This window comes from Scomber japonicus, chromosome 15 (assembly GCF_027409825.1).
Source record: "Scomber japonicus isolate fScoJap1 chromosome 15, fScoJap1.pri, whole genome shotgun sequence".
Lineage (NCBI taxonomy): Eukaryota > Metazoa > Chordata > Actinopteri > Scombriformes > Scombridae > Scomber > Scomber japonicus.
The window spans coordinates 13441559-13585737 of NC_070592.1; the positions used below are offsets into that span (position 1 = coordinate 13441559).

The following is a 144179-nucleotide window of genomic DNA, read 5'->3' on the forward strand; positions in this document are numbered from 1 at the left end:
TGAAAAAATGAAAAGCACAAAATTCGAAAACCGTGAACGTAAAAGAGAAGAAAAAAAATGTATTCCTATTCTTGCCCCCTCCTCTTTCCTCTCCCCACCGACACACTCCTCCTCTATCCCTCCCTCTTGGATATTTCCCCAGTCTCTCTCTCTCTCTCTCTCTCTCTCTCTCTCTCTCTCTCTCTCTCTCTCTCTCTCTCTCTCTCTCTCTCCCTCTCTCTCTCTTCTCTCTCCCTCTCTCTCTCTTCTCTCTGGCTCTCCTTTCTCTCCCCTCCCACCTCTTCACACACACATGCACACACCCCGGACTCCTTCCCACTCCTTCCCCTCACGCGCGCTTACTTTCACTGGAGACCGACCGCAACGAGCTCGGTTTTTGCCTTTCTTTTTCTTTCGCTGCCATTCTTTGCTTTTGGTTAGTCCCTCATGTACGGAGGCACCACCACACAGACGCTTCACCCCTACTATGCGTGGCGCCCCCGAAAAACGCAGGCCGTGGATTGTCCCTGCGTTAGACTGCATGCCACAAACCTCTTGTCCTTTCCTGTAAACATTTTTTTTTCCTACTCTCTGCAGTATTTTTTATTTTTTTTGTTTTTTTACAATTTGAACTCCTGTTAAGAAACCGTTTTTTTTTGGTTGTTTTTTAATCGGTATTCTGAAGTGGGAGCAGAGGGTGAAGAAAAAGGAAAAGAGTGTCCGATGAATGGACAGATGAAGGGGACAGAGGAAAAAAAGAATGAGGGGAAAATGGAGAGCATGGTCTGCGGGAGAAGGCGAGAAAGAGAGAGAGAGAGAAAGAGAGAGAGGTAGGAGAAAGAGTACCGGCACTGGCAAGAAAAAAACGGGAGGGGGAAGAGAGAAGAAGGGGGACCAGTAGGGGATAGACTTAGGAATGAGGGACGGCTGGATAGGAATTGGCAAAATCGCGGGAAAAAGGAGAAAAAACAAAACTCCAGAATCACAAGAAACTGGACTTCACTCACAACTCACGCTCACACTCTCTGGTCGCCTTTGAATTTTGTTTTTTGACATGATTTTTCATCACTTCTCGGGCCACCCCCTCTCTCATTCATCTGTGAGTATACTGTATGTACATGTCCTTTTTGCTTTTTCATACATGCATCCTTTATCCCTTTTTTTTCTTTTCTCCCCTCCACCCTCCCGCCTTGCCTTCATATCGCCCACTTGATTTTTCAACTCTCCTCTTTTTTTTTCTTGTTTGAAAAATGTGTTCCCTAGGTTGCTAATCCCCCCATCCTGTTCATCTATCCCATCTCGCGCTCCACCTCTCTCTCTCTCTCTCTCTCTCTCTCCCCTCTCTCTCTCTGTCTCTCTCTCTCTCTCTCTTTCTCTCTTTCCTCCTTCGGCTCCTCTTTATCATGGGTTATCTCTGTTCTCTTTGCCTCTCCTTGAAGGATTACCTCTGCTCACATTTAGATGAGGGCTTTAGAAAGGGATCACTGAGCGCACCCAGTTTTAGGGGGCCCATACATGGGAGGCTAGCACATGAAGGAGGCAGGGTGTGTGCATTTGTGTATGTGTGTGTGTCTGTATCTATCAGTATTAGTCATGTGTATCTCTGTGTGTGTGTGTGTGTATGTGTGTGTGTGTGTGTGTGTTAGTATGTTGGGGTGTGATTTAGAGTTAAGGGAGCCGGCAGTGGCGGCTGGTCACTCCTGCTTACGCATGCGTGGATTTGCACAATCACGTTTCATATTTAAGGAATGATTGTGCAACGTTTTTAGTTACAAAAACGCACAGAAATGATGAAACGGAGAGTTGTTAAAGGGAGGCGAAAACGAGAGAGGTGAAAATACTGTAAGTACTGCAGGGTTTCTTCTTCTCCTCCATTTTTTTTTTTTTTTTTTTTTTTTTACTCCTCCCATGCTTCGACCCCTTTTCTATCCCATCTTCCATTCGTTCATCCGGGTATCCCTAATCTATCTGTCGGTCCGCCCGTAAAGACAAAACCCCACAGTTCAAGATGTGCTTCGGTATCAACAAAAGATTCGGGTGGATTTTATTCATGGGCCTAAACTGAGTAACAAACTGGAGTCAGTTTCTACAAGTTTTCTCATTTGTATAACCTACGCATTTGGTCAAGATTACTTTTTTTTCTGATGGGGTGAAGTTACAGGTACTGTAAAGACGGAGGCTTTGGTACGAATGATTGCGTAAATATTGCATCCGTGATGTCGACATTTGTGGCTTATAAGAATGCGTTATTGTACTGTAAGTACAGTGGGAATAAAGCTGGGCAGCAGGCGCAGGCATAGGATACATAACACAAGTCTGCTATTGTCCATTTGCGGTCCATCCGCTGTAACGTCCATCGAATATACCTTTTTCTCCCGCCGTATCAGCCTCAGATATCTCCTGGCATCTCTTTCCTTTCCCCATTTTTTTTCTCCTTCCCCTGTGTTTTATATGTGCCTGCTCTGTTTTTTTTATTTACATATCCTCCTGTTATCTGTGCCCGCATTTTCTCTATCATTCGCCACAGTTGTTATCTGTATCCAAGATTGTTCACTGGTATCGTTTCGAGGAGAGTGCATATATGTGTGTTTTCCTCTGCTGTCGACAATTTTTATTGGTGTACGAGTGTGTGTTACTCGAAACGATAAGCCCTGAAACACCTCTTTGATTATGCGTGCTAGTTTCAGGTATCTGCCGGGTTTCAAATCTTTTTTTATCATCTGTTTATGAATGAAGAAAGGTTATTTAAGTTATAAGAGAACACGCTTGTCGAAAAAAGTTTTGATTATAAAGGGTGCAGCTCTAAAGACGTTTCTAAAAAATGCATAATGCTGGGGAAAAAAGCACCTAATTGTATAGCCAAGGCCGTTAGATAACAGTTGCTGGCCTAGTTTTCTAATAATGTGGAAATGTGTGCTGAATTAATTTACATTCAGTGATTTGTTAATACACAATGATATGACATTTATGGGCAGACAGCATCATTGCATTCTGTGATAAACCATGGGGGAGGACGCTTTTGTTTAGCGGCGTTGCGGGCTCGACCTTTCCGTGACCTCCACTGTAGCTCTCAAGAAGATGAAGGGAAAAGTCTTTGATCTCAACATTTTTTGTGGGAATTCGACGTCCGGGATTTTCAGCTAAAGACACAAGAAGGTTAAGGAGAGATAATACCCTCCCAACCCCCACCCCCACCCTTCCCAGAGAACTTGCTCTTATTTGTTTTCAAATTTGACTTTTACTTTACCAAACCAGCCTGGCACATTGGATTCCACTCCTGAGGGTATTTGATGGTAATGCCAGTGGAGTGGGACCCCCAGGTTATGAAATATTACTCAGACAGACCTGGTGTTATGTAATCTTACATAACTGAGGCGGCAGCTCAGCAGGCTCGTGATCAGGGGCTCTGGAGGAGAAGCTATATGGGTCTGCTTATGGTATGAACTCGCTGGCAGGGTCAACACACTCTTGAATACCTGGGCCTTAAAGGGGAAGAGGCCCTGGTTGCTTAAAGATACTGCAGTATCCACACATATGGACTTGAGTGTCTGACACCTAAAGTCTGAGGAAGTGGATCGTCACCTATAGCAGGAACAGTTTGCTGCAGGCTGTTTGTGTCTTGAGTAATTTTATGTACATTTCTGTGTGATCTGGCAAAGCTAATCTGATCCTGTTTAAACTACAGACTAACTCCTGTGTCTCCTAAATTAACTTCACTCATCTCTGATTCAATTCAAGCTAGAATCTAATTATTGGTTCACATCAGAAGTGCGCTCTCTTTTAAGATTAGCCTACCCAAAAAACGACTTGCATCGTCGCACAATATGTTACAAATATTCAACGTGATACAGTCCATTCCCATGATTCTGAACCAGCTCCGTTCTTTTGTGAATCTCGTGTGTTTCTCATTCATAATTGATTACATTCAACCGCAGCATACATTAATGGATCGAACAGACCTCAGGAATTCCCATGCAAGTTGCCATTGTTGTCTAGCAGGTTTGGGTTTTGTGCTGCTGAATTTGTGTTTCCCCAGCTGGAAACTGACAAACCGACCAGTGCCCAACAGTCCTGGTGTGAAATACGAACCGGACAATGAAAAGACTGAAAGAATCAGAAGTGCTGCATTTAAAGATTTAAAATGAAAAAATCCGAAAGTAACAATAGAAACAATTGTATATTCTTACGTATATCACCATAGCATCTTTCTTACTCATTTGATTAAAGTAAGCATAAGGTTGAATATACAGTGAAGAATAAGGCTGGATCCAGGCTAGCTTAACAGACAAAAGTCATGTTTTATAATGATAATCCAAATAACATAGTACATATTTTTCTGTTTTTCAGATTCAGCCTTTGAGACAACCACAGCTTTTTCTTTGAAGACGCGATTTTTATCAGGTAAGAATATATTTTCAGTACATTTATTTTATTTAAAAAAGATTCCACAATGAGCAGCGTATCCTATACTTTATTTTTGTCCCACAAGATTTAGCCTATGTATAGTTTTATGTGAAATCAAGTGCTTTACTGACCAGATTTTTTGGCTTAATGGCACTCAGCAGTCAGGAACACTTGGTCAGCCATTTTAGACTGTGGTCCGATCGAAAACGTCGATGCACCATCAGAATAATTGAATTACTCTTCCCTGAGTCATTCTGTCGTGATTAACCTCACAGATATGTGCTAACTGTGGGCCGTCGTGAAAGCAGCAAGCAGACAATCTCTCGTTTTGCTAGCACGCCTATTTGAGTCAGTTTGCTGTAACACTGTTGGCTGTGACTTATCTTAGTAAGCAACAAGTGGAAGGGTCATCTGTTGGTCACGTCCCGATTATCAGATGTTGTTGAAAAGTGAGAGAGTGTGGGTATAAAGAGCGGCCTGTGGTCTAGCCTTGAAGCTAGCTTTGGAGATGCCTCACATTACATTTTCGTCTTTGTGCTGATGTCACCCCCATGCCCCCAGTCCAGCAGCAGGAGAATAAGAGCTACATTCTGCCTCCGCGACACAATAGAGCCCTTCTTGCCCTGATATTCTCACAATGTGTTTTTGCAGGGCCCTGTGCACACACATTCTTCCCCTGGCGGCACAGACCGTCGATTCAGAGCCGGCCGAGCTGCGTACTTTCACCTGATATTTCAATTCTTGCAGAAGGTGTTTGCTCTGAGATTTGTAGCAGTTTGCTTCCATCGTCAAGGAGCATGTCGCAAATAAGCTGCGGGTAATTTATTCGATATCCAGATTGATTTGTAGCAGCCACTCAAAATTGGATATGTTAATGCTTTCTCTAGGAACTGCATAATATGAGCAGCGTATGACCGATAGTGTAGCGCGCTCAGTGACAGGGAAGCCATGTAAGCCCACTGCAGTACAGTATGGTGGTGTGGCATGGGTTAACGTCTGAGGACCGGTGGAATGTGTCCGGGTCGACGGGGAGAATTCCTCAGTCCTGCGCGACTAGGTCACTGCACTGACAAGAGTCTGCCACCTATTTTAGCATGCGCACTGACGCCCTGCGCCTCCGTCTCATTGCTCGCCTCTATCTCCCTCTAATGCTCTCTGCCTGTCTTTCTCTCTCTCTCTCTCTCTCTTACCCCTCTTTTTCTCTCGTCTAGCTCCAAGTCTGTCTTTCCTCCTCTCCTTCCTCTCTCTCTTCTCTCTCTCTCTTCTCTCTTCTCTCTTTCTCGTTTTCCACCATTTCATCTTTTGTTCTTTCTGCTCGCTCTTTGTCTCTCTCTGTCTCTCTCTTGTGTCTCTTTTAGTTAATCTGTCTGTCTGTCTTTCAGTCACGCTGTCTATTTTGCTGTCCTACTTTGCCTCGTGCTTTTCTCACTGTTCGTTCTGTCTTTTATTTGTCCCCATGCACTTTTTGTTCCTGTTTTTCTTCTTCAAATATTCATGCCTTAAGGTTTTTGTACTCCAAACGTCATTATTCTGTCATTGTCTGGTTTATCCGTTCTCCAACCCTTCACCCTCCTTTCTTTTTTTTCGTGTGTCAAGTCTGTCTTGCTCTTTTTCTGTGGCACATTGAGTTCACTGCTGCAGATGCTTTCAGGAGGACATGGCGGGCGGGAGTGCAGGGGAGTGAGACAAAAAGACATATACATTCTCAGTATTCTTGTGAATACGGCACTGGCAAGCTTGTTATTAATGCAGTGCAGTAGCATGCGTATGGTGCCTGGTGGTGCTGGTCATGTATGATTTATAAGGTGTGTTCCCACACGCAGGCATAGGGGCTTCAGACCAGCTATCTATATTCCTGAGTGAAGGACTTTGTAGAGTCTCACCTCTTCATTGGCTGACAGCAGGGGTGACAGACAGACCCCCAGGTACAGGAGTGTTTCCAATGATGGCAGATGTGGTGATTTGACACAGTCTGAAGCTGGTGCACATGTTCACTGAACAGAAGCACATTTCTCTCTTTTGAACAGATGTAGACGGCACGGTTTTATACCTCAAGACATTTGATCACTGTGTGAAGGGCGTTTTCTTTTTTTCTTTTACTGTTTTCAGACATTTTAAGAATAATCCATGATTAGGTGAATTGAAAAAGTAAACAACAAATTAATGGATAATGAACATAATCATTAGCTGTAGCTTTAATACACACACACACACACACACACACACACACACACACAGAGTCATCTTTAGCATACTTCTCTGTCATATATAGCGTACCAAACCATCTAAGCTATTCTTGCATGAAATATTGAATGTGCTGTCACGCCCATCTTGTAGTTTGTTTAAGCTGAAGCTACCCATCTGAATAATGAAGTGAAGAGTTTAATTCCATAAAATATGTATTCAACATTTCAGACATGTTGAGACACCGACTGTGACTGTAGGATTATGCGTCAACGATGTGTGAGATACTGACTTAACGATTTCAGATAACCAAAATTTCCACATTTGAGTCACTTGATTTTTGAATGAAGTTCCTCAAACACTATTTAATTTAGTTCTGGGAGTTTGTGCGTGTGTGTGTGTGTGTGTGTGTGTGCGTGCCTGCGTTGGCCTGGCCCGCCACCAACCACCTAAAGCCCTGGCAGTTTCAGACAGTGAAGGGAGGTGAGACGTGAGTAATAGCAGTGACTGATGATGTCACAGACAGCATCGCGCCGCTTCAGCTGCCCCCCTGACCCGGCTTTAGGATGGCGGCAGCAGTGCACAAGCACCCGTGGGTAACACACGCCAAAGCACATTAGAGGCACGGAGATGGAGAGAGGCGGGGATGGAACACACAGAACACAGCTCAGGGGGACGAAGAGAGAGAGAGAGAGAGAGACAGACAGAGAGACAGACAGAGAGGGGGGAGGTTGTCAGATTAAAAAAGAGAGAGAGGAAGAAAAGCTGAGAGACATGGTGATGTTGGCTTCTCCATGCTTTTTTTTTTTTAGCAGACTGTCTGGTTGGAGTTGATGTTCTACATCACTGCCTCAGGTATCTCTCACTGTCTCTCTCTCTCTCTCTCTCTCTCTCTCTCTCTCTCTCTCTCTCTCTCTCTCTCTCTCTCTCTCTCTCTCTCTCTCTCTCTCTCTCTCTCTCTTTCTCTCTCTCTCTCTCTATCTGTCCGCATCTCTCTCTTCAGCGCTCTCTGTGGGTTTACTTCCTCTGTCAGTGAAGCTAAAATGGAAAATGAAGGTGATTTAGAATTAGAGCAGAAACAATCAGTTGGTTATTTAATGAAACAAGCAAACATGTCAAACATTTGCTGATTTCAACTTTGCACATATGATGATCTCTTCTCTCTTTAGTTTTATAAAGTCGCTCGGATGAAGTTAGCAATTTAAAAATGTCAAGTTAGGTTTGTGATAAATAATCATTACTTATTTTATCTCTCTTCCCGTCATGTGTGCCTTTTATTACACATATAACACATTACACACATTTTTATCTGCAGCCTCCGTCTCAATCTCTGCCTCTCTCTTTATCTCCTTTGTATCCATGGTCACTGTCTCTCAACTTTACTCACTGTGCGAAAATTGTCAAAGGTGAAAATGATTTCGAGTGCAAGTTAAGCAAGAGTGAAATGAGCGACAGTGATGTGGTTGAAAGACTACCGAGCTCACTGCTCAGACATTATTTCCCATGCTGAAGTCTGATATATTGTCTCAGAAGGCAGCTGTCGTCGGCTGTAACTCCTCTCACCCAGTCCCTCCTGTGCTCCACTGGGTCCGTTGGGTGCTGCAAAGTATGCAATTTATGATGATTCATATAAAGTGGTTGTCCCAGTTATGTTGCACAGAGACACACTGAAAGACAAGACAATGTATGATCCACAGTCTGACTGGTAGAGAAATCATTGCTGCAATTATATGAACTGAGAGAAACTTCACACAGTCTAATACACTCATGGTTTAACTCTAAATCCACATTATATGACTTTAGAAAGTAACATATTAGAGCTGAAACCATTAGTTGATTATTTATTAGTAAAATAAAAATTTGAAAATGTGTCTGCAACTACTGATAATCCAGTAAAATGGCAAAAGATTCTCTGTCCCAGTGTGAATATTTTCAGTTTTTTTTCTTGCATAGACACCTTTATTTTACAGTAGAGAGACAGGAAATGATGGGAGAGAAAGGGGGGTGACCGAACTGGGGTCCACTGCGTATATGGCATGCACTCGAACCACTCGACCACCTGCGCGCCCATTTCTTTCATAACACATACTCTTGATTTGCAGAACATTTAAATGACCGTTTTCCTACATTTTAGAGACGGAAACGACAACAATCAACATCAACGATTGTAACTGTTACTTGCAGCTCTAGTTTAATTAATCACAGTTATATCTGTGACGATGATAATATTGAGTTGCATTATCAAAAATTAACAATATCAATTGAGCAACTTTGGCTCTTATTTGTTAGGATTCCCATTAGCTGTGCCCTAAAGTGCATTTAAAAGCATACTATAGCTTATTATACTGTAAAAGCTTAAATAAAACCCAATTACAATATAGTTTCCAAGGCCAAATATATGTTGGTGAATGTGGAATTTAACCCGATGCTTTCCAGATACTTGCAGCATGAAGCTAATATTAACTTTGATTAAAACCCGTTTCGTAGTATCCAAAGCCATGGATAAGCGTAGTCTGTTCAATTAAACAATATCCCTCACAGCATACAGTCTTTTCTCTAAGGCATCATAGATATGGCACTCAAAGCTAACTGAGGCATATATCATTGAAATCCATCTCAAGAGCTGAGGAACCTTGAGCTGGAAGCGAAGAGTGCCCGTTCACAAGCACTCGGCGCCCATGTGTTTGTTTTTGCGACTATCACTTCAAAGTCTCATTCAGTTCCGACTCCCAAAATGGCTCTTGATGCTTTGATCTCACAGCCGAGAGATGAGCAGATACACAAAGCTGAGCAATCCTGTTAGCAATTTCAAGGCGATACTCCGAGCAAAGAATGTCAATTTTTTTTTTTTTTTTTTTTTTTTTCACCATAGGCAGAAATCACTGCTCTGGTATGATACATCTCACCATTAAATAGACCTGATCTTGTTGAATTCAACTGAGATAATGACTGTGACTTATACAATAATGTAGCAAACACTCTAAACCTGCACAGTTTTTAGAAATAGCTCGATTTACTTACAGACAGTAAGACCAAGAGAATTACATCAATACTGCTCCAAATACTCAAAAATAGAAATGGGATACTTAATCAAATCTCAGTCTAGACTAAAATAAAATGGTTTGTCAATTTCAGATTGAGGACCTCACGTGCTGTTAGACATGAAGATTTATAGGCCAGAAGTCTACAAATCCACCCAAGAATTAGAGTTTTTTTATGAGCGCAGGCCAGAATTAACTTTGCCAAAGATTGTTCCATATTAGCGTAAATGATTTTGAACCTTGGTATTTTGTAAATCCTGCAGAAATCGAGCATTAGAAGTCAAACCCTCTGATCTGAATGTATTCGGTATTCACTAGTTTAGCTGTAAATGTCAAGCTCCAACTGGGAGTTTAAGTTAAAAGGTCAGAATTAAATCCTAGCTAGCCCAAGATTTCTAATCTTATCATGCTTGGGGAGAAGGAAAATGTGTTATTTAGCAGGGGAACGGGTGTAAAAGGGTCAAAGTTCACGTTGACTACAGCTGCCGTGTGCTGACAGTAGCAGATGTCGCCCCTGTGAGATGTGAGATCAAGGTTTGTCCATCTACAGTCGTGACCCCCTCTCACCCCAGTCATCACCAGATTAGTGTCTGACGAAAAGAAATGTGAAACACTCATAATGGTCATATTAAAATACTATAATAAGCCTTAAATAGTAATGATGGTTGTATTTATAACAATTATTGTCACATTTAGCTGCATGAAGCATGGAAAACTGTTGAGAGAATGCATTAAAAAAGATAAAAACTGAATTCTTTTATTTAGACAGCCCTTTGTCAGCACACATTTTAAAGGGGTATTTCTGAAAAAAAAAGAAAAAGAATAAACTCACTGAAATTAAAAACAGAGATGTGATGAATTTTACTGCTACCATCCACTAAAACAGAACCCCAGCATTGATGCAGGAATGTCTCCAGAGTATTGCTGCTCTCAAGTCTCTCTGTTTTCTCTCTTCCTCGCTTAACCATCCATTTTAACCATCAATGACCTCAAAGCGCTGAGGTTTTGGCTGTAGAAATGAGTGGTCTTTCCCAAGTGTACAGTTAGTCGCTGTGCTGCTGGTAACACATCACCCCTTCAACCCACCACTACCACCCATTCTCCACCTCCTCCTCCTCCTCTGTGGTGCATCACCCCACTCACTCGCTTTCAATCTCTCCTTCTCTTTCCTTCACTCCCTGGCTTAATATTGATCTGAATTCATTTGTTTCCTATTGATCTGCCACTCCACCCTCTGCCGCATTGAACAAACACAAGGACACACACCATGCGCACACAGACCTTGTGTACGCACTCGTACAGATGCAGCACATGCATGCACGCACACACACACACACACACACACCCTCTCTGGAAAAAAAGACTAAAACGGTCTATTCACAACCCTGTTATATGTTAATAGCGTTGAAGGTTAACACACACACACGCGTGCACACACACACACACACACACACAGCAGCCCTGCAGATACACATATCTGCAATCACACACTCTTCATCTGAGAGATTTCAAAGGCTGAAAACATAAAGGTTTGGAGAGGTCTCAGCTCAAGCATCAGTCAAGCTATACAAAGGAACCTGGATTCCATATTGATCCAACACCTCAGGAGTGAGAGGAAAACACAGGCAGTCTAGAGCTGGCAGCAGCAGGCGACACAATTACAGCTGCAGTTCATTTCTCGGGTTTGCTGAATTGTAAATATAACAACTGAGAGGAATTCTGTTAGGTGGCATTTGTTCAGAGAGGTACGTGAGCCAAGGCGTAATTTGTGGCACTAATTGTGCATTTCAGCAAGACGTCAGATTGAAATGATCAAATTAAGTCTTTCGAGTTTGATAAGCTTTCCAAAAACTGTGTCATAATAAATATTTAAGAATGTAAGAATGGGAATGTATCTAAAGGCATGATTTAAAAAAAAACATAACAGTCACACTTAAAGAGGAATTAAAAAGTAATTTATGAACATGAGCACTGAGTAAATTAAAAGGGTTAAGCTGTCATTATTCAATATTATTCTTCAAAACCAATGTATGTACAGAGGATTTAGATCTTTAAAAATGGGTAAAAAAATTTAACATTAATTTAAAAAACAGCCAAATAATTTCCTAAAACAGCTTTACACTGAAGTTCTTTGCAAATATTATGCAAACGAGTAAATAGTGCATTTGTTGGGGACTATTTTCAACCGTGGATAAGCATGTGCTGTTTATAGCAACAGGGTGGTGCATGTGCAATCGACTCAAAGTAAATGATAAATCTCATCATAATGAAGGAACATTATCACAGTGCAATGTTGTCTCACAGATGTGTTTTTAATTTTAATAGATATTGGATAACAATGAAACAGAAGATTAGGCTATGTTAAGATTTAGCTACAAAGGAAATATTTGTAAATAGGATAAATTCATAGGTGGTTTCGGTCTTTGTGCAGATTTTAAAAAATAGATAAAAGTTTTGAAAATCATCAGTCTATCCTTTAAGTTTCATTGTTTAATTCAAAGCCTGAAAAATGGGTCGCCATCTTTGGCAAGCTGTGACAGGTTCACTTGCTTTATTCTGTGGCCCCTCCAAATTTTTGGTTGGTGGCATCAAGTTGCCATGACACCAGACTGTTTGTCCTGCCCTCTGACCTCATTTCAGGACACGCTGTGCTCAGTCAGACTGCATCTCCAGCAGCGGCTTGAGTTCAAAGGGCTGGGGGGGAGAAGAAGTGAGGGGGAGAGGCTGTGTTTCCTCTTGGTAATATTAGATAAGATGCACCACAGGCTCTACTCACTTTCCCTAAGTGCATGCAGACAGGATCGCACAGACCCATATATCTATATAAATATAGATATATACGCATGATTATATATATGTATATACATACATACATATACATATATCACATGTAGGAATTAATGAGCACACACCAACACAAAGCTGCACATCTCTGTCTCTTCTGTCCTTTATTGTGCTGGAGTGTCATAACGATTGCATTTGTTTGGCTCACTGTTGTTTAATTTATGACGTTGGATTGTATATTCTAGCGTTATTAATGTATTATTCATAGCCATTGTCTTTAACTGTCTCTGCTGTACATGTATTTCTGTACCACCCTTCCATTCATGCTTTGTTGATGGCAGAGTATTCACTCTCACCATTATCTCCCACTTTGTTAATCCATTTCATACTCCTGGATGTTTTTTGCTAAAAATGGCAGCAATACTAGACCACACGAACAACTAGTCAGGACGAAAACCCAGATAAGGTTGTGTCTGGGTGGCTGACTTTATTTATTTACTTATTCCAACTTCATGGCTCAGTGTGTTTATTGATGTTTCCCTTCCTATCCGGTGGTATGCTAATAATCTGCATGATGCTCTGCTGATTTCAGGAACGCAATGGTCAACTAAAGAAGCTCCCCAAGTGAGAAGAGAAAGCCATGGGAAAAACCTCAAACTAGATTCCGGTTGTGAGGTAAATTCTTTGGCAACATCTGTTTCTTCCCATTTATACAAACAAAGACTCTTTGAATCTGACTGAAATGAAAGAGAGAAAGAGCAAACAGCTCAAGAGAGAGGAGACAGAGAAAGATCAGAGCTAGTGATGGAGAACGTCAGCTTCAAATAAACACAGAGAGAGTAACATTTCAATGTCTCTCAGCTTTTCTTTCTTCTCTCTCTGACAGTCTTTCTCCCTCATTTATTTTTACTCTCATCATTGAACACAAAGGCTTCTCCTATAATGCATATTGAAGCCAAATTGTTATATCGGCCCGAAACATACACAGACTACTTCCCATCTGTTAGCCATCACACAATCAAACCTATTAAAAGAAAACTCAATTTGAGAGCCACCATGTGTAGACAGGTGACAAATTAAAGGAATAAAGTGTCTTAGTGAGGTGTTGGGCCACCAGAACAGCTTCAGTGCATCTTGGCGTTGATTCTTCAAGTCTCTGAACTCTACTGGAGGGATAAACATCATTCTTTTCTCATGTGGTGTTTTTGATGATGGTGATGGAGACTGCTGGCTATCATGTCACCCCAAAATTTCCCATATTTGGGTTGAGATCTGGTGACTGTGGAGGCCATAGTTTATGATTCACATCATTTTCATACTCATCAAGCCATTCAGTGACCCATCCTGCTCTAATGGCTGAAAGAGTCCACTCCCATCAGGATAGAAATGTTTCATCATAGGATAAAGATGATCATTCAGAACAAATTTGGATAGATTCGTAGCAACTCTTCCCTCTGAGGCGACAAGTGGACCCAAACCATGCCAGCAAAATGCCCCTCACAGCATACACACCACCAGATCCCTTAACTGTAAGGGGTCAAGCGTTCAGACCTGTACCATTCTCTTGGTGAATGCCACACATACACTCACCCCCTTATCTAGAGTATGGTGAAGGATGACTCATCTGACCATATCACTTTTTTCCACATGTCTGTAGACAAGTGCTTATAGTTTTTGCCCCTGAACTCTTGAATGTGCTTCATCTGTGTAATGAGGGGTTTATGCACTGCAGCCCTACTATAATATCCCTCTCTATGTAATTGTCGACGAACTGTTCTTGCTGACACAGTCTGATCACGTCCTGCTTTGACATTCTCGATCACCTGAGGAAAAGTAGATCTTCTGTTTTTCCTTACATATCGCAGTAATGCACGACCATCATGGTCATCAGATGTGCGTTACGTACCACAATTACCGACCTTATTTACTGAAGTCTCCCTCATAGATCTAAATACAGATGTCACTTTAGTCACTGTTGCTATTGAAACAGCAGCCAGTTGAGCAGTCTTTGTGACTGAAGCTCCTGCCATCCAACAATCAACCCTCTTTCAAAGTCACTTAGATCTTTTCCTCTAGCCATCTTGATACAAAATCAGAATCAACTGGGCCTGCTGAGCATTTCTATACCTGCCACAGAGCATGATTGGATGTTAATTGCTTAATTGCATGCAGTGCATCTGTATGAAAGCATCTGAATTCATTATGTTTCTCCACTCATTTATTTAGGATATACCTTTAATTTGTCACCCGTCGTACATTATTCAGCATAATTGCAAAGGGGAACTCACCTAACTGCTTGTACATTCACACCACCAAAAATAAAAATTAGAGTATATTAGCCAAAATAAGCTGCCTCCCATCATTTATCACCCACAGAGTCAAACCAGCAAGAACAAAACAAATTCAAAATGGTTCTGATTATTTAAAATAATTACATATTGGGCCCATATTACAGCTTTCATTATGGAGAAAGAACATTAAATTGTTAGTGCTCTTTATTTTTTTTAAAGCTTAGACGTGCTGTGTGGATTGTATACACACATTTGTGAAAACGCACAAACACACACGCACACACTTGAACTTACCTATCGTGTTTTCTCTGCCTCTCCTACTCACACAAACACACAAACACACACATACTGGCCCACACAACCCAATAGCCATTGACAACAGTGCCCTAGCAACCATTGGGCAGCATGCCAAGCCACTGAGGTTGCCTGGTAGTGTGTTCCCATGGTAACGTTTTCTGCCATGGTAAATAAGGTACGGGCAGAGTGGAAAGGGGGGTTTGGGAGAAATTGCACTACAGAATCTCATTCTATCTTGAGAGAGCTAATAATTTATGGTTTGTGAGTAGCAGATACTTATCCCGGCCCTGCACTTAGTCGTTATCTGGCTGAAGAGAAGCATTAGCGTCACAGGTTTGAGTCCTCGCCATAAAGGGTCAGGGGGGACAAGGGGGAGGCACGTAGTCTCTGTCTTTCTCCACAGTCTCCAAACAGTCACATGACTCCTTTCTCATAGAAATATACTTGAGAAAGCAATGAAATAGTGAAATTTTGGTCAGCTTTTATGAGAATTTATTTATTAATTTATATGTTTAGTTGTTTGTTCATGCTTTTTTTTTAAATTTTATTATCATATAGCCATTAGCCCTAGTTTTTATTTCATTTGGATTTAAATTTAAGTGTTTTTGTAAGTATATTTATTACAAAACACAACACTTAAGCTCACTCAAACAGAGAGCGTGCCATTCTGTAAAATCAAGCAGTCCTTGGCCCTGAGTTTGAGAACCGCTGTCTGAGGCCGGCATTCCTGTTGAGCTGGCACTTGCCAGACGAATCATAGCTGCGGTTAACAGTTTATTTGCTGTCACTGGGCAGATTTCGCTACTCCATGCCCCTACATTGTTTGGGTGGTGCCGTAGTCTCTCTGCGTCACTTCTTAAAGAGGATGAGTGGTGGAGAAGTCACCTGAAATCTTTGTTTTATCCGTGGCAGCGTTTATCAAGAAAAACTGGTGCTTTAATTGACTTGTTGGGAGACATATGTTGTCTTGATTTCAGTCATCTTTCCTCATTTCTCTCCGCTTAGTCAATCGTTCAATTAGTTTCTTTGTTTCTTTGTTTGGTTTTGGTCACATTCTTGCTTCCCTCTGTCTGCCCACTGTTTATACAATAAGTGTATTTTATATGCATTTTTCAGCATTGAAGAACAGAATACTTATTGTTTAAGTGTCTGTCACAGATTTTCAACATCAACCAAAAGATAAAAGATCAAAACCATGAGAGTTCAATCACAATCATTAGGTGAAAATAAAAGATAATCTGAAACATTGCAGACGTTTTTTCTTTTACAATAATTCAAGCTTTCTAAATGTATTGTTCTATAACCAGATTTTTACTGTAATTACTAGAATATGTTTATTATAAATTATGCCCTTTAATTCTCAGTCATGAATGAAAATCTCTTAAAAAGAAGCATCAGCTTTGTAGAGATTTTGTACCTTTGTTGCATCAACCTCTGCCCCCAGTCTTCTGGAAAAAAACCCTAAAACTTATGAAGTAGATTTTCCCTCAAAATTAAAGAGTGTCATTATTTTCACAGTAATGACTGAGAGACAATATGTTATCTCTCAGTATTGTCTCAGCTGTTGTTGGGCAAGATTAACACACAACATTCATATGCGTGATAATCCACATCCCCAGAGTCTTTACTGGATGATAATGACTTAAATTAAATTAACAAATTAAATTAATGCAAAATTTAATTTGAGAATTTTACATAAATGCAGTATTGAAAGGACAATTTAAAAACTGGCTGTAATTAGCTTTTTGGGAAAATTAGCTTCTCTAATTGACTAGCAACAGAGCATTTATGGTTACTCTATAAAAATACAAATATTTAGGCATAAAAATGTAAGTATCAAAGTTTTTATTCAGTATTTTCTCCAATACTAATCCTTCCTCTTATAGCTATCTTGATTATTGGATCTCGGTTCAGTAATGGTATTTTTATTGCTCTTTTTAAGTTATATTTTCTTGCTACATTGATGATTGTTAAATGTAAGGTTATAGTTTGGACACTAATAAATTGTGATCAGTGATGAAAACTTCGGTAAAACAGCTTTTACTGAGTTAGTAACTAATGTTTGACTATGGCTACATGCTTTCATTAGATGACAACGTGATGAAATGTCGTCCGAGAAATATCTTTCAGTTATTAGTATTAAATCTGGCTTTCAATGATTTTAGGTTTGTTTTTGTATATCTAGATATGTACTTCGGTTAAACACGATGAATTTGTTTTTTGCTCACTCAAGAGGGTGAACTGTAATCCTCACAAAGCTTCACCTGACCCGACACCAGTCGGGGTCCGGGTTTATACGTCACCCTTGCCTCCGGTGCAGGGGCTTCCCACCAAACTCACATTGGCACACAAACACACCCAGGCAGATTGGCAAAGAGCTGGCATTGGCACAACCATGCCGCATTCATGCGTGAGCTGACTGCGAATGAGACGGTGAGAGAGGTTTAAAAAGGGGAGGAGTGGAATGAAGGGGATGAAGGGGGGAGACTTAGTTGGTATGAACAGAGAGATTGTCTAAGAAAAAAAAGAAAAAAGTTGTAAAAGATTTTGAGGCCTGAAATGTTCAGTGATGAAGGACAAATAAGAGGTACTTAGAAAGGCGGGGGGGACGGCCAAAGAAAGAAAATGAAGGGTAGGCGGAGGGTGGGCTTTTAGCATGGCAGAGGGCAGCGGAGAGAGGAGAGGTGAATGGGTTTGCATTTGGAAGCTGTCCAATTAGAAAAAAATCAATCTATGTCTCTATTAAGCACATGGAGCTGCTGCACCTTTAGAAATTAACACTTACCTGGCTCGTCTTTCATTTAATAATCTAGTTCATTGTTGAGATTTTAGTACAAGTTACAAGTTGAGGCTTATTACAACTGGCTTTTATACCTGTAATGTAATTACACGTCCCACCACAGCCATTCATCACCTTAAACACATGTACTGGTGCTATGCAGTATGTACTTATATGTACTTATTTTCCTGACAGAGGAGTGAGAATTAGGTATAAACTACTCTCAGCATTGTGTGTTTGAATCCAGCTCTGTGAGTTGGGTCCGACTCATCTATGACTTTAAGGTTTTTATTTTTGGTGCATTGACCAATCTGAATAGGAGGCCTAGCAACTCAGCTGTGCAGCAGCTATCGAGTAATCAATGAGTCCTTGAGGCACACAGGAGGAGTGTCAAAACACAGCCATTGACTGCTAACAACAGCCAATTTGCTGCTTTTGCGGGCGATCACCTCAGTGAGATGTCGAATGTGTGGGTGCGCCCCATTATTTATGGAGTATAATGAGGGAGATTGACTGGATAGTGCTGTTACTCCAAATTGTCATCCAATTACTCAACCATTAGATCCTATTTGTTACATTGAAAGCTGTTTCACTATACACCATTTTCTGCATCTCCCTGAATGTATGTTGTTAAAGAGTGAAAATCAATGTGTCCCGTTTTAACGCGTTGAGGTATTTGACACCGTTCCTGAGATTCTAAAAAAAAAACAAAAAAAACACAAGCAACTTTAACTGGACGCTTGATTTTTAATGTATTAATTATCTGAAAAGTCAGTAAATGGAGAAACGTTCACTCTTTCACTCACATTTCTGTGGCTGTTAGGAGTCTCGTCCATTTCACACTCAGCCAGCACCACTAACTGGCCGCCTCTCTGCAGCACTGCTGAGGTCTGTAGGGGGCTTCACATCTGTGACACTGTTTGCCCTTTTTAATATAAAGACCTGAGGGCAGTGACGTATTGCTCACTGGTGCCACTATTATATTAGGTAACACTAGATGGTACAGTAATCCTCAGCCATGGAGTCAGTTTTAGGGACACACAGAGTTTCGAAGAATATTTTTAGCTTCATTTGGTCACAGCAGAAAGAGACGAAAGGGGGTGGGGGAGCAACAAGCATTAAGAATATCGTTTTAAAGTGTCAGTATGCTTCAAACAAATTAGGTTTTGTAGTGTGTCCTCCGATCATGTTGTTAAAAAGGCAAGAATACTCGTTCCAAATGACCACATTACAGCTGAGTGAAAAGCCTGAAATCGAAGCGTGGGATAAGATGAGATAAATTGCACAAATTGGGATAATGGTGCACACTTTCAACCAGTTGTTCCTCAAAGAGTTCATAAGCTCCATTGAATAAAAGTGACAGACGTTGTAGTGTGTAGTATAAAAAAAGATTTTGAAAGGGAGAAATTTAAACCCTACCTACATTCACACCTCTGCACACCTAGCCAATCGTTGCGTGAAGTAGGCATGACTGTCGGATTACCTGCTTTGTACAACTTGGACACAGCTCCCACAATTAAATCTCACCAGCTCTTTATTTGAAGCATAAGCAAAGAAAGGCAGAAAGGTTTACCTGTGTAGCACCTCTTATTAACAAAATAATATATAAAAAGACATAATGACAAGATACAGTGTAAAAGAAATGCAAGGCAATATAAGAATTTAATAAGAACATAAAAATATGAACTACAACTGAAAACTACAATGAAGGCCTTTCCTTGGGGTGTTGTGGTAACATGGTGGCACCTTAAGTAAAAGAAATAATTAAAATGTATTAACTGTAGTATTGAGAGTTGTTCAAGTATTTTTGAGTTAGCATTGAATTATTAAACTTGATATATTATTGTTTTCTCAGATACTTTAATACCTTCAAAATGGACAGATCTAGTCTAAAATAAGTTGAAGCAAGCATAAATGTATGGTGTTTTAAAACAATTCATCCAATGAATGAATCAGCAACTATACAATTGAATCATCATTTTTCAAGCATACTTTTTCTTTTCCATCTTCTCCAAATGGAGGATTTTCTACTTTTCTTTGTGTGATTGTAAACTAGATATGTTTGGGGGCTTTAAATAGACAGATGTTTAAAGATGCAGTTTAAAGACATCATATTTGGTAAAATAGCTATAGATTAAAGATATATCTCTTTACTATAAAGTATCAAAAAAACAAACTGTGGTTCCTTTAAGCTAAATATGTGATATTTAATGACCCTCTTCAGATAACGCAACAGGAATCCAACTAACGGTTCAGTGAAACAAAAACAGAGGAGGAGTATTTCGACTTTAACCTCAGAATGACAATGAAGCACTGAGCAGTGCTGAATCGAGTCTTTGACGATATGGAAGATTCCACTAGCTCCACTTGCAGAAGTAGGTCAGGCAGACGCCTACAGTAAGCAACTGCAGGTTAAGTGCTAGTCTTTGTATTCAGAGACAGTGAAGGTCTGCCTTGGCCTCTAGTGGGAGGGGGGGCGGGTGGTCTATGTTGTGTGTTCCCACAAGAGGGAGACAAGTCCACAAAAATGCATAAAGTGCATTTAGTAAGTCTCAGATATTAAACCTTCACGAACAACAATATCACACAATTAAATCTTGCAACTTGTTGTCTTATAACATTTTTTATTTCATTTCTGTTACATTTTGAGGGGAAATATGTAGATTCAATTGATTGATTGTTTTAATCTGAAGCAAAGCCTTATAATGATGACATTTATGAGATTATGAATGAAATAAGACAGAAGGAAAGGGACAGATGACAGACAGAAGTAGAAAGACTCTGCGTAGAAGAAGAGGAGGCTCCAGCGCTGACCCTGCTCCAGTGCTCTGCAGTGTGAGGTAGTTGGTTGTATGGTTTCGCATAATAAACAGCCTGGAGATAACTGTACAACCTTCTAGCTTTCCTTGCGGTGTCACCCAGACTTCACATGAACGCCGTCGCCCTCTATCCTCCGTGAGATGGTAAGTATGAAGAGTGACACTTAAAAAGGACTGACAGTTCAAACTGACTGACTTCTTATAGGAAAATATGAATACAGGTAAACGCTACTATACATATATTTATTACATATATAGTTTCAGTATTAAAAATGACTAGTAATGACGGACAGGATGTTTTAAGGATGGTCCTAATTTTTTTTTTTTGGGTGTACTTCAGTATTTTCCCTTTTTGTATTCATACATTTTCAAATATTTTACTTTTTCAAGGTCTCTCTTGCTGAAGATCCTGTGGTCGTTTTTTGCAGTGAAGGACAAAAAAGATGCATTCAGACTGTCAAAGCTATTGAAATCACATCTATTATCAAATCCAAAATAATTTTACATTTTTCCCCTCAACAAATTCAATTAAATTATTAATGACATGAAAACAAAGGACAAAGCTGCTCTTGCACTTTCAATCTAATACATCTGAGATACTAATCAGGTTTTCCTGTCAAGGTTCAGCTAATCCAGACGTCAATATACCCACCTTGCTCTGCAGTGCTCTTTGATTTGTTATTTGGTGCAGTCCGATGGGGTAAAGAGTCGGCTATCAATAGCGGGTTGTTTCTGTGTTTTTCTTTAGCGTGCCGTGCACAATACACAATACAGCTCTTCATACAACATGATGCAACAAACTTTAAAACGGAGAAAGAAAAAAAAAACCTCCGGAGAGATAATTGGAGAAATTTTCACTTTGGGTCACAGGTTATTTCTGTTGTCTGTAAAGTAAGAATTTTATTCATCAGGTTTGAAAATATATTTAATCTGCAGCATTTTACAGCCTGATCCTTTTTATTACCTATTAAACAAATACAACACGTTTGAAGGATAAATGTTTGGTTTTATTTTGAAAGCAGCTTTCAGTATGAACATTCAATTCTTCAAAGTTAACTCCTCTTTGTAGTCATGAGAGCTAATGACAGTCAGCCCTAGACGTGAGTATCAGTATGTCCTTAAGAACAGGCTGTATGTGAACTTGCTTACCGCCTCCGCCTACTTCTTCTCCTACCCCCCCCCACTTCCCCCACCCCACTTCCCTCCCCCTCACGCTACCCCCACTCCACCCCCCTCTGTCCCCCCAGTGTGTCTGGCTAGTGGCTCAGACACTCAGTATCCGCATTGCGTTGCAGTGCTCCAGTGAGGAGGGGAAAGAAAAAAAAAAAAGAGCATATATCAGCAATCTCTGCCGAGCACTGCTCTTTTCTGTACGCACACAAAGAAACGACTCCCTGGCATGTTCCAACTCAGGAGGAAATACAAGCATCACAATAGAGCCGCCTGCCACCCGCTATTTTTTGAAATGTGTCTGCTTCCTGCGTTTGTTTGTATATTTAATACTGACATGTCATTTTTATTTGAACAGCTCAATTTTCTTGTGAAATCCAAATGAATATATTGTATTCCATTTTAACACTACACACCTGACTGAACTTGTTTTTTAAAATTAGAATTAATGCAGCTTAACTTTTTTTTTTTTAATCCCACTGAGAATATGAGTAATTTTGGGAGTTTTTCTTTTAAAAGGTGCAAAGTTCAGCTATGTGATTTCACAATTTCCTACAGCTCCCTCATCACGGACATGATTGTGGATATTTGGGAATTTGTGCAACAAAGGAGAATAGATTGATATGTGATGAGCTGTGCAGATTGAAGACAGTTTGTGTTAATGAAATGCGGAGGAAGAGCAGTAGTGTTGTGGTCAGAGCGGCTGAGAGGTTAATCACCTTTGGGCTTGCTGTGGCTTTGATCCTCACGCTGTGTAAAATCCACAGCCTCCGTCTGTGAGCTACCGCCACCGCCTCTTCCCCCCTTGTTCCCTCCCTTCCTCTCGGTGTATCTCACATACATACACACACATGCATGCACACACACACACACACACACTCCCTCTCTCACAGATTCACATCAGTGCACGAGGACAAGCGCGCGCACACAAATACATTGACTCTCTCTCTCCTCCAGATGCACGAGCGCATGCAGCACAGGTTCGAACACACACATGCACACACACACACACATTCACACAAACACACAAACACACAGTAATAGACACCCATGGAAAGACACAGCGTCGTGTGAACGTAGACTGCAAGATGAGCGAGACGGGACGTCACGCCTGCAAAAAATGTTGGGGGTTAGAAAGAGAGAGAGAGGGAGAGACGAGGAGGGAAGGATGAAAATGAGGGGAAGGGCTGAGACGGAGCAGGGGGAGGCGGGGACAGAGTGATAGAGAGTGTTCAGGCAAGAGAAGAAGAAAGAGCGATAGCTGGAGATACTGCATGCTTGCATAAGTGTCTGTGAGTGTGTATGTGTGTGTGTGTGTGTGTGTATGTTTGTGTGTGATCTATGTAGGTGACACAGATTTATGAAAGGAGGGGGTCATAGGTGGAGGCGCTGTTGTTGGTTGTAGGGGGTTGGGGGAAGTAGTGGTGTTGGTACAGCACCAGATAATGGAATCAATGCAATTGTCTGTGTGTGTTTCACTCAATGTGTGTGCGTGAGTGTGCGCGTGCCTGTGTGTGTGTGTGTTTAGCCTACCTGCCTCATAGACATTGCCTGTTCGGACTCTAATCGCCTGGAGAATTAGTGATGTGACTTGGCAGAGGGAAACAGGCACAAAACAGAGCCAGGGACAGCGCCTGAGTGAGGGATAGAAGAAGAGGAGACACAAAAAGAGGAGAGCGAGAGATGGAGGGGTAGCGAGAGGGGAATAGTGTCGGGCAGCTTTTCTGTTCGCCGCCGCATACAGCGCTCAGAGAAAAGGAAGACTGTGAAGATGGGGCAGGATAGGTTTTTACCAGGCGTTATTTTCTTTTACCACTGGATTAATTGTTGCTTTTTTTTTTCTCTCGCAGGGGGAAAAACGGATCAATAACTCGTCGTAAGAGTGCGTTGTGTGTGTGTGTGTACCTGTTTTATGTACGTGCACTTGTTTCATGCATGTGCAAACTGACATGCAAATGCTTCTGTGTGTTCATGTAAGGAACACCGGGCAAAGGCAAATGGTGAGTTCAGAACGACTTAAGCGGGCCGGGCTAACAAATCGAGACAAGCAATTCGACTGACCACGTCCACCCGCCATCTTCCCTCATTTGTGTCCACCTTCATGTTCATTCTTTCTGACAGAGGTTTTTTTTTTTTTTTTTTTTCCACAGTCGAATATTTCACTTCACGCTCCCTCTAGCTTCTTGTTTTCATCCTCCGGTCTTTGTCTCTCGTGCTTGTGAGAGCAGCAGAGGAGCTCATGAAACTGGGACAGAGGAAAATATCTCAAAGCACAGAGACAAAGAGGAAAGAGAGCAGGCGGTCTAATTTCTCACACAGGCAGCAAAAAGGCTTCATGTTCTGTGTGCCTTTTTGTGGAGTCGCATGTCCGTCCACATGTGTGTGTATGTGTGTGTGTGCACCTGACCACAGACCGATTTTGCAAGTTAGGGACATGCTCTGGATTCTTGGCAGACGGTACCGCTGCCGTCTGCGCAGACTTACATGTGGGGCGAGCGGAGCTTTTCAGCTGTGTACCAGTTGTTTGAACCCTGGCTCATATCCTTCATGTGGCATCTGCAGTGTCAGGCTTGTGTGACATTTATTTTGTCTGGGGAAGAGTAAATCAGTGTTGCTCCCTCAAGGCTAAACATCTTTGTCATGGGGGAGTGATTGCATAATCCTGTGAGATCACAAGGCCTGTAGGAAATATAAGACGACAGTGTTGTCTGCGGCTCCAGGCACAGCTGTCTGTGGATGTTTCATGCATGTGCACAAGCCTGTGTGCCTGTGAACTGTATGACCGCTCTGTCGGAGCTTATAATGTACAGGAAGGGCGGCCGTATGTTCACCTCGTATGCAAATCCCGATTTTTATACATTAAATTTGAAGATTTTCTTCTGCGCCTGTGTGTCTGTCTTCAGATGCTTTGTCTCGCTGTCTACCAGCAGGGGGCATTTTGTTTGAACGCCTTTCTGCACAGACCTACACTGAATATCGGGCGCTGGTTATGTCAGGAGGAAAGACGGCGAGAGGGCCCTGAAAATTGAAACGTGGATTAATAACGCCATGAGATAAGACTGTTACACGTTGATCGATTTTGACTCTACGATTGTTTTTCTTCCTTCTGTTGCAGAGGTGTGATCTGGGCCAGTTTGTGCAGACGTGTCGAGACGAAAACATATGATGTCGGACTGCAGCGGCATTGGTAACAAACAACGGTAACCATTCGATATGATAAATATAGGGTATATTCTTCTTAAGGTATAAGATGGTGTAGTTGAAATGTTATTTATATGAATGTTTAACGTAACAAATAAAATCTCACTGAGCTTAAACATCCATCATGAATGTCATACGTACATATGTAGAACTCAGTGTATGTATTTTTCATGTTAAAATTCCCAATTTCCAATAATATTGAAGACATTGTGTTGAACTGTACCTGTGGACGATACGGACTGACTGTCAGTGTGCTTCATTGTCCCTGAGACCCTTAACCTGTGATGATATGAAGGTCACAGGTGAGGTCCTTGGGAACAAAGATGCGTGCAGCTGCATCTGGAGGCCGCAGACATTTTCTACACAGAGATTCAGATAAAACATCTTAGCTATGATTCATCAAGCTATGACGTCTGAAGACAAATAAATGCTTTTCAAATCATGAGATAGTCGCAAAAAATGTTTAAACTTGAAGATCAGAATGAATCTGCAGAGCCGTCGTCTGACTGCATGAACTCATCTGGAGAGAATTCATCAAACTTTCCAGACTTCATGGAAAACCTAAAAGAGACACTGCGGCTCTCTGGAGGGGGCAGTACCTTTTGGCTGGCTTTGTGCGCTGAACACAAACACGGTTCATTAAAAAAAGACAGCTAAAGGTCATGACCCCGATAAATGATTCACATTGGATTTTTATTTAATTTTAAAAAATGACAACATGCAAGACCCGTTAGACTTTAATTGTTCATTTTATGAAAAAAGAGAGTCCAGTTTCTTCACTTTGATGTTTAATTATTTGGAGGAATTTTCAAAGTCCATTGTAGCAATTAAAGACATTTGATGATATAATGAAAATATGTAAGTGAGAAATAAAAGTGCATTTTTAGCATTTTATGGTTGCATTTGTTGTGCTTTCTCTGGATTTGTTTTCCTAGCTGAAAATGAGACAATAAAATTTAAGAAATGGTGAAACTTTGTTCTTTTCATTTGTGTTTAATACGAAGAAAAATACAATTTAGATTATGTGTGTGTGTGTGTGTGTATGTGTGTATTTGTTCAGCTATGTAAACTTTTCAGTTGCCCCACTGGGGATGAATGAAGTTACCGAATTAAACACTAAAAGGTCAATGCAGTAAAACATTTGAGACGCTTTTACAGGCCTTAAGTTCAGCAGCCTAATATACATTTTCAGGATTTTAACATAAGATAAAGATCAACATGTGATATTAAGGCTCCCACGCTCACTGTCATTCTATCTCACATGTTTGTGACGCCTTAACAAACAATCAGAGCCAGTAGGTGAATAAATGAAAGTGACGCCCGCCCTGACATGCAGCCAGGCCGGCTCAGTGTTCCCTGGCTCTCAGCCCTCCGTGTGTTTGTGCATCCCAGGACAGTTGACATTGATTGTGCGAGAGACAGACTGAGACACATTAGTACCCAGCTCGCTCCTGCCGCTGAAAAACACATTAACTGGCTGCATTGGGAGCCCTGTCTGGTAACCATGGCAAAGCACACAGGGAGGGAGGAGGAGGAGGAGGAGGAGGAGGTGGGGAGCGGCGGGTTGAGACGGGGCAGTGGGTTCAGCATGCAGTCTCTCAGGGGCTGTCTTTCTCAAACGCTCCTTTCCTTTCCTCCGGCCACGTCTGTCATTTTCTCTCAGACTCTCTCGGCCTCTTTTTGAACTGACAGCTTCTCTCTCCTCCTCTCACACACATTCAAACACAATTTGCATATTTCTTTCTCTGCTCTCACATTCTTCTTATTGATGCTGACCTCATCACTCTCGCCCTTACCTCATACTCCACCCCCTTATCCAACGACCCTCTGCAACATAATCTCTCTCTCTCTCTCTCTCTCTCTCTCTCTCTCTCTCTCTCTCTCTCTCTCTCTCTCCCTCTCTCTCTCTCTCTAATTTGCCTTTTTTGTGGCCTTTTTTTTTTCACCCTCTTGTCCTTTCTTCCAGCGTCAATATGGTTCCCCTCTGTGGAGAGGCACAGTAAAGACAAGAGGGAGCCGAGACAATGCAACTTAATCCAGTTTTGGACAATCACACTCATAATGGTGGTATATATAATGTTTGTTTTTTTTTATTTGGTTTTATCATTAAAGTTAGACCGATACTATTAATCTGTTTAACTTCTGCTGCTGTAACACAAGGATAAATTAAGTCTATCTCATAATGCAATCACAAACTCTTAATTTTCCAACTTTGTGTTCAGTGGTGAAAAATAATTAACTGACTGTACTGTACAATTTTGAGGTTCTTTACTTGAGTATTTCCATACGTCCACTTCACTATATTTCAGAGGGAAATATTGTACTTTCTACTACATTTATCAGAGAGCTTTAGTTCAGTTCAGCTCAGCTCAGATGAAGATTTGACCCGATGGATAATATAATAAGCTTTTAAAATGCAACATATTGTTAAAGATGGAAACAGTGGTGTCCAACCTTTTTGACTTTTGACGTCTTACAAAAAGCAGTGTGTAGTCTGGGTCATTTCAGATATCTATGAGTTGTTAACAACTCCACCAAAGAGTGATTTTTCCCTCTAAACTTCTCAAATGGTTTCATTTTAATAAATGTTCAAATGATCCAATATTTCAGCAAAAATCAAATTAGAGAAAAAAGTCAAAAAACTGAAAACAGATTTGTGTATCAGTTTCGTTTCTTCTTTCCTCTCCCATTAATCCTCCCTTCAGTTGTAGCTCCTAACCCTTTAGAGGGGCCTGACCCCTTCGGTTGGGAAGCACTAGACTAAACAATTTAACTGTATATAAAGTAGTTGAAACTAGCTCCACCTCCAGCGGCTACAACAGTAACATGCTGCTCTAACACTGAAGCTTCAGTATTATTAATCTAATGATGTCATATATAATAATATATCAGTCAGAGGGACCAAACCACTACTCTTACTGTATTTTGTGTACTATTAAATAGGATCTTTCATACAGGACTTTTTCTCGTAACAAAAAGCAAACTGCTTATGCATTGATTCACTCATGGAGGGAGGGAGAGGTGGAGGGAGGCATGGTTCCTCCCATATAACCTTCTTGTCCACCAACAAATTGAAAGACTTAGCTACATTACAATGTGCATAATATATATCCCACCAACAGATGTGTTGTGATATTTGTAGGCTACATATTGATAATAAATGTGAATTTTGTAATGTGAGGAAGAAACAACTAAACATCTATTTTATGAATGTCAGTAACATGATTCATCCACATTCACATCCAAAAATCCAAGTAATTAAGGTCTCACCCATTGTTTGAACTTTCATGACTGAGAGCACCACAGATTGCTGAGAGTTTTAAAAAAGGACTTAAAACATTTATTTTTACCAGAACCTTTGACTTTTAATTAATCTTATTGGTTGCTGCTTTTATGCTCTTATTTTTTATGATGTTTTATGTTAGTTTTTTAAAAATGTGTTTTTTATTGATGCGTTAACCTTTTGCCTTAGATTTACTTCAAATGTAAAGTGCATTACAAATAAAATTTGTTGTTGTTGTTATTATTATTATTAGGCTAATACATCCAGATAGAGGCTCCTTTTTTTTCTAAAGAAATCTGATTTTATTGGCTACCTTTTCTGCTATTTAATTATTTTTAATATTATAATTTGTCCTGTTAACATGTTGAAAATATAACTGAAAATATGCTTCTCAACTTCCACGTTATCTACGCAGAGCTGCATACTGTTCAAATGTTATCAGTTATAATAATGCTGACTATATTGAACAATATAACAATAATCCGTCTCTCTCTCTCTCTCTCTCTCTCTCTCTCTCTCTCTCTCTCTCTCTCTCTCTCTCTGTCACACACACACACCCTCCAGGACTAAGTATCTATCTATCTATCTATCTATCTATCTATCTATCTATCTATCTATCTATCTATCAAAACAGCAAAACCCTCTTTTAATCTGACTGTTTTATCTCGGTCTCAGACTTAATTCAACCACAAAAGTGTAATGTAAACATCTGTCCTGCGGGTGTCGCTATTTTGACCACCGAACGCTTTAAAACAATGAACCACCTAAGTGCAAATTTTTCCACATTGATTAAGTGCGTCAGATCAGAAAGCAGCTTGGTTTCTTAAATCAATAACTTCCATATAAGTCCCTGCTTTGAGAGAGGTGAGGATGAATTAAAGGCGCTGAGGCGTAGTTGTTGGGGCGGAACTGAAACTCTGCTGCTCTCGTTTCCGCCGGAGCTTCTTAAAACGCGAAGCCCGGAAGCGGTAGCAAATTTAAACCGCCATCACAGCAACAACAGACGCGGACTCACCTCGAAGCTTTCAGCGTGTGGGCTGTAAAAAAAAAACAGTCAATATTTGGTGGAAAATTAAGCTAAAATCTTCCAGACAATATTTTAAAGGTAGGATAAACACCCTGTTGGTTGAAGTGTTTATTAGTTTTCTTCCTGTAGCTACTCTTTCCGTCGCCGTCCATTTTGCAGCTGACTATTACCTGGAAAACAATCTGCTGCTCCATCACACCGATTGTTTATGGCCCTAATGGAGCAAATCTACTGATCCTCGGTTCAGTTCAGAAAGCACGGCGTTTAAACATAATTTTTAAATATATTTTTTTATTTTTGAATCATGCATGCAGCGTTAATTGTGCACATTATTGCTCGCTTCCTATGGTTATAACAATAAATATTTGTTATAAAATTATTTTATAATTAGTGAAGCCGCCGGTATATTGTTTTTAATATTTTAATAGGTTGTTTTCCAGGTGATTTATTTATCAATGCTTTTGTAGGTTTTGGTGTTACTTTAAGGTCGCTTTTTTGTGATTTTAAGTGTGTTTTATTTTTCTTTATTTGGCTCGAGGCCATTTCATACTTTCCGCGTAACGTGGCTGCAAGACCCCGCGTGACGTAAATGTCGTCATCCGCCCATGTCAGCGAGGGTCCACGCACGCCCCCCTTTGAGGACATCCATGTTTAGCCCAAAAAATTGAGACCATGAAGAGAGTCTCATACATGTAAACAACATTGAGGCTAGCGGCCAAACTGTGTAATTACAACATCAAGTGACACTAGTGGCCCCAAAAAGAGACGTCTGTAAATTGGTTGACCATTTGTTTTTATAAGCGTCACAACAAACAACATAATTTTATCCATCCGGTCTGTTTAAATTTTGAAAGTCTAGAAGAGCTGCACAGTTGAATCGTTTCATCCCGCTCACGTTATCTGGGGGGGTGAATCCTAAAGTCAGCGGTCTGTAGTGTGCACGATCCATGGGTGGTCATTCATTTTTACAGCAGGAAGTGGCTCTTTTTGGCGTTGTAGAAATGAATGAGCCCCACCTTTGACACTGTATCCAGTTTTCTACGCGTATGTGCAAGCATATTTTCAGACCCCCAAATGCGGACTCTTAGCTGTACTACATTTTCACACTCACACTCCGTAGGCATTTTCAGATGGAAAATTATATTTTCTTCCAAAAAGTATTCGTCATTGTGCACAAGCGATCAGGTTGCTGTGACGTGGTCAGTTAGTTAGTCAGTCAGTTTACGAAGATTAACACTTGGGCCCGACCAATTCTGGATCTTTGTGGCTGATGATATTAAGGAGTAAAACAAATCTCACATCGATGTATTATCTGATAATTTTATATGTAAAGATTATATACATAAACTAAGGCTGCTCAATTAATCGAAATTTGATTTTTTTCACGAATGTGATAGCACACAATAACAAAGGTTTTATTTTGAAAAGCTTAGACCGGAAGCCGCTGCAGCTCCGTTAGTTTGACAGAAGCTGAAACACACAGTGAAATGTTTTAACTGTAAATAAAAGTGCACATTTTCCAGCCTGCGTCAGACGATGCTGAGTTTACTGACTAATTAAAAACCACGGTGTGTTGTGTGAACTATCGTCATCTTAACCCGCTTGGCCAGCACTAATATCCCCGCACATTTTCTGCTGTGTGTTGCGTTAAGTGGCAGATAAAAGGCTGCTGCTGGGAGAGAAAATGAATTAAGCCAAATGGACAAGAAATGTTCAATAAATGCAGCATGTTTCTAAACTTTAAAAAAAATCAAAAAAAATTGTATGATTTTTTCCCTAATCGAGCAGCCCTAACATAAACATAATTTGTTTTTCCATGTTCCCTTCAAAACACTATATATAAAGATATGTAATAAAGGCATGATATTTACCATTTGACAATAAAGGTTATTGTGTAAAATGACGTTAGTGCACTGAAACATTAAACTTCACTGGAAATTTGAAAATTATAAATAAAATAACAAACATTTTAAAAAACGTACGTTTATATTGAACTTGAATCAGGTAAAGGAACAAATATACATTAAATGCTGCATATGTGGGGAAAAAAATTTGGCAAATATCTGACATGTTTCTCTTATGGGAGCTCTCTGGGCTTTAGTAAAAAAAAACATTCGGCGTTAAAAATAAATTCCATTTTAATCGGCCAATTCGGTGATCGCAGAAATCATAGGGTCCTAGTAACTCTTGTTGTTTTATGAGGCTCTAGTTAAATAGGCATAATCTACCTCTCACTCTCCCTCTTTCTCTCTCGGCTCTGCTGGGAGCATTTTGGAGTCCTTTTAACGTTATATAGTCCGGAGTAATATTCTATTTTTTAATTAAGTTGTTGATTATTTTTTTGGAAGTGTTTCCAAAAGAGGCTCAATTGTGTTTAAGAGTGCTCTATTGATTGATATATGAAGAGGTTTGGCTCAGAGCTTCGGGCTCAGCTGCTTTTACAAGCGTCCCACTCCCGTATCATGGCATTTTTAAGATAAAAGATAATGATTAATCAATAATTGATCATTAATTTTCCCGATGATCGATCAAGAAAATGTATCCAAATGCCCAGCCCTACTCTCTGGTATAACAGCTAATCGTCGGTATATTGACGGATTCTGTCAGAGAGAGACGGGAGCATCACAGGATAGCAACAGTTCTGACAATGGTACATTGAGAGATTTACTTGACGTACAGACAAATTAGTGTTTAATTCAGAGTTTGAAAAGGCCTTAATGCTTTCCGTGGCTGTGTTTGTCCACGTTACGTAAATGTTGTCATCCAGTCATTTGCCTTTGAAGGTAAGGTGTAGGTAAGAGGAGTAAGATGCTCAGACTGGATGCAGAAGTTGGAGCCTCACTGTTCACATCGGAAGTCTCAAATTTTGGAGGTCTGTGTGTCAAGTTATTGTTTCCTAGGATGGCGACAGAACGTGAAGCGCGTTGATAATAGTCAAAAACATTCTGGTTTTTGTTTTGTTTTTTACTTTTCATTATTCAGCAACATGCAGGAACTCCTCAGCTGCATTCATCCTGAAAACAGCCCTGTGCAAAAACATGAAAGGGGCTGTGTGGGTGTATTGTGTGACAATGAAGTGCTGCTAAGACAATGAAATAAGATCCAGCAAGTCCAGCTGAAGTAACAGATTATTACATTTGAGGGCTAATTTTATAATTGTATGGAAAATCAAACCACAATCATTCAGAGGATTTTTTTTTAATGGTAGGATACTATGAAGGACCACAAGTGTCCCAGAAATAGTAATAAAGCATTTCATTAATGAATAACTAATTATACATTTTAATAATGAATTAAATCATAAGTAAATGGACTAACCTACAAAGTAATCTATTATTTAATATTATAATGGGCAATAAAAATAACTATAAATTGAATCTACAACTGAAATATCAACCCGTAAAATATAGTTCAAATTATAAAGGAATTAACAAAAACACAAAACTGTCAATAAATAAATAATTCAAACATGTATAAATGGTTTCCTAAATGAATAATGGATTTTTAAAAATTATTTGAAAATGCAGCTTTAAAAAGAGAAATGAGCAGCTGAGTTTCGAAATTGATTTAAAAAAGTCAGGTTTTAATCTGGCATTTAAAATTCCCCCTTTTTTAAATTTCCATTTTCCATTTTTGCTTTTCCTGTTCGATGTACTAAGCCTCTCTTAGACCCTCCATTTACTCTTTCTGTAACACTGCGGGCCTTACACTGATAAAACAACACAAATCAGTCCTCCCCAGAAGCCTCCCTCCACCCACAACTCCCCTTCCCCTGTAAGCGGCTCCTGTTTACATAGTGAAAGCTCTGTTGTGTACAGATGGCACACACAGTGGTGTAGTCACATTATATCCATACTTTGATTGTTTGTAGTGATATTAAGGGCTTTATTTTAACAAATGAAACGATGAAAGTAAACTATACTACTTTGTATGAATCAAATATAAAAGGTGGATCCTAATGTAATTTTTAGTAAAACAAATGGAGACCACAAGTGTAACTGAAGGGTTTTCAGGCATTGATGTTAAAAATACTCACTAGATTTCACAGTATAGTTTAGTTATAGTATCATTGGCCTGTGTGGTATTTGTGATTTGAGAAGTATTCATTCGTCATTGTGTAATTTTACAGGTGCAGATCCAACCGAAACAGTCCACGCTGAAGGCAGCACAATGGAAAAAGAAGTGAAAATTGCAGAAAAAGAAGATGCAGCGAGCAAGGGGGAATCCAGTGTAGACATGTCCAACAATAGTCCAGCTAAAAGAGGAACAGGGAGGCCGAAAGGTTCTAAGAAGCTGCAGGTTTGTGTTACAGACGTTAACTTAATGGAGCTGGTTTCAGGTATTTCCAATGGAGAGTCAACAACACCCCACAGGGGTAGAGGGCGTCCAAGACTGTCAACAAACACAGTGCAGCAAGGATCAGCAGAAAGTCAGGCAGATAATTCAGTGCAAACTGGTAGTGGTCAAGAAAGCCCAAAAGGGTCCAAGAAACTGGCCAGTAATGAAGACCATGTTCCTAGGAAAAGAGGCAGGCCATTAGGGTCCCTCAACAAAAGCACCCTTGAAAAGGCTGCTGTCACAGATTTACCGAATGGTGGTACTGATACGCCAAAAAGGGGAAGGGGTCGTCCTAAAGGATCCATAAAGCGCAAGTCAGAAAGCACTGATGAAGGCAGTCCTGCAACACCTAGGAAAAGGGGTAGACCGAAGGGCTCTCTCAATAAGATATCCCGGCTCGCAGGGGGCCAGCAGGATGTGTCAAATGGAATCTCAAAGACGCCTCGGAGAGGGAGAGGAAGGCCAAGAAAAAATATTAAACAACAAAAACAGGTCTCGGGTGTCTCCCAGCCAGCCAAGAGAGGAAGAGGTCGACCAAAAGGCTCTTTAAACAAGAAACAGGCTACATATAAAGTGCAGGGTAAGGTAGGACGGCCGCGGCGAGAACATGTCTCAACTGCCAAATCAGAAGCAGTCCTCCCCGTAAAAAGAGGGAAGCGCGGTCGGCCAAGAAAACAACCAGCTAAAAGAGGAAGGCCAAGGAAGTACCCTTTGCCGTCACCAGACGAGTTGAAAAAGCCCAAAGTGTGGAAGCCGCTGGGAAGGCCGAGGAAGTACGCCCGTGTTGATCCTCCAGAGGGAGCCCCATCCCCGCCCCGCCGAAGCCGTGGTCGGCCCCGCAAGTCCGAGTCTAAGAAAGGTGCTCACTTACGCAAGAGTTTACCTACAAGTCCATCTTCAGCACGCACCCCAAGTGATGGAACTCCAAGAAAAAGGGGCCGTCCCCGAAGCACTCCGAAAACTGAGGATGGCCCAGCACGGAAAAGGGGGCGTCCTAAAGGTTCAGTCAACAAAAATAAAGCCAAGACGCAACCCGACAACACGACCCCAGACGACTCACAACCTGATGATTCATCTGCCGCTGGGGTGTTGTACGCAGAAGAGTCTGTAGTAGAGGAGATGGAGCAGGTTATAGAGACAGTGCCGGTGCACGATGGAGAAAATACTGAAGAAACGCTCATCGAACAGGATGGAAGTTTTGAAGTTAGTAACCAGGCTTGACTTTTAATTGCTGTTTAAAACATAGAATACAATCTTGTCAATGAACGACATGTTTTTAACATTTTGTCAGTTGGGTAGGCTAGATATTCAGCAGCTCTTTTTTGCGTTTTTCCTGACTAACTTTATTTCTGTCATCATCTGTGTAAGCCGACATAAAATCTTTTATTAGAACTGGCATGTAGAGTAGTATTTTAGACTTGATTGTTCCAGTTTTAGTTTTAAAATGTAGTCAGGGTCCAAAATTAACACCCACCAAGCGCCAAATGCGGGTGGATTTTGGGTTTGGCAAAAAAAAAAAAAAAAAACAAAGAAAAAAAATTGGGGTCACCAGGCAGGTGGCTCATAACTAATTTGAAATCACAGGTTTCCAGGTTTACATCGCTGTTTTTGTTATTATGTGCTTTAGTGTTTCCCCCCTATACGCTTTCACCAGCGGCTCAGTACCGCTGCCAAATGATGAAGGCCACAGCTGAAAGTTAACATTATAACCTAGATAATAATCATGATGAACACAAACCGCAAACACTGGGAGATAGTTGGTAAAGAATGTTTATTCCTTCTCCGTCTGTCTCCTCTTCTCTTTGTCTGGGATGGATTGATCTCCACGTACACACAGCAGACAGGAGGAAATGGACTTTAAGGTTTTACTTTACTTGAGACGACTACAACCGCTCGCTACCACAAGTGCAATAAAACCCAGCAGTAAGGGAGATGGTTCAAGCATTTCAGTCACTGACGTTTATTACAATTCCAGCTATCTGGGCCTCCAGAGCCTTTCTGGTGTCAAAAGCTCCCGCTAAATTAACATACACACAGCTCTGTTGACATAAGGAACAATTCTGTGGTAGTTTTTAATGTATTCCACTGCCAACGTGCACAAATACAGCATTCTGTGAACACACAAAAAAGCACTGCTACGGGGGAAAAAGTCAGACCTAATTGTAAGAAATGTGCTGCGCAGGGTTTTGAGAACAGGAGCAGAATATGAGCGAGGTTCAAACAAAGTTTATACTCGGTATGTACTGTATGTTGGGTTCAGTTTCTGCTCCTACATTAATATTTCTGTAATGTGTGTGTGTGTGTGTGTGTGTGTGTGAGAGGCACTGGAAAAGAATGAGGTAAATTAATTAATTGATATTGTTGGATTTTTTTTTTTAAATTGAAGTCAAAAATAAAAGTTGTAAAATCAATGTTATCTATTAATTGTCTCTTTTGAAGTGATGCTAAAGGTGAGTTTGCGTACTTTAAAAAAAAAACTTAAAGTAACTATTTTTTTTGTCAAATAAATGCATGATGCAGCTTTATGGCCGGTAAAAATATTTTTGGCTAATTAAACTTTCTCAGTTTACTTGCCGTTGGCAAATGAGCCAAAAATTCAATTTGGACCCTGAATGTAGTGTTTGTCAGTTTTTACTGTGACACATGAGTCACATCCCTCAGTTAATGGGGACTGCAGTTGAACTTGGAGGGGGGGGGGGGGGGGGGTCAAACAAATGTTGGGGAGATTTATTTTAATAGAAGGTACTCACTCTTTAGCCTCCCTTCACTTTTGTTTTTTTTTTTAAAGATATGAATTTGTCTTTTTAATGGAGAGCTGATAGTAGAGAAGTAGACAGGAAACAAGCAGAGAGAGGCGGGGGTATGACGATAGTCCCAAACTGTAGCCAAACCAGGGACATTGAGATTATGTGGCATGTGCTGCAACCACCAGGGTGTTCGAGACAGGTATAAGAACAAAAACACAGAAACTGTAGAGAAGAGAAGTCCTGACGTTACGTCTGAGCTCATCTCTGTTCCAACAGCTTCTGTAACTCAATGCAATCTCTGATTTAGCATTTCTTTCATCTGTCTTCTAAAAAAATGAAGTGCGTTCCACATTCTTCTTCTTCTTAGGCTAATTGGCTTCCACTACAGCACCTTATTTTAAAAGTCAAACTATTGATTTACTAACACTGAACAAACTACAGTAGTGCAGGTACTTCATCATCATCATTTGATTTTGTCCATATCAGTAATGTCCACCTCCAACTCTTCTTTTTGTTAAATGATGTTTTTAATGTTTTTAGCTGTCATCGCTGCTGTCTGAAGCAGTTTGGTCCTCTGTCTGAACTAGCCACGGCCCTTCAACTCCACCATGGACTCCACTGCATTTTCTTAATCATTTGCTTTGTTACAAATGTGATTTCTGAACAAGGTTTTCTTACTTCTGGAAATGAAATTCAAAGTTCACGTCAGCTCTCTGAGTGTGTGTGAGTGGGCTGGGGAGATTAAAATAATGTCTAAAGTATGTCATGATATTTTTATAACTTCTCTCAATGCCATTTCACAGTTGGTCAAGATTTCATTTTTGTTTTGCCATAATTGCCAAAGCTTTGAATGTACCGTTACGTAGTTTTTACTCTGGCCTCTCAACTTTCTGTTACGTGCATTCCTCGACAGACTGTAACCTCTGTGTCAAACGCCTTCCCTCCTCACAGTCGCCCTGAAGATTTTTCTTCCACCATCTGTACTTTGTTGAGTTTGCATTGTTATTCGACTCTTGAAACTTTTACATATAGCTGTGAAGCCTTATATTTTTTTTATACTGTTATAAAATTAAATTCAAGTGATTGGTTTGATTTCGCAGAAATTAATTTACTCGTTTTTGAGTACCTTGTGTAAAAAAATAAATAAATGTGACTTGATTTTTTTTTTTTTTTTTTTGGCTATAGCTCCATTCATTGTATGTCATTATTACTGATATTAACCCCTTTATGGTTGTGGTTGTATTTTCAACAAAAAGCCAATAATTTGTGAGATATGGTCTTGAAATAAAATGTTGATCTTGCCGTTTTATTTTCCGTGGTGTTACGTTTGCCTTTTTATATTTGTGTTTGTTTCTATTTTCTTTAATTATTTGTTTACATAACTGAATGTTTTTTGTTGGAATATAATCAGGAAGTTATTAGCTGTTTATTTCATGTAGTGTTTGTGGGTAACATCTGCACCCTCACAGTCCTGTTTAATGATGGAGCCATAACACTTTGCACCTGAGTCCAGATAAAGTAAAGATTGTCTATGTTGTGAAAGATGAATCACTCCCAACTATAGAACCAACACATATCACAGTTTAAGTAAAGAACATACTGTATGAAATACTTTTTACAGAATTAATATGTTTGTTAAACTATGACCATGGTAACATTTAATTTGTAGCTATAATGTAGTGTTTTCATTATAAGGTAGTAAGCATAGACCAATTATAAAGGTCAACACGTGTTGCCTAAAGGAAGCAGTGGTTCTTTTATGACCTGAAGAATATTGTAGAGTATACACCCTGACCTATGCTTTAATGTTTTACTAGCACAAGTTTTACATATAAAAGGCTTTAACGTGTGTATAATAGAGTCATAGATGATTCAATCTGTTCAAAGGAGCATTAAAATGGGATCAATTCCATCCAATTAGCATTTGTGTATATAAGAGCTGCAACAGTTCGTTGGTTGATCAATTCATTTGCCACTTTAAGATAATGGTCAAATATTTTGATAATTGATTAATAATTTGGATTATTTTCAAGAAAAATCCAAATGATCTGATCCCAGCCCTTTTAAAATGTGAATATTATGTTTTTTAGTCTTCTATGGCAGTAAATTGAATATATTTGGATTATAAACAATTGGTTTATAGACTGATAGACATTTTATAGACCAAGTAAATAAATAAATACGAAGCACATGTGTAATTCTGTGTATATTTTCAGAAATAAGAAAAAACACTTTCGAACAGCCTTGAATGTTTTACAGATTCTGAAAAGAAGATACTTAACGATTTATCAGAGAGGTGACGTAATCTGAGCATGGGAGTCTTGGCAAAAAAGTCAAGGTCCACTTATTGAATTTCTTGTGACAACTGACTATTACTAACTAGCTATTTCCGTGGCAACTGAGCAAATCCCATAGGTTGAGGAGAACCTTGAGATGTGGTTGTTGTTGTACTCTGTGTGAGTGGATTTGTGATCTTGTCAAAGGTGAGGTGAAGATTCAGACTCAAGAGCAGTGCAGGAATAACAGTTATGGGAGTGTCCTACCTCACACGGTCCAAACTGTTTAATTATTGGGTCAAACTCTCATCCAGTCATGATGGTTTTTCAACTGGAGAGGTGGGGATGTAGTGTGGGTTTTCTATGGGTGCTGGTATGTGTTGGGGTTGAGGGCATGGGGTGGGTGGGGGGGAACCCACCTCAATCCCTCAATCCACAGCTACTCAATCCCCCAGGGGTATTCAATCTACCAGGGGGATTGAGTAGCTGTGGGACAAGTTTAGGCAGGGATTATGTAGATGTGCAGCAGGTGTCATTTGGCAGCAGCATCATCAGTGAGTGGGATGCAGACAGCAGAGACACAAAACTACAACATCCAACCAGCGGTGAAACCTGGCAAAAGACAAGACAGGCTGGGACATTGCAGATTAGGAAGTGGGCGAACGCTGTGGGGTGCCGGAGTCTGTACAACATGTCTTTATACATTGAATTGAAAAATGTTCCCTTTAAAGACTGCTGGGCTACGGGGTGTTTTAAAAAAAAGAGAGCTAAAGACATAGTACACTTCCTCCAAACCAGACATCTATAAATGTGTAAGACATACAGTCATATACAGGGCCTCTTCTAATGCAATCCAATACAACAGCGCTTCTATAAATTCTACTTTTTTTTTTTTTTTAAAGTTTATACATTTTCCATTTTTGTTAACATTGTCACAAAAAGGTGATAATTCAACTGAGGTGGTGTACTGAAGTGCATTAAATTGAATGGTGTTCCTAATATTTTGCCCCTCTCATGTATGTTAATGGATGGCAAAAGTCTTGGGAGAGCTCTTTTCTTTAACCCATCATGAGTTGTCTCTTGTGTAACAAAAACATTTTTATAGCCATCAATATGTACTCACCCAGCTGATATTAATTTGCATAGACAGAAGGTAGAATTACTTTCTAACTACTAACAGATTTCAACTGGTTCCTTGCCTTGGTGTACTGTTTTTTCCTAGCGTGTTCAATACTTTTTTTTTCTGTTTCATTCCGCTTTATTACACATAATTTTATTTATGGACTTAAATGTTTTGATTTCTTTATATGTGTGGATTTCTTCAGTTAATACTGGAAGTCTGGTGAAAAATTAATGTTTATAGCCTCATTGGAAATATATTTACTGAAAGAAATGTTGACGTGTTCAATACTTATTTTCCCCACTGTATATATTTAAGATATAGGTCTCAGAGAACAAAAGTAGCAATGACATTATTACACCAGGTGGAGGCAGCAGTGCAATAAATTGTTCCTGTCTGCTGGAGAGAAGAAGAAGTTACTTTTTTTTTCTTTTTTTTCTTTTTACCTGTTAAACATTGGATTGAGCACCTGTTACCAGATTGGAGATAGATTGGTAGATAGATTGGATCTCGCGAGATTCTAACCAAGACGGTAATTTTATCTCTAACCTCGCGAGAGTTGGCACCCTCTGGTTGATCCTGTCACACCTGCCAGGTAACTTCTGTCTACCAGCGGTGAGAAACAACCAAGTAAACCACACTCAGCTCGTCGTTTTCAGGCAAAGTTGGATTTGCTTCGGTGATGTTAACGAAGTAAAAAAAACAACAACAACAGGTAAGTCAGCCATTAACGCTCATTATTAATATCTCTGTTTAACTATCACAGCACTCCGTTTGTAAATACAGAGTCGTAAATCTTGTTTTCGCTCCAGCCCGAAACTACATTCCTCCTGATCCACATCACGCCTGATTAGCTTCACCTGAACATACAAACATGGTGTCGGCATAGCAAACTTTGGACCATAAAGTTAGGAAACAAGCTTATTTTTTTTTAACAGTAAATAGTACTGGCAGGCTGTTTAGGCTCTGATCATGAATGTATATAGTTAGTCATAATAATTAATGACTATTTTCGTTTGTTTATTGTTCATGTCTTATCTTATTGTATTATTTAATGTTATTTTAGTATATATATTTTTAGATTATATTTTCATCTCCTAACTGTATTTCATTGTCCTCTACCTTCATCTTGTCAATGTCAGTCTTGTTACTGCTCTGTGTTGTCTTGGTTTATATTTTACTGCTTTTGCTTTGTCTGTCAAAGCACTTTAACTTCGTTTTAAGGGGTGCTTTAGAAATACTGTTGTTGTTGTTATTGTTGTTATTATTATTATTATTGTTATCAGTGTTTTAAAGATTGAATAAAACCCAACTCAGATGCAGAAGTACACAATTCTAACTTCTCATATCACACTCAAGAAGATTTAAATTAATGATTTAAAGGATTAAAAATAATAAAAAGCTGAACATTTGCACTCTCCATTATAGCAAATGAGTTTCAAACACACTTCATTACATTTCAATGATAGTGTTGAACTCTTCTTTGTGTAACAAAGTCCAGGAGGTTAGTCTTCAGACAGCTGGACTGCAGTCATGTTTATGCAGCTCATTACTCATTAGCGGAAATGCATCAGTGTTTTCTGTTAATTATTGACTCTGTAGAATAACCACATGCAAATATTCCAAAGTTGGGTCAGCCTGATGAATTTGTCAAGATGCATCTGGTATCTTAACAAACTATTACGGTTCATTTAGTGAACTTACATCAATCAATTAATCAGTAAATTAGTTAACAAATGAATCTGCAACAGGTTTGATGATCAGTTAATCGTCAGCTAAAATGTCAAACATTCATTAGCTCCAGCTTCTCAAATGTGAGGATTTGCTGCTTTTCTGTTTATTTGTTTTTTAATTGAATATATTTGGTATATATCGGGTTATATTTTTGACTAGAGCTGCAACAGTTGCTTGATTGAGTAGGTGATCACAGAGAATTAATTGATTGAATTGATTCACATTTGATGGTTTCAGCCTCTCAAATGTGAAAACTTTTTTTGTCCTATATTATAGTAACTTGAATAGTTTTTGGTTTTGGACTGCTGATCGCACAAAACAAGAAAATTTGATGATGTCACCTTGAACTCCAGGAATGTGAAACTGGCTTTTTTTCACAATTTGATGACTGCAGCTGTGAGTTATTGCTTCTGTTGCATGGGGCAAAACAGTAATGCTGGTTTAAGTTAAAGCCAGGTTTTGAGTGGAGTAGTTGGTCCAAAGCATGAAAGAGTTTATAAGAGTAAATACACATTTCTCTGTGTAATTTATATTGAACTCTACCAAAGTCAAAGAGGCTGAATTTTTTTTTTTGCAGTGATATCCATACTGTCCTCATTATTTTCTTTTAAGCAGAACATCTGAAAATAGAGACAGATGCCCATCACAGTTCTCTACAACCCAAGGTGACATCTTCAAATAGTTTGTTTTGTCTGACAAACAGTCTGAAACTCAAACATATTCAATTCACAATGATATAAAACAGAGAAAACCCTAACCCTCATGCAATTTCTGCTTTTGAATCAGTTGTTACAGATTCATTTCTTGTCAATAATCATTTTAGCTTGTTTTATCTTCACTTATTTAGAGTAAGAGGATCTATTAAGACCACAGATAGAGCACGAATAGCAGTGTTCATGTGGCTGATTATCAGACATAAAGTATTTAAACAGGACTGACTGCAGAGTGTGTGAGGGCAGGACTGGTCATATAGGGCTACACACCCATGATAAACAGTGAACTTTGATTTATTCTTGTGTGAGGCTGAAGGTGGGGCTGGATATTGTTTTAAACATTGTAACTTTTTTCCTCTCACAGGGAAATAAACAAATGTGTCCAAAAATGACTTTTAGCAAGCGGAGGCAGTTTTGCTAACAGTCAAGGACTCTTGACAGTGCAACAGCTATCGACTGAAAAAAGAAAAGATTTGATTTAAAAACTCAAATTGGACAAAAATGTCTGACCAAAGTGATTTAAACTCCAAACTGACTGAAGAGGCGGCACCTTTACCTGCTGGTCCTACTGCAGAACTTCAAACAGCTGGAAGTAAAAAACCACACGAGAGCGACAGCATAGAGGACAGAAAGACATCTAAAGATGAGGAATTAAAAGAGGAGGAGAAGGAGAAGGAAGATCAAGAGAAGGAGGAAGAGAGGGAAGATCAAGACGAGGAGGAGGAGGAGAAAGTGAGTGGCCCTCTACAGGAGCCGAGCACTCTGCCGTGGCCAGGAGACAAAGACAAGAGGCCGCAGATGGACAATGAAGATGAAGTCCACTCAGAAAAAGCCGTTTTGGAGCCTGAAGAGAGGGACGCAGGGATCAGTGGAGGAAGCCAGGAGCTGTCCGAGGAGCAGAGCCAGACAGAGAGTGACAGAAAGGGCAAAGCCAAATGGAGGGAAAGCATGCCTGAAGGCGAGAGGTGGAGGGACGATGAGAGCGAGGTGCAGTTGAACAACAAAGGGGACGGTTCACTGGCAGATGATGAAGAGGAGGAGGACGAGGAGGAAGACGAACAAGAAGAGTCACATTGGATCTCCGAGAAACCTGCTCTGGGTTTTACTCCACAAGTCAGGATTGTGCGTCCGTCTAGCAAAGAGCTTCCTGAGGAGAGCAGGGTGTTTATAGAGAGGGACATAGAGAAGGAGCCGCAGGTGGAGCCTGAATCAGAAATGCAGATGTACGCCAACTGGAATGAAGAGGACGACAAATACTGTGAGTATAATCATAACAATCATGTCAACACTTTACATAGACTCACAGGCCAGTCTGTGAGCACAGTGTTTAGAGTTTAAAAAAACCTGCATTGCAGAACCAATCCAAAGTCTTGAGGGCGGCCCTTCATATTGTGGTAGTGACACACAGTTCACTATGGAGGAGAATGGAGGCGTTTCCAGCAAGGCGTGGCCTTGACAATAGTAAGGGGCTTAGGTTTGTTAGCAGCCGTTCTCACCACTGTTGGAGTAACTACAGTCCATTTATAAACCCCCAGAGATCTCTGATTGTCTGGTATCAAGACTACACTTCATTTTTGACTGAAAGTGAAGAATGACAAAGATTTGTCAAGCAGTTTCTACTTAAAGTGAAGTATAAGCTTTAAGAGCAACTCTCAGTTCAAGTCACATCATTTATTGAATCTAGTGTTTGCTCTCAGCAGGAACAGCTAATCTAATCTGCACCTTGTCCATTGTTTAAAGAAATATTTAAAGTTCCAGACGTGCAGTACGGATATGCTCGGCTAGTGATAAATGGATCTGATACCCAAATAATATCTCCTAAGTAATATCTCGCCTAACAATTAGTATGTGAAATATACAAAAATAATAACATATTTATTGGATATAAATGTATAAATAGGGATTAGATGATAAGATGGGAACAAAAAAGAAAGACTTTTTGTTTTTTCCTCCTCAGACTTGTGTGAACATGTGTGCAGTGAAAACGCGAGGCTGGCTCTGGGGCTGGTAGCTGCAGGGCTCCTCTTTCCTCTACTGGTGTGGTTAGGTTACACCTTCCTCCCCTTTGACTCCCCGGTGCTGGTGAGCACCCCCCTCAGGGTGGTGTACACATTACGCTGCTCCTTCTTCGCCATCATCCCCATCCTGCTCGGTAAGACTGTTTGCACGCTTGTTTGGTTGGGGGAAAAAAGACGACACACAGACTAATAAAAACCAGCTGATCATGACTTTATGTCTCTGTGCAGGTGTGGTGGTGCAGGGCGCGGCCAGGCTGCGCTACAGTGCTCTGACGCCCCTCTATCAGAGCCCACTGGTGAACAGAGAGGTGGCAGTGCACTGGCATTTCGTCCATGAATCGCTGGCCCTCTTCCTCTTCTACTTCCTGCAACTTGCCGTCATGGCAACCTACATCAGCCAGGACCTGGTCAAGCTGGTGCCACTGCTTACCATCATATTTGTTTTCGGCAGGTGTGTGTGGAATAGATAATCAAAATATTTTAATGCTGATTGTCATAGTGCAAGAATGATGCTTAATTATTGCAGTTTATTGTCATTTTTAAAATTTGTATTCATACTGAAATGAGGGGTCTCATGTTTGGGGGGCGTTTTGGTTTCAGAGGCCACAAAAAACAGACTAAAAAAAACAGATCTAAGTGAAAACAAAGGAGGAAAATGGCCAAATATGAGCTAAAATGAATAAGTTTTGTTTGTGAGCATGACCACTTCAGATTTTCATATACAACAGTGAATTATAGGTTTTAAAGTTCCTCCCGGCTGTTTAGATAGCTGTCAATCCTGTGAAATCATCGGCTCATTAAGACCAGCTAACGTTGCTGTGGTCATTACAGACAGGTACACGGTCTAAACAGTATTTATAAACCAGATAAATCAACATCTGTGACAGAGATAGCTTTATTTTACACAGACACCTCGCGCTCAGTTTGTCCTGTCTGAATGAATGAACCACCAGCTTCATTTTTATCTGCCTTATCTGAACCTTTAACTGCATGTGGGAGTGAAAATGTATTCAACTTATTACACGGTCTATCTGTTATCAATACCAGTAGCTTTTCGCATCATTTCTTCTTTTTGTGACGAATCCATTTAGAAGGGTTAAAAGGATTTGTTTGAAACTGGTCTGATCAGTTTTTGGTTTGCCTCTCTTTTAGATGTGTGCTGTATTTTAACAGGCAGCACTGTGCTAAAACTCACATCCTTGATGCGTGTTTCGGTTTCAGTTGAGCTCCACCTCTGACAGAAAACTCCCGGGCACAACTGAATACACGAATGAGGGAAAATTAGAAGATTGATTATGAAGTTATGAATCCAGTTTTGAGTCATCAGGCATTTAAAAACTGATTAAAAAGTGCTCTACTGTTCCTGCTGAAAAGAGAGTGGATGTGTGGGTCAAATCAAGCTGATTTATAAATGTACTTTTAAACAGAAATGAAAGACATCAATCTCATTAGCTTCTGTAACTTTCTACATGTTTTTAAGATTGATCTTGGTGTTTTCTGTTCTCCAGGCTGATCTACTGGCTCTGCCTCGCTCTGGACAGCAGCATCAGGGGCTTCGGCTTCGGCTTCTCCTTCTTCCCCATACTGGTCATGCTGGGCATCAACCTCTACTACGTCTGCGCGTCAGTCGGACACGAGGCGGTTTTTGACGTGGGACCTTCCGCGACCGCTCCTCCCCCCAGGTTGCGCTGGTGGAATTGAATCGGTGAGGAGAGACGAAACAGCTGTAATCACCTTTTTTTTTAAAAATATCACAACGAAACACAACACTAAGAAATCTCGGCTCAGTTTTTTTGGTGTCATCTTCACAAGTATTCGATCTTCGGTCCCTTGTTCAGGAAGAAATGATGACGAGCAGCCGGTTGTGAGCACTTTAGGAGCACGACTCTCATTCTCTGTATTAAAAAATGCACAATATTCACACGAGAGGTGAGCAAAGAAAATTAAAAAGTTTACATACGCTAAATTAAAACTTTACCGAGAGATGAGGCCTGAAGCATGAGCTCTTTTTACAATGTGCGTTTACTCATTTTGTACCATATGTCTTCTATTACAAACCTTTCCACAGTCTTTACCTTCTTATCAGTGAGCCAAATGAATCCAGTTTTGAGAGTTTCAGTTTGAGTGTGTCGGATTTGTGTTGCAGAAAAACACAGAAATGGAAAAATTAAGCATGAAACTGTCTGAAAAGCACAGAATCAAGGATCTAGATACTGAATGTACATAGAAGATAAAATATTAAGCGTAATATTGTAGAAGCACCTTTACTGTAAATCTTTAGCAGGAGTAGTGACAGGAGCTTTTTATCCTTTTACTATGTTTAATTATTAACAATAAGTTGTTTTATGAATTCTTTCATTTTTTATTGTCATCTGAAAATTGCCTGAAAACATAATATTTACAACCATGACTGTAAAATGTGATTTCATAATTTTTTAGCATTAGTAACTGCTGAGCTTTTTTTTTTTTTTAGATTTATTCTTTTTTTTTCAGTGTATGAATGAATGACTATTTAAACTAAATATAATCAATATTTGGTGGCTTGAATGAGTTCAATAAAGCTTTATTACCAAATATTCAACAGTGTGCCGCACATGATGACTCAGATCTTTTTTACTCAACATTGATTCCTGTTTTTTGACATAACAAAAGGATATGAAAAATGTTCTGAATCATGCTTATACAGGAAGTTCACAGGGTAAATTATAAATGTGTCCGCTCTGATGATTTATCAAGAGGCGAGCTTCAACAAGGCCAAATAGCTGGAGCTCAGATTTGAAACTTGAACAATGCTGACAGTTTACTGACAGTGACGCACACCACAAGAATTTAGCTTCAAAACAAACAAGCGGCATGAAGCCTGATGTCCAGCAGCAGGGAAACATGGCTAAAATAACACTCACTAGAAACATAATCCAGGTGACATCAGTGTAATACGTCCTGGAAAACACTATCCACTATTACATTACGAGGGTCTAATAATTAAAAATAAGACATTTGTTTTTGTAGCTCTCTGTGAAATTGAACAGATCTGAACCTTCATCAGTCATTTCTTATTGAACACTCACTCCAACCTCCCACCACTTACTTTTTTCCCCTATTATCTTCAACAAGTTTTATCAAACAATGTAGCAACAGCTCAGGCAAGCTGAGAGAAGAGAAATGAGAGAGGGTTGTGGTCTTTTATTGACCACTCAGGGTAATTATAAGGCCGGTTTGAAGTCTCGAGGGAACTAATGAGCTGCATGAGGAGAGAGCAGGTGAAAACTAATCAGCCCTTTTTGTTTGTTGTTGTGTGTATTAGACAGCTGGAGGAGACGTTACTTTTCAGATTAAGATCTGAAATGGAAACCTATGAATAGAACAAATTAAATACCTTTTACACAACAGAGAAAGTACCAAATATTAAAATGGTGCTTGCATCAGTTAAAGTACTCAAATAATATAAACTGCAATTTACAATTATTTTTGATTTATCTTTTCATTATTTTTGCAAGCAAGTACTTCTATGAATCTTATCTAGTGTTACCATCTAGACACAACCTTTATTTTGTAAATTAAAAGCATTTAAACAGCACTTTTTCTAGTCTCCAACCAGTCAAAGCGCTTTACAGCCAACATTCACTCATTCACACACTGATGGAACAGCCTTCAGGACCTATTTGAGATTCAGTATCTTGCTTGAAGACATGTGGACTGGTGAAGCCGGGGATCGAACTGCTGATCTCCTGATAAGTAGACGACCCGCTCTACCTCCTAACCCACGGCCGTCCCCTGTCCAATCAATACTCCAAAATTCACATCTCCACATCAGAGAGGCTGGAACCAGAACATTTTTAGGCATAAACTTAAAAATAGTTTAAACGATAAACAGAATATCAAATATTTACCAATTAAAGCTGATCTTTTTAGCTTTATAACATTATAACACTCATGGGGACCACTTTTCTGTGTAACAAGTTTGTTACTTAAAACTTTTTCCATTCTCGAGGTACAATATCCATTAATACTTGTGTACTTTTTACTATGTTCCTAAGTACAATTGTGAAAGTAATTTTACTTATAATGGGCATTTTTTAATCGTGATTTTATCTAAGTAAATGTCAAGAATCAAAAGAAAACAAAAGCCAACAAATAATAATTAAATATATTAATGTAGGATAAAAGTGAAAGTATAGTTGAAACCAGAAGTTTACATACACTGTATAAAAAGACATAACCTTTTTTTTATAGTGTATGGAAACTTCTGGTTTCAACTGTATTTAATCTTACTCTATCAGATGCTAACTCACTCGCAGTTTCTGTTAACCTCACAGGAGGTCGCAAGTGTTACAGTTACATTTAGCTGTTTGGTTATCACTAAATGTGTGAAGTGAAGTCTCATTCTCATGTGTTTGTAAGTGTAACAGAGCAAACACTGATGCAGCTCTGAAGTGAATGAAGAAAGATTGTGTGAACATGTGAACATTTTACTCGCCTCACTCTGCTGATACATGTTCCTGATGTCGGACGTGAGTTTCAGATCATTTTCGAGGCGTTTTTTGCTTCGCTACAAAGCGTCAGTGCAGAAAACAAACCACAGATTCAGTTTCATTTCACTCAGTTTGTCTATTTAATATATAAAATACGGTAAAACATACGCAAAAAGGATAAGGTTTCAAGGGACTTGGATACTTTGGTACAACAAACACTTTTTTGTAAAAGCGGTATAGAATTTCAATAACATATCAGTGCATACTTTGTATATGAAAATATACACAAACTGTATATCATTCTCAAAAAAACAAAAAAGAAATATTTTCTTTACAACAAAACCCAAAGCAGACTAGCTCAACACAATATATTAGCTATAAATTTCATCTTTAGTATTTCATATGCTACATTATTCTGAGTTGTTTTAAAACTCATTTGTGATGCATGTCCTTTATTACTGTACGTAACATAAGTTTTGTTGTTACCTGTATCCCATGCATTAACGTTTTTCAAATTTCATGAATTACTAATTTCAGTTGTTTCCCGTTTTTATAAATATATTCTATATCTTAATTAAAATTGCAGCATTTAACTGGTATTTCCTTCATTGCATTTGCTAATACCACAATAACTGATCGTGCAATTTTCAGCAAGTTGTTTCAAAAAAGGAAACCAGTACTATATGTTTATGATAAAATAAGAGAGAGAGAGAAAAACAGTTGGCTATCCTACACAATAGCAATAAAATAAAAGCTCCATAATATCATTATAATCATAGACAATGGAACTGTCACCAGCACAAATTAATCCAAAAATAGTGAGATTCTAAAAAACATTGTACACAACAAGTAACAGGGGTGCAGGTTTTCATTTCTCATATAGATTGTCATGTGACTACACTGCTAGATTGGACAGAGAACCTTTTTTTGTACATGAACAAACCTGTGTGTGTGTGTGTGTGTGTGTGTGTGTGTGTGTGTGTGTGTGTGTGTGTGTGTGTGTGTGTGCAGGATGCTGAAGCCAAACGGTGTGGTGTCACATTTCAGTTAACCATCAGCGCCCACAAACACAAAGTTTCCGTGGAAATTAATTCAAATGTTTTGTTTTGTCTTTGTGAAAATGGAAATGACTGTGTGGTAAAAGAGGAGATCATTATCTCTGTTGGAAATAATGTCATTGGCATCACGCTGTGATGTCGCTCTTTGACCCAAACAGCTAATCTGCGGCGTAATACAGCGTGTGGCGGGCGAAGGAATACGTAAGTTCCACAGATGAGAAAATGTAGTGCCAAAGAAAAGGGCTGTCTGAAGGTAGAGTGGTGAAAATATTCTAAATATAGCAAACACTACACCTGATACTGATTTTTCAAAAAAGAGGCCTATTTTAAAGTGGCTTCCATGTCAATACTTGGACCCCATCTACCCCCATCTACTGTCAGTAATACACTGATTGTGGATAAGTACTTCAAACAACCCCACTTTAAAAAATGTCAACTATCCCTTTAATATCTTCTACATGAAACTTTAGCACGAGAGTAAGTATTTAGCCAATAAGTGCAACTTTTACATGGTTCTCATTTTAAAAAACAAGTCAGCTAAAAACATCAAAACACCAGCTGAAGACCAACCAGCTCGTTAAACTGTTTGCTTTATTAGCTGTTAACAGTTATCAGTTCCAATCAATTATCTTCCTCTGTTGGGAATCAAGGACTCCTTTCAAAACTTACTAAGACTTCTTCTAGTGGTAAATCTACCACTGTTATCGTTGTAAACTGCATTTGTTTCATGATATAAAAGGAAGCTGGGCGAGCATAGCAACAGTCAAAGATGTCCACCACACTTTAAAATGTGGGATGGAAAAATCTGCATGATGATAGAAAATTTAAACACTGGTGTTTGACAGCCTTCCAGAAACTTGTCTTACTGCACCAGCTCCACTTCATCTACACTGACTTTCATGTGTAGGAAAGAAAAAAAACTGTCAACAAAGTGCAGCTGACACACCAGCCTGCACCTTTGAGCGTCTTCTAAAGGAAAAAAAGAAAAAAAGCAATCAGGAGAAAACTTTTCTATTTGTAGACTATACACAACCTGTGTACACACACTCATACATAAACTTGAAATGATTCTGGCACAACGAATTGGTACTAAAAAGCATACAATTAAACAACACAGCACTTGGTAGCCAAATTATTGACTTAATTTCATAGTGAAAAAGGTGGAAAAGATTCGACATGATTCTGTCATGAATCAAAATACGCTGTGTACTGTTTTCTCTTTACTAGACTACAAGTGAATGACAGTGTCTTCATGATTTTATATTAAAAAGGTGGTTATGGACATTTCTACTTTGATCGTGGATTTTTAAAAGAAAAATGTGTGGCAAGAGAATATGATGACACCACAACCAAGCAGGCCTCTGTGAGTGAGAGACAGAAAGTGCACACACCATCAACACTAGCATTAAAATAGGTTTACTGAAACAAGTCCGATCCACCATCACTACCTAGTGTGGCGTTAACCCCTGCACCGTAGCTCGAAACATATCAAATTTCACACTCATATATGCAAACAGATCCACTGAGAATCAACACATTGCTTGTTTTTAGGGATACCTAGCAAAGTCTATGCAAATATATTCATATGTACATACACGTCGTTTGAAGCTGAAAAGCTATTTTACTTTGTCGCCAACTGAAGCGGTAGAAATATAGAAAATGTCTTTTCCTTTCACTTTTTGAAACACCGCAAAGAGATAAGGAGAGCTAGAGAGAGCTAGAGAGGACATCAAAGCTTTTGTATAAGGAGTGATTTTATACAAAGTTCCTATTCGTGGACAACTAACAGACCTTCAAAACAGATTTTAAAATACCAACAGATAAAGAACACTTGGACTTAAAGAACCAAATACTTCCCTACCCAAAAAAAAGCCACCAGAGGCTCATAAAACTCATACTATGCATTTTAACTGGATGGCATCTACTCCTGGTAATAAGCTGAGTGACTGGCTGGATTTCTGGTGCAACAAATTTCCATCCGAGTTGCAGAGGAGAACAGGTGCGAGGACGGGAGGAGCACCCAGTCTGAGGAGAGAGAGTGTGATGGCGAATTCAAAGCCTTAAAAAAGGCATCGACAGTTTTCATATACTAGTCCCAGTCGGTTTCTGTGATAGTGTGAGTGATAATTCGTCAGTGTCCCTGCACCCCGTGTGTGAGAGGCATTTGGCATTTTTTTTTTCTGAAGAGAGGTCGATATTGGCACTCTGGCAAAGGTGCTCAACTCCACGGCTGCAGAGTGCCACCTGAGGGCTCGGGGGGGCGGGGTCTGGGTGTACGAGGTTGGTAATTGTGTCAGCGTAAAGATCCACTGGTGGTGGTGGTGGTGGCGGTGGTGAACTATCCTTATCAAGAAGACCCTGTTTGAGTCTCTTTGCTCAGTGCCAGAGAGATGCTCTGTCCTCAAACTCGTCCAGATAAAAGTTATTTCCAAAAGTGCAGTTTGGAAAGTGACTCATGGAAGAATGGACAGCACACGATTCAAATGATGATTTAAGAGCTGGACGTGACGAGTCGATTACTGCACAAGTCTCATAATGTCGACAAGCCACCAGTCACATTGTGAAATAATGTAGCAGAGCTTGATGTGAATACATGATGAAGGAAACCATGTGAAAGATAAATGTTTTTTTATGGTTTCGTCTGATTGCAGAAAGGTTTAACACCTCATTTCTACCAAAAGAAATTACTACACGGGAGTCCATTCAAGCAAAAAAGGCTTTAAAAATCTACTGTCCCTCTTTTCAAGGGTCTACCTGGGACAAAATATCCAGCTGAGCACTAAGCCGTCCTCCCCTCACTCAGAGCGCGATCCCCAAAGGATTTTTTTAATGTTATTTATTTTTTTGTTTTTTTATTATTATTTTGGCAAAGCCTCGTAAGTCTGGATGACACAGCTGAGTTGTATAATGTTGGACAGAGGCAGATGTGTGATGATAGTGTCACATGGCAGTGGGGGTGGGGGCAGTGGGAGATTCAGGGCTGTGTGTGTGTGTGTGTGTGTGTGTGTGTGTGTTTGTGTGTGTTGTAGGTGTTTAAGTGTCATCAAAACTTCACTCGGAGGGGGTGGGGGGAGTTGGAGGGGGATTGCAGAAAGATCACACCACTGCCTCTATGTGACCCAGGCGTCTAATCTCATGCGCTTGATGTTTCCTCCTTCCTGCTCTGGTTCGTTTGACGCCCTGAGGAGCTCGGCTGAGGGGCTGAAGTCGTGCGGCACGGACCGGCTGGCGGGTCCGACGCTTCCTGTAGCACCGGCGATACTGCTACTGCCTCCGCCTCCACCTGCAGCAGCACCCCCGTCATCCCGATCGCTGCCTTCAAAGGAGCTGGCGTTGCTGCTCACGCTGTCTGCGGGCGAGCGGCCGGTCGGGGGCTCCAGGCACAGCAGGGAGCCAGGGTAATGCGGCGGCGCGGTCAGGATGGCCACTCCTGAGGTCGAGGACGGCGTGGTGGAAGAAGGATGAGGGCAAGGGGTGCTGCGGTCCCGGCCGGGCGAGACGGGCTCCGACTTGATGCTCACGCTGGAGTTTGTGTTGACGGTCAGCATTGCGCCTTGAGGTATATTGGTCACAGGCCTGAGAAGAGGGGGTCACGAAATGGGAGATAAGGGACAGAACAAAAAGGAAAGGCAAGAAAAGAAAAAAAAATATTAACCACTTGACAAAAAGGTGAATGGAGAATCTGTAAGGCCACTCGCATCAGACAAAAGAAACCCACATTACAAGGCACAGCACCAACAGGGAAAAGCCACATTCGATTATTCAACAATCCAAATCAATTCTGAGCCTTTTCAAAGCAGAAGTAAGAACCCCGCTGCTCCCAATAGATCAACAGAACAGCCCAGGAAGCATGAAATGATTTGTATGACAGGGTGGTTGGCAATGAGTCAGCTAGTGATGTGACTACAAATGAAGAAACAGAAAATAATCTCGGGTTAGAGAACATGGTGGAAACCGGAACTAGGTCTCTTTCCTGTTTGACTGCAGACAGCACCAGACATGCTAAAGGGGGAGCCAGCCAGAAGCGCACAGACACACAGGAAAAAGGAAGTGTGATACAGTACCGGCCCAACCACTCATCTCTACCCAAGAGCAGGTTGGACGGAGAGCCAACACTGTGGGGAGAAAACAAAATGTTGGAGCCCAAACCAAAGGTGGATTAGGAGGCATGTGTGGAGAAAAAGTGTGAAACATTATTGCGAGCAAAGGTTTCTTTCAACGACAGCAATAATGTTAATAATGTTTTAGCATCAGAAACACAAAGACCCTGATCTGCTGGGTTTTTTTGTTTGTTTGTTTGTTGCAGCACAAGTAAAAAAAAATCCAGGCATGAAAATCTTGTTTTCTGATCTACAAACAGCTTTTACACAAGAATGAATGTTTTGCATTACTGCCTTGATATATAGTGTGTTCAGTGGCCTTAAAAGGACAAAAATGCATACATAAGTGACTGCAAAAACCTTAACATTTTGGCCAAGATATTTAATCTCAGTAAAGAACTTTACAGGATAAATTAAGTGTGATTTTTATAAAGAGAAATGCATTTTAAAATCAGTCAAGGCTGCAAATAGTTCAACACAAACAGAAATGTGCTCGCAGTGAGACAAACTAGATGGTTGGCGTTTTTAATTGTTTTTGATATTAAAAATGCATTTCTCCAAATGTTGTGTATGTGTTATTTGTAGGATTTTCACATCGACTATGCTTTCACTGGTGTATGTGTTTAGGGCGCTTTGAGGCCACCGTATGCGTGAGTGTTTCAGGGCTGTAAAATAGAAGTGAAGGAAATGTGAAAATTGGCAGTTAATTTGATTTCTGGCAGCAGCAGACTGCAGTGTTCCAGCGTTATTATTAAATGTTTAGACTAGGGGAGAAAAAGTAATGACTGCAATGATTAACATCCTGTTTTTATCATTTATGTGGCTAGATAAGACTAATGATAAAGTAATGATTAAAAAATGTATGTACTGTATGTGTATGAGATTCTTCCACACAGACAGTACATTTACTTTAAGTCTAGACAGAGCTTAAACATGAACTGCATTATTAATGCATATACTGTAGCTCGTGGTTCATCCTTCACAGAATAGAAATAGCGTGCTCAGTTTGCTTTAACACTCATTAATTATTAACACATTTAGTATAATTATTAGCATTTAGTAAACTAGCTTAAAGCTGCAGGAAGACAGACCCACTTGCACCAAAATCGTAGTTTCCAATGCTCCACTGCTATTGATATTAAGTAAAAACAAGGATATGTGATAATAAAATGCTAATTTATAAAAGGTCTAGTTCATTACTGTTCAGCTGATAGACAGGTTACTTCATATATATGTAAATGTAGACTAGAATAAAAGGCATAAAATATTTGATAGTGCAGTGGAATTCAATAAGCTTGAGCTAATTTAATGTTCACGGTCAATTAAGAGATTTTTATGGGGGTCGCTTTTTATTCAAACCAAATATTTGCATTTCATCTAGTTTGTGCGATGAGTTTTCTTTAAAAGGTTGCATATTTTTTAACAACCCTTAATGAATATTTACATTCTCCTGATCGCTGTCAACAGAATCAATTACAGCCTTCACATTTTAAAGAGTCAAGCTGGTGTTTAATAGATGTTGCAGAGCCTGTAAGACTGCATTTTTAAAAGGACTTCTTTCTGACTAGCATCTTTTTGTTAAGACCTAATTAAATAAATGTGCTGCTGCCCTCATATATAATGTGGACTATAAACTCCCCCCCCCTACAGACATGATCATGACATTTCACACACTGACACACTAGTGGCTGTTCACCTCAGATTGGCAGCCAGACTGGACACCTGGCTAGACAGCTCGCTGCTCTGTTTGTCCACGCCCCACATGCTGTGGACAAGAGGAGAGAACACACTTCAAGGATCTGGTGTTCACGCTTAAAAACCAAAAAACCAAACCTGAACCCTGCAGTGTTCAGCCCACCAAGCTCTCCACACACTGCAACAGCACCGATAGCTTCTATGAAAAAAGATACTACTTAAAAATTCTTTATAAGATTTAAGTTTGGGGGGCGAAAAAAAAGAGAAAAATATCTTCCAATGGTGTTTCCAGTGTAACTACACCTTGAATGAAAAATAATCATTTACTCAATAATGTCTTTGTTTTCTGTTTCTAGAAAGTTAAATGGAAGAGTAAATAAGTTAAAATGGACTCAAGTTACACCACTGGGAGAATTTTCTACTTTTTTAAAGAAAAGTTGTAGTTAAAGGTGACATTACTATCAGGCTGCTAATTATAAAAATAACACAATACAAAGTCAGAAAACAACATATGTGTAAGTGTGGATCCATCTCACTGATATGTGGAACAATAATCTCCATAAACATCTGGACAATAAAACTGTTTTATGTTTTGTCTCCACATTCGACTCATTCCTTTACATTACATTATGTCACACAGACGATAATTTAAAGGATTATTTGTTGGATTAAACATGGCAAAGTTCCACTCACAACTCATTGTGATGCCTATTATTTATTATAGTGTTTCCTGATCATGGCAGCCTCTGTGGAAGAGGACCTGCTCCCTCTGTAGATATAAAGGGCTCATTGTACGGTAAAGAAAACATGACAATTCTAGTTTTCAGGTGATTATACACTAATCAAAACATACTTATGAATATTATTTTCCATTTCAGCCAAGTCTCCTCTGCACTAAATTTTACACACTGCACCTTTAAATAGTGTATTAACTTATCATTTGTGCAAACATTTTGAATTCCTGTGGAGGCTCTAGTTTACTGCATGTTTCACAGCTTGTATATTTGTATCTCTTCCTCTAAACACTGTGCGTAGTTTCAAACTGCTTAGGTGCATCATCTCAAGAAAAGAAAGGAATACTGCTCAGATTGATGTTATGAAGAGGCTGAGATGGTGAGATGCTGGTGAGAGACCAATTCACTAAATAAGGAATGTGAATTGCTTGCATATAAGGTCATGGTATGGATATCATGCAAGCTGACTGGGAGGGTCAGTAGTAAAGTATTTCATTTAAACGGATATCAGTAGACTGAGCGCTTCAACACGAGGCTCCTGGTTTAGTAAAAGTATCTCAACCACCACTGGACGCGAGTGATGAAGCTTTTTAAGGAATCGGTTTAAAAAGGAGAGACGCAGCGCCTGTGAGGAAGTGAAGAAAAGACTTACACCAAGTTGCTGAGTGATGCAAGATTAAGCTGTTGCTGCTGTTGTTGTTGTGTTTGCTGTTGTTGCTGCTGTTGTTGTTGTTGCTGTGGTTGCTGCTGTTGCCATGTGGACACACTGGTTGGCAACAAGCTGCCAGGTGAGGCCAGAGCGTGTAAAGCAGTGATGTCTGCGCTCGTCAACTGGTACTCTGAGAGAGGATAAAGGACAGTATTTTATTACCTGGAGAATATTGTCAGTTTTTATTTTGGATACTGTTTTGGCATCAACACACAACATCAGCTGTTAATAACTCCAAAAACACATATACTGAGCACTTCAAACGTAGCATGGATACACTACAGTGCTCATGTGTTTACCTGTGTTGTATGCTGTGGGCATGGCGGAGAAGGGCAGCCCCTGTGCCAGGAGGCTCGGTGTGGCTACAGAGACCACCGGTGTTGTGAGGGTTTGTGCCACCTGGGCTCCAGCCGCCAGCCGCTGGGCGTTCTGCCAGAGAGGACAACGACATGTTAGTCACAGTCGACATGAGAAACAGACTTTCACACCATGTGGCCTTAAGCTACAGTTCAATAATGTAACTCTGACATGCTTGGAATGACAAATGTGCGTATGACTGGATTCATAATGATGTGCTGAGTTGAGTAAATCTCAAAGTCGTGTGGATTTACTATCAGGACGTTCTTGATGATATGCATCAAAAACAGTTTCCTTGTTATGTGTGAGCCATGTCAAGTGTATTACATTAAAGGCAATTTATCAAACCCTCAGTTATGCAGCTACGAATTGTGATTTAGATTTAAATGAGATCTTCTAAAAGGATAAGACTGGTATAACTCTACATTTCTTATAATTAGAAAATCTGATAAACAGTTGAGCAATGTGTTAGTTCCTCTCAATACTTTCCAACTTCCCTACTCTGACTCTGCTACTCAGCGCCAAGCCTGTTCCTTCATACTGAACACATAAAACAAGAAATTAGTAGAAAAGGTTACATCATTTCCAACAGCAGATCGAGTTTTCAGCAAACATCACTCAAACTGGGGTGTATTTTTAGGGAGTATTTCAATTGTTTATTTGCAGCAGTGAGACGGTTTATGTTCGATTTTCTCAAAATAAACTGCAGTGTTCATAGAAATGAAGGAACGTGTCTCCCAGGGCAACCGTGTAGCTCATTTATTTGCTTTTAATAGTTACTGGAGCTCTACAGCACAGAGGAGTAAGTCACAACAGGTTTTAGATATTCAGGTAATACATGTGTTTTTGGTCTTTGGATTTATTTACTATCAGTGAAATATAGAATATAGACAGCTATATTTAGCACTACACACAAAAAAGCCCTAGAAATCCCTACAATGGAAAGGGAAAGCTTTAGCAGGATTTCTCCTAACCTAATTAAAGACGCTTTAAAGATCACATAGATTGTAATTTTAATTTAAGCTCTACAATCATAGCAGCTGAAGTATGAAAGTATAACTGAAGGGCAGCTCTGATGATATAGTCTAGAATTTGTTATTAATAAAAGTACATTTTTTCAGTACTTCCCAGCAATATAACATATCATTTTCTAGTAATATAATCAATTAAATGAAGTGACCTCTACTTGGAGAGGTGGCAGAAAATGCATGAATGGACCAATTAAAAATGGTGAATTCATTTAAATGTATTTATTTTTGCTAAAAATCAACACATGCTCATTATGAGACGATGAGCTGCTGCTAGCAGTAATGATGGTGATGACTGACACTCCCCCCAAAAAAGGATTAGACAGTCTCCTGCATATTTAATCCACTGTCACACCAGTAGCTTATAGATGTATAATGTCTCCTGGCAGCCAGCAATCAGATACAAAAAAACATTATATATCTAACATCACTGCAAGAGAAGATATTTTAGAATTAAATTAAATTAACTGTAAGACTAAGGCTAATTTGTGAGGCATTTTTTGTTGGGGAAATGACATTTTTAAGCATTAAGACTTTTTCCTCAGGATTTCTATTAATCAAATAAAGAAAAACAGATGTCTACTTTCCCTCATTTTTGTTGAATATATTATACAATTACTGGAATAAAGTCAAAATACTTAAATACTTAACATACTACAGTTATAATCCACATTCATACTGTATATTTTAAATTTCTCTTCAACTGAACAGCTTGGCGCAATATACATCTACTGTGAATTATGTGACCCAGATCTTGTTTGACATTTAATTTACGTGCAGCTCATCTCATGTTTCTCCAGTGGATGTCAGTAAAGGCTTTGCAGCATGTTGCAGTGGTGCACTTCACAACTATAAACTGCAGTTTTTATGTTTCAATCATTCACTCTTAAGAGGAGGTTAATGGGTTGCAGACCTGCTGCTCGCTCGCTGTTTGTACATTTAAGTCAGCCATTTAGATGACTGAATAGTCAGTGTTTCTTCAGCGCAGGTGCAACAGACATGCGGCTGGATCTGTGAAACAGCTCCCACAGAGGTTTTTATTATGATGTTCCTGAGCTGAAAGACACATTTCTCAGAAGAACCACAGCACTCCAGAGTCTGGTTTAGCTGAATTATTTCACAGATAAAAGCAAACTGAGATCCTTTATGTAAAAAAAACTAAAAAAAGAAGAAGGTCTGCATACAAAAGGCCAAAGATGCAATAATACTTCTGGTCTGGAATTACTCTCCTGAATTGTGAGACTGATCATCCTTGGAGGAAATATTCTGCGAGCGTTATGACTGCGACACTGAATTTACAGAGAGAGGGGAGATAGGCCGTAGAGAGGGGCCAGATTCAATTATCTGCCTTTGTGAAGGAGTGAGGAGGGGCGGCGGGGTGAGAATGATGAAAATGAATCACTACCCGCTGTAAAATGAGATTCTTGCCTGTCAACTTTGGGTGGAATTGTACAAGAGGGATGAAAAGCAGCGGCAAGAAGCAGGAGGTCGGCACCCCTCTCTTTCTCTGAGTAAATTCAGTATCAGTTGAAATGAGCTTTTACATAAAAAAGAAGCTTTCTCAATCAGCAAGTTTGTACTTTTTTTATTATTTTTGGTTAAAAGATAATTAATTTTCTAAATTCTAATATTTATAACAAGTATTATTCTTGTAGGACTGCAACTAATTACTTACTAATATTTGGTTGATATTTTTATTAATTAAATGTATTACATTTCCAGAGGTTAAGATATCTTAATTGCTTTTTTTAATCCGACCAACAGTCCAGAACCCCAAGATATTTAGTTTATCTTCATATTTAACAGACAATAGCATCAGAAATCAGAGAACGTTTGCTTGAAAATTGATTATCAGAATAGCTATACATTTATTTTCTGTCAACTAGTTTTAGCACTTTTGAAGGACGCAATCCTCAAATACGACACAATATTAAGTTTTTGCATCAGTTTTTTTGAGTTAAATTTAGAGATGTTAACTGAGGTAAAACATTTGAGTGCAATGCCTTTAATGTAATGCCAGTTAGTTTTTAAACATCTCTAATTGACATTTTTTGGTGGAAGATGAAAATGAGAGTTGGTGTGAGCGTCCAGGTAAAACCAGGACAGAGTGAATGGGGAACATGCTCCGCGGTGCTCCGCACCACTATACCCATGCTTCAAGTGGTGTCACGTGATAAGTAAATGGGCCTGGTTGAAAACTGACAGGATCACTCCAGGACAATTCTGCTGAAGCACTGTGTACTGATTACTCTGAATGTAGAAGATTGTTCTAGATTTCTAGAGAAGGTCCTGAGATTGTAAAAATGCTGAAACAACACAACCATGAGCCCTGAGCCACATGCAGTCAGGTGGGAACCACAAACTGAAGACCATCCTAAGAAATGTCAGTGAAGGAAGACCAGAATGATGAGAAACTATCGTAGTGTAACCATGCTAATAATGTGCGGGCAGTCGATATCCATCGACTCATGCGAGTGACTGATGTAGGGGGGAATTCACCTCGTTTACCAATTCCAGCTCATCCTCTGTCTGCAAAGGGTGGTAACAGAGAGGGTTACAACTCTGATTCATGTTTGTCACTAAAAATAGTCATAAAATATATATATAGGTCAACAATGATAAAACTACTTACTGTAGTTTGGTGATTTTACTCATCTGTTTAGCAAAGTTAACTATGAAATGACTCAGTGTAGGCTAAATGTTGTTAAGCATAAGTCTTCTTGCCTCCAGCCATCAGGCATAAACAAAAACAAAACAATCTCACTGCAAAGTCCATTTAGTAGCTGTTCTGGAGCTTTTGATCACATCTCTGAATTATCCTCAGCAGCAGTAAACTTTAAACTTTTAAGCCATCATGAATGCAGTAATTGATTTTTTTTTTTGCCATTTGGGGGCAGCACAACAATCTGTAAACACATTATCACCTTAAACAATTAATGGATTCACTGTATGTCCAATATTCAATCTCCTTTTAGCTCCACTACTAATGAGAAAATATCTGGCTCTTTAGCAACAGTGTTCAACAGTTATTGGCTCATTTTGTTGGTCTGCTGTTTGGTGCTGGGTAGGGAGCGTAAATTTAACTTATAGGGATTCTTCATCACTGAAAAAAGCTGGTTGCTATGCTTGATAACTATGATGAGAACTAATTAAAAACTAAAACACTGTAAAGCTGAGGGCAACTTCAGTCAGGTGATCATTTTCTACTGGTAAATATAAAAAATGTTGATTATAGTAGCTTTAAAATGCTCAGAGAAATATAAACATCTAAAATCTCATGACTACTATGCAAAATCCATCTGCTGAGGAACATCATGCTATAACTAAGAGCTCCAGAACAGCTACTAAAAAAGGAACTTATAGTGCCACCGTTTAGTCAACTGTTTCTAAAGTCAAGAACATATAAAACACATTATATAGTATTTAAATGGCCTACAACTGCTGGTGGTATGGAAGCACGGTCCAACATGACTATAGGTTAACGTGGGTGCATCTGTGGTTTAAGAGGTTATGGGAAATCTCATCAGTCAGTCAGTGGGAGTCGACTGATTCATCCTTCAAAGACTTTACAACTTTGCCAGAGTAAATACTGAGACATTAGACCTCAAGTGTTAACCCTCGGGTCCTTACTAGAAAACACAAAAATGATGGCAGACAACCTCTATTGGACTTGTTCATCTCTATTCTATCTAATGAAATGAATTACAACATTGATATTATTTAACAATGTGTTTATATAGTTTACACTCGTCACTCGTCGGCCAGATTTTCTTTTTCTTTGATAAAATGAAAATAATCTCTATCTCCTTTTGTCCCTGAACACATCTTTCCATGTTCAGGTATGTAAGGCAGTTGTGAAGTCTTTGCTTTGGTATTTATTTGGGGAGATCCTTAATTTTTATAATAAAACATGTCAACAGAGTTATAAAGAGCCATTCTTTTATTGCATGAGGTTAAAAATGTTAACTAATTGTACCCAGACAGCACAAGTTGGGCTTGGTTAAGCTCACCATCTGCATGAGGCTCTTTCCACCCTGTGAGGTGATGACTCGGAGGTCTGGCTTGCGGCTGTTGACCATCTGGGGGCTATGAGGTGGGGGCGGAGACTTGGCCGGAACTACTTTCCCCAGACTGTTGCCGTTGGAAACGGTGAGGAGGCCTGGGGAGGCCCTGGCACTGGTGTATCCATTAGCTGTGGGGAGATAGAGGTTCGAATGGACAGAAATCGATAAGAAAATCAAACAGGTGAATGCAGACAGCGGGATCCGAACGGTGTGTGCACACAGTGGTGCTAGACAATCCTCTAAAAAGGTTTCTTCATTCTATTCTGAGAGTCTCTAATTTAAAGACAAGTCAACGTTGACAGAATAAATTCACTGTTTGTGAAGCAAACATCATGTCATGCAAAGTAAAATCTTATCTACTGAAACCTAAATAGACGGATAATAGTCAGAATCTTTTTGTCGTCGTGATAGATTATTCAGCAACATGTCAAGACTGATTTATCATCTCTAACAAAATCTGATGCAATGTGTAATGTCTCTATATTTTCACAAATTATCTAAATGATTTTGCAGGCAAATCTGTTTTTTTAAAACTCAAATATATGATTAAATTTATGTATTGAACACAATAAACTCAATCAGAGTTTATTTCACTTAAGTGCCTTTATGTTAAACAGTGATCTATAACCCTGACTATATATCAGAGGGGCATGCACTGGGAATCCCGTGCACGTCTGTTGATGTTACTGGTGGCATCCCCTGATGCCTCGAAGGCACAATCACAGATGGTGAAGAGTAGGAGAGGAGAGGAGGAAATACATACTCGAATACAGACCTGATAACAAAACACTTGGCAGTGAAAAAGAAGCAACAACTACACAATAAAGCATGCTCAGCTTTTCAACAAATACAACAATACTCACGGACTGGACTGGGGCATCCTCCATTTGAATTATTCAGGTCGCCTCCAAGAAGAGCACCTATTGAAAACAGATTAAATGGATAGAAAGGATTTTGTGTGAGTCCAGAATATTTCTCATTCTTATATCTACTTTAATTCCAATTATTCTATATTGCATGCAAGACTTTTTAGCACAGTCTCAAGAATAAATCATCCTGCATTTAAAATAAAAACCTTTGAATCTTGAACCCAGAAAAAGACAGTCAGAAAGATGGATAGCAGCTCTAGTTCCTCCATGCCTTAGATTTGATTAATATAGGAACAAATTAATGAATAAATAAACGCAACAAAAACATTTTTTAAAAATCCAAGTTGGAGGAGGAGATCAATAAATGTCAGAAATCACAGATTCAACCAGAGTCAAAATTCCCTTCATTCTCTGAGGAATGAAGCGGCTCACAACTCTGCGGTGGGTCTGTGATTATCTAACAAGAATGAATAACAACTGATGTAACAACGGACACAAACATTACAGCATTATCCTTGAAGAGTTAAACATCAAAGGGATTTTGAGGAAGAACAGATGGCATAAAAGTAAGAAAATTACATAATCAGAAGGTCAAATTTAGTTTAGAAGCTGTAACCGAGTGATTCCTCGTTTCTTCACGTAATGTCAGAGGTATCTCTAACCAACACCTGGTGCTTATTAATCTAACTCTATCTTATTCATCATTCAGCTGAACATCTCCTGCTTACCTGCGCTGGCTGGTCGCTGTGGCAACCCCGGAGACACCGTATTTCTCTGAAGAGCCGGTTGCTGTGGCGACAGGAGGTGGGTATCCGTGAGTGACGATGATGTTACATAGGAGGTAGTTACCAGTGCGTTGCCAGGGTTACTGAATTGCAGTGTGCTCTGATTGGATGCCTGGACCGTAATGGGCATGGAGAACGTCTGGGGCGGAGCTGTGGACTGCTGCAAAATGTGAAGACAAGAAATTTACTTTGATTGTAAAACACACCGCTTCACTTTGCTACAAGCTACAACCGATTCAAAACACAAGTAGGTATCGTTTCATATATTCTTCAAGTTCAGTGTCAGTTAGGGCTACAGCTATCGATTAATCAAGTAATCGAATAAATTCTTTTGCCTTATTAAATAGTGAAAGTAAAAATGAGAAAAAGGACAAAAAAGACATGTATCTGAAAATGAACAATCAAGTGGGTTTTATTCCTGGACATTCCTTTTAAAATCAAAACTAAACCCATTTATTGCATTTAACTTCAGTGCCTTCTGAAACAAATACATGAACTTACTTACTTTTAGTGTGACTGATTTTAATTTTTGCATCATTAGGCTACCATACAAATTAAGTGCACTAGATTGCCCTGCTCCTCCTACCTCATGCTTTCAGTATAGAGACCTGAGAATCAACCTCTCCCTGCTCCTCTCCTCATCTCCTACTGCTGACTGGCTGACTGAAACTGATAAACTGAAACTGATAGTTCACTAACTAGAACAACAAGCTTAATGAGCCACACAGTGACGTTAGAAAAAGAAGATATGACGGGCAAGTAAACTATAGAAAACCGATCAGTTTGGGTGTGTGTGTGTGTGTGTGTGTGTGTGTGTGTGTGTGTGTGTGTGTGTGTGTGTCGCCCCCGACTACATGCCGCACACACTTTGTAGTTTTCACTCTCTAGTAAACTGCTCAGCGACATAGCGAGTAATAACCATCTGTGTAAAACACAAGCAGAGCAGGTCATATAAATGAGTGAAATGAATTAAATGAAGCTTAGATTCATGAAAAACTGTCTCCATCATTTTTTGTAATCAAACTATTCCAGTTATCGTTTCAGCCCTAGTGTCAGTACAACCTGTATTCAGACACGGACAATATAATAATTAAGTATCAGATAATATCTGAAAGGGTCTGTGTTTTATTGAAGTTCATTTACTTATAAGACCAATTTTGATCTCACTTTTCTTAGAAAGAAATTGAATCTGCTTTCACATTTTGATTAACTATAATATCTTCTTACACCTTAAACTTGGTATCCGAACGGAGGCTGGCATTTAATTTTTGACGCTGGTACCCATGCTGATATTTAAGAACTAAGAAATATCTGATAACTACAACAGTGGTTGGTGTAGTGATGAGGACTTGTGCATTGTGTTTGATCAACTTTTAAGCAACACAGGTCTGCACCTCTCTTTGTGGGAGTTCTCAACATTAAAAAATGCTGTTTTTTTAAACATGAAAATGAGGACCCACTGACCAAAGCTGTTTTTTCTGCCACCGAAACAGAGAGAGGGTGTAAGCAAACTGAGAGCACGTGCGAGAAAGAGGGAAGGAGAGAAAGGGGTGTGGGGTTGGTCGAGTGAAGAGATGGAGCAGTAGTGAGAACAAAGCTTGTGAAAACGTTCTCAGATTCTTTCACAGTGGTTATGTTATAAGGCACAAATACATTACTACAATACTATTATTGTGGAGACAGATGCTCTAAATGTAATTTTCATCCTATGTGTATCTCTTCTTCATTCATTCATTCATTACATCCAACTAAAGCAGCAGTAAATACATCATCAACAACAACAGGACACATCTGTGTTGGTTTTGTGGCGTTGGCATTTCAAGTCTGATTCATGCTGAATGCCAAAGGAGCATCTCTTAACCTACGTGAAATGAGGCATGTCAATTATCGCTTTCAGTGCATTTGGGCCGTAAAAGTGAAGCCAGAGCAGCAGTAGTTATGAGAGTTTGAGGTCTGAAACCAAAAGTTGAAAAGGTAATGTTTAATTCTGAGTCCACAACCAGTGAAGTCTCAAGGGGAAAAACTGAAAGCTTTCAGGCAGCAAATGAGCAGGATTTCAGTTCCATGCAAATAACCATTTACTCTTATTAGCCTTAAGACCCATGACCAGATGTGACAGTCATCAGTCAACAGTCATCTCCTATGATCATCACAACGTTTTTGGTCTTCTGCAAAGGACCCAGTGTGAAAAAAAGTGTGAAACAGCCAGTTAGAGGAACTTAACACTAGTAGCTGTTTCCTGTCAGCACACCCAAGCTGAACACAAAAACAGACAAATCTTTGACCAACAAGAAGAATCAAGCAAATCATACATTAAACTCTGCATGAAATATGAGCACATTATATGGTGACGTGCAGGTTAGAGGACTCACTCCATAGCGTTTGAAGAGAACATCAAGGTCCTCGGTGGTCTTGCGGTACTTGTCATCATTTAGGGGACTTTGGTCGATGGAGTCTTCACCGTCAGGCTCTGGACTGTCACAACCGTTAAAGCCTTTCTTTCTCAAAGTCTATAAAAGTAGAAAAAGAAAAGGGATGAGCAGGAGTAGGTAGTCAATGGCCCGAGACCCTTTAAATAAAGCAAAATCTACCTGGGATAAAAAATACAGGAAATAAAGCAAACATTACAGGAAAGCTTAAAAAACCTCTTTGTGTGTCAGAAATATGTTTTTATCTGTGTCCCATAATCTTATGACCCCTTAAATGAATCCAGTGACCTCTTGTAGGGTTCCCAGAACCACAGCTTTAATATACACACACAATATAAACACATACAGGACAATACCTTTGGATATAGGACTGTGCAAAAGTCAGCAAAACCCATTCATGTTTTGATACTAGGATCATAGTATGAATTTTGACACTTTGACTTGTGTCTGTGTCCGTACTGCATTATTAAAATCATTTTTTAATCTATAACGTTCCAGTTAAAATTAGCTGGGAGACAATCAGTAGCTCTTATTTGCTCATCACAGTGATTTCTTATAACTGATCACGGTTTCAAACCCTAAGACATTTTTTTTATAAATGAAAACTCACTTTATGATAAAATGACATTTGGATTACATGTACCAGGTTAGGGGGGTACTAAGTGACAGCTCTATTTAAAGGTTCGGTTCCCCCATTATATCAACATGGAGACAGAAGAACACATTTTTCAGATTAACACAAAAAATCCTGTGTATGTGATGGATTTACCTCAATGATATCTGCATTGGTTCGGCTCTCGTGAGGCTCGTTGTACTCTGTGTATTTGAGCAAGACCTTGTCCATGTCAGTACTGGCATACTGGAACAGCTTGTTCGCGTGGTTGAAGATGATCAGGGCGATCTCGCAGTCACACAATACACTCAGCTCGTAGGCTTTCTTCATCAAGCCGAACTTTCGCTTTGTGAATGTCACCTGAAAGGAGGACAAAGTAAACATCCTTTAAAAACTAAAAGAAAAACATAAACACAGCAAAACTAATATTAAATATGTTATTCTTTGTCAAATTTTCTCTGACAATCCCATCCCCCCATTCTCTTAAGTTTCTTTCTCAGAGTTTCTTTGCAAAGGTCTTCTATAATGCACACACAGAAGTCCATGCTTGCTGATCAAAAAGAAATTCACAGTTCAGGATAAAACACAGTTATAGACCTGTGAATACTCATTCAGCTCAAGTCTGATGTAGAAAATATATGCCATCACATATACTGGATTATGTATTTTTGTTGGGCTCTTGTCAGGCAGACATGTCATTAAAAGTCAGTGGAGTTAGATGCTGAGAAAGCTTTTGACTCAGTTGGATGGGAAATTGGGTAATGAACAGATTCAGCTTTAGTAAAGACTTTATGCGCCGTATCCAGGCACTTTACTTTTCTCCTACGGCAAGATCTTTGACATGGCTGCAGGCTGGGCTGCCACACTAGCCTCTGTCTATAAGTGGAGTGGACTATAATGTAGGTTTGTACTCTGATGACGTACTGCTAACAATCACAGTCTCAGGTTTTGGCCTCTAATGAAAGTCACTAATGAAAAATGCTGGAAATGTGTGGACAATATTCAGGGCAATGGGCAATGTGTGAATGTGAATTAAGGAAAGTACATATAGAAAAAGTATAATGTCAGCTAGTACTCAGCTGACAACAAGTACCAAATATCTGTCACTGGTATCGAACTATAATTGCATTAATAAAAAAACATGATGACCTCCGCGGGAGGGGTCAGCTCCCTCTCGATTTTGGCAGCTCAGTTAAAACGAATATTTTCCCACATTATTGTATCTTTTCCCATCATTTCCAGACAGTAGAAATCCCTCAGAAACAAATCAGAGAACAAGCATATTTCATGATTCATTTGGGTTCAGTGAAATTCTCTCCCCTTCAGCTGCCGGAGGAGGGGGGTTGTAGTCCTCCCAGTTTTTATGGGATTATTATTCATCAGTTTAGTAACCCGTTTTATGAAGTCAAATGGGAAGACTGTGGAGTTATGTTTAATAGATACACTAATAATCATTGCTTAGCTGTGTGGCAAGGAGCAGAAAATATTACAGACAGATTTGGGTGAAAGTTGTTCAACGTTTCCAACTCAAAGGAGAGGTTAAACTGCTTTAAAATGGCCATCAAGATCGTAGATACAGACAACGGGTCTATTCTGGTATTCTTTCTATATGCAAGGCTCTTTAAAAAAAAGCAGGAGCTTAATAGTTTATATTATCTATGGGTTGGGTAAGTTTTATAGGTTTTTACAGCTTTGTGATTATTTCTGCAAAAAGGTTCAAATCCAAGAGGGCTGATTATTATTCATATATGTATTGATGCTTATAACTCAGGGAGCAATAAAGGTCTTATAAGCACATTATACCAAGGTATCACATCACTGAATAAAAGATACTACAGACTATGTGAAACAACAATAGGGGAAAAAGTAACTGAAGACATGTGGCCCAACACCTGGAGAACACAGTCGTCTTTCACCAATTCTCAAACCTGGAAAATCTGCTTTCTTTTCTTCTTTTCAATCACTTCCAAATAGAAGTCTAAACAAAATGACACTCAGCTATGCTGCTGGAGGGAGTGTGGAGAAAACATGGTTGACCATGCTCATGTTTTCTGGTTTCTTGTCCCTCTATTAAGACTTTCTGGAAGGAAGTGGTAACAATCATCTCAAAAGTCCCGGGTTTTAGTATAAGTCAAACATCCACACCCATCTCTCTTAGAAATATCCCTGACTAGCTAAGTGAACATGAGACCCACCTCATAAAGATCCTGCTGACAGCAAATAAAAAGGCCATTACAAAATACAAGAAACTGGCGTCAGAAATTGCTGGCTACAACAGATGACCTATCCCATAACTGAGTGGTGGGGAAATGGTGTGTTTATTTAGCCAGTTAAACAGTTTATTTAGCCAGTTATATTTTATATGCATTATTTTCTGTATTGTTTGGTGTCCTTATAATGTGCAAAACACTAATGAAGAAAAATTTAAGAACATTCTTTTTTTTTTTTAGATTTTTCAGAAATGTACTGCATTTAAAATTAGGGACCGAAAGGTTTAATAACAAATGTATACTGTAGCACAAACAAAATAGCTAGCTGATGTTATTTTCAGTGTAATAGCAAACAAACAAATATCAAAACAGAGAATGAAAGTGCCTGGTTCCTCTGCCATGACAGTTTATTCAACTAATTAAATTGGAGGTACATAAAAATGATTGTTAATGTCGTATGTTGCTGCAATTTAACTTAACTTAACTAATGATTTACACTGAAGAACATATTTACTGTTTGAGAGGAACAGGAATCTATCTACAGAGTCACAGCTGTAAGGGAGTACAGATATTGGCTTTGAAACAATTTCTTGTGGTTTCACAAAAACACTGATAAAGGAAGAGAAATGCTACCAACACAGACTCCACACATTTTTGTACGACTGCTCATCCGACCCATGTGAGAAGACACGTACAACCTCCTCGCTCTGACTGTTAATCCATTCAAAAACAATACCAATCAATGCTGTATTTTATAGAATATGTGCTGTGTGGCAAAAGGGCCAAAAGAAAGTCTGTGATAGAAAAAAAAAAAATGGCACATGACAGTTTGCTTGAACTGGTGCATGAGACGAAATGTTCTGTGGTGTGACGAAACAGTGATACAAAGCACTTTGTTTAGCAGATTCATCTCATCACCCATCCAGCACCATCCCTACTGTGAAGTGGGGTGGCCGTGGCAGCCTCATGAAGGGAAGACTTGTGAGGAGAAAAAGGCTAATTGTTGAGGGCAGCCTGCTTTAAATGACTTGAAGCAAACATATCTGAATGGGACGATGACATAAGTGTAAAAGTCTACAATAGAGCAGCTTCCAATACAACTCACATACAAAAAAAATAAAAAGCAATCTGTGACTGACTGCCAGACAGCTGCTATCCCCATCTTAAAGCTGCCTGCTCCCTAAAAATGGTAGTGAAAAAGACAAATTTAGCCATCTGAACCCCAACACACACACACACACACACACACACACACACACAGACACACACACAGACACAGACACACACACACACAGTTTCAGTTTAATTTTTGAGCCTTTTTATGATCATGCAGACCATAGTTTTATTGGAAAAACACTGCCATTGAAACTGTGCTTAAAAATGTAATAGGCCTAAAACTGTGTTTTATTCATGACGTTAAGTTAAGCATAAAATCAATTTTAACACTGCACTGCCCAGGGGGAACAATTTCAGGTTTTTTAAAAGCCCTGAAAAGAAGATGAAATGATCAAATTAAACGTACAATGGGAATCATAATTTTATAATGGCGTCATGATGACCATGGATTTTTTAACTGAGCACTCAATTTCTAAATAAATAATTTTTTGGCACACTAGATTCAATTAATAAAGTTAGACTTGGTAAAGTCATGAACACATCAAATGTGACATGATAAAGAAAATGGAAAGGGGATTATAGATGCATCCATTTTAATTGCAATGTTGTTTAAAAATATGCATACTGTGCAGATCGTCAACTTACCATGGAAACATACTGTATATATTCTTATATAAAGATTATTATAGTATACATTTGACTCATTGAGTAAATAGCTTCGAGTAAAGACACTTATAAGTACCATGCATAAATACAACACTGTTTATTAGTGTTGATTGAAGACACTATTTCTGAACAAACTTAATGACATGTTGAAAAATAATTACTTCTTCAGTTTACTTGTGTTTATTCTGTTGAGTTGATAACTTCGAGAAGCTGATAAGCTCCAACTGTAAATGTCACAGAAAGTGCTGGCGAGGCTAATTATGAGAGTAACAATGTAAACAGAAAGTGTGGTTTCATGTGTTGATATTCTGTGTTTTACTCATTCAGGCTAAAGCGAACGAGGAGAGATCTGGGTGTGACTTTGTGAGGTCTAGCAGGGTTCAGCCTGATAATAGCTGATCTAGTGTGATTGGCTAGCTGGTGCTCATTGATTATTGGTAAGAAGGAGGCCTCTTCAACAGCGGATGTTAACCAAGTGCATTTTAAGATGTGATATTTTCATCTGCAGGTGCCTCTTAAAATGACTTTTCTGACTTTAAATCAGTAATGTAATATTTCAGACATACTTGAGATCATTTAGACTACACCCACACTCAGTTTCGTTTTAATAGTCTCAGTCTACGTGAGCATTTTAACACAGTTTGAGAAATAACCTCTGTCCATACCAAAACACTTGGAAGTGTATATCACCATCCATGTACACTGAGCATACGCGTACTGCTGTACATAGGAAGCAGATCGTCTACTCTGCAGTTGGTTGGTGAAAACACAACAGAGGTCTGTTTGGTTGGACCGTCAACAAGATGGAACTGCGGCAAGTCACAAACATCACAAATGAGTATACGGCGGTCAAAGTGGCAGAAAACATCACCAGGTGATAGGGAGGTGATGAATCAGGGAAGGACACATCGAGACTGATCAGAGTCAATCAAGAGGTGAAGATGGGTGTCTGCATCATCATTTTCAAAAGTCTCAAGTTACTGCTTGTCCAGACTACAATGAAATGTTTTGAAACACAGCGTTTTCAAAAGGTGTATTTGAGGGGTTCAAAAACATGTAATGTGGACGCTAGGCATAAATAATTTTTAAATGAACACATATTAGTGTGGATGTAGCCTTAAAGAAGTGTCCTAAATAAAGAGCTCTAATGATGTTGTGACGTAGTAGCAACAATTACAGACTTCAGATTTAAATCTAAAGTAATTTAAATATAATAAGGCTGGGTGATGTTTGTTGATGGAATACAAGAGTTTCCTTCCTTCCTTCCTTCCTTCAACACCTTTTCTTCATTTAAAACAAAAAAAAGCACCACCAGTTCTCAAGTTTAAGAGAAACAGAGGCAGCCACAGAAAACCTAATGTCTAACACAGATTTTTGATCTAAATGAGTGTAACATAAATAATCAAGATTAAAAGTTAGACATCCTATACAAACTTCTGATACTTGTTACGTGGTGGGTGATGGTGAGAAAATATTGAGGTTTGATACTCGGCTCTAGATTGTAAATTTATTAGAATTTTGAGTTGATTAACCAGGAGAATTATAATCAGAATAATTAGATATCAAACCAACTGTCAACACTCACCTGCTTGTTCCTTTCGTCGGTGATCCGTTGGATCTGAATCTTTTTCCTACCCATGATGCTTTGCAGTTGTGGAGGCAAACGTCGTAGTCAGTCAAGTGGAGATGTGCCTCTCGGAGAAGGAGTTCAGCCCACAACCTCTTACTTCAGCCCGAAAACACTCAGACACAGTCATGCATCCCAGGACACACGCACACACGCATTTCTCTGCCCAGGTGCGGTGAGGCAATGAGGTCGACTCTTTCGCCGAAGGGCAGCGAGAGTGAAAAGTGGGTGATGCAGATATGTGTGTGTGTGTGTGTGTTGTTGTTGAGGATGAGGAGTCAAGAGGATCCTCAGATCATCGTTTGCTCAGCAGGGACGAAACTGATAAACCTCCCTGGAGTCAGTGTGGTGAGGAGGACGTCACTCCTCTCCTGTGTGAGAGAGACAGAAAAGGTTACTGAAAGTCCCCATCCACTCACAAAAAAAAAAGACAATGACAGTAGGGCTGCAACTAAAGCTAGTTTTCATTATCACTTCATCTGATTGTCGTCTACATGACTGAATCAGAAAATTGTGACAGATATCATCTCTAGTTTCGAGACATTTTCCAAAGCCTTTAATGCAAACTACTAATAATAAAGTACTAAGAAACCCACTGATGTTCACATATTTAGAAGCTGGAAAAAATACATATTGGACATTTTCACTTAAAAAATTGACCGTTTGTTGGCCACTAATTTTTTCCTCGATGAGTTTCTTGCCTCTTTTAAGCTGAGTTCAAGCGTCATGCTACCCAGTGTATTATGTTCAATTTACAACAACAAATCTGAGTGTAGAAAGTAAATGTAGAAGTAAAAGTAAAATAAAGTAAATATGTCGGTCCCTCAAAAGAAAACCCAACAATGGAAAGAAAACTATGTCCACAGCAGGTACGTTTCTTTATATATGTATGTATATATTTAAAGAAACAAAATGAAACAACCATAGCATAAATGATGATTATCACTGCATACAAAATAAACAATTTTAAAGACATCAGTTGTAACTCAACATCGATCATATTTTTTATGCATTTTAAAGGCTAAATGATTAACTGAAGTGTGACCAGGTCAAGCAGATTAATAAACAAATCCACGATGATAATAATTTATTGCATTTATCTCGACACTGAACTAAGACTTAAACCTGTAAGCCATCATAACGTACAACAGTCAGCATGTTATTATTGGTCCTGAATCAGAGCTGAATGCCAAAACTGACTAAATATCACAAGATTGAAAACCTCAAGATCCACAGAATGATTATTTTTGTGGGACGATTTTAGGAGATATTTACACACACAAGACAAACCATCTGAATCAATTGAGTATGATCAGAGGAGAGTGTTAAGAGTTTATTTCACGTAGATCAATCCAAATCCTCTAAAATTGCAAAATTACGTTGTTAATCGAAACTTTTAAAAAGTCGTCGTCAAACATTTTGGGAAATACCCTGAATTACACCAATCTATAAATAGAAACTACTGTCTTATCTGACTGTACAGTGCAAAATTACAGCCAGCAGCCGGTTAGCTTAGTTTAGCATCAAGACCAGAAACAAAGGGGAAAAGCTAGTCTCACTCTCTTTAACACCTAGCTGTACCTCAGGAGCGCACTAATCAACACATTATATCTCCTCCTGAGTCTCCTTTGTTCAATCCTTTCAAAAAACAATTAGCTGTTTTATAGGAGGTGTCGGACTATTTCGTGACTGTGAGCAATCATTTGGAGACTCGTGTTTACTCTCAAGTTGACTCATAAATATATCCATCAAAGTATTATACTACAATCATCATTAATTAGATTTTTATAAAAAATGACTCATCCTAACACCATGTTTCATTTATTCAAACGTAGAGCTGAGTAGTAAGACTGACATCAATAACGACAGCTGAGATGATTCTTCAGGTCGAGCTGTAGGCTGAATCACTGTCAGGTACTCCTTATAATGGCCTCTCTATTAAATCCTTCTTACTATTTGTTGACCGTCATGACAGAACAATGACAATAATGCAGTAATTATGAATGAGACGGCCTTGATAATAACTGTGTCCACCTCAACATGAGTCACTGCTCAGCTGGTCGCTCTCTTAGTCACGTCAGATACTAACTGTACTTTGACTGCTCGGTAAGGTTTAATTGTATATAAAGTGATATTCCTGCATTTATGTTATACCTTTTTTGGGGGGGGGTTAAATTAATAATTTCATATAGGTTTTTCTGACCAACAGTCCAAAACCAGAAGATTTCAAATGTTATCAAAAAATCTTCTTCTTTTGGCTTCAAAACCAACTAAAACAATTCATAGAATATCTGAAATGCTTTTAACTCATTTTCTGTCAACCAGTTAATCAATTATTGAACTAATCATTTCAGCTCAAGAATATTTGGACATTAATACAAACAGCAGCAGTTTGTCATGTCCTTTGGCTTAGTTGTGTCAACATCTTCGAGATCAAGTTACGCATCATCAATGTTTGTTAACAAATTTAGGACTAGAAATAGGGCTGAAAATTAAGCTTTTTGTCCATCGGCCAAAGGGTTACTGAATGTTTGATTTATTTCTGATCGCTCAATAGATGACCAGTCACTCAATTTTGTCAACATTTGGCTTCCTAACCAAAAAAAAAAGAACTACACATTTCTAAATTTTGAAACAGTACAATAAATAAGTGTACTTCAAAAATTTGTCAATTAATCGATTGTGTATAGTTGATCAAATCAGCATTTTTCATAATCAAATAATTTCTTCGTAATTTATTAAGCAAAAAATGCCAAATATTTACTGGTTTCAACTTCTCACATGAAGATTTTTATGGTTCTCTTTGTCTTATTTCATAGTAAACTGAATCTATTTTTTTTTTAATTTATTTATATTTTGTTGGCATAGACGCCTTTATTAGGCAGTAGACAAACAGGAAACATTGGGGGGGGGGGGCGGGGTGACATGCAACAAAGGACCTCCGATCAGGATTCGAACCGGGGTCGGCTGCGTATATAGCATGCGCTCTAACCACTCGACCACCTACGCGTCCCATCATTATCACTATCTGACATTTTATAGATACGCTAGCTAGGTAACAGAGTTTTAATGGCCCCTATAACAGAGTTAATATAACAGTAGGGCTGAAGAATTGAAAAAAAACTATATTTTAGTTTCAATCATTAAACAAACTCCATCAGGTTTGATATTAATACTTTGCATTTGGGCTGGCCGCTCTGGTGGATTAATATACTGCTTATATATACATAATACTGATCAATCTTTAACAACGCTGAACAAATTGGACCATTTTTTATGCAGGGATGAATCCCTTTTTATTTGGTTTCATGTTTGACATTTTTATCATGGATTTGTTTGTGTGTGTGTTAAATGTCTTTAATTAAAGAATGAAGAATGTGGCCTTGTTCGATGGGTTAGCCACACATCTGGAAGTGAAACTAAGACTACAAATGAATCCCAGAGCTTTATCTTACCGATCACACTGCTATAACGAAAAATGAGACCAAACACCTGAAAAATGCAGATGAAAATAGACTAGTTTTTACTTATCTTCTGTAATGATCATGATCGTCCCACATTTTCTACATCTTCTAAACCTGTTTTACGTCCACCAAATGTCTATCAAAGACATCACCTTCACTAAAATCACATGTTAAGCCCTGATGTTTTTCCTCCAGTCTTGACCCCTCCACATCCATGCCTTCCTGTGGGATTGTTGTTAGGCCAGATGGAAAAAATGAAAACGCCACTGGAGTGCACATGGGGCCTCCAACAAACCACATTTTAACACTTCGGAGAGTGGCCAGCTTGAAGTTGTAATAAAATCCTGCGTGTTAGATTTGTTTCCAAGAACAGCAACATATAACAACTCAAAAAATGTTGCAGCTCATCACTGACGTTGATCAAGTTCAAATAATGGTATGTGCGTTTAAACAGGCGTACCTTTCTGTAAAGTCATCCAGGTCATGGTTATCCAAGGAGGGTTGAATCGAGGGCAGCTGGACTTGGGTAGTCCTGCTGACCTCGATTCAACCCTCCTTGGATAACATTGTGTACCCCAACAACTATATCAAAAGGGCTCAAATACCCTTTTAGTACATGGTGCAATTTTCTTGGAATAGTTCACAACAGTGTCAGTGGTGGCTGACATGAATCTGAGGCTGCCAATGAATTGATGCAGACATAGTAATCCTGGAGGTGTTGATATTTAGGCTTTGGGCTATATCTTTTCAATTCTATATTTAGGCTTTGGATCTTTTTCAGAAGGTTTGGGTCAAGTTTGCATTCATACGATGATTACTTTCAATGGCAGCTGCACTTTTCAACCACTTATCCATGACTTTTAGGTCTCCGTTTTGACTTTTTTGGCTTGCTTGATGATTATTTTTTGCATGGAAGTTCTGTATCGACATTACAGCAATCGCTGCCCTCATGTTACTTTACAAAAAAATAAATCTAATGATTTATACGCAGTGATATATACAGACTTTAAATTTGGGGAAAAGAGCACTGGTACTGGAGTGAGAAACATCCCTAGTTTAGGTTTATTGACAACAGGTCAATATATTTTATAATAATAATAATAATAATAAATACTTCATTTTTGGATAGGGACAGTGCACATTGATGAACATCGATATTTAAACATCCCTGTAAACATGCCGGATTATAGCAAAGCTGCTCCCTAGTGCAGGGGTCTTCAACGTTTTCCAGGCCGAGGACCCCCAAACTGATGGAGAGATAGAGCGGGGACCCTCTACTTATTGTATAAAATTGTGTTTTATATTAAACTGGTTCTTTAGTGCCACCATGTATAAATGTACCTTGTTATTGTGCATTGAATACTAAGATATTCAAATAATACCAGACATCCCAACCTGCAAAAAGCCATTTCAGGGAGGTCCTATCAATATGCGGGAGACTCCCGGAACTTCTGGGAGAGTTGGGATGTCTGTAATACACAGGTTCATATATTCATGTTGTTATTTTAAACATATGCTAGGTACGGCCTCGTGATTGGCACAGCAGCGATAGGGGCGGGTCCTCCTCGTTGGCGGGACAGGTGTTGTGAATGAACCGGTGCCCAGCTTCAAAAAGCTCCTGTGTGTCGCTGAATGTGTGCATTGCTGACTGAAAGACGTCGTCTGCCTCCATTTATCTGTTCACTACAGTGTGTTGGATTCATGTTAATGTGTATTTAAAAACATTTCAATTTGTGGAAAAAATTGCGAGGGGGAATCAAAAAAAAGTCTAATCAACCAAAACTTTCGCAACTCCCCTGCAGTACCTCTGCGGACCCCCTGTTGAAGACCTCTGCCCTAGTACATCCGTAGTCCCTAGTACATAATAAATAAATAATAAAACATATCAGACTGTAAGGTATGAGACTTATTTACAAAATGGGAATAGGGTTAATTGTCCAACTAGAAGAAACATCACAACACAAGCATCAAATGTAGAAAACCCACTCCCAAGATCAAGTAGTCGACAAAATGTTTTAGGATGAAGTGATGAGCTGAAAAGACAACAGCTGATGTTTCCATACTTGGTGTTAACATGTTACAAATTACATAAGATGGTTGGAAACTGAGGTGTTTTTTGTTTTTGTGACAATAAATACACCAAAACACCAATGTGTAACCCTATTTGTGTCTTAATCTTCCTCCTACACACAAATATATGGACACATTTTGTCATTTCTATTAGCCATCACAGTAGGGCTGCAAATAAGGCTTATTTTCATTATTGTTTCATCTATCATCTTTTCTCATCTGTTATAAAAGTGACAAACATCAGTCACAATTTCAAAGAGCCCAATCTGACATCTTTAATTGTCTTGTTTTGTCCGACCAACAGTCTAAATGTATTTGACTGATAATAAAAACAGAAAAAAGGCACACATTAGCATATTTGAAAATCTGAAATTATTGAATCTTCAGCATCTTTGCTTTATACATTACTAAAGCAATTCATTGATTATTAAAATGTTTGGTTAATTTTCTGTTGATCACCTAGCTTCTATTAAAATGTAATTCAAGCAGTTCTCATGTGGCCACAGCCAGTTAATAATCTGTGAAAAGAGATTTTAAATCGCTGCAATGACAGCCATTGTTACAGACCCAACAATTATTCTCAATACACGATACTCCAAAGAAAGAGTCATGTAGGATGTAGTTTGTGCTGTATGTGTTTTTACAGCAGTGCCAGTCATCATCGTACATCATTCATTAGCTGTAACTGTAAGGCACCGACTCCAAACAATTACCACAACAAGACACATAGAAATATCCCACTGCTAGATGGAAAAATGATTAAAAAATACTCTTCCCGGCTGACTCTGCCAACTTAGCCACTGTCAGGCCAAAATGTTATCTTTGATTAGCCGTGAACTGCCCAGAATGGGGCTACGCTGCAAGGCTTCTGTCTAGCCTCCATCCCCTTGACTGCCCTCTGCATGGCTGCCCCCTCATTACTGTAATTGACACGTTCATCCCTCCTCTTCCCCCTTAAGGCGCTGATGGCTCAATTAGGAGCTGGCCGGAGGACTGATTGGACGCCAAGATAATGAGGTCGCCGTTTGGCTAAAAACTGAGCCCAGCATCCAGCCAAACCGAGCTTGCTCGGTGACATACGGAAACCCAAAGAAGCAGAAAAGACACAGCTTAAAAGTCAATCTAAAGACGCTGAAGAGAATAATGGTGGCAAATGAACGACTTTTGGCTGGATGAGGTTTGCCTCATTATCTTGAGATGGCAGGCATCTGGTCATTCTGGTAATAAAATGAGCCATGCATATGTTATTTGAATCATCCAAGTGATGGTTATGCAACCCTTAAATATTCTTCTGACGAAGGACAGCACAATCAAGCTCAGGGTAGACATCCGTCTGTTTTGGAGTAGTGTAATTAGTGGAAGTGACCTTTAGCGGATTATGCACTAGCCAATGAAATGTGCCAAAGCCCTGAGATAAATGGTTGCAGCCTCAATTGTGATTTGCAGTGGGGTCTGCCTGTCCACAGCTCTGTCAGGGGTTCAGGAAGACCTTAATGGCTCAATCTTCACTCCCTGAAGATGGACATGGTTGATTTGCACCCACATTGTCTTATGACTTTGCATCAGCATAACCTGACAACAAAAAGGAACATCTACTGATGAGAGGCGGATACATTCATGTTGCCTAAAGCCGTACACGCTGTTGGGCTGCAACTAACAATCAATTAATCTGCCTATTTTCTCAATTATTGCTTTTTAAAAATACCCATTATGATACCCCAGAACTGAAGCTGCACTCCAAAAACTAAATATCATCTATCTCCAATATACAACAAGCAGCACATCCTCTCAATTGAAAAGCAGAGAATGTTACATATTTTTGCTTGAGATTGATTTTTGTGATACATTTTCTGTCAATCGACTCATTCAAACAAACCGTTTTCACTCTACACGCTATTTACTTTAAATTAAGTTGCAAGTTTTCACACAACAAAAAAACTGATAATCATTAAACTGTACAACACTGTAAGCAGAAGTACTTCACAGCTACATACTGTGTAAATGTCATTTACTTTAATGACCACAAAAAAAATTCTGAGAACACAAATTACAAGATGCGTTCAAAAACACATTAACACAACAATATATCTATATGATAACACATACATGAAGAGCATTCTCCCTTTGCATCTTTAAAAGCTATAAAACTACCACTAGCAAACATTTAAATTGTTTCCCCTCAAAAACCTCCAACAAATGCCTCTTTTGTTGCAATATTGTAGGCATTTGTCTGATGCTCATACACCACAGGAGCCAGTGTTTCTCTCAAAAAGAACCTTTGGGGGGGAAAAAAAGACAAAGTTGTTGGAGGGATCGAACATATGCCCAATAAATGCTGCTAGAGTCCTTGAGTCTGGTGCTCCTGTGAGACATATTTCTAAACACGTTTGGATGGAAAACGCTCCCCCTCGGCTAGCGATCATTACTGTCTTAAGAGGGCAGTTTAGGGGAACTCTTTGTCCGACTTTACAAAAGGGGAAAGACATCGTAACTATGTAGACATGCCCAGAGGATTTCCACCAACAGAGAGGAGTCAAACTTGAAATGAAATGTGCTCCAACTGCATTTAAGAAAATGACCTTACATTTACTTTGTTTTATATTAGATTTTCCAATTACTATCAATATGTGATGAAATAAATACGATTACTTGTTTGATTGTCTATTCTGCTGGGCTTTAATTCACCTGAGAAACCAAAGAGAATACTAACAATCAAGATCTAAATGCTGCTTTGAGAAACCCTCGGTTGGTTTGTTTCTGTTCATCTTGGCAACCAGTCACAGCTTTGTCAACTCAAAGTCCAACCCATAGGAACTGCAAGTTTCAACAGCGTTGTTATTTTAAGCATTTCTATTAAATTTTTTGTTGATGTTATTAAGATTTTTGGCCAGACAATATGTTGACCCTGCTGTGAGGTCAGTTCAGAAATGAGACTTTGCAATCCATAAATTAGATTAAATTTTGGAACCAGCGGAACTTTGCTTTTACTTTACAAATTAAGGATAAAACACTAAATCCAAAATTGGTATTATGATAAACAGGGAAGTGGTAAAAAAAAACTGATTGTGTGTTCTCAGTCGACGGGACAGCACTGCCTACAGATGTTTATATGAATCCATCAGCAGGGACGGTTCACATGGTGGATCACTCTGTCAAACTGGCCTACTTCTAGCCCAGCAGCTTTGGTATCTGCCCAGGGATGGCACAGAAATCATGGCTGCTGATTTCCTGTGCACATGCCAGCAGCCACCGAAGACATACAGCTCCACACTAAACCATAATCAGTGCCCTAATTTGTTTAAGCCTGATGAAGCTTTCACTTAAATTTAATGTTAAAAAATGTGATAATATAAGGATGGCAGCTTCCCAGTCTGGTGTTTTGTCTTTTGTACAAAATGCAAGCTACTCCAAAGCCAAAATCTCAGGTCTCCTCACACACACACACACACACACACACACACACACACGCACACACACTAACTTAAACCAGTGCAGGAAAAATCATATAATTTCTCTTAAAGGCTCTTGTTAAAGTGAAGCTTCAAGAACTGTAAAAATGCAGCTGCACGAACAGCTTTGAACAATAGGTCTTTTATACGTGTGGTTAAGTCTCCTTACACTACTGACCATGTTAGATCTGGTATGTGGACATCCACATGGGGGTTAAAATAGCTTCTTCTTTTATTTTAACCAAGTGTGAGCAGGACTGGTTGCGGTATGCTATAAACATTATGACAGATGGAGTCTGGAGACATGAGTAGGCCCACTGACGCCACACAGGTATATTTACAGGATCTAATTTGACAGGTTGGACGCTAAGACCGCTATCAAACCGTGTGTCCTTGTTTTACCGAGCCATATGTCGTCCTTTAGGACACTATAACCGGGTTATGATTTACAGAGCATAGGACGTGCCACTCTATACAGGCCATTTCACAATTTTCTAGTTACGAGCCCGACCGACAGCCATTACCTTCCTCTCCATACTACTCGGCTTGGCGAGTAGGAGCACGCACTACTTTTGAATTTCACTACGGACATTTTTGTACTCAAATGAATACAGTTTGTCTCTGTGATATAAATCTGTACGGCGTTTCTTGTTACTTTGATATATTTAAATAATAAAGCAAGCGACTGTGCTCCCTGTGTGCGAGGAAAAAAGACGCAGGAAGGAAATGTATCACTCCACTTACCCTGAAATATTGCTGATATAAAACCGAAAATAGGTCTGCCAACACCCGCTCCGGAAGTGATCTGTCTTAATTAAGACACATTAATTATTTACGCTGAAGCGACGTCTCTATTTACATGAATCCACGGCATTTTATTCCATTTAATGTTGAAGTAACTATACTGTCCACCCAGGCGATTCAGTGTACCCAGTGTATGATCGACGTCATTGACATTAGCCCGTGATTGACCTGTCGGGAATCCAATAAGAAGCTGACGTGCGAGCGACTCGTCCAATAAGCGAGCGCCTCTGACGAAGGGGGCGGGTCTTCGAGAGAGGACATGACGGAGGTGACGGCCATGTTCTGCACTAGTGTTTGTATCCCTCCGCCTCAGTATTTACCTTTTGCATGATTTTGCATGTGGGGAAAATGTCACTGTCGCCCCACTGTGCCCTGCCTGCTTTCCATAAGAGAGCCCGCTAGGCCATTTGTTTTCCTCATCTGTAATCACCACAGCCTTGCTAGCGGCGAAATAACCGCGCGTTAAAGCTGCCAAAGAGAGAAAAAAAATGGTAACAATATTTTTGTAAGGCTTTGACAGGAATAAATTGTTCTCCTTGGACCTTCTTTATCATGCCAATTACACGTTATTGTATCGACATTGGCTGCTGAAATGTCCACCGATCTTTTACACCAGTCGCCTTGTAAAAAAAAATTAACTAAATGCATATGTGAATTTCTACTACCATGAATCTTATTACTGTACTTATAATAGAGCAACACTGTTACATATCATGTACAACCCATACATGGTGGAAAGTAACTAACTACATTTACCCAAGTACTGCTGCTACTACTTCTAATCCACTACATCTCAGAGGGAAATAGCTCTTTCTATTCCACTAAATTTATTTGACAGCTTTATTATAGCTTTATAATATAACAAGCTTTTAAAATACAACACATTGTTAAAGATTAAACCAGTGTGCAATTGAGGTCACATTTCAGATGTCTGTGAGTTGTTGACAGCTCAACCAAATAGGGATTTTTCCCTCTGAACTTTTCACATGGTTTCATTTTCATAAATGTTTAAATGATACAATATTTATTTTAGCTCCACCTCCAGCAGCTACATCAGTAACATGCTGCTTACACACTGATGCTTCAGTATTAATAATCTAATGATGTCATATATAGATACAGTATCCTATATAGTAATATGATCTGTTTGTTATTCTGCTCTTGACTGTATAGATCAACTAAGCTATAGGTTTGAGTTCATTAATATTTGTTTAGCCGTATGTCTTAATTTGTAAATTTGTTCTCTGCATGTTCTCTGATTTAGAGGTTTGCAGGTTTAAACCTACTGTTAATATATAGTACATAGGCTATGTGACACGTTGAAAATGTTCAGTGGTGTTGTTTTGATGATGAGGAACAATGCCGTTTCTGTGGTGACATAACACTGAAAATCAACTGTTGTCCTTGTCAGCCGATGAAACAGCTTATTCACTTTCATTCAAATAGATCTGCAGGCAGCAAGCTACTGTAGCCTGTTACTTTGCTGGCAGCAGTTTCAGTCTTTTCAATAAGAAATACTGACAGGAACTTTGAAGGAGTTTTTTGCAGTGTGGCATATTTGGTGAAGAGAAACCTGGAAGTACTATTCTTGTCAGTTTATCATTGTTGTCTCCCTGGGCGTTGTAAAAGAAGACAAATGTCTGCATTTAAAAATACTGACACATTATGACATATGTCCTCAAACATTTTTGACATGTTATGATTTAACAGAAGTGTTTCCTGCACAGAAAGTTAGTCTCTGGCATTTCAGATTGAAAATGTGTAAGTGAATTTGCACCACTGAAGTACAACATGAACTAAAGTATATTCTGTATTTTTACCAAACCTTCTGGCACTGGTCTTGTAGAGGGGCCATGTGGAAAAACCGAATTCAGCTTTAACACATTTATTAGTCTAATTTACTTTATATTGTGGTTCCTAAATAAAGTTGTTTCGGGAAATTAGTTAACCCTTAAACAGACAACGTGCACTAGGAGATACAGACTCTTTAACCTTCGTGTTGTCCTCCAGGGTCCTTCCTCTGTCCTTCCTTCCTTCCTTCCTCTGTCCTTCCTTCCTTCCTTCCTTCCTTCCTTCCTTCCTTCCTTCCTTCCTTCCTTCATCTGTCCGTCCTTCCTTCCTTCCTTCCTTTCTCAGATCTAAGTTCAGCTGTTAGGGTAAATGTTCCCTCCTTCTGTCCTTTCTTCCTTCCTTCATCTGTCCTTCCTTCCTTCCTCCCTCCTTTCCTTCCTTCTTCCTCCCTCCCTTCCTTCGCTTCCTTCTTCCCTCCTTTCCTTCCTTATTCCCTCCTTTCCTTCTTTCCTTCCTCCCTCCTTCCTTCCTTTCCTTCCTTCTTCCTCCCTTGCTTCCCTTCCTTCCTCCTTTCCTTCCTTCTTCCGTCCTTTCCTTCCTTCCTTCTTTCCTTCATTCCTTCCTTCCTTACTTGAGGTGCAAATGACATAACTAGTAAGGTCTGTTTAAGGGTTAAATTACCAAAAAGTATTTGACACACAGAGCTACTGGTTGGTTTCTGGGTCTCTGGGTGCCCTCCACTAAACAATGGGTTTTGACTGAGGTTATTTCACTTTGATGTTTGGGCTGCACCTTGCAGAATGATGTGCAGAGTGACACTAGAAGGATGTTTTCAAATTCATCTGTGGAGAGGGGAAGTTTTTATGTGCATGCCTTAAATCTGAGTTAAATGTGTGTACAATTTGTGACATCACAAGTAGTTTGGAGCCAGTCATAGTCCAGTATGCAACCTACACAAGTGTGATGTGGAAACTTGAAGCCTCTGGTGCACAAACACTGAGAGTCAACTTTACAGTGAAGTAGAGGAGATTTTGCCTCTAGCTGTTTAAAAATGAACAATATTTGCATGTTCATAGATTCTGGGAGGGTGTAAGTGTTATTTTGAAGGTTTTAAGGGGGACTGGTGGGCATGGTTCATCTTGTAATTTATATCACATGGAGGTACTCTGAAAGCAACTTCTTTTAAAAACATTACGTTTCTAGTAACGTGCTGCCCACATTATTCTTACAGTGGATATCTCTCTTCTCTCTGGTTTCCAGGCAGACTTGTGGCCTAGTTTAAAACCATATGCTGTATCAGACCCAGTGCAGGGGACTACTGGGAATAGAGAGGCTGACAGAGATAAAACGCATGACATCTTGGAAATATGCCTCATAAGGGACATCTTGGATTAGAAACACAGTATCAAAGGCTGGCTTGATACAGTATGTTGGATTCAAACCTATAAGCTACAAATAGGCACAGAGATGAGTCATAGACAGACCTCACAACAACAACCAGCTCAGGCGGCAGGCTTGGACATTACTATGGACCAGGAACTGCAGGGGATTAGAAGCAGGTTTTACCTCGTGGATGAAAGGAAAATACCATGTTAAGGGAACCTATATGCCCCCCCTCAAAAAAAAAAATCAATGATGACCTCTAAGTTTTGAGAAGTACATGAAGTCATCTGGATGAATTCCAGCAACTTAACTCGTGTCCAGAGGCAGACACAAGAAATGAAAAGCAGGGTGCAGAGGGCAGAGGGATCAGGCAGTGAAAGGAAGGAAAAGTTCAGCTGAAGAAACTCGTGAAGGAATTAGCCTCGGGCTCCTTAAAAGAACAGAGTGGGCATCTGTTTAAATGTCCTGGACCAGCTGCGGGAAGCTTTGTAGTAAAATTGTTTAGACTATCTGGATTACAGATAGTTATTTGTGACTTTGGAGTGGTGACACATTACGACTTCAGACAGGTATAGTACTTTATCTGCCAAATCAACAGTGAACCAGAGGAGCAAATTCAAAGAATCATGTGATGGAGTCACACAAGTCCCAAATCAAGATTAAAAATCAAGTCAACAACTATGTATTTGAGTCCCTTTAAACATTCAGTACAAAAATAATGAATATGTTTTAAAATAACTTATTATTTCACTTTAGACCACCAAATAATCAGGTGTACCTTGATGTGTTCCTGCTGAAACACAATGAATCATTTGTAACTCCTGAGCTTCATGTTTTGCATGTGTGTTCCATTTCAGTCTTTATTTGAATCTAATAATCATCTATTGTCTGTTCGCACTGACAAACACACCTTTCCATCCTTTCCCTGTTGATCACACAGTGTCAACAGCTACTGATGGATTGATCCTGGGTCAGGAAACAGACAAATGTATCCACACAACACTGCAGCTTTCTCCCCCGTCCTCTCTTCCCTCTATATTCTTACACACAAACACAAATAATGCAGACAAACACATACACACCACGTGTATCTAGTATTAAGCCAAAATTTTGCCTATCTATTTAATATTTAAAAAATGTTGATGTTACTGCTTTTTTGGGGTTACTGTCTGGTTCTCTTTGTCTGTCCTGTTTTTACTGTCCTGAGTCATACGGGTTTTCATGCTAATCCTGCTCTCAATGAGTTTATCACATATCTCACACTGAGTAAAGGATGGATGGAGGGTGGGGGGCAACTTTATTCCCAGCACACTTCTTAATAACATGTTTTAATTGCTGGCCTTAGGAAGGATATCAAAACATCTCAGGTCAAAAAGGTTAAGGTCCAACAGAAGTCACAGCAAGTCAATGGTTTTGTCAGGTTATGATTGACTAGGTGAGTCAAACAAGTCTAAGTCCAAGAGAAAGTCAAATCAATAGATGAGGATGAGTCAGTTAAAGCTCAACTCAAAGAGATTCTAAAAAAAAGGGATGTAGATGGTTGTAAGGCTTATTTGTCAATGATGTCAGATTATTTAAAAACTGCAATAATATTCTTAATAAACTAGCTGCGCTTTAGATGTGCCTCTAATTATCTGAGCAGCATGCCATCGTTGCTGTGATCAGCTCTGTACTGCCTGCATTAATTAAGCTTAAAGGACACAGTATATTTATAGCAGATATGCATATATAACACTTTACAGTACAGTACGATAGACTGCAACAACACCACAAATTACACCCTCAAAAATCACCATCAAATTTAATAAGTACATTTCTGACTCACTCACAGGGTGTTAAGCTAATTCATATATGTGATATTTATGATTTTCGAAGCATGTTTTTTAATTTAAGAGAAGGACATAGTATTAAAAAAAAGATATTGACCAATAAGACTCACAAAGGTAGGATGCATTAAAGGGACTATTGTCCTGAGTTTAATTATCTCAACATAATTATTGTTTTCAGTCAACTTTGATTGTGAACTCAAATCAGATTAGGAGTACAAAATAAAATCCTCTATCAAAGAATAATCCAATAAATTAAATATTTGACTTTGATGCAAAAATAATCCAGTTTTCAAAAAGCAATCCGGCTCACTGACTTGCAACATTACCGACAATGATCTCTTACAGTCAGAGATTTTAAAAGATGAGGGTATGACCAAATCTGATGGAAGGAAAATGTTTATCATCTCATGATATGTATATTTTGTCATACCTCCTGACTCAAAATTAAAATTCACTTTATAATCTTGCCAGTTCGTGAAAGTAGTCCAACATACATACAGAAGTCAGAGTAACTCATATATTATCCATGATTAAATAGTCACCAAGTCATTCTGAATAAACCTGAATAAAGTGCAGCATGACAAGCAAGTCTATTGTTTGACTTGTGGTTAACCAAACCTGAGCAGTCATCGAATCCCATCTGCATGCCTAGAAATGTGCTTTGTGCTCATCGTGGTAATGACAACAACTAGCCAAAGTGCTCTCCATGCAGGTCTGCCCCCAACACACTCTACCGCCCGCCCGCCCGCCCGCCCGCCCGCCCGCCCGCCCGCCCGCCCGCCCGCCCGCCCGCCCACACACACACACACACACCGTGGAGACCTGCTCTACTTGTAACTCGAGTTACTCTAGAGGATGTTTTTCTAACAATTTCTATCTATTTGTGAGATTCTGTAACAATAAAAATATGTTAAAGTCTCAGTTCTTCTAGCTAAAATACATTATATTCACATTATCCAATAAAATAACTACCAAATAATACTGTTAAAATGTTTTTGTGTCCTGTGTTTGTTATCAATAACTGTTATCACTGGGAATAATCAAAGATATGACCAAATCAAATTAAATAGGCAGCTTATTTTCAACAAGAGCCTTTATAAAAGCTTTAAGCCTCTAATGTAAATATGTGAAGTGTCGCTGAAACAAGACTTTGCTCAACTGTGCACTTTTACAATGACTGAACCCTGGCCAGCTGTTTCTAGGACTAAACATGACCTTTGACCTGAGGGCAAGAGAGTTATGTGAACATAAACAAAAAGTAGCAAAGTGTCTGTGTGTGTGTGGTCCAGGTATTCCTTACATTGTGGGGATCTGTTTACACAATTATGTTGTGGGGATTTGCCTCCCCTTATGGGTACTTAAGTCCCCTTAAAAGTCACCATAAATGGCAAGTCCCCGTAAACCATTCATTTTAAGTTGCTGACTTGGATTAAAGTTAAGGTTAGTTTAGGGTTATCTTAAGGTAAGGGTAACACATATGGTGATTATGGTTATGGCTTAGATAAGTCTCCAGGAAATTAATGTTACTATCTAATTTCCTTTAATGTGATGGAAACATGACTCTGTGTGTATTTGTGTGTGTGTGTGTGTGTGTGTGTGTGTGTGTGTGTGTGTGTAATGCAGCATAATGTATCTATAAAATTAAAATAACTAAACTAGTAGAGTAAAAAGTACTGTAATTCACTCTGAAATGTTGTGGAGTAGAAGTACAAAGTAGGATAAAATTAAATCATTCAACAACTTTAGCTCTGGATGAATTCACTTCTCTCCTGGTTATTATGTTTCCATTTATGTCTCATAATGAATTAAATAATTTACAAGGACATTTATTGTCACTTAAAGTCAGATTACATGTCCACCTCCTGCTACATGCTTCCACGGCTCCTTCTGGTTTCTCAGATATATATGTGTCTCATATTCTGAGTCGCCAGTATTTTGGATGCTGCATATGATGATAGAATTGTTGACTCATTAGTTAAGGACATAACGCCATATGCTCCTTTTTTATTTAAGAGTGTGCACTCCACCTACAACGGTAAAACTGGGCAACACTGACTGTGTTTTCAAATGTCACAGAAAGCATACACCATACTACATGATAGGATGTAAATCAGGACACGAGAGAGGATTATGGAAGAAAATCTGTGGTTTTGATTATAGTCTGTGGGAAGCCTTTCTTCCTAAGATTTACATAAAAAATGATAAACAGCAGTGATGGGTTTGGAGATGACAGGGACACCAAAGAAAAGAGCCACGGTACTGCTGTTCTATGTCTTCAGTTAGCAGTAACGACTATGACTAATATCTAATTGATTTTGCCTTCTATAGAGGGATTATATATAGGCCTATATAATTTTTTCAAACTGTATGAAGGGAAAACTGTTTATTGAGGGGAGGCCAGGGGGTGGGGGTGTGCCATAATATAATATAAACTTTCTATAAGACCATTTAAAACAACGTTACAAAGTGGTTTATGTAGGAGAAACCTAGATTAAACCAAATTAACAGCACAATTTTATTTAAGTAATTGGTGTAGAAAATAGATGTAGAAAATCAAATAAAATGAAATTTCCAAACTATAATAAGATAAAACATACATGTTTTTAAATATGTTTTGTTCGTGTATTTCTTGTAATTCAGAGTCAAATTGATACATAAAAGCAGTTTTAAGGGTCATATCAGAGGGCAGATGTCATAATTTACATTAGTAAATGAGGACAAACAGACAGTATCTTATGTTAAGTAACCATTATGCAAAAATGACTTATTATCATAAACATACAGTATATGAGATGAGAAACTACCTGATCCACTTAGCAGCTTATCCACACAGTAAGATGTGGCTGTATACAGTTACTGAAACAAATCCACACTGGTCAGACAGGCCAAATTATCTATCTGTGTTATTCATTTTGTAAGTTTATAAAGTTGCTAAAGATGCTATGAGGTCATATTGATTTGAGCCTCGTTTACAATTTACTGCAGATTTATGAAGATTTGTGTAAAATATTTGATGTAATCCACATATTTTTTGGAAGGCCAGATTTATCCCACAGGCCACTGTTTACCCAACACTGACACATGATAATGGTGTGATTATTGGTGTTTGAATCATCTCAGTTACTAATTCAGTCCAGAAGTGTAAACTGTACACTGTTTGTCCAGATGGGGCAGCAGATGGTCAAATATCGGTAATCCACGGCGGAGATGATGTAATACACAAACACACCACATGGTGGCAGCAGCAGACCAGAGAGAAAATTAATCAGCCTGTGGTGGGTAATTTTCTGATCGATCTCCTCAGTTTGCTTCAAGAACAGAGGCTATGTAAGTCATTACTTTAAACAACAATAAACAAATAACATATATTCTACTGGCAGCTGATCTGTAAACACAAACTAGGACATATGATTGAGGATCAAACTCTTTACCCCCAAAACCGTTTGCATGTGCTATAAAACGACTGATTCTGTTGTTATAAACTGCGTGCTACTAAATATTGTTACCTCACTGTATGCTATAATGCGTTTATACTTTATTGTATGCATTAACACCTAAAACTGCTTCACAATGATGCTCTGTTGTTATGTTCCTACATTTAAATGTTACAGATTTACAATGCACACAGGACGATGCTCTAATCAATCATCCAACCAATCAGCTACAACCTCAATTTAATTCATTGTATTTTTTTACTATTAGTCCAAGTTTCTCAATGACTGGACTTCAGCCACCTAATGATAATCTTAGTTTAGTTTTTATTTATAAGAATCCGCTGCATTTATACAGAAACGTGTTTTCAACGCACGCTGAAAAAGAAAGAAAAGACTTTAAAATATATAATCTCAAACTGTTCATCTCAAAAACGGAAAATTGGCGAAATATCTAGCCTATAACCTTTCCTTTCTATTTTTCTATTTCTCTTATAGAATATTTTTAGATTATGTTAAATAACGAGCCATTGATTAATAAGAAGGAGCTGTACTGACCGTTTGAAACATACTGACCCTGAAGCCATCATGTTTAACAAGCCAAGAAACAATTACTGGGCTGAAATGGAAATAGAAAAGGTAGATAATATAGAAAATGTACGCTATAATACATAACTTCAGCCACTAAATGTAGCCAAAATGAAGGAAACGGTGGCGCAGGTCAGATGGTCATTACATTTAAAACAACATTTCTGTTGTGACATCAGGAGCAATCAAAGGGATTTCAAATTAAATTTAAAAATCATTGAGGACAGATGTTTTCTGAAAAAAAAAAGACAAATACGTGGGGAAAAAAATACATTTTTATTGAAAACCAGCAAAATCATTCGTGTTTTTATTTGTAATTTAAGATTAAATTAAAGAAAATGAATTAAGTTTTGCACGATCATTATTATTAGATAATAAAAAGTAGTTCAGACTTGTCTCAGTGTGTAAAAAATTAGGCTTTAAAATTAAATCTTTGGGGCTATAAAATAAACTTTGAAAGCACGTGGGGAAGAAAACACAAACCAGGGATTTTTATAAGTCGATGTTTGTATGTATAATGCAGGTATTTGTAATTTTTCTGTAGGCTGTTTCTCAGTTAATTGTCTCGTTGACTTGGTTTGAACTTGGTGGTCTGACAGTCAGGTCTTAAAACGCCCTTATCACTTTGACTCTGTTCAGACTCTCGCTGCTTGAAAACATGTTGAATCTCAACTAGTAACGAAATGTATTTTTAGTCACTACACGTGTGCCTGTCATCAGGTTTCTTTATTAAGTTAATATCAAATATGATCTGTTAATATTAATATCAAATTGTTGTGATGAAGGAAAGGTTGATCGATCTGTTGGATTTACAGATGATTCCCAGAGAGAGTCTCACACAGCGCAATCAAATGTGTGGTTATATAAAAAAAATATGTTTTACTTCCATTCTCTAAAAGCCTTGAAAATGAGACTATAGAGAAATCTCAGACTATGGGGATGTGGATTGATCACATATCCAAAATACAAATAATCAATTTAATTTGAAGAATTTCTTTATTTAAACTTCTTTATTTCTCTTTTATATAGACTGTTTCAATCTTTTCATGTAGTGATTTGAAAACACATGTAACCAGATTTGAATCCTAACCTCTTTTATAATAAAATAAAAACTCATGATTCCTAGACTTAAATTGTGACCTTTCTTTCCACAAAAAACTTTGTATTATTTACCTTCCTCTGCCTGTCTATCCTTAGTCTTTTAATTGTGTATATTCAGCGTCTTCGGGGCTCCTGTGTTCACTTTCTTTATTATCAGCTGCAAAACAAGAATAAAGTACAACTAACACTGCATACAACAGAGCAGCTACACTTGTGTTGGGCTGTCCCTCATCTCCTATATTTATTATCCTGTTATTCTCACTACACAGACTGCCGTGTTTGACAGGGGATTTTGTGTTATCACTATTTAAGACTATCTCACACACAGACCAGTATAACTTGTCAGTGACAACTCCCATTTACTAAGAAGATCATTCATGTGCAGAGCCATATGACTAGTGAATAATCTTCCAGAGTTTTAAAACATGTAAATATGTGGCAGACAAAAGTGTCCAACAAGTCCCTTCATGCAGTTTACATTGTTGAGGCATGTTTATTCGTCCTTATTGTTATTAATTTCCATTAATTCACTTGTTTTTTAAACTTATTTAAATGTGTTTAATTGTTTTAAATGCGTATTGTCATATTTATCATATGTGGACTGCAGAAAGAACTGATAGGACCCTTTAATAAACAAGATGTGTGAGTAGTGACGAGGAGGTCGGTGTGTTCAGGGTTCACCGAGAGATGCTGCTGAAGTGCAGCTATTTGAGCTCAGACACAATTCATCAAGTCCACTGGCAGCGAGGACAGGACTCATTTTGATTCTTATTCAGGGACTGTCAGCCACTTGAAAGGACACATGAGTGGGCAAAGACAAAGAAATGGAAACAGTTACAGCCTCAGGACGGTGAGGCTGTTGGGATGCAGGACGTAGCTCCAACAACACGTGTGAAAATTGCATTACTCTTCCCAAAGTCAAACAAAAAACTACTGAGTTCAACATCATGTCACTGGGATTTAAAATGAGGCTGTTCATTAATCTATGTGTTGAGGCGTGAATTTAAAATGTCACCAGAAAGCAAAAAAACCTCAAAGTCAATATTAGTGTCTAGTCATTTTCAGGAAAAAAGCATCAGATTTTACATCACAATTAAATGATATATTTTCAGTTTCTCACTTTAAAATGTGATCGTATGTTCACTTGACTGAACTGTCCTGCAATACAAGAAGCATAAATGACACAGGCAGTCCTCTGAAGAGCTGCAACGATTAGTTCACTGACAGAAAATCAATCAGTGACTATTTTAAAAATGGAATAATAATTTCCGTCATTTTTTCCAAGACAAGTGCCAACAAATGTGATGATTTTACGGTTTTCTTTGTTATCTGTGGGAGTAAACTGAAAGTCTTTGGGTTTTGTACTGTTGGCTGCACAAAACAAGACATTTGAAGATGTCACCTCAAGCTGTGGGGAATTATTATCAAAGACATTTCTCACTATTATCTGATATTTTATTAACAAAATGACTAAATGATTAACTGAAAAAATATTCAGCAGATTAATCGATAATGAATATAATGTTAGCTGCAGCCCTGTACTGAGGATTGAAACATTTCTGTATCATAAATGATATAGTAAACTTTGGATTTTTGGACTGTTGATCAGACAATAAAAGGGCATTTGAAGACAAGAAATTACAACAGTTATTTTTTGATATTTCATAGATAAAATGATTCCGCTGATTTATCTAGAAAATGATCAGCAGATTAATCAATAATGAAAAAAACTGCAGCCACAGTCCTCTGACCCCTGAGGGTGAAGTGCATGCTGTTCCTTTAACCAAACCTGAACTTAGAGAGGGTTTTTAAGAGACCCAGACAGCTATTTCTAATTAGGAAGCTGAGGAGCTTTGGCAGAGCACATAGTACATGAAAATGGCAAACAGGAGCCAGGAGGACGAGAGCATCTTATCATGTCACATAACAGCTTGGTACTGAAACCTGAGTGTAAAGAGCAAAAACAAGCTCTCCAAAAACTGTTCACATTACAGAGAAAGGTGCTTGGCAAGTCACAAGGAAGGCTGAACATGTAACTGCAGATACCTCACACCCACTACACTCAGAGCTGCTCCTGTCTGGCTGTCGATTTAGGGCCCCGAGCATATACAAGAAGTCTTTTATTCTCTACATCACTGCATCAGGGAGCGCTTGTTAGCTGCTTTATGGTAGCTATTATTTATACCTGCTCATTTGCACTATTGTATGTTGTATATGTTTTTAATGGTGTGTTGTGCTATGTGTACTTGTACTGTACTTTGGGAAAAGCCAAATATACATTTCCACTAAATTGGACAAAGTCAATCTAATCTAATCTAATCTAATTCCTCTTGATAGACCACTAGATGAATTCATGCTTACTGTGAACAAACACTCTACACCAAGTAAACCTCTCTTTGCGATTTATAGGTTGCAAGTTTTCTAGTTTTGCTATTTAAATTATGTATGTATCTGTATTTAAACAGCACCAAATGCCTCCTATGCTTCTGTAGGCCTATCCTGAAAATCTTCATCACAGTTTTTTTTTTTTTACACCTAGCTGGAGTTAATTGGCAATAGGCTATAAATAAAATATTTTTTATAGTCTTAACATGCAAAAAACAAAACAAAAAGATTTCTTCTCAGAAAAAAAATCTTCTAAAAACTACTTGCTACATGTCTGAAATAACTCCAGTGATCCTGCAGCATGATATGCCCCTACTTTCATTATTATACACCACTATGTCTCATTAAGCTTCCCATTCAAATGAGAGGATCCCAATTTGAATATTGGCGCGACGTGGGGGTGAAGGGTTGCCAGGTCTGAGTCCCAGCATGCGTGCGCACAAATGCACACATACTGGATGCTCCCGCTTATGGCAAATGTATTAGCTACGTATTTACAGCAATAACAGAAGATGTTTTGGTGCATATCAAATGTATATGCCTACCTCATACTGCTCGTGAAGTGTGCGTAAAAGCTGTCGCCACGCACGCACGCACGCACGCTTCTCTGCTCAGTGAAGCGCTACATGGTGTCTGGGGCTGGCAGCAGTAAAACAATGGAGTGATGCTGAGGGTGGTTTACTGCTGTCGGGAGGGTCCGAGACAGATTGCGACCCACCAGCCAAAAGACTGTCTGCTTCTCACGGCCTGTGTAACGCGTTACAAGTAGGCAGGGAATATTACTATAGGCACACAATTCAATCTCAAGGTTAATTCTCCTGTTGTCCTTACCATGGCAACAGATTAGCTGCATCTAAACGTCGAAATGAAGTAAAAATGCAGACGTTTCAGGTTAATCACAACTTGTTAATTTTGATATAGTTGCCTAAAAATAACTATTGTCATCATTGCATTAGTTTAAAGTTCGACAGCTCCACATCAAGTGACAGTAAACTAAAACTATTCTGCAATTTATCAGTTTTTAAGTATAAGTAGGGGTGGAATTAAAGTACTTTTACTCTGATACTGCACTGAAGTACAATTTTTAGGAAGTAGTCTTATTATACCAAGAGTATTTTCATTGTGTGGTCATTTATACTTGTACTACTCCATTAATCTAAATTTCAGAGGCAGATATTGTGAATTATTACACTTCTGATGTGTTATAGTGACTTTACTTATAAATATATCACACAGCCTACAAAATATAATATAAATAAATATAATGTGTGAATTGCCCATCAATAGGCCTACAGTTCAAATACATCTTAATCTGGGCCAACTATAGCTGTGAAATGATGCTTATGAATGCATCAGTTGGATAATAACCCAATATGACACTACATTTTTCCCTGTAGGATAAAATTAGTACTAAAATTAGTACTATAGCTTAACTTTCTGATATAAGCTACAGGTATAATTTTACTCGAGAAAGGTGTTAGTTAGAAAAGAGTTAGACACATTGTTTAAACTCTTTAACTTGTACTATACCTTGGCTATATATAGCTACAAGGATAGCCTGCATTTAGTTTATAGCTTACATTAAGTCATTATATTGTAATTATGCTACAAGCGCTGGTATTTTGACAGTGTTGGTACTTTAATTATGTGTAGCTTACGTCTTTTTAATTATCGGTTGTAGCCTATACAGTTCTCAACATTGTAATTATATCACTGATACATCTGTCTACATTTCAGGGGATCCTTCTTCCTCTGATGTGCCTGATTAAGTTTTCGAGGATTTTTCTAACCCTTATAGTCTACTGAAAGCAATGATTATCTAAGACTAGATTAAGAAGTCTTCTAACACAAACTTGTAATTTTGGGTCATATAATAGGGTAAAACCTGACTGTATTAGCCTGCATTCAAAGTAGTAGTTTCCTAAGACTGGGCAGCAGTTCAACTATAGCTACTATTGTGTGTTGAGCAGACTAAGTGTGTTGGCGTGTAGCCTAAATACTACTATAATGTTGACTTTTTCCACTGTAAAGTATAGCTACTACCAGGGGGTGGATTTAGTGATTTGTGGGCCCCATGCAGGCAAACACTGCCTTACTTTACTTTCACCCTTTCTCTTACTGGAAATGCTGGCATGGGCAGTGGTAAAACAAGTACTCAAAAGCTTTTTTTTCCTGTAGTAAAACTATTAAAATTGCACAGTAAAAGTCCTGTATTCAATTTTTAACTTAAAGAGACGAGTTAAAGACTTTTTAGTACAATGTACTTAAATTTACTTCATGTCTGTTTGAGGTGGAGCTTTTAATACAAATTATTCTAGCCTACATAATGCTGGATGCTTTTACATGTCAAGGACCCCTAAACTAACACAAATTAAACCATATCCTCATTTCATAAGATTTTTATCTCAGGGTCCCCCATTTGATTAAACTATTTGCCTATGTATATGAAACCCATGACCAAACAGCCTTCTGTCATTGTGTTATTTGTGAATGGAGTAATTGTGAAAATAAATTATTCCCGCTTTTGCTGGAAGCCCCTAAATGATCCCTGGGGTTCCCTGGACCCACTTTGAGAATCACTAGCGTAGAACCAGTAACATCTAAACTACAGTTGCATATTTTAAGTGCTTTGGGGGGCTTTTGTAAGTTATTTCAGGGTAAAATTAATTAGAAAAGTAACAGTTCAATATATTTCATATCTAAACATTATAATAATATAACTATTGGGACCCTTTTAGTTGGGGGCCTCAGGCAGTTTTCAATCTATCCTAATGGTAAAGTCAGACCTTGCCTCCCACATTAAAACTTACAGAGTCCATCAGTGCTTACTGCGGTATCCTAGCAACCGGGTGCGCGCAGGCGTTGTTGTGATCGCGCCTGTGTGCGCTGCAGCTCCTCCAGAGAGCTCGTCGGTGGAGGCTCTCTGTCGGTAATGAACTTGAGTTATCTCATCACAGCTCAGTAAACGGGTCTGGATCTGGTTCCCATGCGTACAGAAGACACATCAACGACTCCATTGTCCGGTGATATCCGTTTCCCGAGGCTCGCCCCTGGTTACGGAGTGTATTTACAGTGTTCCTTAAAAAGGAGTGAGAACATCACACAGTTATTCTCATGTTTCTGGAGTTAGTTTCCATTAATCCAGACACAACAGCTCGACAAAAGACTGAGAGACACTTTCTGAACTGAGAAAATGTGAACACTAACATATCACATAGATCTCTCAATTGTAGCCTACAACAAGTTATTTGATTGTTTCCTACAAAATAATTGCAGCCTATTTATTTCTAATAAGACACCATGGGTTAATAAAACGTAACTACTGGCTTTGTAAATTCCTAATAAATTCTGTACTATAATGCATTATCAGTTAGGTTACACCGTTTTGTAAGATAAAAAATTGGGTTGCCAGGTTCCCTCTATTAGCCTATACTTTCTATTTTGTGGCAATGTTGTTGTAAATGTTGGTAATCCATTAATAAATGCTTAGCAAGTTGATTGATTTTGCTCCAGATTTTGGAAAGTGGTGGGCTTAATTCAATCACTCACAACCCCAAATTATTATAAGTATAGAGCTATGAATGCATCAACCACTTATAAAGAGATTACTCATGATAGACTCGTAAAGACTGCCATAATTAGAATTACCTGCACTACTTCTAGGTTCAGCTAAACGTGGGAGATTCATGTATTTTACGGCATATGGGTAAACGTGCGCATTGCATGTGAAGGCATTTCCACGGTCTAGACGGATCAACACGACTGAGTTAACTTTATTCATGCAAATGATGAGCATGTCTGCGCATACAGACAGACAGATTGAGACCCTACACAAGCACTTTTGAGTGGATTCGTCTTTCATAGATTCAAAAGATTTCTGGTGTGATTATCATGATAATTAGCCAAGCCGGAGCGCCTCTCAGGCCTGTCTAGTTTCAGCTGCAGATCTTTAAGGTATTTCAATATATTGAGTGAGAACACAACTTCAACACAGTGGCTCAATTCATAATTCTAGATTACCTGGTCCTCTTTCACTACTGAACCCCTTCATATTCTCGATTATGCACAATCTGTGTTCACGAAAGTAGCTACAGTTTCAACTCCCTGCAACAACTCAACCTGGCCCACTATACTCCATTTTTATCAGTATAGACCCTCCTCGCAATTTCATTTCATCATGTATAGCATTGAGTTGTCAGTAAAGATCCCTCGAGAAGCAAATGCATGACTTTCCACATTTATCCAACTAGAAGGCTCTTCCTCTTGTTCTAGTGATCTCTGCACTACATTAATGTATATACATCAAAAGGCGTACAGTTATTAAAAGAGAGCCTACTATGGGGCCCATACACAAAAAGGACCAGTCTGTAGGAACATGATGATGCTGAGATAAAACATATGAGCACTTTAAAACCACGAGTAGCCACACCAGACTTACAAGTATAGTAGAAAAAACATATTTATCTATATGCATCCGTGCCATGTCCTATAAGCACGTATGGTATGGTTATATATGGATATTACAGGGATAATACATAACCCACATGATGTAATTGTGCAGCTGAACCACTCAAGCTGGAAGCCTTTACAGGAATTAGAGTGATGTTTGGTGGATGAGTGATGGTGCCACCATGCACTTCTGCATGCGTCTGTTGGGGGGCGTGAGAGGCGCTGCCATAGGTCCTTATTATAATTACATCGGCCGTCTTGCATAATATCAAAAATCTCAGAGGGTGGGAACATTGTTACCTCACTGACTCACAAGGGGGAGGGCCTTGGACGGCGTATATGATTTTGGACAAATGAGATGTGAAACCATTTGGAGACAGCGGTGGTGGAGATGTAGCCATCCAGGCGGACAGCCCCAACTCTCCTGTTTGGTGAGGGGAGGACAGGGGCTGAGGATGTGGAGGGCAGCCGTGTGACGATATGCGCGGAGGAAAAAAACAAGGGGACCCGTTAGATTTTTAAAAATGGACGGGGCCAGTGGGACGTCACGGTGCGCCGTCGCCACAAAGCTCAGTACGCCGCTCATGAACGCGCTCATTTGGCTCCCAGCATGCCACACGTCCGGAGGGACCGCTGCTTACCAGGAGCTCCGCACAGCCCGGTGCAACCCACCCTGCTGCAGCTGAGGAGAGAACAGTAAGAACCACGTTTTTAAAAAAATAATATAATATAGACGCGTGTGTAACATGTGATGTGCTTCACCCTATACTGCTAAATAAGTGAGGATTTACAGGCCCACCAGCTGTTCCTCACTAAATCTACATCTCCTTCCAATGAGCCTTGTTTGGTTTCCACACCGGTGTAAGATCTGTATAAATGGTGCGCAGCAGCAGCATCTGATAAAGGCTAAACATCATCTGATGGCAGCAGCACAGACGTGCAGTTTCACTTGTGGCTGCAGTTTGGCACCAGATATATCCATGGGAGTTTACTGAGTATGCGAGTACCATGCGAGTATGAAGCCAGTCAGCAATTTTCAGCACTGAGTTTTGGCCACAGATGAGAAGATATGCTTTCCTCTGACTATATACAGGGTCACAGGTGATCTACTGTCTCCCAGGAGGCATTTTGATTAGTTCTCAGTCAGCTTCATTTGTATTTATGTTAGGATGTGAGGATCTACATTTTCTTTTGAGATCTGTTATTCTTCCCACTCTCGGCCTATATTTAACCTACATTTTAAACAGGACTCACAGAAAATCCCACACTAATGAAAGCAAGTTTTTTTTTCTTCTTTTAGACTATTTTGGGAATCTTAATGTCTTAATCAAGCAAATTTGAATCTTTCCAGAGATGTTGACCCCATATAGGCTACTCCAGTAGTTTATTACACAAGTTGAACCTTTTTCACTAGATTACTTCTCAAACTGGATGGATTGTATTACAACCACATCTGCATTTACAAGCCGTCTCATTTAATGTTTTATGGACTATAATAATGATGTTGCAGTGGGTCTATACCGCCGGCCTGCATGCATGTGACGGTGTCAGTGGCCTCGGGCGGTGCAGCCTTGTACAGCACAGTGTTGTGTTGTGTTCGGCCTGTTTGCTGTCAACGGATTACGCGCTCAAAAGGCTAAACAGGGGTGAAGGCATGTTAAAAAAAAAAAGCAAAGGTGATTATTGTAGCTACATGAACTCAACAGCAGCGTGCGGTTCAGGCTCTGCTTCCTGCAGCCTGGGATTATGATGCCAGTGTAGCGCGGTGCATGAGGGGCTCTTACATAAGGCCTGCTGCTTAATCTGTGGGAGAGGGACTCAGATTTATGCATACATGTAATTCTTTTATTTCTGTCATGAATCATTACTTAACATGTTTATAACTTTGATGTTTTATAACTTTGAGTAGGGTGTTTCGTTAGTGCTGCGCCAGACTGCAGCTGCAAACGAGGAAGCTCAAATTTATAATTTCTACTTAAAAGGGTATTTTGTACTTTCTCTCGCAAATCTCATATGCAGAGGGAATGTTTGTAATATAAATCTACGTTTTAGAAATGCAAGGATTTACTTTTGAATCTAGTATCTGCTTTGGGGCCCTGCACACTCATACAGGGTCCAGGGCCAGGTGACGCAAAGGCAAATGAGTACACACACACACACACACACACACACACACACACACACACACACACACACACACACACACACACACACACACACACACACACACACACACACACACACACACACACACACACACACACACACACACACACACACACACAGTGACTCTGCACTTAAACTGCACAGGTGAAACCAGGTTTAAAAGAAAAAAGAAAGAAAAAGAAAGGAAAGGAACTAAGATCCGGTGTGGATTGACTTCGCTCATTCACGTCCTGTAAGTCATGAATGAATGAAAGGGTTTAGAAGACGTGCTGAGAGAACAGATGAGGCTGTGAAGATGTTGTAATTTGAAATGGGAGCGCTGTGAGTCTGCAGCAGCATCTCTGGAGCATCAACTGGTGCAGAGCCATTGAAGCTGCAGGTGCAAGCTCGGACTGAAAGAGCCTGCTGAGCTGAACACACTGGACTACTTTGGGGCTACCAGTGACCTAGTAGGCAGATTTCCAGGTGTTTTCCAGGGATTTTCCACAGAGAGAGAGAGAGAGAGAGAGAGAGAGAGAGAGAGAGAGAGAGAGGGAGAGGGAGAGAGGTGTCTTCAGCCTACTAATTTTACAGAAGCATGTCTTTGTGGGATATCTCTGTAGTTTTCTTTCCTAAGTAATGTTATTTTTCCTTTCAGATCCTCACACTGCAAAGCATCAGGAATGAAGATTAAAGCTTCCTGCAACTTCCAGGTGAATATGAATGATCCTATCCTACTGATGTCTCAAACTGGCTCGCAGATGTTATTGCACATCAACAAAATTAGGAAAATCCATACACTGTATACAACCCCCCACCCCCACCCCCACCTCTCTGTCTCTCTCTTAATTCAATTCAGAGGTTTTATTGGCATGACCATATTGAGGTACAGTACTGCCAAAGCACACTGTACAAAGTAATGCAAACAGGGAAAAGAACAAGTTTTAACATGATGTAATGCAAATGACAACCGTGCTTGAACCAATTCTCTCCTCTCAAATTTAAATAATCTTTATTGGCATGAAAGCTCACAAACTTATATTCCCAAAGCAGTACAGAAATGTATAAACACTGACAAATGATTAGTAATAAATATACAATAATATCAAATACAATACAATTATTATTTTTACAAATGTAATCACTCAGAAACCTTTACAGAGCTTGTTTCTCATAGTGTATGACAACATTTAACATATCACTGACTTTTCTCACATATGGATGGATAAACTCGGAATATACATATTCATCTCACATTCTTATATTTCTCACAGTATAATATAGGAAGTGAGATTTTGTCTCAATCTCTCTTTTATGACAAAGTGATCTCTCTGTCTCTCTCTCTCTCAGCCACCATTAAAGAAAATCAAGCCACGCAGCAGCAGCAGCAGTAGCATGCTGTGTAGAACTAATTGATTACTCCTGGAAATCATTTCTAAATCCTTTCGGGATCCTTTTGTGAACGCGACTGTTCCGCTCACATTTTGCAGCATTTACAGCAGCCCTTTTTTATGGCCTGACAATCTATTAAAGTAGAACATTTTTCCCTGTATTGCTGCCAAGTTACCTTGAACGAAGATTCAGTGTCATTTCTCTGCAGGCCTGAGTGTCAGTGGCACCTATAGTCACCTTTAACGCCTTCTCTGTATATTTGTAATGTATACTTTTGTATAGCTGCTCCATACAAATCAATACTTTCTTGCAAATGGTCTCTGCGCTGCGTGCATCCAAATGCATCAAAAATCCAGCATGAAGCAAAAAAACTTTTATTTGTGAAGAGTTTAAATAATTTAGAACAAGTCGTCTCATTTGAGCTATTAATTTATCAGTAGGCTATTTGTTATTTGCTTTAATTTATGAAAGGATGGCGAAAATCTAAAATGAAGGAAAGATCTGAGTTGTAGTAAAATAAATGTTTAAATGCGAATATTATTATTATCATTATTAGGTGACCTAAAAGTATTTATGTAGTTTACTCATCGTCGCTGTTACACGGGGTGATGTTCGTCAGAATATTTAACGATCTCCGTTGCAATTTTGTCCATTTTAAAAGCCAGGACTGCAGACATCCTGCACACATTTCATGTATTTGGAAAAATAAAGACTCCCCTGGATCAAATCTCTACACAGTGATGTGTGTCTGTATGGCACTAAAGACCCTCAGCAGATGTGAGTGTGAACCTGCAGTCGTGAACTCGTGTTAAAACACGTGTCTCGGCCTTTAAACCAAAACAGCAAAGTGATTCTCCACTAATGGATTTTTTTTTCTTTTTTTGGCCAAAATCCAAATCCTCCTGTGATTAACGGAAGGCCTTTCAGAAAGCAGTTGTAAAATAAAATATAAAGTACGGTTCAAATTAACATAACATCTCTATATTTATTTCCCGCGTTGTTTTAAGATGCTCTCTGCAAACAGCATGGTGTATTTTACTGACTCTGGTTTATAGATGGAAGCTGTGGCCTATTTTCACCAGAGAACATCCTCTCCATAATGGCGTGTGTGTGTGTGTGTGTGTGTGTGTGTCTTAATTAAGCATCACACCTCGCCGCTAACACATTAATTGAAAGGCACCGACGCCTGTGACGTCACTCCCCTTTCGCCCCTTCTCTGCCATTAAAGCCAATAAAAGAAAAAAATCGTTTTTTTTAATTGAGGTTATTCAGGAAGGAAATACAGAGACATAAAATTGTATTTGACTCAATATTTGATCATTATTATTATTATTATTGATTCTTTTTAAACAGAATTACAGGATATTGTAGAATATAAATCATGTGAAAATATATTTTGTAAGAGGACATTGTGTGTAGATAATTCTTCAATCAGCTAAACTGAGCTTAAATATCTTCTAATACACAAAGGTTCCATTTATTCATCCACAACATACTTTTGATTAAGTGGTCCAAAATAATAAAGTAAATTAAATTAATAACAGAAACTACAGTAAATGCCACAAGTCTAGTGATTTATTTAAAGTTACCTTTTATAATGTGATCAGTCTTTATGTGAAGATATGAACCTCCTGTACAGTCAGTGTAGTGAGGCATGTTGCATATAAAGCCACATTTATTGGATTTGAGGTTTTCTTTACTGTTTTTATATAATATGTGGGCTGGGAATATTTTGAAGCTTTGAAAAGTTTATGTTAATAATGTTAAGGATAATGTTTAGGATGGGGAATGTATGAATTAATGGTTTAAGATTTAATATAACCTCCCTGTGCAGGAAAATAAAAAATGTTCTCATTATAGTCAGCATGGAGAATATGAACATTATAGTGTATTTATTTAAAATCAGTGTATTTTTCTGGGGATTTCCCTTTTTTACACTCTGCAGTATTATTTTCTTTACAGGAGTATTTGGTGTAAATTACTCCCCTCAGTGCTATTTTATCCTCGGCGTCGGATGGCCTCATAAAGATTTTCATTGTTGCTGTCTTTAGTTCACTGCGTGGTCGGCTGTAATGCTTTGTTTTGCTTTGAATTCCTACAAGAAGCCATTCACATTTCAGTCATATAAAAGCACTTAATAGCTTGGAAAATGTGTTTTCCCAGCAGTATCCCCTGTGAATCTTTAGTCATGCTTGTTTTTCATCTCATTTCACTGAAGCATTTTTAACACTCATGATTAATCGTCTGCATTAACGCTACAGATATATGACTATTATTATTATTTCCACCTCTGAAGGATGTGTGAGATAGTATATTTAGATTTCTTTTGGTGAATTAGCCCTTTAAACCATTTTTTCTCCCCTGTCATTTTTTTTGTCCTTGCAGGTGTATCGGAGGTTGTATGTGTGTGTGCATTGCTGCCACAGAGCTGTGTGTGCAGGCCTGAGGGGTTGTCTGTTATCTTTGGTTATCTAGCTGTATGAGTGACGTACATTCTTCATAAAGCTAGATAACCGAAAGTAACAAGAATCCCATTACACGCCTGCACGGAAACAAGAAAAAGCACAAAAAGACAGAAAGAGTGAGAGAGAGAGACAGAGAGAAAGTAACGGGACTCGGACATTGCTGACGGATGACGTGAAGGTATGATGCTGTGTTACATAAGGGGGGCATTTTAAAGGGAAGGGAGGTGGTGTTGTGTCTCATGTAGGGTGTGATGTGCACTAAAGACAAACAAAATCACTGTTTTTTATTTACAAATCTACACAAACTCTGCTATAGCTCTTTGCTGCCCTGTGGGTGTGTACGTAACGTTGTGCTGGTTGCCAGGGTGATTGCGTAACGTGGACTGTGCACGAGTGTGTTTGTGTGTTAATATTTTCTCACTTCGGCTCGTTTTGAACTGCTGGTGTAGCACAGACTGTCAATCAAAGTGCCAACTAGGATAGAAAAGACTTCAACATCAAGCTTTGCTGGTCTCTTTTTAGTTCAGAGGCCTCTCCAAATGATTGAAAATGAAATCAGGTTTCAAGTGTGGACACTAAAGTCTTCATCTAAGCAGTTTGGTAGTTTTGTCTCTGACAAATCTGTTATTAATGCGAGCACAAATCAGTAGAGAATGAAGCAATTCACTTGCATAAGCTCGAGTTATCTCATGAATACAAAGAATGAGAGAGCAAATTGTGGATAATGATTGTGAAATACATGAGTTTTCTGTTTCCTCAAAAACAAAAACACTGATTTGATTTTTGAGAGACTTTTTTCTAAAATCCTGAACCTTCCCTTTTGTCGTAGGCTTCTCTCTTCTTCTCCTCCTCGTGCACGCATGCACACACACACACACACACACACACACACACACACACACACACATACACACACACACACACAATGTATACACACTGAATTTTCTTTGTCTAATTGCACTTTGTTTTGGGTAAGAATTTGGCCCCAATCTGTTTCTAATTAGCCTTTTCTTTTGCCGTATCAGCGACGCAAGATAATTGGCTAAATTTTGGTTTTAGCACAGTGCGGTTTTTTCTCCTTTCTTTAGCAAGGAAATCTGTTTGTTGCTGTTGTAGCCGTCAGATGAGGTGTGAACTACATGAACTGCTAAATCAAGTCATCTGTAACTGGCAAGCTGGGAGAGATCCATTCTGCTTCCAAACAACCTCACATAAATACATTTTTACAGGTATTTTATCCACATGAATAGAGGAATTAATAACCGTGCAAGAGAGCCACCAGCTTCTTCAGCTACATACAGTACAAATAGACAACTGCCTCCTCTATTTTTGGCGAGTTTCAGGGTTAGGATGATTCATAAAAAGGATGAAGATTCTGAGATTTTTTAGAGAGGGTGTTCTACAGAAGCTGCGGCGGCGGTGAGAAAGGTGAAACAAAACAAAGAACACCTCGAGAGGCAATTAGCGGCACTTCGCCATCATTTGGAGCATCTCCACTCCAGTGGATGCTCTTCCGCAGCTGATTTTCTGTTTTGCCAGCTAAAGAAGTCAGTGGACTTTGTGACAAACGAGGCGGGCAGTGTGGCATCAGTGGGACACAGCGACAACACTGTATTTATCTGTGTCTTTCCTCGTCGCCCACCTTCAGTGTTACTTTATCTAAGAAATGTATTGCAAAAAGCTTGAGTTCTTAAACCTCAAAGGCTTCATCAAGCCTGCATGACCAGCATGTAAACACTGAGCCGTCTATAATGAGACGTAGCACAAAGAGCATTCATCTGGAAAAGCCCCTTGTTTGAATTTTTTCCCCCCACTGAATTAATCTTAAAAGTTCAAATTTTTACTTCCTTACTATTAATCTGTTTCTATGCTGCTGATACCTGCAGCTACATTTTCCAGATTTTAGATGTTCTCTCGCTTTTTAAAATTTCAAAAAAATGTTCTAGTGGACAAAGGATTTGTGTCCTAATGAAGCAGATTTTAAGGTATTTTCTGTTGACCACATTCACTTTTTAGCACTTTAAAGTGACACTGTACTTTCTCCACACACATACACACACACACACACACACACTTCCCAACGCGCTTTTTTCTGTCTTTTCTATCCTTTTCCCCTCATTCATCTAATTTTATTCTTTTCGTTTTTTCCCAGCTTGGATTCTCAGATGGTTGGTTCTGATTTGTATGCATTTGCATAATGAATGTCATTTGCATGCTCAGGGGTAGACCATCATGAGAACGGCTGTGTTGGTTGTTTGTGTGTGTGTGTGTGTGTGTTGATGCATGGGCACATGTGTGAGTGTGTTAATATGTGCGCGGCATATATTAAGCACATGTAAATTACATGTTTTTTTACACAAACAGACCATCACAGGGCAATGTGTTTCGCACCCACACTGTATAAACACTTTGTTCTTTCTTTCTGACATATGAGTGTGTGTGTCTGTGTTTGTCTTGTTGTTCCATGTGTGGGAGAATCCCTCCTCTATGTATGGTGCATGTAGGGCAGCAATCTGACGATCATGCCTCTTTCTGTCTCTCCACCTCTCTTTCCCCCTGTCTTGGTAACCGTTCAGCAATGCACCGACTAGAAGAATGAAAATAAGAGACTCCCTCCTCAATCCCATAATCCTCCTCTTCTCCAACCCCTCCCTTGCCAGTTTGTCCTCCTCTCCCACACGGCAAGTCACAGTCCTGCCACCATCTTAGGTGTAAGACTGGCACAAAATGGCAGCTGAAAAAGGAACGTGGATAGCCAGCGCAGCACCTTCCCCCACTTCACGTTGGCCCCGAGCCTTTCCGCGCCATTGGTTGCCTCAAGACAGTGTTAATTACTGCCAGTGTGTTAATTGTACAGATCGCCCCAAGAGACATGCGGGAAGGGATGAGATAGGAGGAAACCGTGGAGCCGGTAGCTTTTTGAGTGTCGGCAAGCTGGCATTTTTAAGGGCAGCTGCGGTTTCTGCATCACTCTCGTTGTGCCCGTCGTCACGCTGCAGACGCTGACGATCGACCATTTTGTGGTATCCAAGACGCTCTGAAAATTTCGGTGATTCAATGAATTATCCGAAGGTTTTGGATTGCAAAGAGTTATCATTTGCAGTACTTGCATCATTTCTGCTTATGAAGGATTCACGTGATATTCCTGCTGCGTGCACATGCAGAAATTTGATGATGTGAAATTAAAAAAAAAAAAAAACTCCTACGTGTTCCCTGATATCCGCAAGGAGGCATAATTAGCAACACAAGGGTCTTCATAAATCTAGACTTGTTATCACACTCACTCAGTTTTCTAACATGTGCAGTACACTTCCTATTTGGCTCATAGAAGGGAAAAAGTGTTTCCACTTGGAATATTTGACACAGCATCATTAAAGTTCCCTGATTTATCAACTGCGGAAATGTCTTAAGTTTGAGATTTAATTGAACAAAAAACACTTAATTAACCTAAAATAATATATTATCACATTCAGTTTTGTTGCAGTTGAATGAAAACCATCATGTCAACTTTTCTTGCCTTAAATTGAGCTTTATGAGCATGTGTTTCTGACACCAATCAGTTGGTTTAAATAGGTTTTTACACGTCCAAGAGGTCAGAGAAACGTCTTAATCAATGTAATCCTCCAGCTGGTGTGAAAACATAAAAAAATCACCTAATTTGGAGTTATGCAGTTTTCATATAAAAGTGGCAATTGGTCTAACATTTAAACCAGGATTATAAACTGAGTAACATCACTTCCTTCATTGTGGTTTCTGACCTCACCACTGAGTCTGCAGCTTTCACCACGACCACAAGAAAACAGGGGACCCACGTAAGAGAGCAGGGAGGAAAAAGTGTAGCGAGTGAGTGAAAGGGGGAGGAGGAGGAGGGGAGGTGAGGTGGGGGGGCAGACAGACAAGGAGAGGGAGCCTGCGACAGTGAGATCTCAATAGTGAGAGGCCTTCTTTGTGTTCCCGTGTGAGGTTTATTTTGGGGGGTGCAGGGGGTGCTAAGACAGGAGGGGAAGAGGAGAGGGTGGGGATCCTATCCTAGGCCCTCAGACAAGCGGCACATTGTCCTCCCCAATGTGTGGCGGCACTTGTGGCGTAACGCCATTATTTAGGCCAGTGGAGGGAACGGGGGTCTGGAGACCAGCTTAACCAAAACTCCAATTAGAGCCGGATCGTCCTGATTAATGGACGAGGGAGATTGGTAAACAATGCCGGCCATTGTTAATGTAACCCCCCTTTCGCTCTCTCTCTCTCTCTCTCACACACACACACACACACACACACACACACACACATAAATACAAACCCCTACCCCACTGATTTCTTTCACACAGACCCTCACACACATTCATGCGTACAAACACACACACACACACACACACACACACACACACACAATTTGTCTGTCATGCCAGCGCTCAGAGGCCTGCCAATAGCAGCTCTTGTTTTTTTGTTTTAGTTTCACAGGCTCACTGTAAAGTTCGGGTTGATCAGATCATATAAAATTGGCACACATGTAAAATTATAATCTTCTTCTAGGTAAATGTAATTAGTTTGAGTAGTTTAGTTACAATAAAAATGTAAAAAAAAAATTAAAGAATCCATGAAAATAAAGTACAGAAAAATAGTATCAATGATAAAAAATGATTAAAGTTGTAATGAAGATATATCTTCATGTATTTAACATGAATATCATAGCTGATTATTTTGTGTGTAGGTTCTGCATGTCGAGATAAAACTGAGGCATTTTTTTCTTCAAAAGCGGCGCTGGGCTCATATGTTAATCACACACACCACGCCATGCTTGGCTCTGCATTTCAATACGTCCTACTTTATTGTTTTTTTTAAGCATATGCGCTGAATAATTAGCCACCACATACTCCAATCAGGGGCATGCCAATGTGGGGTTGCCATGGCTACCCCATCAGTGCTTACCCCCCAACCCCCAACCCCCCCCCCCTCCTATTCCTGCAACACCACCATCTCCTCCTCCTCCTCCTCCTTCATGGCTACAAACAGGATGGAGGAAAAATAAAGCGTGGGAAAAAACAGTTTGGTGGCTCAGACAATGATATTGGGGTGAGGAGGAGGGGGGGGAAGGAGGAGAGGAGAAGAGGAGGAGAGCAGGAAGGGTGAGGGAAGGAGGAAAGGAGAGGAGAAGAGAGGAGGTGTGATGTTGGTGATTGAGAGAGCAGCTTGTGTCTAGACTGGCGACTACAGTTGCTTTGGAGCTTGGTTTTTGGGGGTTGTGGGGGGGCATATTCTGCCTCGTCTGTCTGGGTTGATCATGTGAATTTGTTGTTCCCTCTGTAATTAGTGTGCCATCTATTGGCAGCGAACTGCAGCTTACAATATAGAATTTAAAAAGGCTGCACAGTAAGCTTTGTGATATATTATACGATGACTGAAGATACACAGTCATCCAGGTCTTGGAGGGTAACTGGACTCGGCTGTAGATACTCGATACTCCTCGATACTAAACAACCAGTAAAACACACGGCTCAACACAGAAGGGCCAGCTAGTCAGGTTAAGTAGAGAAACCTTCCCTCAACAGAGGAGGTGGTCTACAGCATCACTAATTCCTCATCCATGTTGTCATTTTATCCCACCCCAGGACACAGAAGTCATATTTGGCTTCATATCTTCATGTGACAGGGCTGATCGTCCTTTACGTGGTCTCAGGTGACTCCAACAGCCAGGAGCACTAACAAATCAAGTGGTCTTCATAACCTTGATAACAACCCCACAGGGGTTAAATACTCCCCGCTAGTCAGAAGTGATGAAGCCCCCTTTGAGGTGAAACGGCTTCAAGTATCTACGATCTGGCTTGACTCACATGATTCATGACTCGAAAGTTGCGCTGGATGTAGACATAGATCACGATATGAACCGATACTTCTTTTTTGTCCGATGGTGTAGTGCTAGAAAATACAGACAGGACACTTTGTTGCTTTGGCTTCTTTGAGCAGCTTCTTGCTCGTTCTAGGAGACAGATTTGCTGGAGGTTGTGCCTCTAAGCACTTGCAGGGGATGAAATAAATCTGTATTTCCCATTTTAGTTGACACAGGTTTTCAGAGTTTACAATATACTCTATTGACAGACTTTAAGTAGCCAAAGTACCGCCATATCCCGGACTTCTTTTTACGTAGTTTATCCACGATATCTTCTTTGCTTATGGCTGAGCTTTATATTGCAATGAGTACATATATCATTTATATTTCCCAGCCCTACTCTGATCTTTCCACTTATTTTACACTACTGACAGCTTCTCAGCATGTACAAGAATTAGAGAAAAAAAAAGTTGGCTTTGACTCAAAAGGTTGACTGTTCCCAAGTAATACAGGATATGTGCATCACACTGGGTACATGTGTGAGGTTATTAATTGCATGTATAGATGCAGTAATTAAGCAGGAGAGTCTCTTGAGAACTACAATATATCTTCTAGCTGTACATGCAGTAATGTAGAAGACAGCAGAATATGAGCATCTGAGTTTTTTTTTAAATCGATTTAAGTCCCAAATGACTGATTTCATTGACATACTTTGAATAAAATACAGCATTAAAAATGAATGCACATATACTCTGTTGCCCCACATTGCTGTAGACTTATTAGTAAATAACAAATCGATAAACTGTACATCTTATAAGGAAATTAATGATAAAAGATTAGTGATTATATTTTCTGGTATTGCTGGATGTTTTGGTCTTTCTGTATATTCTATACCTTCATAGCTCATTCATTTTAACATATCCTCTTTCTCTTCTTTTAGGTTATCTGAGCAGTTTGGAATTGGGAATCACCTCAACTTTTGCCTCTAAGCGTTTTGGACTATGAGTTTCAGTCCAGTGATGCCTGTTACCCCACAGGACCTGTTCAACATCATCATCATCATAAGCTGCTGGTATTATACAGAAGGAATCTGGACAAATACAGGGACAGCAGCCAGACAGTGGACACAGTTAAACGTGACAGGTGGATACAAAAGTCGTTGTTGTCGGCTGTTACATCAGTCCTTCTTTACCCGGATGATCATGGAAATAAGACAACGACATACTTTGATAGAAGAGGACAAATTTTGATGTTTGGCCATCATGAGGCTGAAACTTAAAGTAAAGGGACTTGAAGGTGTGTGTGTTGTGTACTCTGTGTTCTTGGGAACGGCTCTGCACAGCTGTGCGGGAAACATCTGTACTAGATTTTCATGTAGGTCAGAGCTTAAACCCTCACCCCCCCCCCCCCCCTCTCTCTCTCACACACACACACACACACACGGAATGAAGTTCAGATTAATGCAGTATTTTTAAAAACAGAAAAAAAGATTATGACGATTAAAATAGTAGCTGTGGTATTTTGAATTATTAGTATTACTCATTAGTTTAACAAGAATTTTATTTTAGAATAGGAAAAAAAAATCATTTCTATCTTGTTTTTATCTATTCTTTTAATTTTCAATTATATTATAATTAAATTAGTCTCATTTGTAAAACAGATTTTCTTTCCCATAATGTGTTGATCTAATGTTGATAATGTTATTTAAATATTTACAATCAGAATGACTGGATTACTTGAAACATCTGAAATAAACTTCCTGGTGCAATGTCAGAAATAGTTTTCATACTTTATATTCAAAGTATGATTTTTATATAAAATTATAACATTTTCAGACTCATACAGTAAACTACATTTTTCAAATCTACATCTTATACTTTACATTCACAGAGATGGCTGTATAACCTCTGTTTAACATGCTGAGTGAGGTGGATTGAATGCAGTGCAGGTTAATGCAACTTTTGTACTGTATTGTCTCAAAGGTTTCTTCAATAGCTACTGTACATCACATTTTATTGTAATATTCTGTATTTAATGCATTAAGAGACTGGAGTATAATTTCATAGCAACTTTTTACAATCTTTATTATATTGTATGGTTTATCCAGCACATATTTAATCGAGAGATTATCACCGCAGGAAGTATTTTGTCCAATCATTTAAAACTATGTCATGTTTACTTTGTATCTATGCAAAAGAAATTATAGCAGGTGTTGTAATGTTTGCACTATTAGAGTTTGCACATGTTGTTAAGTTTGCACGTTAACAGCTAAATGTACGGGTTCAGTGTGTGTGAGTGAAATGTGAATGATTTATTAGTGTGTTATATATGAGCAGATGTGCAATGTATCAGCTGAAATCTGGCTGTGATTAGAGGTCGTTGGTAGCAAAAGTCTTCTTTTCTTGTTGATTAATCAGTAATTGCACTCCGTCTCCACATTTCTGTTAAAATCAGCTCTTCTGACAATTTACATATATTTGAATACACTTTTTTTGTGTTTTGCTCTAAAGTGGAGATTTTGTCAATAAGTGCAATAGATGCTATGCAGTTTGAAAACTAGATTGAATAATGTGATTTATTATGTGATTATGCATTATGATCTTCTGTTACAGGAGTCATATATGAGCTCGATTTGCACATGAGCTGCAGCTAATGTGCTCTATGTTTGTACTATGCAAATGTTTGTACTGCACTTAATATAAATCAATAAAAGTATCCTGTTTACAATGAGACAAAAACCGTCTGTATGTGGATGTCTTTTTTCAACATTTATGATTATGATCCTCTTGTGCGTCTTAAAGGTATATTATCTAAGATCAGACTGTCTAAGATGTTAAGTCAACCATAATCATATTTTAGATAATAGTTGAATCTGTATATGAAAAATCTTAAAGTTACATTACATCCTTCTTCAATCTAGTTTCCTTCTACGCCATCAACATCCTGATCTTAAACTACCTTTGAAGAGTCAGTTTTGCAGCTAACCCCCGCCTGCAGGTACCATAGTTGTTTGAGCCTAGCATTCATATTTAAACATGTTTCGAATTCAGGATATTAATTAATTGGGCAAAGTATGAAACACTTATTTGGTCTTTCTTAGTTTTCTTGACATTACTAATGTATCAAACATGTAACAAGTAAGAGATCATCAGGATAACAGCCTGTCCTCTTCCTGTTTGGTCTCAAAATTATGTAAATAAGTACAAGAAGGCAGATGCTATGAACCCCTGCTTCTACTTGGCAAAGGCTCAACAAATAAGTGATGCCAGTCTTGCATTGTTATTGTTTACAGAAGGAGCCAATGGTAAAATTAGATCTATAAACTTTAGATGCTGACTTGACAGTAACCCTCATGGAAAAAATGTCAGACGGATCATTCCCCTAGTCTTATTAACCCAGTCAGTGCTGTCTGTAATAAGAGGTATTTATGGAGGCAAAGAGTTGGGCTACGAGACAGGGTAATATTTGAATTGAAAGTGAATTTAAAGATCTGTTAATGAGAACTTAACAATAAAAAATATTCAGGTACTTGTCAGGTTGAGTGGAAACACTGGATTTAAAATAGTGTATAATATGGTCATAATTTGGTCATAATTTGCTCATTCACTCCAGCTGCCTCAATTTGATTTTATGAAGTTAATAAATACAGAATAAAGAAGTGCTTGTACAGTTCTACACTAAAAGTAATAATGTAATTAGGGCTGTCAGCGTTAACGTGTTAATCGCGATTAGATTAATGCAATCCATAACGCGTTAATTCTTTTTAATCGCATTTTAATTTTGCAAGCCTTTTTGTCCCTTCTACTCACCCGTAGATGGCTCCTCTAGCTGTAGCGCTATGCTTTGAAGTGGCCTCCTGCAGTAAACCTACCGCGGTGATGGAAAGTAAGAGAGCTACGGCTTGTTTAACTTTTAAAAACTTCGAGACGGTTCAGTTGACAAGTCAAAAGTAAAATGCAACCTGTGTCAAACGGAGTTTAACTACCACCGGAGTACGTCGAGTTTGAGTTAGCACCTCCACGCTAAACACCCAGGTGCAGCCAAGCGAGCCTCAGCTCCACCAAAGGACCATTTTGGAGTGTGGGAGTCGCAGCAGAGCCATGATTGATTCCCAGTTAAGACACTCTGGTAAGAAATGCTTTACATTATGGGTTTAAAACTGCCTTGAAATGTAAAATAATAGGATTTTAAACATCCAATTCAAAACACGATTAATCGTGATTAACTATGGAAATTCTGCGATTAATCTCAATTAAAAAAATTAATCGTTTGACAGAAATGTAATGTACACATATGTATCCGTCCAACTTATTCAACAAACACTCATAAAAATGATGGAGAGGTGGGAACGCTCCAGTGGTGAACAGAACAACATGTTTATACTGTAGGAGCACTAAACGCAATCACTGATCAATGTTTACACGCACTGCACAATTGCAGTGGAAAATCATAGTCACATCTGGATGATGTGTTTTGTCTGGGACAGTGTGGCGCAGCTGTTCTTAAGAAGGCACAGGCCAGTGGATCCAGCTGCTGCTGCTGTGCTGCTCATAGCATCTGGAAACATCTGAGAGGACGAGCTCCTTGTTCAGCTCACAAACACTGAAGAGGTGAAAGGTTGCATTAAAAGATGATGTTTCTGAGTTTTTGGTTTCATGCATTACAAATACGATAAATATGAATTATTTACAGTTAGTGGTTGTCATCTAAAAGATTTGCAAAAAAATACTTTCTAAACACATAAGTGATGCAAAACTCTTCTTCAGCCTACTACATAGGATGACAGACGTGATGAAGGTCAGTATAAATGTGATGCTTTAGAGAGGATATGCATAAAATGTCAAATAATTTATCATATTTCCTAAATGACTTTTAAGAGATGATGCAAAAAGTTTGAGTAATTGATGGTTTTATACTCTTTCGCATGTTCAGATTCAGTGTTTTACACAATCCCACATGGCCAGTGAAGATCTTAGTTGACAAATTAAAATAAAAATCAAGTCATATTTCTTAATTATTAACGACTGTGTAAAACAGTTTGACTTTTTCTCTCACAACTTCTCAGACAACAAATGAGATGTTGGGTTGCTAAATTGTGTTCACTTAATCTGTCACAGTCTGACTTTGGGTGATGACACTGAAGACCAGACTTTGCTCAGACAGTAAGAACATTATGCAAACTACTTTCACTTGTATGTGAAACCCATTTTTTGTCATTTCTGGGAGCACACATTGCCAGTATTTTAGCATTTTGGTTACACAGAGCAATGTTGTTGTACGGTTTTACTAAAAGATAAAAAATGAGCACCTAACCCTAACCCTAACCCTGGATTGGAAAAGTTATTTTAACATTGTTTGACATTAGATGGTTAATCACAGACAGCATGATAAAAGAACAGAAGGCTTTGATGCCAACACTACAACAATGTCTACATAATACCTTCTCAGCTGGCCGACCTTCATGCACCTGCCTTTAAAAACGTACGATTAAAGAGCTTAACAATTAATAGATACAGTACTTAAATTTAAAAAGGCATTAAAGCACTGAGCTGTCATCACATGAGGCAAATGTCAATTTGGAACACAGAAAAAGCTTTTAGCTATTACTTCTCTGAAATATGGTCTGAGAGAAAAATGACCAAAGGAAATGTACTGAATGTAAGTGTATGAAAAAACTGCCTCTGTTGTTAATGCAGCGCCCTGATGGAATAATCTCCAACTTCACCTAAAATTCACTGAGCTCGTTCCTTGTTTATTGTCAGTTTTGTTCGTTCTATTAATTGGTGCTGCTGTAAAAGAGCACGTACAGTATGGAGCTCAGCTTAATAAAAGGGTGGAAACTGGGTTAAAATAAAAAATACCTGTTAGATGTTACACATGTTAAACACAGCAAGAATCAACTGTAAGAGGAATTATGCAGCATGTTGTCTGTAACAGGAGTTTAATTAGATTGTAGTCAAGATAAAGGTTGTTTATAATTAGATTTTCAATAAAATGAAAACTAACATTTCTCAGTTACCTTATTTTCAAATTTTTGGGGGTATGTGTCGTGGTTAAAGAACTAAAACTCCTAAAAAAAACCAAAACATACAACTTTTATTTAAATTCCCATTGTTATTACAATAATAAATGCCCCTACAGATCTTGTAAACATGAGAATTTGTATTCTAGACTCTGACTTACAAGGTAAAAACCATAAATCCTCAGTGAAAGAGAAGGGCCATATGACAGGTAGACCCTCTGAGCCGCAGCCCGGCCTCCAGACAGCAGAAAAGTTACGGGAACCGTCTGATTATAATGGAATCAATAACAAAACAAAAGCCCATGTCTGGGAGGAAAATCGTGGGAAGTGCCGCCGAGGGCCTGATTAGCATTCTGTATTGCAAGTCCCCATAGGCCGTCTCCTGGAGCCCCCCAACCCAGAAGTGAAGAATGGCTGCATGGGGAATGGGGGTGTTGGAGTGGGGGATGAGGGGGGGGGCAGAGATGGAGGAGAGGTTGCGGAGGGCCAGACGGGGGATGCGGAAAGTCAAGGAAGACAGCTTCACAAAGACAGGCATGGTGTTGACGGGGGAAAGGGTGGGGTGGGGTGGGGTGGGAAGATGGGGGAGGTGCTGGAGGGCTTGTGGCTGCCACCGTGAAATCAGGCAGTGTAAGGGAACTGGGTTCAAGTTCAACGGCAAACCCTTGTCTGAATGTTGAGGCAATGAAGACAAAATGTCTCCCGAAGAATCCTGGTCTGACTAACTTTGAGTCCACATCCAGTCTGAGTCCACCTGTTACTGTTACTGGTGTAAATCTGAGAGACGACTCGTCTTAGAGGGAAATGGAGAAGAGAAATCTGTGTGGTTGCTTTGGCTTCCTTAATGAGATTGAAATGAGGTCAAGAGCTGCTCAGAGGAAGTCAAATACACTTCAGCTCATATCTCTTAATCTGAAGTGTGACGGTCAAATTTGGTTAAAAACTTCTTTGAGCACACAGCGAAGTGCAGTGAGACTCTGAATAAAATATAATCTGAAGAAGATACTTTGATATGAAATATGGAAAACTGATTCAGAGTAAAACAAGACATTTTGAATTTTGAATTATCACTTACTATAACCAACATTAACCTTATTTTTAGATTAATTTTAACCCCTGTATCGGTCTTCACATTCAAAGTAACTCAATACATATAAATAAGAGTCGGGTTTAAACTTCAGTGTGTTTATGTGTCCTTAGCTCTTAAAACAAAAATTGTTAAGTACCAAAAGCTTGCACAAAATTCTTCTTCAGAGACGGTTTTATTTAGGCAATGTCTTATACAACTGCTAGTTTGACTTGTGTCATTAATCATTGTGCTTCTTTTTGTTAAAAAAATAAAAAAGCTTTGAAGAAAAACACGTAATATGATCAAAGTAAGATAACAAAAACTATGCACAGGAACTTACATGTCATATCAGCACTAGTAAAAAAATGTTGAACTATACGCAGCCATAATTAGTATATGCTGTGTTACAGTATGAATAAAACACAGTCACTATAAAAACCTCTTTATACCTTAAACATGCATGGAGAGGATATGGGCTGCCAGTATAATTAGATTTTTACATTTAAAAGGTCAAGCAAACCATTGTAAATTTACTCCAAATACACTGACATGAAAAATCAGGTAACTGGTTTCTGTTACTAGAAACTGTAAAATGTAACGTCTACATCAAGGTTAAATTATGAAAAACAAGCTGAATAAATGAAAGTCCTCAGCCTGTTTGAGGTCAGAAATTAAGTGTGACATGAAGAGATCTGACCTCAGGGCAGACGGACAATGGTCACTTCCTCCCTAATTCACCATCTCTTTACACACAATTGACTGTTTGAATGTGTGAGTGTGTGTGTGAGAGAGATGGGAGGAGGTTGCTCCGTGTGACCCTCTTCGATGGCCTTTTAAATCCACAAATTGCTCGACCTTTGATCCCTTTGATTGTTGTTCTGTGTCCTCGTCGAGGGATTTCTCATAAAGACACCTGCAATGTCCTGCTGGTTAGTTTTCATGCTCGCACACCCTCCCGATCTAATGCCATTAATATTTGATAGAACAGTCAGCCTGAGGTAGAAGACGTACTTGAGATACTTAAGTGAGAGTATAGAGGTATTATCAGCTAAATGTATTTAACATATCAAGCATATGTGGCCCATGTGGCTGATATGTTATCATATATGACATTATTACAGTTAATACTGATTCATCAATGCATATGAAGTACTTCAGTGTTGAGGTGGAGCTAGTTTTAACTACGCACATCAAAAGGGGGACACGGTAAATCTGAGGGGTCATGCAATAATTAATGGGAGAATTAATGGAAAGAAGAAAAAAATAAATCCTGATACACAAATTTATATCAATTTTTGGAGGGTTTTCTCTAATATTTGCTTTATTTGTGAAATATTAAATAATAAGTTCACCTCTTTGAGCCACAAACTAGAGCTGCAACTATTAAATGATTAATCCATTGAAAGAAAATGAATCCATTTGATAGTCAATTAATCATTTTTTTAAATAGTACAATTCTGGTTCCAGCTTCTTAATTGTGAATATTTTTCTGGTTCTTGACAGTAAGCTGCATATCTTTGGGTTGTAGACTTTATGTCAGGAAAAAACAAGACATCTCGTGTTGCACCTCAGACATTTTTGACTATTTTCTGACATTTTAAAGATCAAATGACTAATCAATTAACTGAGAATACTGAATACAACTGTTGTAGGAGCAAATCCTACATTTGTGTGTATCAGAAAGGAGAAGGAGGAAAACACCAGTAGAGGCGAAAGGTTAGTAGATTGCTACCTACAGCAAGCTGTTCTTTTAAATTATGATGACCTAAGAAGTTTAGTGAGGAAATCTTTCTTTGTTGGAACTGACATTAACTGTTTGAACAGGTTAGAAACCACTGGTTTAAGAAACAATACATTTTATACAAAATCTATACCTGTTACATAACTGTAATGGAGTAAAAATAATATTTCCCTCTCGACTCCAGTGAAGTGTTGTATAACAAGGCATAAAATGTAAACACCCAATTAAAACAACCTCAAAACTTCACTTCAGTTCAATACCTGAGTAAACTACATAGTTAGTTTCCATCACTGCTGACAGGGATCACACAGGAAGGGGTTGATGCACGACAAACACAAAAGTATTTTTCAGGTTGTTTATGGTTGCCGAGGTAATTCTGTTTGATATGAGAGCAGTTTTGGAGAGAGTTTTGGGAAACGTGTTAAAAGTCAGAACCAGGCTTCTTGGTTCATTTCTAAACTGCAGCTTGGGGGGGTCAAGGCAAGTTAAAGAGGTTGTTGACCTGCTGGTTTGCTGAGTTTAACCTTTTGGCCTCCTTTTGATGAGAGCTCAGAGGTCATGACTCAGCTGGGAGAGGTCGATGGGAAGTCTTCCACGGACGGCCAGACAGGACGAGGAAGTGTGTCGTCCATCACAGCAGACCGTGGAAATTTATTTCCACACACGCGCACACACAGACAGACACACGTATGAACCTAACAGCTAATTCTTTAAAAATATGCAGGTATGCAGAGTCCTGTCTAAAAACAATACAGACTGACTGCACACATTTAAAAAGAATCTCTTGACTTTTCCTCTTTGGTCACATTACCGTGTATTGTTTAGCTTATAATTGAAATACTGAATGCGTGACAAAGATCATGCATGGGAATGCTCAGTTGAGCCTCTCTCCACAAATGAACATTGTCTGCAATTTTTGCCTCTGTCTAAAAGTCACCCACTCGCTGGTTTCCCACAAAAACAGTCTAATGGGTGCTATTGAACATTTTGTGAATTATCCCTCAACTTTCCCAGACAAATGACAGAGGGGCGGTGAGCTCAATGGGAAAACAATATCTTATAGATTGCGATATAAAACCAATCCATCCAGACGAAGACACACGCACAAAACATGGCTAGAAATCAGCCATGAGTATGTCATGGCACGCTGGAGGGTCTGACTACTTAATTAGACATATAAAAAGCCCGGGTCAGACGGAGCAGACAAGCAAAGAAAGGCTGGCGAGATGAGGCCCTTCAAACTGTCTGCGTCACACCGTGGGTGTGTGTGTGTCTGGGTGGCTCTGTGAGAAAGTGTGTGGCGTGTCGTTTGCATGTCTGAGTCGTGGCTGTGCAGGTCTGCGTGCAGGAATGTGTCTGTCTGGTACATGCATGTGTTTGTGTAAACGTGTGTTTTCATGTGTGCTGCATTCATGACTGAACATGTCGGAGGGGTTTTTGTGGGTCTCTGTCCTGATGGTTAAGAGTAACAACTTTCCATTTAAAACAGGTAAACATGGTTACAAAGCTGCAAGAGTGATGAAGGCTTTACGATGTCGAGGAAGATCCCTCAGCGTGTCAGGTGTTCATTCACGTCTTCACAGCATGGCTTGAATTGGAGTAATAAATGGTTGCAGATTTCTAAACCAGTAGCTTGTATAAGATGACATGGGGGCACAAATCACATTTAGGGATTATTAATTAGAGGGCACAATAGCAACATGCTCCTTCAAGGTTAAATTTGATTAAACAAACCTAACTAAAAACGTCTATTTTCTGGAATATTTAACCATCATTATGTCTATTTTTGGATTGAACCACATCGTCATTGTTGAGACATCTCATCTGTGGTTGAAGGTCTGGAAAAAGGCAGTAATTCCCCTTTTCTACCATCATGAAACAGGTGGAAACTAATTTTGAACCATTTGGAGCATTTTGATCAAAAATAAATTGGTTTGGGACCTGAACAGTTGCTTCCCAGCTAGAAAGAGGATGGAGTGGATGCGGATGCAGATGACACTCAATGCTTGGTGATGATTTGGTCATCTGCTGAGTTTCAGGAAAAGATGGAAAGTTACACAAGAAAGGGTACGCTGTATGCCAAACTAGTTGAAGAGTTGGCCAAGGCTGGGTTCACGCAAAAGGCAAAAACAAATAATAAACAAAACTAAAAAGTTTTGTACTAAAAGTAAAAAGAACTACTGAGACTCAAAGAAAGAGTGGAGCTAGATGTTACCATGCAACGATCTCCTAATGGGTCAGAGACTAATAAACTCGATGTCTAGTATGTGAATTCAGAAATGCTGGAGTCCAGATACCCTGCATCTCCATCCACATCTGCATGATGACAGTAGAATAACTGTATTATGTTGTCTTTTATACTGTACTGCTCATAGTGTGTTTATAGATAATTGTACTGTGTGCTGACCTAATGCGTCATTTGGAATATTTCCATTAGCCTATATCGTTAAGTTACTATGTTTCTATGACTATCTTACATGACTGTTTTAAAATTCAGTAAACGATACACACAAATACTTGTTTCCGGAAACTGTAGGCTATAATCGTGTCTGGCAAGCATACTAATATTCCCAAATATCTTTGTCAATTAATATTAGTTTTATAACTGTCCAACATCAGTGAAGAGACCTCCAGCAATAGACCTTCTTCTGATACTGAGCCCTCTGCCAGTGTTGCTTCTGACGAGTGAGAAGTCTCCAAAGAACAGGAGCAACCAAGGACAAGAGGGAGTATCTATGTTGGGAAGGGTCAACTTCTATTTTTCCAGGCTCCATTTATAATGATTAGATATACCTGAGCTGCCACTGAATATTCAGAAAGTCTATTGGTCCCATACATAGTCATTATCACAAAATTATTTCTGTGTTGATTAATAAAAGTTTTCTTTTACACCAATGCTGTAATTCTATTCGGGAAGATGGAAAAGACAAGATGTCCACGATGTCCTTGAGTATGTAAAGGGAGCAGATGACAGGGCTGAGGAGAGAGAGGAGAGGTGTTGCAACACATGCAGCAAGTCTACCGCCCACTCTGCTGGGGCTGGTTGAGAGGACGTCGCTGCCGCAGACACAGACATTGGCACAGTCTGTTTTTATTTTCTCACTCAAGTGTGCTACATAACAAACAGCGCACAATAAATACATTTACAGAATGCAAAGGATGCATAGGCAGTAAAAAAAAAGAAGCAAAGCAAAGAAGGTGCATCAGAAAAAAAACAAAAAAAAAACACTTAGTACAGAGCAATTCTGCTCAGTTCAGAGTTGAAATACTCGACCAATGCAGCTCACAAACAGTAGGCTCCACGTTCACATGCATCTCTGGAACGTCTTCCAAAATACTGATGCCTGTGCTCTTTACAAATATTATGCAACACATAACAGGAACCATCTTCTTTGTGTGGTCCGATCGTACTTCTGTTGCTGTGGGGTCAGTCTGCCTGGGTGTGTAGGGTTCCCCAATTAAGTAGTGTCCTACGTCACGACCAGAGATCTAGTATCTTAGCTAAAAAATGTCCATCACTCACTACTTCCCACAAATGTGACTGTTTCTGCACTAATGCATCATGCACAGTCCCAGGATTCAGGTTTCAACTTCTCTCTAGTCATACTACATACATTTTTATTATAGTGAATCATTATGGTCTCAAATGCTAAATTCAGGCCCTCTAATAAGTGTGCTGGTGGTCAATTTAACTAAAGACACTAACATTAGCCCAGGTGTGCACAGCTGGGAGTTCCCAATAAGCGTTGCCTTCGGTCTGAGGTAGCAGGCGTGTTTCCAGAGCCTGGAAGGCAACACCCGGCACTCCTTATTGAGGACCTGGCTCCAAACGGGAAAAATATGGTACTCTCCACAAACTGCAACTCTGAGCTTACAATCAGCTCCAGTGCTGTCACACCTAGCTATGTCCATCTTTATATAGAGACTGTTCATAATCAAATCATATAACCATTTTAAATCCAATACAAAATCACCTAAAATGTTTTATTGTTGTCTGAATGCTGTGTATTATGTGTCTGTGGCTTCAAATCTGTGTAAACTATGTTGAGTGTATGAGAGGAGGAAGAATGTGCATCTCAATAAGTCAATAATGGTGAGAACCACTTATAATAATCACTTATTCTTACTCACTCATTGTTGCCACTGAGCAGACATGTCCAAGTCAATCTGAACTGCAGTCTGTGGGTGAGAACCAAATGGGAACCCTCCATCCCAGCTGCAGCTATTTGTTGTCTGCAAGACATAGAGGAGGGGGGTCAGAGGTCAAATAAGTTCACAGGAACTAGGGCTTTCACATGTTAATGCTTCAGAGGAGCACCAGAAAAACACACAGAGGTGATTATAACGTTGTCAGGACACAGTTTGTTTAAATGCATCACTCCCTGAAACAATCTCAGATTTGATGGACGTGACTTGCTTTGTTGGTGAATATGAAGGACGACTGTTCAGAATGGGGGATGTCCTTGAAATGAGATGAAAATATGGACTTGAGCAAAAATGATGGTGGGGATGTTATGATGAAGTAAATGCTATAAATGTCAACAGAAGCCACCAAAGCACTGGAGGAAACTAACAGTCATATTTAGCTGTGTATAAATGTGTTTTTGGGAGTAAATCTCATATATTTTTTATATAACTGAGGTGCTTGAAATCTCCTTTTTTAATGTTGTTGCCTCCAGCATTCATTGTTTTTTTTTCACGATTTGGTTATTAAAGAAACATTATTGCAAACATTAACGGCAAATTGTCTCCATTTTCTAATGATACTGATTATTTAAGTTGTTCACATTTTAAAATGTAACACTGCTTGGGGTGCCACTATGTTATATAAAAGACACATGGGAGCAGTTTCCTCATTTTAGATTTTAACAAAGTGTAAGGCTGCAACTAACGAGTATATAACATGCAAGATGTTTTTATTATCGTTTCATCTGTCAAATATTTTCTGCACGAGTCGTTTAGTCTATAAAATGTCCAAAAATATTGAAAAATGTTGATCACTGTCCCCCAAAGCCCAATTTGACATCTTAAAATGTCTTCTATTGTCTGACCAACAGTCCACAACCTAAAGATATTTAGTTTACAGTCACCTATTGACTAATCAAGTGGATTACTGATCGTTTACACTCTAATTAAGTATTTTTGGTTCAGCGTCTAAAGACTGTAGCAGTCAAGATATGCAGTGACAACATAACACTAACATATCACAGGTCATCTGGGTTTCAAGATGCTGACCATGAAATCATAAAGTCTTCAGCTCCAGTTTTGTTGCATGCCACTCCCCTTTTTCTTTATGCTTGAGGTTTTTTTTCGTGCCATCATAACCATCTCAACACTGATGTGGGTTTTGAATGTGATCCTCATTAATGTACACCTATATGTGGATGTACACGAACACAGATGCTCTCACACATCGTGGAAAAAACGGTCGCTGTAGAGAAACTGCTGTGAGAATGAGACACAAACACACTCATCAAGCATCCACAGGAGTATGTTTTTTTTTCGGCCTACACGATTCCTTCACAGGAACTAAAACAGAGGCTGAATATTGAGGAGAGATGATACCCATGCAGTCATCTTGTTTGTATAATTTCAGTTCATAGTGCCCCCAGCTGGACTTTTGCAGACCTGCAGGTACTGAGTCACTGTCATCTACATCAATACATTGTAGTCCTGTTAAATCACCAAATATGACCAAAAGAAAATAGCATGTTTCTTAAATTTAAGTCTAATTTTTTCTTTTTTTTTATAGGTATTTTTGACATTTCTATTTCAGTATCCAAATAATCAGGAACTATTAAAAATACAATCACAAAGTAAATACAATAATGATGTCAAGAAATTGTGCTCTTTGTCACCTACTTTCATGATACATTAAAACCGTGGTTCCAGAGGGGTCACAAGATAAATCTGAGGGTTCATGAAATGATTTAAGAGAAAAACAGACATAAATTATGCAGCCACACAAATTATGTTTTATTTTCATTTATTTTGTCTGACTGGTGCTTTTTTATAAAGGATGAAAGATAAATGTAAATCTTCCCAAAGTAGTAAAATCATTTTTTGGTTGTAGCTCAGCACAAAGAGTTGGGAACCACTGCATTCGGAACATATCAAAACAGTGTAACATTATAATTTAATCATAATATAATCAGCCGGAAACAGTCAGCGTGTTTACTTGATTCTCAGTTTGGTCTAATTGGCTCATTTACTGTTTTTGTATGATCGACTGCTGCTAAACGATTGTTTCTGAAGTAAGAAAACTCTAAAATTAATTATTCTCCAACAATTATTTTCCTATGCAGGCTGCATCATCCATATTGCCTCTCCATGGGTTCAAATTATAACCTATTTGTCTCTGTGTTTTCACACGACTGCCTGTCAATCAGTCCTCCCACCCCCAGTGCAAATTGGTGCAGTGTGAAAACAGCCACTCCCTGTGCCCTGTGGGTCTAATTGGCTTGGATTAAAGGAGCTATTATATCAGTGGAGCTGATCTGAAAGCTGAGCTCCTGACTGCAGGCAGCCTGCACTTTTTTATCATGCGGAGGAACTGATACAGCTGCATCCAGCTGCTGCAGCAACATACACTTTTTGCACACAGTATGCCTATTTGAACTAACAGAGAGTATAATACAATCAAAATCAATGGGAGAATGTAGTTACAGAAAAGTATGTGGTAGATGCACACATCCAGAGTGAGAAAGAAGGTGTTGGACCAAATAACAATGCTCTGAAGAGTGTTGAGCTTGAAACGTCACTTGTGGTATCCTATTAAAATCTACCTGCATTGGGAGCTGCAGTGTGCAGACCTTTTTCTTGATTTTAGAGAATATAGTTGCAGTACAGCACTTTGATGTGTTGCAGTACTAACACATCAAAATCAGCATTTGACACCTGGTGGTTAGTCAGTTTAACTCAGCAGAATAATCCAAAAGGTAAAGAGAAAAAAAAAATATTATTAGCCTGATTAATGAGTTCAGATGGATGTGTAAACTAAGATGTTACTCCTAGTGTATCACATAAGATAATGAAGAAGAAACATTAAAAAATACTTCCCATTGCAATCCTGCAATATGTGGCTGCACATAGTTACATAGATGTGGCCCAAGCTGTTTAATTGTTAACCAAAATGATTTCAAATGTCTGAAACATAATAAAATACACGTATATATGTAATGTTACAAATTTGTTCACTATCGACCTTTTTAAATTATTTTTTATTTTTTCAAATACAGCATTGAACCAGATTGCAGCTAATAAATAAGAAATTACAGCACAGAAAAGTCAGAAATATATTGACAATAATGTTTAATTTAGAAACAGTATCATAATTGCATAGTTTGTTTAACAGAGAATGATGACTTTATTTTTCTTGTTACACTCAAAATGATTCACAAAAGAAAGGAATCTTCTCAGAAATTAATATTGACTGATATATCATTAACTGGATATTGGTATATCACTATCATCTTAAAATTAAAGACTAGTTCTGTAATAAGTAATATGTTTTGAGTAATTGCAGTAAAGAAGAATTAAATATGCAGAATTTTCAAAAATACTGAAAGAAACAAAACAAGTCAAGTCTACAAAAAGAAAATGTAAGAAATGTAAAACTGATGACGTAAAACAAAGAAAACATATCATGTAGCTCTTTATTGCTGCTTCTGGTCTGTTCTTGTTATTTATATACAGAGGTGAACAAACAGCTTCTTCTAGAAAACGTCCCAGCAGTTAGAGGAGAAGACATTTTTCATTTTTAAGCCGTGTCACCTTGAATTTGACATCGAACATTTTTTGTCCAAGCAGAACTAAGGTTTTCTAGTGAAATTTATCAGAGCCTCTAAAAATTAAGAAATTATTTAAATGAACAACTCAAATGTGAAACCTGCATGTTCCTATTGCAACTTATGCATGTCCTCTGGCTTTAAATCATTTCAAAGTTCAATTTATTAAATATAAACTTTATTATTCTAAAATCAGATTTCAGCTGTAGTATTAAAGACTTTAAATTTTCATGTTTTAAAAGTTTAAATGTAAATTACATTTAAAATTTGGGAAGGAATGAATCTTAAATCATTTGTATGCCATGACCTTTATAAATGCTACAGCACATAATTTTCCCCAATAGAAGATTTATTGTGCTCTATGAGTGGACGTATGAGTGACTGCGCAACACTCACATTGTCTTTGTGCATTTTGTTGAAGTAAGAACAGAGGAAGAAGGGTACACCGCTTAAACCCCCCAAAAAACACAAAACACTCTGCGTCTAACCAAATTGAAATGCACGAGAGAGAGAGAGAGAGAGAGAGAGAGAGAGAGACGCCACAAAGGTTGTTTGTATCCCAGTAAGCAGCAATGGTGGGGTGAAGGGTTGTGGGTAAAGCTTACTGGTGAGGTTCCCAGCCAACTTGGCACGCCTTTTCAACTTCTCCTCACCATCCTGTCTTTTCACTATGCAGACAAACGGCTCTCGTCAAGTGTTGCAGGAATTGACCAATTACTGATATGATCCTTGAGAATCATCTTCCGTTTTCTCTTTTAAATCTGGCAGCTGAGTCGTCTCACAGCGATTCTCAGTACAGGAACTTTGCTACACAATCTGAAAATGTGTTTGCTCTACTCGATGATAGATTCCTTAAATATACTATTACAATGATGTTACTGTTTTGGACGAGGAAGTTATCATTTTTATATATATATTTTAAACAAAACAGTGATTTTATGTGGGCTGTGAAAAAGTGTTTTTTGTCAGTCAATGGGGCAACAAAGAGCCGAAACAATAAGTTGATGAATCTACAAGTCGATTGAAAAGAATATTCATCATCAATTGATAAACAATTAATTTAGTGTTAGTTCTGAAACACTTTGTTCCTTGTGTCTCAATAGTGAAAATCTTATTTTATTGGTTTGATTTCACCATAAATTTAATATATTTCAATTTTGGATGTTCTGTGTCAGACAAACAAAGGCAATTTGAAGGTGTCATCTTGTGCTCAAGGAACTCATTGTCCATATTTTTCACTAATTTTAATATTTTATAAACTTAGAGATAATTTTAACAAAACATTAGATTAGATAGATTTATGCATTATATAACTAATCTTAAATTCTAGTCCTGAATCATTGTCTCATTCTTTTACATTTAATAGCTAAAAAGTAATTTCCAAGGGGTGCAATTTACAATTATTTTCATTACTAAATAATCTGTACATTTTATTGATTAATCAATTTGTCCTTTGGTCTATGAAATGTCTAAAAATCTGAAAAATGTTGATCAAAACCTGAGGTGAGGTTAAAATGTCTTCTTTTGTCCAGACCAACTGTCCACAGCCCAAAGATATTTAGTTCACCATCATATATGATAAAGAAAAGAGAAAATACTTACATTTGAAAAAATGTAATCAGGGAATTTGGACATTTTTTTGCTCAGTTTTTCTTTAAAAAGACTCAAAATGAGTCATCAATTATAGAAATAGTTGCAGCTCTATGATCTAAAAATCTACAATGACCAATAAAATAACCCATACAGGAAAATCAACATTGATTACAGCTCTAACAACACAGGCAAAATTATTACAACTTCCCCCTCCTTTTCATTCCCTGCATGTCTCACTTAACCCTGCAGTTCACACCACCGGTCATTTTCGGGTGTCAAGGACCTGGCACTTAGGGGCTCTGGTAGGTGGATCCTCAATTAGTTAGCCACGCGTCCTTTAGAAGAAAGAGGAACTCCATGAGGAGTCCTTAAAGACTGACCTCTGTTCACTCCTCTCTGACCTCCTGACCTCGGGGTCACAGGCCACAATACACTCCCATCTGGAGCTGTGTTATTGGCTCTACGATCAAGGGGGCGAACACCAACCCTCTGCATTCAGGCTGAGCTGTGTGACGCCACTGAAGGCCCAAAAACCGCAGTCCGGCTCCAACAGAGACACCTTTCTGAACGTCCACCCAGCTTCATGAATTCAACTTCGCCCTCTAATCAGGTCTTTTTAATTGAGCTGTAACAGAGGGGAACACATGCATACTCACACCAGGGGAGCTGCCCGGAGCAATGATAGTCCTGTATTTTTGGCCACTGAGCAGCACTAATGTGGATTTGTTTGATGGTAGCAGTTAGGAAGAAAAATTGCCTCAAACGTTGCTGCATTCAACATTCAGATGTACTAAAGTGTCTCTGGGTTGTTTTATATTAATACTAAAATTTTTGGATTATTACATATCGGGTTACCACAACTTTTTCCAAGTTTTTTAACAGTAGTGCTGAAACAACTAATCAATTAACAGATTAGTCGATTTACAAAAAAATAATAATCAACTATTTACATAATTGATTAATCATTATGACAACAGTCAAGTCTTTTTTTCTTGCCAAAAAGCCAAACATCCATTATTTTCAGCTACTTTATTTTGAAGACTAGTGGCTTTTTTTGTAATACATGATAGTAAACTGAATATCTTTGGGCTTCATACTGTTGATCAGACGAAACAAGCAGGGTGAAGACTTCACCTTGGCCTTTAGGACATCATGATGTGTATTTATCACTATTATCTGAAATTTAATGAATCAAAACCTTTAAATTGATTAATTAACCAAATTATCAGCAGTTGAATCAATAATGGGAATAATTGTTTGTTGCAGCCTAGCTAACAGTGAAAAGGATTTGAGTCAAGTGTATTTGTGAAGAGTTATAGAGAGATGGCCGATGATGACCAGGACATTTTATGGCAGTGATGATTTAAATGCACATTATCTACTCATTGAATTGTGTCTAAATTCAGATTTCATATCATACAAGTAAATAAAATCAAAGCCCAGTCTGATTTGTCCTACATGAAAACTACATTCAAGTGTAAATTACTAAAAGGTAGTTTGGATAGAGGAGACAGCATGTAGAGCCACTTGTATAGTACTTTTATGAAGATGCCTAATTAACTTCTTTTATCCACCAGCCAACTGGCCAGTGAATGTTCAAATTTTACCAGCCACTCAATAGATTATCATTGGGGTTTTTTGGCTAGTAAGGGATGCAAATCTACCAACCATTTGCATGTTTTTCCAACATTTGGCCGGTGCTAATTTTGTGTCTTTATTGTGATATTGCACTCAACAACGTGCTGGCAGCATGGCAAACAACTGAGTGATCCATTTATGGAAGACATCTTATACTAAGGCCAACAACAGAATTTACATGCTGTCAAAATTGACAATTACAAAAGTCAAAGCTAAAGTATCCAGATGTAACAAACACTTATATTCTTTGTAAATGTTTTGTATGGACTCAGCTGTGATCTCAAACACTTGATGATCGCTGACATTTTGACATTTTAGTTTCCCCTGAACCATTGTAACAGTTCATGGTACCGTGTCGCCACCTGGTGGAGAAATAGCTGTCATCACATAAAAGTATCAACTGCTGATTTGAAAATAGTTTGATAAAGAGATCATAAATAAAATAGACTATCAGTTACTTAAGGAACATGTCAGATATTCGGTTGAACACTGAAACGGGCCACATCTTTCCAGCTATAGCCTAATTTCGGAAGGTGTATCACCTGCCGCAGGTATTCACGCAGGTAACACACATGCTTCAAACATACACATTTAAAAACTTTGTCCAAACACACGTTAATAAAACAGTATTGACTTACTTCTGTAGATATTTGGTTTGAATTCCCTCCTGTTTCATCAGTTTTCCGACGTAATGACGAAACCGAGACGCAACATCTGTGCCACTTAAGATAGGTGCAGGCCCGGGCACGTGCACACAATCAGATTGATCACCTGAATTTAAAGGTATAGTAATATAATTAAACGACCAGACCCTTGTCGCGGATTTTGTTGAGTTGTGTATTATATAATCCCAAATGTTTCCAACAATGTTCAAACTCTTTCATTTGGTCACCTGTCAATGATGTTAAAGGCTGCCTGGTATACCTGGTTGTGGCCAGAAGCTGTCATAAATTGACTTTTTATCTAGTTTTAAGCCACATTTTTATGACACACTTTTTACATTTTGGCCGTCTGCATATACAAATTAATTTATAAACACACACACAAAAGGGATAGTGGTGAAAAGTGTGCCGTTTAACTGAAGGAAGAATTTCTTTGGACATATGAATCATAAGATATTAGAGAAACGAACTGAGCAAACTTTAGCCCTTCTGGATGTCTTGTGTCCATTAAATAGCGTTGGAGAAACATACATTTTACACATGAAACTGCTTTATTCAGTGTTTTTACCTATTTTAATCACCGGGTTTGTTTGTTTTGGAGAGGAATATACCTTTTTGGATAATTTGTCTCCCAGTAAAAACAACACCCATGATCCCATGCTCCGTCTTGTGTTATTGTTGTGCATGAGACACCCAGTGGCAGAATATCATACTGTGTGTTTAATTGCTTTTGGGTTTTCGCTGTTGAGCACCTAGCCTTTAACTTGATAGAGTTAGAAAGTCTTTATTAAAATGAGCAGTAGCTATATATCCCAGTGAGTGAGTCTATTAAGAAAAGGGTACCAGACCATTTGTCATATACCACATAGTTATGGCAATATTATTGGCTCTGTAGTGGAAAGAGGAGAAGGAAATGAATAACACTAACTCAGCACTAACAAGTACAGGGTGGTAAATTAAGGGTATCTCAGTGCTTCCTTTCAGTTCCTGCTCATGTTGGTGTGGAGGGAAATGAGTAGGTTGATATTCTGGCAAAATAAACAGAATTTAAGCATGTAAACCTCTTGTGCACCCCCCTGGTTTGACATAATGTCATGACTGTCAGTAGAAAGCTCTTCCAGAGTGCCGTCTCCTCAGTCAGTTTACAATGTCAATGTAGATAGATGTCAGTTTTTGTCCGTTAGTCCACATAAAATGAAGGTCACACACAGCACTGAGGGTAAAATAAGAGAACAATTTATTCTTTGCTCTGTTCTACAAAACTTTATTACAACATAAAGCTGATGAACAAAACTGTGTCTGCTGGAAAAGGTTTCTCTTGGAAAAATGCGAACAGCAAAAACAAGTGTGAAAACGAATATATGTACAGCATTTATTTCTTTTGACTTTGTGCTTTGGAGTTTTTGGATTATTTGAAAAAACAGGAACTTGTACCTGTATTGCTACACCACACTGAAAACAAAATTATCTGTTGGATATTTTACAAATGTCTAAAAGACACTAGCACCATTTTGTAAAAGGTTCTTGATTCAACAAAAACCACAAACGAAAAGCTGATATGAGAGAACAATTCTTACTGTATATTTGCAGCTGGCAAAGTAATTTAGACATTTATTGTATGTTTTCCTCTCCAGTCACTACATGAATGTATTAAAATCTCTTTGTCAAAATACAGTAGGAAATATTCTGACTGACATTTAGAAATAGGAATGTCTGTCTGTACGCTGAGAGGAAGATTCAGTTTGTGTCTTTATGCTTTTATGGTTCATTTTGTGCTTTGTTTGAGCGTTCATTGGTAAAAGCCTTCTTTTTTTTCAACTTGTCATGTTACAACAGCAGAAGAAAGGTAGACAAGAAAAGCCTTGGTGAAATTTAAAACTTGATGTCCCAGAACTGTGGCGACTCTTTTGTGGCTTCAAATTCATCTTCAGACATGGCAATGTTGTTGTTGGTTGGTGATGTCACATCGGGGTGCTGAGTAGGGCCTCCAGCCTCTGAAAGGAAATAAGTTCCAATAAATGTTAGGGTTTTTTTCCCATATCATGCTTCAGTTTTATAAATAACCCATGTTTGTGTTCAATTATTTTTAATGGTTTATGTTATTTTACATCATATGTCTCCAGTCCAGGTCCCATGGTCTTTTGTCTTAACTCTTCTTTTATGTTTGTGTTAAGTGTAGGTTGTTACTAAAATCACTGAAGTCCAATTTATAATTAAGTCTTTATTAAGTTTTTATGAAATATTGACTTTTGTCAGGGTCAAAATAATGTCTTATCTTACCACGAATGCACAGGATTTGGGGCCTCTCCCACCTGCCTCCAGGCAGACACCTGACCACAGGGTTTAGTTTCTGTTGGAAACCTTCAGTGCAGTGATAACGCACAACTGCATTGGTCTCATATCTCTGTCGACTCTTTCCAAATATGGAGGCATTTCGAACCTTGGGCGGTGGACCACAGGAGGCTGTTGGAAGAGTTAAAATACCTCAGAGCTTAGATGTCTTCACAACTTTCACAATTTTGTATCATCAATATATTGAATATATATTGATGTAATAACCAAAAACAACCACACAGGGAACCATTAATAAGGTGCTCTAATAATGACTTCAGTGTTAGGGCTCATTCCTGATACTCACATGTGCCTTTCTTGCAGGTGTAAGAAAGATGGTAGTTGCAGGGTACGTCACTCCAGCGGCCATCATCATGCCACACCATCACCACACAGTCTTCTCCAGACAGGAAGTAGCTGTCTGGCTGCCCTCGGTACCAATTCTCATACAGCTGTATGCGGGCAGATAAGAGACAGATTGACTTTTTTAGAATTATTTGCATGTAAGGAAATAACATGAAAATGTGAACATTTGTTGTTCATTTGTGCTTAACTTCCCTATTTTTTGAGGTGATATACTGAGCAGGAGTAGCTGTAAACATGAGATAGCTTCTCCAAAGACACAAAACACAAAATAATATGTTTTCACAGGAGGTGTGCTTATTGTAAAACTTGATTTGTATTTTTTTTCTCCATAATATAACATATAAAGACATTCTCCTTTTTCCTGTGTTGTTTCTCTGCTGAGATCAGCGCTACAGTGTTTGGAGGTGACCAGCCAAAAAAACGACACAGTAACTTTCTCCTCACCAGTGGGTTGCCATCAGACCAGCGGAAATCATCCTCGATGGTTTTATCATTCAGACCGGTCCATTGGTATTCTTTATAGTTACCTGGTGACGATAGTAAGACCATAGTATTCAGTCATCAAGGAAGAATGAATAAATAAATCACTGATTAAACACACTGTCTATGAACTGAACCTACTGTTGATGTAACTCTGCTCCTCAGGGGTCATGATGGACACCAGGTGAGCTCCCTGCATACGGCAGTGCTGCTCTGCAACCTCCCAGCTCAGACGCTGGCTGTAGTGTCGGTAGCAGAAGCCATGAAACTTGTCCCAGCCTGGTTCACATTTCTCCAGGTCTGAAAACATCATAGAGGAAGAGACGGCACACAAAAGAGTCTTAAGATGTTTCAAAACAATTTCAGGCTTAAAACAGAATTGTGTGCAATGACTGTGTTTACTGGGAATAGTTGAGATCTGTGAGTTAATGCAGTGCATACTGGATTACCAGTGGTAACATGAGAAGAAACTGGTGATAACTATTTGTTGTATTTCGCAATTTCATAATATTTGTTTTATGTAAAACTGAAGTCATCAAATAAAGGTAGTGGAGTTAGAAGCACTAGTATATTTCCCTCTAAGATGGAGTAGAAGTATAAAGTAGCATAAAATGGAAATACTCACACAAAGTACAAGTACCTAAACTTAAGCACTCCCACCAGCTCGTAACAAACATTTTTGTTTAATTTAAATGATTAATATTATCAGGATTTGTCAGTATATCTACAGTAAAGACAGTAAGGTTTGTTGGCTTAATTAAATAATAATCAGCTTCCACCAGCTTCCCAACATGTTTAACAGACTTGTGCTTTCAGCAGCTGAGAGCTTACCTGTCTGACAGAAGTCTCCTCCATAAGTTGGCAAACAGAGGCATTTAATGTTTCCACCACCGTCAGTACAGGTGCCTCCGTTAAGACAGGGGTCGTCCACACAGGCATCTGAAACACAACCAAGGATCAGTTCAGATAATTCTGCTGCTCTAACTGCATAAGTGTAAACATCATAGTCTGTGCATCTCATTATTATTCATAGCACAATGAACATGTAACAGTTGCATGGATGTGGAGTGTAAATGTGATGGGGAAAAGAAGTGGATTTGGTAGATCAAATGATTTAAGAAATATGAATTAATAGTTTGAGATAACAGTCATTATCACTAATTTTACCTGTGTAATTTAAGTATATGAATACCAGTTAAATATACACATTTACAGACATAGACTAACGTGTATACAGATTATATTTGTGGCATATTGTAACACCGATCTGCAGATAAAATGATGCGTTGGAGCAGCACCATCTACATGAACCACCAGATGGCAGCAGGGGAGAAACATCAGAGAGAGTTACATGAAAACAAACTCCTCAGGTCCTGTGAATCTTCTTTGTGGTTCATCAGACAGGTTCTGGGGTCAATCTTGGACCTTGTTTGTCTCCTTCTCTTCTGGTCTGATTTACTGATGTCCACTCTTCATTGATTGGCAGCTATTAATGTGACATGTCATACCCATAGTCACACCAATCTGCTAAATTCAATTTGATATTGTTTGGTGCTAGACTGTGTTAACTGCAGGACATTATACTGAAATGCATTTGTTTTTTATTTATTTAACATGAAGACATTACACTTAAAAAACTCAATAATGCTCCTTTACGAATGCAGTGGCTGTAGCTGGTGTTATCTGGTTTGATAATTACTCTCTGCAATGCTTGACATAAATGTATCAAAGATATCAAGGAGGACGCAAATACACAATAATGCATGCTAGTAAAGACTCCTGGTCTTTGGTCTTTTCTGTTAAAAAATCCAGTGATAACGGGATGCTATGTGCTTCACATAATATCCAATCATTTATGACAAAATTTGGACACTACATTGAATAAAAACCCAGATTATTTCAAGGAGTTGATGGTTGCTGCCGTGGATTTAATTTTATCCTGTCAATCAGATGAGTAAGTAAAATCGTTTTAACATGGCCATTATAAACTTCTAAAAGTAGTAATTTTGGATTTAATTTCTATCAGTTGTCAGTAGGTCAAAGCTCTCTTAACAAGTTTTGTGTTGATTTCTTTGGAAAATTGGCTCTTGCTACTGTGATTTTTTTAGTTGTTAAACTTCTGTCTGGATGATTACACTGTAGCCTAGAGGTAGTCTAGTTTACAAAGAAAATTTATTTAATGTTCTAAATTTGTAAAAGAGAGAATAATGAAGGAGAGTGTGTCCTAGCTGAAGTAAAACATTTTACAAGGGAATTTGGTTTGTTTGTTTCCTCTGACACCTTATAAACAAGACCTCTCTGGTGTCTGTCATTATGCTGCACACTCACATGTTGCTCATTTCATATATTTCTCTGTGGGACATTGTGTATGTGTATCAAAGGTAATAACCAGCTTTACACAAGTCCAATGAGAATCAGATGAGACTCCAACTAAAACCATCATTTGGTTTCTGCTGAAAAATAAGCAACTGGGTTTATAGAAAACAATGAAGGTCCTTTTAAGTTTTCAGTATAAAAAAGTTAAAGCTTTTGATGTCTCCCGTGTTGGCCTTCTTACAATAATAAAAGAAAATCACATATTTTCACATTTGCACAACGACAGGAACCTTTGTTATTTTGTGAGAAGGTTACATGATCTCCTTGTGTTTGTTTAAGTCTGCTACAGCAGTCCAGGGCAATACATTTCTTGCACTTGATAATGTGAGGTTAGTAATTTGTATTAGTACATGACTGGCGGTCTGCCCCAGGTGCTTTTATGCCTTCTGCTTAATGTAAGCTGGTAAGTCTTCAATCTTTTATCACCATGAATATTAACTTGTTCATAGTAAACATCTGTTGGTGTGGTTATGTATAACATCAGCAAACAAACTGTACCTGCAACCTTGGAATATTTGAAGGTTGGTAGTCAGTGTATGTTTGAATGTGAGAACATGCAGAAAATGAGGAAACATTGTCCTCTATGAAATGAAAACACTTGCTGCATAGCTGCTATGTCCTGTAATTTCCTTTTTAAATTCTTGCCCAGTCTGTCCCAAGAATAGTTACATACGAGTGATTCATGATGCATGATGTTGTATAATATATATTGTTTTCTTTCTGGACTTTAAAAAATAGTTGAAAATGCTTGATAGACCTCTGTCATATTTCCAAATATTAAGGCCTCTGGAAATTGGAATTGAAATGATGAAAATGCATATATAAATCAAAGTTGAATGTCAAAAACTAAGTTAAAATAAACATTCATAACTATTAGAAAGTCTAATTCAATTTGCTGTCTAGACTATTTCTCAAGAGTGTGTAGCCATGGCAGATCATGGCTACTGGGGGCTGGCTAACTAGCAGTAGCTAACCACTGGGTTTCCATGGTGTGGAGCAATGTTTCTAACTCACTGAGCCTCGCCCCATCACAGTAGATGTACAACATTTATTACATGTACCATTATCACTAAAGGAGCAATAACTGAACATAAGACACACTGAGCAAGAGAAAGCAGATGAATGAGAGGGAGAGAGGGAGGTTATCGTTAATTACTAAGCTAAAGTAACTAGCAGATTTGAAAAGTGTATAAACAACAGTGTGATTATCGAGAAAGTCGCTAAAAGGACAGAGCTAAGAGTGCTAGAGCAGAACTAGTGTACACTTAAATGTGCAGCAGGTAATTAGTGCAGTAATGAAGAATATAATGTTAGCAAAATGAATGAGACAATATGCCTACAGCAGCATGTTGCATCATTTATGATTGGTTTACTGAATTCATTGTGTAATTTTCATAATGTGTCCAAGCATAAGCACGCCCAACTCTAAGACTAGATTGCTTACTATTATGTGCATAAGACACTGAATTACATAGTTAGAAGGCTAGTGTGGATTTGGGTTTCCAGTGGCTTAGTCCTAAAAATCAGTGTTAATATGCTGAGTGAAGCTGTTGCACAGTGTCAGTTTTCGCCACAAATATGGCTCACTTTAATGAGAAAAGTTGTTAAAACAGAATTACCACTACAGAAGAATAATGTTTGTTTTGTGAAGCATTACACTTCAGCTGATCTGAAAGTATAACCGTGTAATGTAACCCTGTCTTTTTTGCACACAGCAATGCATAATCTGTGTTGAAAGTAATTTCCTTGTATTTGTGATGTAAATTATACTCATTTTGTGCCAAAATTGTATGGAAGCCTACTTCTGCCAGGAGAAAAATAGACTGAAAGGTATCAAAATAAAAATATACTCATTGTAAAGTCAAAATCATAAGAAAGTAAGTCCAAATCTTGAGATAGTAAGTCTATTTCATCATTTTGACTTAGTCAAACAAAATATTGTTCCACCATATTAGCTTCCACACAATCCAACACTTGAGTTGCCCTACTTAGTAGCAGAAGCTGATGTACAGTCAGTATACTGAAGGAAAAAATGTTCAGCGATACCATTTGTGACTGAAGACAAACAAATTTATCAACTGATGGTGAGACGAGAAACAAACATTCATTAGTTGATTTTTATCATTCTGACACCTATAAACACAATACAAATCTTGAAAGATCATGATTAAACAATAGACCATGACTTGAGTATGAAACAGTTGATGACCCCTAAAGAACATTTCAAAAAACATGTTGCTAAATGCTACCACTCACACCAAATTAACAATAATAATAACAATATTTGTGCTTATAAACATATTAATACTCTGTGCTTTCAGTACTACTGTACATCGTCTAAAATAGCAATAAAGGTCTTAAAACTTGAGGACAGTTTTAACACTGAATGACCTGACAGTTATTGATTTTATACTAGCTATTTAAAAAAAACGACTGCAATTGCATTGGTCAGTGCTATTACATTCAACATAATTGCTTTTACAATCCAGAGAAAGATCAGAGTCCCTTTATCAAATTACTTCCAGATTACTGCGAAGGATACTGTGAGTTTTGACAGTTAGCCAGAAGAAAATGATGCATGAAAATATTTGCATATGGTGCAGAAATGAATTATCTAAAAATAAACTCTACTGATTGACACCATGAAAAGATTTTCTGATGCTTTAACCATCACTCTTGCAGACAATCTTTGAAGAAACACTCATTCATAACACACACCACTATATTACAATACTTCACAGAAGTCAATCTTTGGATGAAGAAAATGTCATGCACAACAAGACTGGGCTGCTGACAAATGTCAAATGGAAGCTGTCCCAGATGTGAGTATCTTGGGGGGGAGGTGGGATCACAAGGAGAGAAGTGAGGAGTGTTTTAAGGTGAAGAGGGGGGAGTCAGAAGTGTGAGTGGGCTTGCTGAGACAACGAGTGAAACAAACGTAGAGGTGTGGGAAGTCATTTGAAAGGGGGGAGGTGTTTTACAGAAAATGGAGCAAGGCAGCTTGGGGCAGAAGAAAGACCAGGGATTTTAGTGCATCATTGCGTCGAGTAGCAAGAAGAGGGCGGTTAGGCTGATGAGAGTGGCTTTAACATTACCTGAAACTTTCCCTGTACCGCCTACAGCTGCCCTCTCATTGGGCAAGATAAGCAGGGTGGGTGGCTGGGTGAGACTAAACTCAACATCCACCAGACCTTGATCCACTGGTGGTATGCGGGCTGTCACCTTCTGGGCCTCAGTCGTCCGGTGGAAAACTTTGGGTGTAGAGGTGGTCGGGCTCCAGGTGCGTCTGGACCAGTGTGTGGTGGTGGTGGTGGCCTTTGTGGTTGCAGCCGTGAGCTTTGTACTGGAGGAGGAATCTGGGGCTGCTGATGTTTTTTTGCTGTATTCAAGATCATTTAGAGACTCTTGAGGTGCGGTTGTGGTGGTCAGCAAATTCCAATTAGATGTTTGTGAATCAATAGGAAGGATGGTCACTTCCTCTTCAAAGGTTGGGCTAACTGTAACTTTGTCTTCAAGGGTGGTTGCAACTGTAACATCCTCTTCGTAGGCAAGGGTAACTTTAGTTTCTTCTTCAAGGGTTGTTGCAACTGTAACATCCTCTTCGGAGGTAGGAGTAACTTTAGTGTCTTCTTCAAGGGTTGGTGCAACTTCACCATCTTCTTCAAAAAATGGGGCAACTTTAGCTTCCTCTTCAAGAGTTGGGGTAGCTGTATAATCCTCTTCAAGAGTTGGGAAAACTTTAACTTCTTCTTCAAGAGTTGGGGTAGCTGTATAATCCTCTTCTAGAGTTGGGAAGACTTTAACTTCTTCTTCAAGAGTTGGGGTAGCTGTAAAATCCTCTTCAAGAGTTGGGACAATTTTAACGTCTTCTTCAAGAGTTGGGGTAGGTGTATAATCCTCTTCAAGTGTTGGGAAAACTTTAACTTCTTCTTCAAGAGTTGGGGTAGCTGTATAATCCTCTTCAAGTGTTGGGAAAACTTTAACTTCTTCTTCAAGAGTTGGGGTAGCTGTATAATCCTCTTCAAGTGTTGGGAAAACTTTAACTTCTTCTTCAAGAGTTGGGGTAGCTGTATAATCCTCTTCAAGAGTTGGGAAAACTTTAACTTCTTCTTCAAGAGTTGGGGTAGCTGTAAAATCCTCTTCAATAGTTGGGACAACTTTAACCTCTTCTTCAAGAGTCGGGGTAGATGTAAAATCCCCTTCAAGAGTTGGGACAACTTTAACCTCTTCTTCAAGAGTTGGGATAGCTGTAAAATCCCCTTCAATAGTTGGGACAACTTTAACCTCTTCTTCAAGAGTCGGGGTAGATGTAAAATCCCCTTCAAGAGTTGGGACAACTTTAACCTCTTCTTCAAGAGTTGGGATAACTGTAAAATCCTCCTCAGAGGTTGGGGCTAATTTAACTTCCTCTTCAAAGGTTGAGATAACTTTACCTTCCTCTTCAGGGGTTTGGCTAAGTGTAATGTTCTCTTCAAGTGTTGAGGAAACTTTTTCATCCTCTCTGATGGTTACAGCAACTATGCTAGGTTCATATCCACTTGCCTCTTCATAAACAGTGGTTGCAGTATCCAAATGCACTCTGTAATCTGATGTCTGGTATTGTGCTGTGATGGAATCAGCAGTGGCTTGAGAGGTGCTCAACTCCTCTGGAGATTCAGTGGTAGCTAAACTTACTCCAGAAATTAGCTGGTCCTCAGACTTTGTTGGGTGCAGCAGCTTTTCATTACTTTCCATGGTGACTGTGTCTTCAATTTCTAAGCTTGTGCTGCCCTCTTGTCTAGAACTGGAAGATTCCCATGCGTGCGCTACTGTGGAGAGGATATTCATGCCCAGATCGTCAGAACGGCGTGATGAGAGGGTTGGATCTGGGACTGCTGTCTGAGGCTCAGTAGGTACGCTGTTGGCCAAAGTAAGTGACTGGTGAGTGGCAGGGCCGGAAGTGGAGGAATCTGTTGTATGGATGAAAGTGACTGCCTCCACGTCAAGATCGTTTTCTGGAAAAAAGCATAAAACATTTTTTAGCTTCAATTATCTATTAGGAAATATTTGTTTTTAGACATGATAGTGGGTCTTGTGATGGCTATGTCAGTATGTCACTTGGTCAGTTAATCTACTACTTTGGTCCAGACAGAAATAGCTCAACTACTGGATGGATTTCAATCAAATTAGACACAGATATTCATAGTGCCCAGAGGTTCAGTCCTAATGTGGTGATCCCTTGACTTTTCCCTTTCCCATAGTGCCATCATTGGCTCAACATTCCAGTTTGTGTAAAACTTTGGTTTATGAGTAAGGGCGTTTTCAAACCCATAATTTGTTTGCTCTGAATCAGTGGATGAATTGGTAAACTTGGTGTATTTTCTCCCTAGTTTGGTTTCTTTTCACATGGAGAGAAGTAAAAGCAAACCCAAATGCATCACTACATGCCAAGTTGCTAGCAAATTTGCTCATCCGTGTCCCAGTTTGCCAAGCACATTTGGCTACAGGAGCCATTTAGCTCAGACTCACAGAGTGTACATAGTAGTTGGGTCGGCTCAATGTCAGGTCACATTCCCACCATAAACAAACAGCTTCAGAGTTTGTTTAGGACTGGACCAAGAATACCTAGTATAAGGGGTACTGTGCCATGGTTTACCCAAGCACCTTTGTTCAGACCTGCCCAAATGAATCTCACCAAGAAGGAAAACAAACCAGAGTCCAATTCATCAGGACTAAAAAAACTAACAGGAATTGTAGCTGTACTACCTGTTTATTTCTTATAAATGTTAACATGACCATAATAAACTAAGATGATTTACATGCCGCTAGCATGGATTGAATTCATACCTTGTGAAATATCTCCAGACCCATCCATAGGGATCCACACTGAGGTTTGCTCTGTAAAAGGGGATTTAGTAGTTTGGGCTGATTGTGTAAGAAGCTCTCCATCTTCCCTTGGCAACTGAGTTGAGAAAGAAACCTGCACAGGGTCATCTACTACTGCCTCATTCAGCTTTACCTGAGGCATGGAGTCAAGGGTCATAGACGTTGCTTCCAGGATATTCTCCTCTTGAGTATGGTTGCTGTCCATCTCAGTGTAATTGGCATGAGTGGCATTAAAATCCAAGTTGGTCTCATGCATTTGCTTTGGCTTCTCAGATGGCTGTGTATCCTCTTTGGGGTTTGTGACTGGCACTGTCTGGTTACGTGTGTGAGTGTCATTTGACGATTCGGGGAACCCTGTGGTGTTTTCAGGCTCAGAATGGTGAAAGGTGAAGTTCAAGCTCTGGTGGGAATCTGTTTTGTTGTAAAAAGTGATCAGTAATGATGTGTTTTCTGGGGAATCATAGTTTTCTGTGACATTAATGTTGGTGGTTATCAGCGCTGCAGTATCTTGAGAGTCGTTGCTCATTTTGGTAGGAGAAGTTTCGTCAACAGGCTGGATGGGCTCCAGTGTAGAGGTGGATTTGAAGGGAGACTCTGTTGTGTCTGACTTAGATGTTGGGTGTGTGTCAACCAAGTTTTCCTCAGTGGAAGATGCAGAGAATAAGGGGAACGATTTGACCACACTCTTAGCCTCTTGCTCTGAATTTTGGCTTAGTTGCAGTTCTTGATCTGTTTCCACGAGAATAACAACATCTTGTCCAATGTCCTCAGGCTCTGTGGCCATGTAGTCCACAGGAGTGTCAGTGGGATTATTGAAATTATCTGGAGAGGACAGATTCACTCATAAAAATCAAATTTAAGACACATAAATATATTAGCTTTTGCTTTTTCAATTCAAATGTTTTGTTCTTTTCCTTGCAGTTATATTACATGCATACAAAC

General features: G+C 38.9%; 3 protein-coding genes across 5 annotated transcripts; 2 read left to right on the forward strand and 1 right to left on the reverse strand.

Moving 5' to 3' along the window:
* Positions 1–29227: 29227 nt before the first annotated feature.
* LOC128374337 (serine/arginine repetitive matrix protein 2-like) lies at positions 29228–37653 on the forward strand. The gene is made up of 3 exons (XM_053334624.1): positions 29228–29337; positions 33389–34800; positions 36885–37653. The coding sequence occupies exons 2-3, from the start codon at positions 33430–33432 to the stop codon at positions 36924–36926; spliced, it is 1413 nt and encodes a 470-aa protein (XP_053190599.1). The 5' UTR covers positions 29228–29337; positions 33389–33429; the 3' UTR covers positions 36927–37653.
* Positions 37654–40427: 2774 nt separating this feature from the next.
* On the forward strand, positions 40428–46593 carry tmem79a (transmembrane protein 79a). The gene is made up of 5 exons (XM_053334545.1): positions 40428–40455; positions 42552–43445; positions 44145–44339; positions 44434–44656; positions 45714–46593. The coding sequence occupies exons 2-5, from the start codon at positions 42689–42691 to the stop codon at positions 45904–45906; spliced, it is 1368 nt and encodes a 455-aa protein (XP_053190520.1). The 5' UTR covers positions 40428–40455; positions 42552–42688; the 3' UTR covers positions 45907–46593.
* A 6200-nt stretch (positions 46594–52793) lies between these two features.
* Positions 52794–82645, reverse strand: LOC128373786 (myocyte-specific enhancer factor 2D homolog). 3 transcript variants are annotated; one of them, XM_053333970.1, is made up of 12 exons: positions 82465–82645; positions 72696–73108; positions 67275–67478; positions 66449–66586; positions 64020–64236; positions 63286–63342; positions 62369–62550; positions 57273–57402; positions 56917–57103; positions 55532–55600; positions 53800–53850; positions 52794–53311 (listed from the first exon to the last, which is right to left on the reverse strand). In XM_053333970.1, exons 2-12 carry the CDS (start codon positions 72747–72749, stop codon positions 52846–52848), a joined length of 1755 nt encoding a protein of 584 aa, XP_053189945.1. In that variant the 5' UTR covers positions 72750–73108; positions 82465–82645; the 3' UTR covers positions 52794–52845. The 3 variants fall into 3 exon arrangements, with proteins under 3 accessions (XP_053189945.1, XP_053189946.1, XP_053189948.1); XM_053333971.1 differs by lacking the exon at positions 53800–53850; XM_053333973.1 differs by lacking the exons at positions 53800–53850; positions 55532–55600.
* Between the last annotated feature and the right edge of the window lie 61534 nt (positions 82646–144179).

Bases quoted from the DNA above. Each gene is read 5' to 3' on its own strand.
- LOC128374337 (XM_053334624.1), top strand. From the start codon at position 33,430: ATGGAAAAAGAAGTGAAAATTGCAGAAAAAGAAGATGCAGCGAGCAAG. The intron at 34,801-36,884 runs GTTAGTAACCAG...TAATGTTTTTAG, and splicing joins AACAGGATGGAAGTTTTGAA to CTGTCATCGCTGCTGTCTGA.
- tmem79a (XM_053334545.1), top strand. From the start codon at position 42,689: ATGTCTGACCAAAGTGATTTAAACTCCAAACTGACTGAAGAGGCGGCA. The intron at 43,446-44,144 runs GTGAGTATAATC...TTTCCTCCTCAG, and splicing joins TGAAGAGGACGACAAATACT to ACTTGTGTGAACATGTGTGC. The intron at 44,340-44,433 runs GTAAGACTGTTT...GTCTCTGTGCAG, and splicing joins CATCATCCCCATCCTGCTCG to GTGTGGTGGTGCAGGGCGCG.
- LOC128373786 (XM_053333970.1), bottom strand. From the start codon at position 72,749: ATGGGTAGGAAAAAGATTCAGATCCAACGGATCACCGACGAAAGGAAC. The intron at 63,343-64,019 runs GTAAGCAGGAGA...TGTTTTCAATAG, and splicing joins ACAGCGACCAGCCAGCGCAG to GTGCTCTTCTTGGAGGCGAC. The intron at 53,851-55,531 runs GTGAACAGCCAC...TTCTCCCCACAG, and splicing joins AGTCTGGCTGCCAATCTGAG to TGTTGGCTCTCCGTCCAACC.